The sequence below is a fragment of the Bombyx mori genome, chromosome 26, assembly GCF_030269925.1.
Source record: "Bombyx mori chromosome 26, ASM3026992v2".
NCBI lineage: Eukaryota > Metazoa > Arthropoda > Insecta > Lepidoptera > Bombycidae > Bombyx > Bombyx mori.
In genome coordinates, this window is record NC_085132.1 from 2,595,806 (window position 1) to 2,739,984 (window position 144,179).

The window sequence follows — 144,179 nt, forward strand, 5'->3', positions numbered from 1 at the left end:
TTACATACAAGCGAAAACATGGCGGACAGCTCCTGCGCTACAAGGATGTCGTGAAACGACACATGAAGAGATGTGATATAGAGCCCTCTCAATGGGAGCGCTTGGCGGCACAGCGGCCAGAATGGCGCAGGATGGTGAACAGCAAAGTACGCGAGTTCGAGGATCAGCGTAAAGCTTACCTTGATTACAAACGCGACCAGTTGAAGGCCCGCCCTCCTGCTGCCATAACCTATAATTATAAGAACGGCGTGCTTACGTGCCCTCAATGCGCAAGGAGTTTTGCCGCGAAGATAGGCTATATAAGCCACCTTCGAGCGCACGAGCGCCAAATCGACGGATAGGAGTCAAAGTGGTCGCCATGGCCGAAATCGGACGGATGAATCATCGATGAATCATCACATATGTGGACTAAATGAATTTTATGGAGATAGGCAATGTTTTGACTCCCATATGTTGGTATGTACTTTCGACCTCCCTTATTATAGTTAGGCAGCGACTTAGCTCTGCCCCTAACATTACTAACGTCCATTGGTGATGGATAACCACTCACCATCAGATAGGCCGTATTATCGTCTGCCTATATGGGCAATAAAAAAATACATAACACGAATATCGTAAGTAGATGAATTATAATAAGGTTTGTATGTTTGTTTTCTGTGCGCTTATGAGCGCATCTTTGTCGTCATCGATCAGTTCGATAAGGACAATGACCGGTGCTTGAAGAGCTTAAAAGCACCGAGAGTGGGGACGACGGCGACCTTCGTCGTGTGGGTCGGATATGTAATTAGCGCCACCACCTCCAGTACCTATAACTGTGAAGTAGAATCCCAAGACGCTTATAAGCATAAAAAGCATGTACTCTTTATAAGCCTATCGCCACTTTTTAACCGACTTCATAAAATGAGGAGGTGCTCAATTCGACCGCATGTTTTTTTTATATTTGTTACCTCATAACTTCTGACTGGGTGAATCGATTTTGATTATTCTTTTTTTATCAGAAAGCTGACGCTTCCCGTGTCAATTTAGTCCAGTTCTGATAATGGTATCCATGAGAAAACCATATAAGTCTTAAATTTGCATGAAGTACGTGCGCGACAAATAGATGAATAAATCAATAACTCAATATCACGTCAACCGATTACGATGATTATTGTTGTTAGTGTATATTAATTTGTTTTGGAATATTTATGTTTTTCTATTTGAAGTTGATTTTTGTTAAAGCATGTCTTTTTACAATTATCTGCTTTCACTACTTTTCCACATTGCCCCCCGTAGTGAGCCATAAATCGATTTTTCTCACAACACCTGCCCCACACAGAAGTTTTAAAACGTTAGAAATATTCCAAGATAAATCCTATGCACATAATGTAAGAGCACGGCAACACTAAGTAAAACAAAATCAATTTACGTAAACTACATACCTTAAATAAGAATATCCACAAAAATAATTCCCGTTACGTGAATATGTAGAAACAGCCTCCTTACAGAATAACAACTCTGATTTACCTTAAGCCCTTCACATTACCGAGTAAATTGGAAGCCGGCGAGAGTGTAATTCCAACCGTTGAAGGGCTCAGAGCTGAAATTGCGACTCCACTCATTTACGAACGAGATCGCGGGTATTTCGGCTCTGCGGTCTGGCAACATCGGATTTTTTTTTTACGTGTTTAATTTTTTTTTCTGTATATTTTTCTGAGTTCGTGTTAATGATGGTCTGCCTTATACGGTCATTTATTTTTAGAACATCGCATATATTAAATTTTTGAATAATTATGTACTGTTTTGTAGTTTAAGCGGTATTTCGCTTAACAGGCGACATTTATCTTTGTAATTATAAGTGCGTTTTACTTGGTATCAGCATCAACAGTTAACGTTAAGTTAAAGTTTAAACTTAATTTAAGTTTACTTCATTCAAATACCTGAAGAAGTTGTGGCGGTAGCCATCACAGAATATTTGACTGATGTCTGAATCGCGCTCACGACATTTTCAAGATAAGCTCGCATAAGTTCCGAACAACAACGTTCGGCCACCCGATCCGGTGGGTCGCGTTTCCAATCCGGTGGTAGATTCTGCGAAGCACTGCTCTTGCTAGGGTCAGTGTTAGCAACTCTCCGGTTGAGCCCCGTGAGCTCACCTACAAACGTTAGGGCGAAGCTGAACTAGCCTCTCAAGGCTATCAGCATTGGTAGGAAAAAAAAAAGTTCGGCCACTTCGATAAAGCGGTACGACACGAGAACTCTCTCATCGTGGCCGCCGCTAACTATATTCCCGATCCTGCGGACAGAATGGAAACCAGTCGACGCAGTTTCTTTTTTCCTACCTAAGCTGATAGCCTTGAGAGGCTATATCAGCGTCGCCTTAACTAGTAGGTGAGCTCGCGGGGCTCAGGGGCTCTAACCTGACGACGTTCCCAACCCTAGTAAGAGCTGTGCTTCGCAGAATCTACCACCGGATCGGAAACGCGACCCACTGAGAAGATCCGTCGAGAAACTCAGTGGGCTGTGTCTGTGGGTTAATTTATTTGCCGAGCCCTCCACGACCAAAACGATGACCGGGGTGTTTGCCAACAGCTCGTATACGAACAGTACTATTGAAGCATTTATGTTGTAGATGTCTATGTTATTTAAGTATACTATATGTATAAAGATTTTGATTTTTTGTCGGAATCGTAAATAAGGTTGCATTATTAATCAAATGTAACCAATAAAATAGGCTAGATACTGAAGACTAAAAGGTCGAGTAGCAAATAGCCGCAAAGCATTCATAAATAAAGATAGTTAAGCCGGTAAACACATGCAGAGCTGAGTATTGTAACAACATTTTGTTGTTCTATTGTTACTGGTCATTTTTAAAACGCTTTGTGTACTATGGTCAGACACATCTAAACATAAAATTTGTTATAGATAGTCCAACATCTAGTTGACCTTTATAAAATAAGGCTTTGCGAAGGTAAAATGCAGCGACTAATAAAAGTTTTTGTAGTTCGCACGTACTTCGTTTCGTAAATTAGCCTGCACTCAAAAATCAACCTTATTGCTTAGATTCATACAATCCTTTGTTTCAAATTGAGTCTCCGTTTCCAGATCGCACGGTATCAAATTGTACAATATAATAACTAAGCACTTGAGAAAACTTCAAAAATGTTCTATAGGTAAATAGGGTTGCCAGCTTCCCCGAAATTCCCACAGCTCAATCGTTTATTAATGTTAAAAAGAAAAAGAAAAAAAAAAACATAACAATTTACATAATAGGTCAGTAAGTACACTCATGATCAAAAGTGAAAAGGTAACAATGATGTAGTGGTGTGTAGAGGAGACACGCGCGCCCATTATACCCTCGTATAACGTTTAAGGTAGAGCTCATAAATATTCTAAATTTAGATACGGCAAAATTATACTTTTCACTTTTACGTTTTTAATTTTATCATTAATTAACCAAGTAATTTGCTGGTATGTGTATTGTTTTAGTTACTTCAAATATTATTATTAAGCAAGTATCTAATTATTTATCTATACTAATATTATAAAGAGGAAAGATTTGTTTGTTTGTTTGTTTCGAATAGGCTCCGAAAGTACTGGACCGATTTGAAAAATTCTTTTTCCATTAGTAGTCGACATTGTCCCTGATGAACATAGGCTACTTTTTTATTTTTTTTTTAAATTTTTTATTTTTGGTTTCATGTGTGTTTTAATGTTTCCGAAGCGAAGCGAGGGCGGGTCGCTAGTCATGGATAAATGTTTGTGGGTCTTGGGACGCCCAATAGATATGATAACTTAAACTAATCTAAGTTGATCTATTTAATATTAAAATTGTTTAATTTGAGAAAAGCTTAGGTTATAATTAAAATTTTATGTATATTAGTATGATAATCGGAGGAAAATTGTAACGTAAATTGATAAAGATATATAAATAGTTAGGAGTTACATACGTTCTCAGCACCGCTGTCGTATGCGTGAGAGAAAGAGATGCCAGACAAACTAGCGCCGTAACGCGTTACGTAACGAAGTGCTTTACCGTCGCTTAAGAAGCTATCACTTCAAAATTAAATCATAAATTAGCTATATTACAGACGCTACTTAATATAATACTACTAATTATAAAGATACCGATTGTAGGTCGTCTTGTGAGCCCCCACGGGTAGATACCGCCACCGTGCCTATTTCTGCCGTGAAACAGTAATGCGTTTCGGTTGAAAGTGGCAGGCGTTGCTGAGACGTGGAACTCATGTCTCGATGATGGTGGCGTTACGTTTTTAATGTCCATCAGCTCAGCCAAACACATTTAGTGCATCGTGAGATCGTCTACCAATCTAAGCAATGAAAATTATTATTTTCTTAGACTGTTCAGATTTAGCTTTAAGTGTAACGGTGCATTACGCGATATTGATTCGGCATCTGTCACATTATACAAGGCATGCCTTCATGTCAAATGCTTGTTATTAAGAATTTTCTAATATTACTTATAAATATATTAATACGTGAGGCAAAAACTTTGTATCCCTTTTTACGAAAATTGCGTGGACGGAGGAGTATGAAATTTTCCACACTTATAGACAACATAGAGAAGAAGTGCACAATGATAATATTTTTTTAAAATAATGCATAAACGATACATTAAATCAATAAAGAAAACATTACACACACTACATACCATGTATTTGACCAATCATAATAGTGTACAAACTTACAATTCCGATTAATTTATAGTCGAATTTCGACTACTGCGGGACCACTACTATTACTTAAACTTACATGTAGTTAATTTCTTTGATATCAAAACCATAAAGTTGGGTCTAATGAAAAATCGCTTCTAGAAGGATTCGCGTGTTTTTTCTTCTTCATATTTAGGTACCATTTATCAACGAAAAACATTTAAAAAAATGTATGATAAAATCGAAATAACTACATCAGAAATTAAGATATTGAATTTGAATTGTCGAAAAAAATATTACCCAATACTATGGAGTTAAATGACACGATTTGTTATACTGGTGATAGGACCTCTTGTGAGTCCGCATGGGTAGGTACCACCGCCCCGCCTATTTCTGACGTGAAGCAGTAATGCGTTTCGGTTTGTAGGGTGGGGCAGCCGTTGTAACTATACCTGAGACCTTAGAACTGATGTCTCAAGGTGGGTGGTGCATTTACGTTGTAGATGTCTATGGGCTCCAGTAATTACTTAACATCAGGTGGGCTGTGAGCTCGTCCACCCACCTAAGCAATAAATAAAATAAAAAATATTTAAATAGTTAATTTTAATGAGTTCACCTCTATACTATCGTTAGTGCTCGCCCCCGCGTTAAGGGCGCTTCACACGCGGCGGCATATTTGCGCGTTTCATTTAATTAATACCGGTAATGGGCCGCGCGTGTCTACTCGAACCTTTACTGGGGCCGTGGGGTACAACTCTTATTAAGCGCTCACTAGAGCGAAACGAAACTGATAGCTACCAAAATAGGTCATCGAATATAAGTTAGGATTTTCTCCAGTGTACCGAAAACATACATTTATTTATTTATTGCTTAGATGGTTGGACGAGCTCACAGCCCACCTGGTGTTAAGTGGTTACTGGAGCCCATAGACATCCACAACGTAAATGCGCCACCCACCTTGAGATACAAGTTCTAAGCTCTCAGTATAGTTACAACGGCTGCCCCACCCTTCAAGCCGAAACGCATTACTGCTTCACGACAGAAATAGGCAGGGTGGTGGTACCCACCCGCGCTGACTCACAAGAGGTCCTACCACCAGTAGAGGGATGCAAACATTTTTTTTACTGGTGGTAGGATGTCTTGTGAGGACGGGTAGATACCACCATCCTGCCTATTTCTGCCGTGAAGCAGTAATACGTTTCGGTTCGAACGGAGGGGCAGCCGTTGTACTTTAAAAACTGGGACGTTAGAACTCATATTTCAAAATGGGTGGCGGAATTTTCGTTGTATATTTCTTTGGGCTCCGGTGATCAATCCGATGACAGATATCAAATCGGAGCCACAGATTTTACATATTTATAATTAAACATAATTAAAATATAAATGTCACTCTCTGGTCACGGGATATGATCTTGTCAAAGTCTGGGGATTTTTACTCTCGCATAGATCTTGCGACATAAGCGCTCGTCAAGAACAGATTTTACGTAAATCCGCCCTAGAATCGACTTTTCATTTACCACACATAATTGCGACGTATACGCATCAAATGTTTCCATCATAAAGTTGCGATATGACTGGAAGCTTATGAACCAGGCAGTGAAATACGTAATTCTCTATCAAGGAAATATTAATTTATTTCATTCTTACTGAATAACGAATTTGATACCAGGGAAATTGCGTTCAGTTTATTAACACTATATCGTCGTTGTCAAACAAAAATCTGCTATGTGCACTTGTTGAGATTTTTACTTTTTGACCTTTTCGTATAGTTCACAGCCATCTACCGTATAAAAAAAAAACTGTTATGTGTCTATAGCTTTAATATTTATCTATAGCTTTCATTTGATGTAGTTCTTAAAAAATTACTTTCGTATAAAATTTTATAAGAAAATGTTTTTACTCGGTAATTCAAAATATAGTTTTTGCACATTGCAGATTTTGGTTAGACAGCGACGACATATTCTATGTTTTTAAGGGATTTTATGACCTGGTAACTAAGACCTTTAAGTCTCTCTTATTTTAATTTATATTCTTATTTTTATGGAAATTGATAATATGGAGTGAAATGAAATGAAATAAGAATGATTACTTTGAGACATTAATCAACTGTGATGAAATTAAGTGAAATGAGATGAGATGATATGGGATGAAATATAATCTCAGTAAAATGGTGGTCAATTACAGTGATTTTTTCAGTGGACTTTTTGGAGGATCCCGAGAAGCTACGTCCAGCGGCTTTGTTTCATTTTCCCACATTTGTGCACTTTCACAGATATTAAACAGTTAATAAACCACCATTACTAAACATTTAAGCCTGAAGAAACACTAAATAGACAAAATAAAAAAAAATCGCATTCCCGCCAAAAAGTCACATATTCTATGTATTTCAGCGGTCACGCACAGCCAAGTGAACGTTCTGCCAACACTCTGAATAGATTACACGATAATTTGTTAACGATCTCAATTATTTTATGAAGTTTCGTCTTGTGCGTTAGAAGTGGGCACTTTGCTTTAGTTCGATACGAAATACGAAAACGTGTTTTGATTCTGTGTATTTAGTGCGAGTTATTTAACGTTCTCGATAGCGTAAAAGTTAACTCAGATTTGTATGCAGTTGGAACAGCGCCCCTAGCGGCAAACGTAGGCGAACGTTCCTCTATACTATACTTATACGTACGTTACTTGAGACCTTAGAACTTATATCTCAAGGTGGGTGACGCATTTACGTTGTAGATGTCTATGGGCTCCAGTAACCACTTAACACCAAGTGGGCTGTGAGCTCATCCACCCAGCTAAGAAATAAAAAAGACTCCATACAAATTGGAGTTAACTTTGACGCTAACGAGAACGTTAAAATACTCGCACTAAGTAAAAAGATATAGAGCGCACAGCGTGACATATCGCTTAGTTTCTCTATCTCCCTTTAACGCGAATGTTTGAAGCCAACAAACAATCCGTTAGATTCAAGGCATCAAAATGAACCGAACTATATTTTTTTCCCTACCTAAGCTGATAACCTTGAGAGGCTATTTCAGCGTAGCCTTAACTAGTAGGTGAGCTCACGGGGCTCAAACCGGAGTGATGCTAACACTACCCCTAGCAGGAGCAGTGCTTTGCAGAATCTACCACCGGATCGGAAACGCGACCCACTGAGAAGATCCGGCGAGAAACTCAGTGGGCTGTGTCTATGGGTTAATTCGTTCGTCGAGCCCTCCATCGGAAGCGACGGGAACAGAACCTAGGGTATCTTCAAATATACTGCTTTCATGAAATCGCGTGATACGGAAATATATTTAACAGCAGGCATATGCTAAGTAAATTATTATTATTATTATTATTAATGCTTTATTTCAGTAATTTTTTTTTAGAACCATAACATTTTGTTAGTAATAATTACTTATAATCTATGTTAGTAACTTAAAAATCTAACACATAACTATCATTATATACATTTTATACCATTATATATATATTTTTTTTTTTTTTCTCCTTCCAAGTGCCTACTGCAAAGGCTATTGATCAGCAGTCCCTCGATTTAAAGATTTACCTAATACTATCTCCTCTGTGTCTGATCATTTTGAAGAATGGAACAGCTATTGTCGCTGCAATATTAATCCGTAGCTAGATCGGAATGACACAAGCGTGTAGCTCCGATTTCTTATAGCTTCCTCACTTCTTATTTCTAGTATCATAGTGGCATATGGGCTTATTTGGAGCTCGCGTTTGAAGTGGACTTCAATAATAGTTTTTGGAACGAAATTCCTTATGGGACGATGCGGAGGGGTACCCTAACCGGGAAAAAAGTCCGTAACGTAAGATTTTTATTAGTAATGCACACAGTGTACAACTTAACTTTGTAATAACGTACAAAAATAACATATTTTTTTATCATTAATTGACCACGATCTCAGAGCGTTCGTTTGCGCAATACACTTGCCCCACCCTTCATACCGAAACGCATTAGTTCTTCACGGTACAAATAGGTAGGTTGGTGGTATCTACTAACTCTTATGCAAACAACCGTGAATGAAGTGTACCACAATAAGTTCGCACGTTACCGAATGACCGTGGGTTGTTGCGAAACCTCCAGTTTTATTTTCTTTATACCTCGAATAGAACTTAAAATTAATATTTTTATTTTCGAACCGAAACGCATTACTGCTTCACGGCGGAAATAGGCGGGGTGGTGGTACCTACCCGTGCGGACTCCCAAGAGGTCCTACCACCAGTGATTACGCAAATTATAATTTTGCGGGTTTCAATTTTATTACACGATGTTATTCCCTCACCGTGGAAGACAATCGTGAACATTTGTTGAGTACGTATTTCATTAGAAAAATTGGTACCCGCCTGTTTTAGTTAGTTTATATATTAAAATAATAGTCGTTGTTGACCGTATTTAATACGGAACCAAGATGTTTAGTAAATAAACACGCCCGACGTAACACAATACAGTTTGAGTGGTGTCCCTTATCCGCAGATCGGTGTCGGACGACACTTTCGACAAGGTAACGCGACACCCATATTTGTTTAATACACTTTTTGTTGGAATCAACAGAATGCTTCGGATTTAACGCTCTCAAGGATTACGTCGTGAAGTGATCTGATGATAAGTGAATGAAGGTGCCTTTAGATGTTAAGAAAGTAGTTGAAAATGACTACGTGAATACCAGATCCTCGCCCGGAAACCTCGCGTCGAAGTCTGAACTATCGCATGAGGAAGGTCTCAACCTTGAAACTGTAAAGCATTGCTGGTCCTAACCCTACATCCCACCCCTCCTGGCTGAGCCTCTATACTGAGACCTTAGAACTCATATCTCAAGGTAGGTGACGGCATTTACGTCTATGGACTCAGGTAACTACTTAACACCAGGTGGGCTGTGAGCTCGTCCACGTATCCAATAAAAAAATCGGTTGTCTGTAAAGTCGGTCTACAGACGATAGTTGAACATGACAACGTCATAAGAAAATACTGATGGAATGGTTTCATTTTTGAAAAAAAAAATTTAATTTTGTTTGTTTGATAGATATTTTGTATGGATATAGAGAAGGAGGTAAATGGAAATCACTATTGAATTGATTAAAGTACGCATAAATATAATTATGTCAATATATATTTTTTTACAATGCACATAGTTTTTTCATTACACATTAAATGTATTATTGTATAGCAGCTGTCCACGCGGATGCATCGCTCACTCAAGTAGGAGAGACATATGTCGAACGCTGCCGAACGCGGAGGGCGATTGTGCCTCTTTGTCGCTCGTTGCGCGCTCTCGCTTGCACTTCAAGCCTTAAATGGAACGCCTCAGAGTGAGATAACGCCGCATGAGTCATGTTTTTTCGTGCGTGCAGCCGGCTCCATCGAATTATAAGACGTTGTCACGTCAAAAATATATTTTCTTTATTGGTTTAGTCCGCGATTTAAACAATCCGCTGAAGATCTAGCTAATTGTCACACAGCGTTTCTTACGCGGATCCCTAAAGCGAGTGAAAGCGAATTGTCAAGTGAAGATTTAGACGAAGCATTGTGAGTGTGCGTCAGAGCGGCGACTGTGTGACGACACGGTCATCGGTGCGAGCAAATAGTTAGCTTTGTAAAGCGCCTGCATCAATGATAATACGCGTATTTCTTCGTATTTAAGACTCAATCACGATATCTCGGTACAGTACACCTGTAGACTGTAGATATGTATGCAAGGTTTTAGATGCTGTCGTAACATAGACCAGTATGGTTAGTGCGAGTTTTTTAACGTGCTCGATCGCGTAAAAGTTAACTCGAATTTGTATGGAATTGGAACAGCGACTCTAGCGTTCTACTCTATTTTTACTTTTTTTTTTCATACCTATGCTGATAGCCTTGAGAGGCTATTTCAGCTTCACCCTAACGTGTGTAGGCGAGCTCACGGGGCTCAAACCGGAGTGTTACTAATACTCTAGCAAGAGCAGTGCTTCGCAGAATCTACCACCGGATCGGAAACGCGACCCACTGAGAAGATCCAGCGAGAAACTCAGTGGGCTGTGTCTATGGATTAAAAGCACTGTTAATGGATCAGGAGGATCCGTAATGACGTGCTTTGGGCGACGTCGACGGTTTACCATTCGGTCTACAGGATCGGGTATGTAGTTTCCAGCGGCCACGACAAGAGGGTTCTCATGTCGTGCCGCCTTCTCAAAGTGTCTATTTTCACAATAATTCGTATTGTTTCGACTATGACTCCGCATCCAATGCGTCGCGAGGAGTAAGTTAGTAAACACCGCGGATTCAGCGCTGCCACGCTGCCAGTTAGTTTGTTTAACAGAATAAGGATGACGAAACAAAGTTTCTCCCAGAACCTACGGATTACGCAACGCGAACGCTTCAATAAAAACCCTATTATGGATTATACAATTTAATAATCAGTGAAGTGTGATGTTAATGCGATGCCGGGGTGTCCATTGTGTCTTTCAGAATCGCCACTTAACAATCCTAATCTTGCTTACAAAAAAATGTTTTGTAATTCGAGAAATAGGTTACTTGGTAAGATCGTAACAATGTGTTTTGTTAAGTCTTTTCTTTTGGTGGGCGTGCTGACGGCTTGCTTGTTGGTAAGTGGTATTCTATTAGCGTTGTTAGGCAAAGAATGTACCTAGGTACATAGGTACGTTGACAGTAATTATTTTTGTTTTAGACAAGACGTCCTTACGAAATCTCAGGACTGTGATGGATTGATCGCCTTTTCGACGCTTGAAAGGCAAACGTGACTAAGCGACAATAACTGCTTTGTATATAAATGATAGGCAATAACCATATTCGATGCGCAAAAAAAATACATTTCTAGGTCTATTAAAATCATTTCAATCCTACAGCTAGATTCGTTAAAATAGAATTTATTTCAGGTATTTCAACTTTAAATTAGTCTACTGTAAAGTTCATGCATTGTCGCTTAGCCACGTTTGCCTTTCAAGCGTCGATATTTGGATTCTAATATGAAAGATTTTATTTAATTTAATTCTACTTGACATGAGACATCGCGTAAGTATCGGAACGCGCTAGAATTTGACATCTGTCAAATTTCCCGCGATTTTTTTCTCTTCTTTTTCCTGCGGCGTCATTACATTCGTTTGTCGCGTACACAATTAATTTTCAAATAAAGGGAGTTTTGTGCGGACCATTTACTTTGATTTGTTAACAGATTCATTTTCTGGTTAAAGTCTGTCTTGGATACGACACACCAAACGCGTACGTACTTAAGTTACCAACGATTAGGTAGGGGAAAAAAGGGGCTTCTAAGCATCACAACACGAGCGTCACTAACCTTGAGACATGAGGTCGAAATCTCAATTGTATATTTATTTAACACTCACACGGATAAGTAGCGCTGACCTGGTTATTTAAACCACCAAACACGACTTCCGTTGTCCAAAACTGGGTTCTCAGCCTCATATCTCAAGGTAGGTGGCGGTATCCACGGTGAGGCTCTTAGCAATTCCAACAACCACTTAACGCCAGATGGGCCGTGAACTCATCTGTCCGATCTCCTCAAAATCTCCCCAAAAAAGCTCTCAATAAGATTATCGGCTGCCGTGGATCACAACAACAAAGCTTTTCAACTAACACTTAATTCTTTTATCCGCGCTTTGTGATGACCGACACTCATTGTGAAGTACTCGAGAACTTATTGTAGCTTAAGAAGCTTTTATGTTACCGCAATTTCATAAAAGTTTCTTATAAAATGGCTTTCGTTCGGTGCACGGTCAGCTTACAAGCTATTAAGTGATCGCTTTGTTGGTCTAGTGATCAGTGCTCTCACTACTTTAATACGGGTTCGATTCCCGATTGGAGTTAATACATCTATCTATATATTTATGTAATTCTTTTGAGAATAAAGAATATCTTTAACCCGATATATATAAAAATGAATTGCTGTTCGTTAGTCTCGCTAAAACTCGAGAACGGCTGGACCGATTTGGCTAATTTTGGTCTTGAATTATTTGTGGAAGTCCAAAGAAGGTTTAAAAGGTAGATAAATATGAAAATGCTCGGAATTAAATAAAAATAACAATTTTGTTTTTCCTTTAATGTGTGCCCCGTCGGACGGATTTATTGGAGTTTACTCCTTTAGAATCGATTTACATATATAGGCCCGGGGTATGAAAATTATGGGGACCAAAATCGTACTAGCATGTCACACGAAATGCGTTATGCGCCTGATTGCGCATGTCACACGAAATGCGCGCCGGGCTGCTGCGCCGGCAGTCCGCCACAAAGCCTCGTACTGATCGCGCGTTTCTCTCATTATTGTATTTTCATATATTTGTTAGTCGTTTGTTTTGTGTCTCGTTAATTTGTTAATAATCTGTAGTGTATCGTGTTGTCGTAATATAGAACTATTTCTCGTATTGTTTCGTTTAATTTTTTATATCCAGTAAACTCCAGTCGTGCGTCGGAGCGGACACACACACTTTTTTTTTTTTTACATTTGTTAAGTATGCAAGATGTATAAGAAACGTTCTCGAAAATGGAGATAAGATGGGTCTGGTTTGGGGCTTTTAAAAAAACAGATTAGTAAATTTATCGGAACTCGAAGGATTGTGGCACTTTACGTTAGATTCCTGTGTCGCAAAATGTGATGTCACTATTTTTTTATTTAATTAGCATCGTGGGCAAACAGCTCACTTGATGTAAACGATCCGATATCAGTAATAATTTCTAATAATCCCCCGCCACACCTTCGTAAACCTAACCTCCTGCAATTTCCAATCTCATCCAGTCGTATTATTTAACAAATCTCACTTTTATACGGATTAGTGTGCAGTTTTTATTTCTTACAGTGGAGACTTCTCTAGATTGTAAACGTAAACGAATTATTGAAATAAAGTATTGGTAGTTTAAAAAAAAGGGTGCGTGTACTATGTACGCGCGTAAGAAGCTATACTTTATTTTATTAAATTTATTTCTTTCATTTTTATTTAAATTTTAATCAATTTGTATTTTAGGTATTTTAAGTATATTTTATATGTAAATTGCTTATTCTTATTTATGTGTAAAGAAGCAAAATTTAAACTTAATTTTAATTTATTTTTGGAGTTTACTCCTTTAGAATCGATTTACATATATAGGCCCGGGGTATGAAAATTATGGGGACCAAAATCGTACTAGCATGTCACACGAAATGCGTTATGCGCATTTCGTGTGACATGCTAGTACATGCGCCGGCAGTCCGCCACAAAGCCTCGTACTGATCGCGCGTTTCTCTCATTATTGTATTTTCATATATTTGTTAGTCGTTTGTTTTGTGTCTCGTTAATTTGTTAATAATCTGTAGTGTATCGTGTTGTCGTAATATAGAACTATTTCTCGTATTGTTTCGTTTAATTTTTTATATCCAGTAAACTCCAGTCGTGCGTCGGAGCGGACACACACACTTTTTTTTTTGTTTGTTTTAAGTTTATTTTATACAAAAGTTTAGGTCTTTTATTTATCGATTGAGGTACTACGAAGTATGCCGGATCAGCTAGTCTTATAATATTTTTAATACCGGTAATGAGTTAGTAGCCCTGCTCTGCTGAGATTTGTCACTTCGATTCCCACTTCGGACGAACATTCTTTTCACGAATAGGTCTATTAACTTTCCGACGTCTTAATGTCTATAGGAAAGGTATATAATCTTGGGATGATATTCGACGAGAATGATATGAAAATCTAAACTTTTCAGAGGTTTAACGACAAAGGGAAGATCTTTCACCAAGCGGGTGATATTGCTCGGTACACCGACGATCCGAATGTTTTTTTCCTGCCTATGCTGATAGCCTTGAGAGGCTATTTTAGCTTCACCCTAACATGTAGGTTAGCTCATGGGGCTCAAACCGGAGTGTTGCTAACACTGGCCCTAGCAAGAGCAGTGCTTCGCAGAATCTACCACCGGATCGGAAACGCGACCCACTGCGAAGATCCGTCGAGAAACTCAGTGGGCTAAGCCCGAATGCTGTTGTTCGGAATTTTTATGTATGCAAGATTGTCCTGAAAATCTCGTTAGCGAGATTCAGGCGTCTGTCAACTATCTTGTGTTCTATGATGACTACCGCCACAAACTCCACAATGATCGATATAAAACATTAGCGTACAAAGTAAATTATTCGTTCCCGATCGATTATCCGAGTTCAAACAGATATGTATATATGTACATGCAAAGGGAATGGCTGAAAGCGCCCACAATACGAGTTACCAGCGCTGATATTACCAAATTGGATTTGGATGTTTCATAAAACATAATTCTACTAGTGTCCTGCACGCGAGCTCGCTTGTTTTTTTTTTATTGCCCTTGTAGCCAGAGGAGCATACGGCCCACCTGATGGTGAGTGGTTACCGTCGCCCATGGACTTCAGCAATGCCAGGGGCAGAGCCAAGCCGCTGCCTACTTTTCCTTGAATTCTTTTATTATTATTTTTTATTTTAATATCTAAAGTGGTATTAATGTACTAAAATCGTGAAATGTTACGTTTTGTGGGCATTTTTACCACCAGATTTTTTAGTAGATTTTTCTAAACGCTTTCTTATCAGATCATCGTTTTTAATGAGTAATAAATATTAACAATATTTTCTTTCTTATTAAAAACTCAATAAAAATGATATCTCAGTAGTTTTTTGTACATTTCCCAGATCATCAAGCCCTATAAATAAATGGCTATGTCGGTATCCATATTTCGCATACATGTACCAATTTTGTCTATGGAAATAATGCCTTAAGTAATAGTGCTAGTAAAACTTAAAGTTGTGAAATTTGTGTAATTCTTGGGTGGCGACATCAAACTGTAAGAGTCATAGGTTTTACCAATCACCATAAAAACACTTACAAGATCTTCTGTCAAGCCAAAGCAGCCACGAAAAATTTCAATGAACAAAAACTCAGTGAAATTTCTATTTGATGTGTATACGTAGCGAGTTACTTAGCGTATTTCTTAGGGGTTGAAGTTTTGAGGGATGAACGCGAACGCATCGGGATGTATCATTGTACGTCACGTGTGGAGATTAGGTACGTATAATACCGGGCTCGATAAATATGGAGGGCGACTTCTTTTAACGTTCCGACAAACTTGGCAGTGCTCTCAATAATCATTTTACCAGATGATGATCGAGCTTTGCTCGGTTTTTTCTTTTGACAACACCATCTTGTTGTGTCTCTAAAGCGGTTAGTTGCCCTCAATTAAGAAAAATAGTATTATTATTCGTCAAAAGATGTCGGGAAGAGTTGATTATTGAAAATACGAATAAAACAACATTTTCTGAAAATAAATCGTAGATAGATCGATTTATCGCCCCCGAAATCCCCTGTATACTAAATTTTATGAAAGTCGTTGGAGCCGTTTCCGAGATTCAGATTATATACATATATATTAATATACAAGAATTGCTCGTTTAAATGTATAAAAGATATCAAGGGGTGAAAGGCTATTTAGTTTAAGCGACATTTCGCTTAACACGCGACATTTATCTTTGTAATTAAAGGTCCGTTATATTTAGTATTTAAGTTTACTCCATTCAAATAGCTGAAGAAGATTTTTTTGTTATTGTTACGCGCTGGGGTTCGGGATAAATAAAATTAAACCGAAGTAGGTACAATTAAAAACTGTATTTAAGACTAAGAATACTTAAAACACTATAAAACTCTCAATTTGCTTTTTCCGCTTCGCTTCAGGTGATCCGTTCGCTGTTTCGCTTCGAGTAGTTCCGACTTCCGATTACTAACTAACTGCGTGCCATCTCTGCAACGCTTTTATAGCCGATACCGCGATATACACATTTAAACCTGTAGAAACACTAAACTAACAAAATAAAACAATGTAAGCAACTTCGCTCCTTCGTTGCGTCAAAAATATATTTTTCTCGCTTCTGTTGGCGGCAATTTTCAAATTGTCACAGATTATATTTGTTATGCAATGATCTCAAATAAGGTTATGATGGGTAGTTGTTGGTTAATAAGGTTTTGATTTGCTAGATAAGTAATCATTTTGCGATAGGATAACTAGATGCCGTTACTGATTGTACTAAATATAATAAAATTCCATTTCCTTATGTTTCAATCGTCCGCACACATATAGAAGTGAGCTGGCAGCACACGGTAGATTTTTCACACAATCCCGCAAATGGAATAAAAGAGACTCTCTTTGTCACTTGCGGAATTTCGTATAATAACATTCAACGTATTCACGTATTTATTTAAGCTCAATAAGCTTTTTCCGGGTTTGGCTCTTCGCTTTATATAAAGATACATATATGGTGTATTGTATTCGGAATAATTATTCAAGTAATTATTCTTAGTGACAAGCAAATGAATGAAGTAATCAATAAAGTAGGTATATACAGTTTGTAAGGGGATTTCTCGCGAAGTTGGAATTAGTATAACATTAACTGAAAAAGTTGCTTTCTTAAACGACACCACTAGTTTTTTTGGTTTTTCATGAATCGATAATGGAAAATACACCCTTTTCAGGAGCCTTTTTTTCGTACCTATGCTGATAGCCTCGCTCGTGGTGAGCTCACGGGGCTCTAAGCTGACGAAGTGGTAGATTCTGCGAAGCAAGAACAATGCTTCGCAGAATCTACCGCCGGATCGGAAACGCGACCCACTGAGTAGATCCGGCGAGAAACTTAGTGGGCTGTGACTGAGGGTTTATTTACTAGCCAAACCCTTCGTCGCAAGCGACGGGTTCAAAGAGTATTAGGAGCCAATGACCGCACTCACTCAACCTGACGTGGCAGGTGAAATGTGACCCATGCAGTTTGTGTGTTGTTAATTCTATTTTTACAAGGTTCAATATAATATGTTATATCATGCACTATTATTTTTTATTGCTTAGATGGGTAGACGAGCTCACGGCCCACCTGGTGTTAAGTGGTTACCGGAGCCCATAGATATTCACAACGTAAATATGGCCACCCACCTTGAGATATGAGTTCTAAGGTCTCAGTATAGTTACAACGCTACCCCATTATTCAAACCGAAACGCATTACTGCTTCACGGCAGAAATAGGCCGACATAGGCAGAAATGTGCGGATCCACAAGAGGTCCTACCACCAGTAATTACGCAGATTATAATTTTGCGTGGTTGATTTTTATTGCCGATCTTATTCTTTCACCGTGGAAGGCAATCGTGAAAATTTGTTAGGTACATATTTCATTAGAAAAATTGGTACCCGCCTGCGGGATTCGAACACCGGTGCATCGCTCAACACGAACGCACCAGAAGGAACGCCACGACGACTTCTAAAATTCGACACATGTTCGGCTCCTATAAAAATGTCTCATCATCAGCCCATTGACCGCTGTTGGACATGGGCCTATGACAATTTACTCTTCGGGTCTCTTGTATCCATTTCTTGCCTGGTACTCTTCGTAAGCAATTGCACCACCTAGCCGTGGGAAGTCTCACATTATGTTTGGTGGGGCGCGGTCTCCACTCAAGAACCCGTCTGCTCTACAGGATCGTCAGTTCTACGACATATACAGGGTGTCCTAAAATTTAACGATAGCCTGGTACCGGATGAGAAGCCAAGGATAAGTTGAGAGTTCAAGTTATACCAGATTTTAATTGTTATACGAAGTTTTAGTGATTTTTTTAGTGAGTTTTAGTGACATAATCTGACATAATTGTGAATAATTAATTGCACTCACAGATCAACGTAATAAACATTGGTACTGTAGTGAAATGATTAAGTTATTTTTATTTTATTTTTTTATGTTGAGAAGTTACTGGTGGCCCAGAGGCCTTTCCAGTTTTACCAGGGCAGGTGGGCGAGCAAGGGCTCAGCCAGAGATTAAGTTATTTACATTATGTCATGATTTTTAAAAATATTCCCAATTAACTTTGACACTTAATTTTGGAAAACAAATAAACTACTACACTTCGACTGACAAGTTATTTGGAAATATGGTCAATTTAGCAAGATTTCAAAATAGTGTAACACTGTTAGTTTTCTTTCTATTTTGTAAAAAACGTATTTCTCATTTTTGCCAAAAAGAATGACGCGGCATAAATATAGAACTGGTCTAACCTGGTCTCTCGCCTGGTACGAAGTTGTCGTTAAGTTTTAGGACACCCTGTATGTCGAGGCCACTGCCGGCTTAGAGCTTACGCATATACTCAAAAATACTTAGCCATAGCATGAAAGGTTCAGTAGGCAGCGGCTTGGTTCTGCTCCTGGCATTGCTGAAGTCCATGGGCGACGGTAACCACTTACCATCAGGTGGGCCGTACGCTCGTCTGCCAACAAAGGCAATAAAAAAAAAAAAAAAAAAAAACATTGTCTTAAATTACACAAACTCATTTAGCTTTTCAAATAATAACAATAAAGTGTCAACCTTAGCGCTTTGTTAATAAGGTTGCCTAAATCTAACTAATTGCTGCTCGCATAAATAAATGAAAACACGGTTTTTGAATTATTAACCTTATGCCTCAAAGAATAAAGGTTATGCAGTTACTTTATTGTTGATACTTGACCACCCGTTGTGTTTGTTTAAAGCACTTACACAATGTATCCATTGTCGATGTTTTTTTTTAAAAGTAGAACTACCGAAAATTACAGTTTTAAATTGGATTGGAGCATTGTCTGATAGATTTGGTTTTTTAGACGACATCGCGATCTATAATGACGTATATCACTGAGTGAATTCAAATAAATATGTTTCTAATTTCATTTTACATTAATACGATATTCGTATAAACAGAAGTAAGATTTAGAATCTTTTTGTTTCGTTTTTAAGATTATCGTGCGTGAGCGACGACGATTCGCTTCTGCTACTGCGCAGAGGGAGGTATCTGCGTTTTTAAATAATAGCAAAATAGAAAAAAATAAATAAGCAGTCGCTTTTTTACTAGCTTTTTTATTTGCTTATTTAAGTGAACGAACTAATTATCTTTTGGAGTGTGAAATAGATATCAGGATGCATAGACATCGCACGTGAATGCCGTTACTCACCTCAAGATTTGAGGCCGAAGTGTCAATATAAATGCCGTCTGGCGAAAAGAGTCTGTTGATGATCAGAGAACTCTGCTGCCCATGAATGATTTAGGGAAGGGGTGGGGTGATGGGATTTTAGATCGATTAGTCGATGGCCGGTATACCTAGGCTGCCTACCATTAAGGTTTTTTGCAACCCCTCTTACATAATAAGGTCGAAAGTTAAGGACCAAACTGGACATAGGCTTGTTTACTTTGAAATTATTGTCCAGGTGACTGCATACTAAAGACAGTTGGAAGGCTTAACCTCGATCGCTCATTGCCCTAAGCACGCCATTACGGATCCTCCCGATCCATTAACGGTGCTTTTGGGTACCTCAAGCACTGGTCACCGTCCTCGTCGAACCCGTCGCTTACGACGAAGGTCTTGACGAGTAAATTAACCCACAGACATAGTCCACAGAGTTTCTCGCCGGATCTTCTCAGTGGGTCGCGTTTCCGATCCGGTGGTAGATTCTGTAAAGCACGGCTCTTGCTAGGGCCAGTGTTAGCAACACTCCGGTTTGAGCCCGTAAGCTCACCTATACGTCAAGGAGAAACTAAAATAGCCAAAAAGATCACTCATCATAAAATCACCATAAACGAAAAGAAATTAAACCACATCCCGAATTAATTTTTTATTTTAAACTTCGTATCAAATACGTAATTTATTGTATACCTATTCTTAATATAACCAAAAGCAGGTAATAAGCTTAACAATTATTATAATTTATTATACAATACCAATAGTAAGTACTAGAGAAAGAAGTTATTTGATCACGTGGCGACATCTATGGAAGACTAGTATTTTGTTTTGATATTATTTACAGCGCCATCTATTATCTTTATAAGTAACTTTTGAACGAAACAATCTCCTTGTGGTGAACAAATTTTGAAAATGAGAAAACTTTTGGTTACTACGAAGTCTGTACTTTGATATATAGATGTCGCTGTAATACGTTTTTTACGCAAGACTTTTCATGTCATAAAATTGCTTTTAAATTGGTTAAATATTGTCCTACATTTATTTTAATCGTTGTTACCAACGAACATCCTAGATTGAAAAACAAGTGTAATGAAAAATTATTTATATATTAATAAGCATTTTTTTTTTTCATTTAAATTAATACATATTTAAGTGCATTGTTACTAAAATCCACACGTTGGCTGTAATATGTGTATTTGAAAAAACAAAACGTGTTTGGTTTTTTTCTCTACCTATTTGCTGGTAGCCTAAGGGGATATTCCAGCTACACTTGAACGGGTAGGTGAGCTCACGGGCTCAAGCTGAGAGAATTTGCTAACACTAGCCCTAGCAAGAGTAGTGCTTCACAGAATCTACCACCGGATCAGAATAGCGACCCACTGATAATATCTATGTGCTTAGTGCGAGTTATTAACGAGAACGTTAATATATTAAAAGTTAGCTCAAATTTGTTTGCATTTGGAACAGCGCCCCTAGCGGCAAACGTAGGCAAACGTTCCAACTTAACGTCAAAAAACTCGCACTAAGCACACCGGGGAGAAATTTAGTAGGTTGTATCAAAAAACACTGGCTTTGAAATATCATCCTATACTATGATTACACGGTAACTTACAAAAGACCACCAATAAACATTATTTTCTTGTGTTCCACCTTTTCCGTTGACTAAATGTGATTGAAGCCGTTTAAGCCGGTTTTTTTTAAATACGCTTTTATTAGCTTGAGATGTATGTTACTATGTAACGGAATCTTTGAACATGATTTTGACCCACTTCAAAACGTCGCATTCACTCGAAATTTGGTATACTCATTAAGGACCGATGACAATACAAAATTTAAAAAAATAATTGAAAAAATTGAAATTCAACTAAATAATGAAAAATAAATAATAGTTAAACAAAAACTAACAAAATACCCCACGGTTTTTTGGAGTTTACTCCTTTAGAATCGATTTACATATATAGGCCCGGGGTATGAAAATTATGGGGACCAAAATCGTACTAGCATGTCACACGAAATGCGTTATGCGTTACGCGGCCGCGTTATTGCAGGTGACGCCGGGCTGCTGCGCCGGCAGTCCGCCACAAAGCCTCGTACTGATCGCGCGTTTCTCTCATTATTGTATTTTCATATATTTGTTAGTCGTTTGTTTTGTGTCTCGTTAATTTGTTAATAATCTGTAGTGTATCGTGTTGTCGTAATATAGAACTATTTCTCGTATTGTTTCGTTTAATTTTTTATATCCAGTAAACTCCAGTCGTGCGTCGGAGCGGACACACACACTTTTTTTTTACAATAAAATCATTTTTTCTTAAACTATTTTGGAGTTTACTCCTTTAGAATCGATTTACATATATAGGCCCGGGGTATGAAAATTATGGGGACCAAAATCGTACTAGCATGTCACACGAAATGCGTTATGCGCCTGATTGGCTCCTGATTGCGTGATGCGTGCGCGCGCCAATCAGGAGCCAACGCGCGGCCGCGTTATCGCAGGTGACGCCGGGCTGCTGCGCCGGCAGTCCGCCACAAAGCCTCGTACTGATCGCGCGTTTCTCTCATTATTGTATTTTCATATATTTGTTAGTCGTTTGTTTTGTGTCTCGTTAATTTGTTAATAATCTGTAGTGTATCGTGTTGTCGTAATATAGAACTATTTCTCGTATTGTTTCGTTTAATTTTTTATATCCAGTAAACTCCAGTCGTGCGTCGGAGCGGACACACACACTTTTTTAATTAAAATTTATTTTCTATTTTTTAGTTGGATTTTCTATAAAAGCGTATTTTGTTCGTTTTTTGGAGTTTACTCCTTTAGAATCGATTTACATATATAGGCCCGGGGTATGAAAATTATGGGGACCAAAATCGTACTAGCATGTCACACGAAATGCGTTATGCGCCTGATTGGCTCCTGATTGCGTGATGCGTGCGCGCGCCAATCAAAATCGTACTAGCATGTCACACGAAATGCGTTATGCGCCTGATTGGCTCCTGATTGCGTGATGCGTGCGCGCGCCAATCAGGAGCCAACGCGCGGCCGCGTTATTGCAGGTGACGCCGGGCTGCTGCGCCGGCAGTCCGCCACAAAGCCTCGTACTGATCGCGCGTTTCTCTCATTATTGTATTTTCATATATTTGTTAGTCGTTTGTTTTGTGTCTCGTTAATTTGTTAATAATCTGTAGTGTATCGTGTTGTCGTAATATAGAACTATTTCTCGTATTGTTTCGTTTAATTTTTTATATCCAGTAAACTCCAGTCGTGCGTCGGAGCGGACACACACACTTTTTTTTTACAATAAAATCATTTTTTCTTAAACTATTTTGGAGTTTACTCCTTTAGAATCGATTTACATATATAGGCCCGGGGTATGAAAATTATGGGGACCAAAATCGTACTAGCATGTCACACGAAATGCGTTATGCGCCTGATTGGCTCCTGATTGCGTGATGCGTGCGCGCGCCAATCAGGAGCCAACGCGCGGCCGCGTTATCGCAGGTGACGCCGGGCTGCTGCGCCGGCAGTCCGCCACAAAGCCTCGTACTGATCGCGCGTTTCTCTCATTATTGTATTTTCATATATTTGTTAGTCGTTTGTTTTGTGTCTCGTTAATTTGTTAATAATCTGTAGTGTATCGTGTTGTCGTAATATAGAACTATTTCTCGTATTGTTTCGTTTAATTTTTTATATCCAGTAAACTCCAGTCGTGCGTCGGAGCGGACACACACACTTTTCTAATTAAAATTTATTTTCTATTTTTTAGTTGGATTTTCTATAAAAGCGTATTTTGTTCGTTTTTTGGAGTTTACTCCTTTAGAATCGATTTACATATATAGGCCCGGGGTATGAAAATTATGGGGACCAAAATCGTACTAGCATGTCACACGAAATGCGTTATGCGCCTGATTGGCTCCTGATTGCGTGATGCGTGCGCGCGCCAATCAAAATCGTACTAGCATGTCACACGAAATGCGTTATGCGCCTGATTGGCTCCTGATTGCGTGATGCGTGCGCGCGCCAATCAGGAGCCAACGCGCGGCCGCGTTATTGCAGGTGACGCCGGGCTGCTGCGCCGGCAGTCCGCCACAAAGCCTCGTACTGATCGCGCGTTTCTCTCATTATTGTATTTTCATATATTTGTTAGTCGTTTGTTTTGTGTCTCGTTAATTTGTTAATAATCTGTAGTGTATCGTGTTGTCGTAATATAGAACTATTTCTCGTATTGTTTCGTTTAATTTTTTATATCCAGTAAACTCCAGTCGTGCGTCGGAGCGGACACACACACATTTTTTTTTAAACTACTAGCTGACCCGGCAGACTTCGTAGTGCCTCAATCGATAAATAAAAGATCTAAACTTTTATATAAAATACACTTAAAACAACCAAAAAAAATCCGTCCACGGGGGGGGATATCAAAGGAAAAAAATAATTTTTAATTCCGAGCATTTTCGTTCATTTATCTACCTTTTAAACCTTCTTTGAACTTCCACAAACAATTCAAGACCAAAATTAGCCAAATCAGTACAGCCGCCGTTCTCGAGTTTTAGCGAGACTAACGAACAGCAATTCATTTTTATATATATAGATAATAATTTATTTTTTAAAGTTCCTCCCTAACTTCACGTTTTTGCAGTCGATCGCTAACGTTGATCCTATAGCTGGAGGGCATCCAGCCGTCCCCGGGGTCCCGCGACTCGATGATGTGCTTGTACACCAAGCCCGAGGTCCGCACCAAACGCGTTCTGTTCGCGGAATCGAAATCCACTTCGTACAAGCCGAAACGTTCGCTGCAATCAAAAGTGTGCTTAGTTCGAGTTTATTTTTTTATTTTTTATTGCTTAGATGGGCGGACGAGCTCACAGTCCACCTGGTGTTAAATGGTTACTGGAGCCCATAGATACATACGACGTAAATGCGCCACCCACCTTGAGATATCAGTTCTGAGGTCTCAGTATAGTTACAACGGCTGTCCCACCCTTCGAACCGAAACGCATTACTGCTTCACGGCAGAAATAGGCGGGGTGGTGGTAACTACCCGCGCGGACTCACAAGAGCTCCTACCATCCGTAGGGCTGTGAGTTCGTCCACCCATCTAAGCATCCCAGGTCTCACCTCGTCCCAGCCCGCCACTCCACGTTGTCCATGAGGCTCCAGGCCGTGTATCCCTTGAGCTCAGTACCGTCCTCCACGGCCAGCAATAGCGCGGCCAGGTAGGCTGTCAGCACGGCGACGCGGCGCGTGTCCCTCCGCCCCGGGCCCGTGGACCAGCCGTGCTCGGTAATGAACACGGGCGGGTAGTCGTATTCCTGGTTAATGTTCACGCAGGCCTTGTAGATCCCGTACGGGGCGTTCTGGAATTTTCCACGACCTCACATTGTTTTGTGATCATGTTTTGTTTGTTCTTTGAAAGATTACTGGTGGCCCGGAGGCGCTTCCGGTTTCACCAGGACATATAGGCGAGCAAAGGCTCAGTCAGGAGCGATGGGATTTGTTAACAACTTGTGATCGCATGCATAGACACATAAAATAGTTATAGATAAGCAACTGAAGCACTCAACAAAAATGTTTACGGACGTCGGCCACTAGATGTCTTCGCTTCGTTTAGTTTCTCATTGCTCCTGTAGATGGCACTAACATATTACCTATCCTATATTCTATTTTTAATGAAGGATTTTGTAAATTTTTCAGATACTACAAATTGATAAAATTTAATCAATTTGTCTTTAACAAATAAAGACCTGTATGTTTTTTTTCTATGTTTAGTTATACAATAATTAAATGCCTTAACATTAAGAACATATAAGTTTAGGGGCATCCGCTACAAGATGTCGCTAGTTTCCATACAAAAAAAAATATTTGTTTTAAAGTATCGCAATTTCAGGGATCTTATCGCGTGTCCGTATGCGTAGTGAATAAGTACCCTACAGAATCAATCAAACGTTATCTATTACATTAAATGTCAAAAGCTCAGGCTCGTTTAGTTCAACAAGCTACCGCTCTGACGCGAGCGGCGCTAATGTAGATTCGAATTTACAAATATAACTTAAAGACTGCCGCTTTGAAAACTCACACCGGAATTCATGTGCAAGTTTGATAGACAGGAATATTTCTCGAAAAAATAACACTCACGGTGCTATTGGAAGTAACAGAATTCATTCAAATCATCTTAAGCGAACCGGAATCAAGTTTTTTTTATGTTTGAAAGATTACTGGTGGCTCGGAGGCCTTTCCAGTTTCGCCAGGACAGGTGGGCGAGCAAATGCTCAGCCAGGAGGGGTGGGATTTGCTAACAGCTACCCGAGCGCCTCCGAAGAAGACCTAACAACACAAGAGCAGCTGCTTCGCGGATGAGTCTAGTACCGGATCGGAATCGCGACCCGCTGAGAAGATCCGGCGAGAAGCTGAGCGGGCTGATGCTTAGGTTAGGTCCGGTACCAAGTACTATTTCGATTCCGCACTATCTGTATTAAAAGCCGTCCAAATCCTCATGTTGTTGTTACATCGCGAACTGATTACGAACAAAACCTTATATCCGATAACGGATTTATTATTTGAATTTCACACATAGGAATCACTCGGCAACAGGAAGACCGTATTATCTTCAGCCTTCAACGGCATTCGAGTAAACAATGAATACCAGCTTTTTAAGATAAAGCGTGTTGTTTTTTCTCCTCCTGTTTTTTCCTCCACGTCACCAGAAACAGAAACAGATGGAGAAAGATTGTACGAGAGAAACTGATCCAAAAGTTTTAAGCCTCAGACCTTAAGACCCTCAGCATTAAGGAAAACGACGCTAAAAGGAGGAGTATGGTTTTTCCCCTACCAATTTATCAGTAGCGTTGAGAGGCTATTCTGGCTTCACCGTACCTGGTGAACGAGCCCGCGGGCCTCTGCCTGAACCGCAAGACCGCAAGACCGTGTGCCAGATTGCATCACTTGACAAACCAGGTCCAAATTGTCACCTATTAACCAGCATCCACGCTTACCTTTAGCCACGGTGATTTGGAGGCTATCCACTCGGCCCCATGCGTGAGGTGCACTCCGAGATCATCAGCGAACGACGGTGACTTGTGTTCGTCTCTGGCCGGTGTCGCGAGGAACGTCGTGTAATGATTCATGCCTAAGAAATCGGCCGATCCTGAAATTTTTTGGGGTGGTTTTTTATTGCCTGCTGCATAATTAGCTTTAAAAGAGTAAAGAAATTAAAGACGAGGCTTTCCACCATCTGCCTACATAGAGCTCTGGAAATACCTTGGCCACATTGCAAGGTGAACGAAAAAAACTACTACCCCTCGACACCCACAGTTCACGATGCTCTACACTCGGCGGTAGATAGAGGCAAATAGCGTGGAATGGTGCAGAATAAACCCTTGTTGCGAGCAGGTGGTCACGACCCTCAATATTGTGGAAACCGAAGCAAGAAGAAGTATAATTAGCTTAAAGCCAAACTGATGGTTGTTGGTTATCAGGGGCACAGTCAAGCTACTACCAATGGCTGAAATCTCATTATCGAGTGCCACAGTCACAGCGCTTCGGTGAAACGTCACAGAGCTTCGGTGAAACGTCACAGTGCTTCGGTGCAACGTCACAGCGCTTCGGTGAAACGTCACAAAGTTTCGGTGTAACGTCACAAAGTTTCGGTGCAACGTCACAGCGCTTCGGTGAAACGTCACAAAGTTTCGGTGCAACGTCACAGCGCTTCGGTGAAACGTCACAAAGTTTCGGTGTAACGTCACAAAGTTTCGGTGCAACGTCACAGCGCTTCGGTGCAATGTCACAGCGCTTCGGTGAAACGTCACAAAGTTTCGGTGCAACGTCACAGCGCTTCGGTGAAACGTCACAAAGTTTCGGTGTAACGTCACAAAGTTTCGGTGCAACGTCACAGCGCTTCGGTGAAACGTCACAAAGTTTCGGTGTAACGTCACAAAGTTTCGGTGTAACGTCACAGCGCTTCGGTGAAACGTCACAAAGTTTCGGTGTAACGTCACAAAGTTTCGGTGTAACGTCACAGCGCTTCGGTGAAACGTCACAGCGCTTCGGTGCAACGTCACAGCGCTTCGGTGCAATGTCACAGCGCTTCGGTGAAACGTCACAAAGTTTCGATGCAACGTCACAAAGTTTCGGTGAAACGTCACAGCGCTTCGGTGCAACGTCACAAAGTTTCGGTGAAACGTCACAGCGCTTCGGTGAAACGTCACAAAGTTTCGGTGCAACGTCACAGCGCTTCGGTGAAACGTCACAAAGTTTCGGTGTAACGTCACAAAGTTTCGGTGCAACGTCACAGCGCTTCGGTGAAACGTCACAAAGTTTCGGTGTAACGTCACAAAGTTTCGGTGTAACGTCACAGCGCTTCGGTGAAACGTCACAGAGCTTCGGTGTAACGTCACAGCGCTTCGGTGAAACGTCACAGAGCTTCGGTGTAACGTCACAGCGCTTCGGTGAAACGTCACAGAGCTTCGGTGAAACGTCACAGTGCTTCGGTGCAACGTCACAGCGCTTCGGTGAAACGTCACAAAGTTTCGGTGTAACGTCACAAAGTTTCGGTGCAACGTCACAGCGCTTCGGTGAAACGTCACAAAGTTTCGGTGCAACGTCACAAAGTTTCGGTGAAACGTCACAAAGTTTCGGTGTAACGTCACAAAGTTTCGGTGCAACGTCACAGCGCTTCGGTGCAATGTCACAGCGCTTCGGTGTAACGTCACAAAGTTTCGGTGCAACGTCACAGCGCTTCGGTGCAATGTCACAGCGCTTCGGTGAAACGTCACAAAGTTTCGGTGCAACGTCACAGCGCTTCGGTGAAACGTCACAAAGTTTCGGTGTAACGTCACAAAGTTTCGGTGCAACGTCACAGCGCTTCGGTGAACCGTCACAAAGTTTCGGTGTAACGTCACAAAGTTTCGGTGTAACGTCACAGCGCTTCGGTGAAACGTCACAAAGTTTCGGTGTAACGTCACAAAGTTTCGATGTAACGTCACAGCGCTTCGGTGAAACGTCACAGAGCTTCGGTGAAACGTCACAGCGCTTCGGTGAAACGTCACAAAGTTTCGGTGTAACGTCACAAAGTTTCGGTGTAACGTCACAAAGTTTCGGTGCAACGTCACAGCGCTTCGGTGAAACGTCACAAAGTTTCGGTGCAACGTCACAAAGTTTCGGTGAAACGTCACAGCGCTTCGGTGAAACGTCACAAAGTTTCGGTGTAACGTCACAGCGCTTCGGTGAAACGTCACAGAGCTTCGGTGAAACGTCACAGCGCTTCGGTGAAACGTCACAAAGTTTCGGTGTAACGTCACAAAGTTTCGGTGTAACGTCACAAAGTTTCGGTGCAACGTCACAGCGCTTCGGTGAAACGTCACAAAGTTTCGGTGCAACGTCACAAAGTTTCGGTGAAACGTCACAAAGTTTCGGTGCAACGTCACAAAGTTTCGGTGAAACGTCACAGCGCTTCGGTGAAACGTCACAAAGTTTCGGTGCAACGTCACAAAGTTTCGGTGCAACGTCACAAAGTTTCGGTGTAACGTCACAAAGTTTCGGTGCAACGTCACAGCGCTTCGGTGCAACGTCACAAAGTTTCGGTGTAACGTCACAAAGTTTCGGTGAAACGTCACAAAGTTTCGGTGTAACGTCACAAAGTTTCGGTGTAACGTCACAAAGTTTCGGTGTAACGTCACAAAGTTTCGGTGCAACGTCACAGCGCTTCGGTGAAACGTCACAAAGTTTCGGTGTAACGTCACAAAGTTTCGGTGTAACGTCACAAAGTTTCGGTGCAACGTCACAGAGCTTCGGTGAAACGTCACAAAGTTTCGGTGTAACGTCACAAAGTTTCGGTGCAACGTCACAGCGCTTCGGTGCAACGTCACAAAGTTTCGGTGTAACGTCACAAAGTTTCGGTGAAACGTCACAAAGTTTCGGTGTAACGTCACAAAGTTTCGGTGCAACGTCACAGCGCTTCGGTGCAACGTCACAAAGTTTCGGTGTAACGTCACAAAGTTTCGGTGAAACGTCACAAAGTTTCGGTGAAACGTCACAAAGTTTCGGTGTAACGTCACAAAGTTTCGGTGCAACGTCACAGCGCTTCAGTGCAACGTCACAGCGCTTCGGTGAAACGTCACAAAGTTTCGGTGTAACGTCACAAAGTTTCGGTGCAACGTCACAGCGCTTCGGTGAAACGTCGCAAAGTTTCGGTGAAACATCGAAACATCGGCACAAGTGTATCAAAATAATAAAAAACGGAGCGTTAATTCCCATGGAAAGAGTGCGTGCTTCTATTAATAACTGGCCTCAACGTCTTTTTTTTTTGTAAATTTAATAGTTGTTATGTATTTGCAATAGAATTTTTTTTCTTTTTCTCACTATTTATGACAAGACTAGGTATATTAGTACAGATTCGAAGAGGCCCGAGATGATCCTGAATGAATTCAGCAACCCATGTATTAGGGAATTTCCTTAGGGGGTCCTCTGACGCACGGCTTCCCGCATCCAGGTTTCGAAGAGCCCGCGTTACCTTAACTTTTAATAAATTCCACGATTCACCTTTCAGCAGTTTGATTTCGTCGGCGCTCAGAGAGGGTAATCTAGATTGTTCCAGTCCTTGCTTCTCGCTTTTCTTCGCGATTATACTCTTCACTTTGTCGGGGAAATCCCCGTGTTTCGACCATATGGGATTCATGTATAGACCAATCTGATGATTAAAAATAAACTGTTTAATGCTAGAGTGTGACATCAAAGAGCAGGGGAAATTTTGTGTTTAGCTATGGTAGGGCGACTTGCAGACTCACATGGGTTGGTATTAATGTCTTCAGCTGAGTGGCGGAATTCGTTGTGATGTGTCTATGAGCTCTGCTAATCAATCAACATCAGGCGGGCCGTGAACTGTTTCGCTCAACCTTCTAGGCAATAAAAACACATTCCTTCATTAATTTTTACTGTTGGTAGGTTTATACCTCTTGAGAGTCCGCACGGGTAGATACCACCACCTTGCCTATTTCAGCCGTGAAGCAGTAATGCGTTTCGGGTTGAAGGACGGGGCAGCCGCTGTAACTATACTGAGACCTTAGAACTTATATCTCAAGGTGGGTGGCGGCATTTACGTTATAGATGTCTATGGGCTCCAGTAACTACTTAACACCAGGTGGGTTGTTAGCTCGTCCAAACACATACAATAAAAAAAAATAAAAAAAAAAAAGTACATGGTAAACAACATGGCGTATCAAGAACCTTCGTCCGGTCTATCAATTTATTTATCGTGATCTTGCCTTCTGAAACCAGAATCAATGCCACAAAAAAAAACATGCACTCATATTGTCCGCACGTAAGCATATTATCAGCACGTAATGTTTCAACGAAATCACACTATTTATCAACTCTGTTAAGATTAGATTATTCATTGACGATGAGTTGACAAGTTATATTTTTCGATTGGCTTGAGAAGCTCCTAGAAATACGTGTGTACGTGTGGTAGGTGTTGCACTTTCTATGATACTGTCGAATTACCTAGCAAATAACGAAAATATGACAATGATTGATTGTGAGACGTATGGATTAGTTTAGGAAAATGAACATATAATACTGATACTCCTATATGTAAGACTGGTAACAAAGGAACGTATGAAATGAGTGTGGAACGGAGCGTTAAGATGTGAGTGAGAGTAATCGGCAAGAAAGGGAAAAGAAAACAATAGAGAAAGCAAGAGAAAGGGAAAGGGAAAAGGGAGCAAGGGAAAAGAGAACGAGAGAAAGCAAGGTGGCGAAGACGATTGAATGAGCAAGGCGTAAAAAAGATGTCAGTTAATTTTTAATTATAACAACAGAGAAGATTTAGGAAGAGAACAATAAAAGCGCAACAGTGGAATAGTTTTATTAAAAGCGTCACGATCCCTGATTCTATTTAAGTATATGTCATTTTTTAATATCTATGTCAAACAAAATAACTACGTGGCCAACTACAAGCTACTGTTAGTTCGTTCCGTGTGAAATCAAATGTAAAAGCCTAGAATTGTTTTTATAAACAAATTGACGGTAGTCAGCAATGTATTCAAATGTCGTCGAACAATCACTGTAATTGGAAGCGTCGGAAACAATAACATGACAATCAAAAACGCCGTTAACCCTAAAATAATACTGACATAAATATCAACTCCAATATCTATACTAATATTATAAAGAGGAAAGATTTGTTTGTTTGTTTGTTTCGAGTAGGCTCCTAAACTACTGAACCGATTTTAAAAATTCTTTCACTGTTTGGAAACTACACTATTCCCGAGTGACATAGGCTATAATCTTTTTTGAAAAAAATTAGGGATCCTTACTAAAACTCCAATAATGTAACGCGAGGTGTAAAAAAATTACCTAAAATATTCTTTACATCGCGTGCGCTGCGAAAACTATTGATGATAGAATAAAGTAATCTATACTAATATTATAAAGAGGAAAGATTTGATTGTTTGCTTGTTCAATATAAAAACAATCAGGACAACGAAGTAAGCTTTGCTTTACATTGCGCATTTAACGTACAAGGCGCGCTAAAACTAATTTCCCTTAACGCGGCCAACGTACTTTACCTTGAAACTCCTAGCCCTTTCGGCAGCTTCATCGTTTTCAGTGGTCTTATTGTAAGGGTCGATCCAGTTTATGTCGAGGGATATACCAACTGAACCTAGTATGAAAAATAAACATTTAACCATCTTAATATATAATTATATATAAAAATTACGTGTCATGTTGTTTGTCCGCGATGGACACCTAAACTAATGAACCGATTTTGATTTCTTTTTTTTTTAAATATGTGTTTTGTTCCAACTTAGGCCATAGGATGGTTTTTATTTCGATTAATGTTCGCAATATTTATTAATTAACAATAAAATGATTTCTTATGTTGATTATTGTTATTAATTGTAAGTTTCATAAGTCTAAAACAGGTGGCGCCTTAAATCAGGTTTTACAGACTGACATTAATATCTCATAGATGGCGCTGTGTTAAAAATACCAACCTTTCACATAAGCTACAATTTAATGGCTTAAACACCACGTGTTGCTGAGGCTAAAGTATAAGTGAAATTTATTTCGTAGTAAACGCAATACAGTGAAATACAATTAATTGCTCTTACTTTGTTAATTTTTACACCCACTGAGAAGATCCGGCGAGAAACTCAGTGGGCTGTGTCTATGGGTTAATTTACTCGTCGAGCCCTTCGTCTCAAGCGACGGGTTCGACGAGAACGATGACCGCCAGGAACACTCATGGCGACAGTAGGCCTTAAAATTCTAGGGTCCGCAGACTAAAGCACATAAGTCAAAAAACTCTACTTTACAGGAATTAAAAAAAACTATTTAGAGTCTTATACATTAACAAACTTAATAATGTTTATTTGAATTATATAAGTCTATAACACTAACTTATTATTAAAATTAAATATTTTAAAGTAAATGTGATTATTTAATCTTTAGATGACTTAAGTTATAAGGAACACAATAATAGTATGAGTTAAGTGAAAAAGATCAACAATTAAGATATATATTATAATAATATAAGTCATAAATATAAATAACAACTCAATGTTTAATTAAAATTCTACTTCTTCATCGAGTTCTAAAATATCTGGATCAGTATTTCGTAAAGTTTCCAACGTGGGAAGACTTACGTAAAATTCATGGAAAATATCCGGTATTAAAGGGAGCAGCGAAATTAAATCATTTTTTTTCTCGATGGATATGGGTAATGGCTGTATAGATATTATAGGAATATGATCAGGAATACTGGACCCTCTTCTTTTATAGTTAAAGGTAGAAAAAGGCGAATCTATATTCAGGGTGTCTTTATAAGTGAGAATGCCAAATTCTTGCTCATAGCGTAGCCATCTTTTTTCCAGCCATTTAAACTGCCGCCCATCGGTATCTTTATTTCTTAAAACTAAAGCACTTTTGAGGAGGGATGAAAAGTCATAAAAGTCTGTATTTTTCATTTCAACAACCTTAAACTTTTTGCTGCTAGACCGGATCAACTGTATCCAATCATGTGGATGAAATACCTGTAATTCCGTTTTCTTCTTTTTTTTTTCTATGATGACATGATCGGTATCTTCTTCTAAATGGCTATGGCCAGGTATCATAAATTTGTGGTCAATTGTTTTGATAGCTCGATGTTTTTGCAATACCCAAGTAAACATACAACTGACATGGGAATTCCTATTTTGCCCACCGCATGTATCCGAGTAAAAAATTATATGTTTCGTATTATCAGATACGGATGTTTCTAAGTGCTTGTAAATACAAGAAGCGATTTGGTTAGCTCCCCGAGCTGCTACCGCCTCGTGCCACACATAGCAAACAGCTTTACCAGTTTTGTTGTCGTGGACAGTTAAATTGAACGTTCATAATTGCCGTTTATAAAAGGCTACAGAAGAACTTAGAGCTGGTGTTGGCAAACACTGCTGTAAATCAAATGTGTACACCTGTAACGTGTCATCATTCTTGCACATTAGCGTGTCAGCTCGTTTCATTTCATAGGCTTGATCAGCTAGCGTTTTGTGGTTATCATGTTGAAGTATGAGATCTATTTTAACAGATTCCTCTTGACATAACTGTATCTGCATCTTAAACTTGTCACAAGTGTAACAAGTATCGACACGCGGTTTTTTAAATGAAAGTCCTAATTTGTGAAATTCCTGACTATAGATTTTGATTGAAGGTGGATTATTCCGATCTTGACAAAATAACTCAAACATCTTTTGCATTGTTAAGTGAGATGGCAAATACTTCTTTGATGTAGACTTTCTCGTATAGTGACTTTCGTATGATGGAAATGACATGATATGTGTCTTAATTTCTAGGCGTTTTTCGTTTGATATCTTATGCTTAGGAATTGTTTTCCCTCGCATGTCATCAGTTTGAGTACCCCCTATGGATGATCTCCTTTTCATAGCAACTGTCTTTATAAAATTGTCACTTTCATCTAACGTTTTCATTAAACATCCTCGGCAGACAGGTTCACGTTTACCATGCACAGTAAAAAAGTATTTATATGTCTTCATTCTAAGCTTTTGCTTTTCAGGTTCAATAGCTCGTATTCTTTGCGTAGATTTATCTTTAATTTCCATTAAAGACGCCATGTATGCAGATCTTTTTGCATATGACCCCATTTGCCAATATTCTGTAAATATGGCATGCCTATCAGTTAGTGGTATACGTTCTTTACATTTCATTCTGCAAACAGGTAGCTCTTTCATAGTGCGATCTGATATACATTTTCCTTTTAATGTTTTGTATGCCTGTCCTAAGTTACGTTTTAATTTTTTTTCTCTTTTTATAGTACGTATACTCTTTTTTGGAGACACATTAAGATTAATTGAAATTTCATCACAAGTACTTGAACTTGATGTGGTTGAAAGTCTCGGTAATTCATAACATGGATCTCGTACAGAATCATCACTAGAGAAGTCAAGTACAGGATGGTATGTTAAACTACTGACTTGACCTGATGATGTCGACGGTATAGGATTGTCTGCCACTAGGTTCTCTGAGTTCAAAATCGACTGTTGATTTACATTTTCTAAAAAAGGACAAGACAATCATCTATTTATAATGATATAATATTGATATAATTACGTAATTTGCAAATCATAATTTTGAAGATATGTGAAAATATACCTTCATTGCTTTCCAGATGAGTGGATAACGCCATTTCAACTAATTTCTTGCATCTTTGAATATTCATCTTAAATAATTAAAATATTTAAGCACTCACACACAACTAACTAACACAACTAACCAACAAACTGTGCACAATCGACAACATTAGTAAATTAAAACCACTTACCGAAGTATTGTTTACGTTATAAATATTTTTAAGTAACCACTTTCTCTAAAGAAATGTTACATTTTGATGTTCTTTATAACATAAGTCAGACTTCTTACGTTAATAACTTTGTACTTATGGTGTTCCTTAGAACATAAGTCCAGTTATGTTTTTTAGTTCGTTTGATTATATTAGGATTTCTTAAGGTTGATACAGAACGCCGCTTGAATACGCCATGAAATACTTGAGTTTGATTTATGTGCTTTAGTCAGATTGTGTGTTGAGCAAAATGTAAACCGATGATGTAATAAAAAATAAACTGAAAATTTTGACTTATGTGCTTTAGTCTGCCGACCCTAGAATTGTAACTATAGATTTTAGGTACCTTTATGCTTAGACTTGAATTGGTTTTCGTACAATCTATAGACTTTGGCGTGTGCCAGCAGAATATATTTGACACATGTGTAGTCGCCATTCTCTTTGACATTAAGAGCGGGGTCTCCAAACCCGTCTACGCACACAGAGCTGGGTTGGTTTATCGTGATCCAATATTTGACTTTGGACGCAAATCTATCGAACAACACTCTGGCGTAATCTTCGAACCAATTTACGATCAGCGGGTTGGTCCAACCTCCCAAATCTTGGAGACTCTGGGGCATATCGAAATGGTATAACGTTACCATAGGTTGGATATTGTACTTTAAGAGTTCGTCAATCAAATTCTCGTAATATCGCAGACCCTCTTCGTTTATTTCGTCCTTGAACCCTGCAAGGATAAATGATTATTTAGGTATTTGGTTGACTTTTTTGCCTACGTATTCGCTGGTAGCCTAAGAAACAATTTCAGCTGAAAAAATGATTTTATTGTAAATTATTTATTTATTTTTCATTTTTTTTAAATTAAATCTTTTCAATTTTATTTTTAAATATTCACTTGTCATCGGTCCTTAATAAGTATGCCAAATTTGGAGTTAATCCGACGTTTTGAAGGGGGTCAAAACATAATATTCAAAGATTCTGTTACATACTAACATACATACGTCTGAAGCTAATAAAAGCGTATTAAAAAGAGCTGTGCTTCGCAGAATCTACCGCCGGATCGGAAACGCGACCCACTGAGAAGATCCAGCGAGAAACTTAGTGGGCAAGATTGACTCATTTAGTGTTTAGTGTTACTAATCAGAGCGATCTCACTGAATTCTAGTCAAAGCTGTGAAGTTATAGTGTTACCGGTAGGCAGTATCCTCGTCCAAGCTACGGAGAACCTGTAATGGTCAACTCCTAGTTCCCTCAGCATCTGCACGTCGCGCTTGTATCTATGGTAAGAGTCGCAAGCCACATCACCGTTTATTCTATCTGCTATATCCTCGGGATGCGCGTGCGTGTATCGATCCCATACGCTCTCCGATTTACCTAAAATCAAGAAACATTCAATCCAACCTAAATAAGACGGCACGTATTTGAGAGAAATATTGTAGATAAAGCATTTTTAACACAAGTATCTTCTTCAGTTTTCACGTGTCATAATTAAAACTTGTTTTATGGCTTCAAAGCCGAGTCGTTTACAACCATGGCAACTGTAAAGTATCCAAAACTTCGGAACTAATATAGTGACAATAAAAAAAAGTGCGAGTGCAACTTGGTGAACGCGAAAGAAGTGAAACTTCTTTGCTGTGTGTAAGTATTGTGGTTTTCTTCATTTTGCATCCTAATATCAATGTTGTATATAAGAACAAACGACTTAGCTCGCTTTCTCTTTTCCCTCCATCCACGGTCGAGTTATTCGCGAGACGCTCTATCTATTTTCTCATTCTCGCTCTTTCTAAATTGTATCTTTTCTCTCTAGCCGTAACGAGTTAAATTTTACTCTCAACGTTCCAAGGAAGTTTGACTTCAAATAGTTTAAATTAGACCTAAATACTTAATGTTTTCAATGCGATGGTTATTAATTTCGTTGTACTAAAACAGACTTTTTTTATTGCTTATATTGTTGGACGAGCTCACAGCCCACCTGATGTTAAGTGATTACTGGAGCCCAGAGACATCTACAACGTAAACGCGCCACCCACCCTGAGATATAAGATCTAAGGTCTCAGTATAGTTACAACGGCTGCCCCTCCCTTCAAACTGAAACGCATTACTGCTTCACGACAGAAATAGGTAGAGTGGTGGTACCTACCCGTGCGGACTCACAAGATGTCCTACCACCAGTAAAAATGTTAATCTATTAAATTTTAATTTGTTTAATGTAAATCCGATATTCAAATAACGTTCTCGCGTTCGACTTAGGACGTAGCTGTTTTGAGTCACGAATCCACGTGCCTGTATAGACACGGCTAAGCGTCTCTCACTTGTATAGGTTCAATACTGAAGTACCTTAGCACTTACCATCTTCATTCCAAGCACCTTCGATTTGGTAAGCCGATGTCGCAACACCAAACATGAAGCCGTCTTTGAATCTCCTCACTTTGTTGTCCGTGTAGCCATAGGTAACGTGTGACGTACTGCAACGAGATATACGAGTGATTTTAGTACAATATCGACACTTTGAAGGTACAAATTTACTGCGTTTCAATATGGCAGGTGTTGTGTAATCGCATCCGAAAGGAAGACGCTTTCAACTTAGAATGTAGCACTAAAGCCCCGTTCGGTATATGACCTCTTTTTTTTAACCTAAGGGCCGAGCCTCCTACGAGGTCCCCGCGCTTAAGTGGCACGCAGGGTATGTGGGATTGGAAGATCTACAGATATTGCGAGCGGACCACGAGCCTAAGGATGGTACTTAGAACCCTACCCACTATACTACTCCCCTGCCCTCTCGTCTAAGCGTCCGATCCCTCCGAGGTATGTCTCTCAGGTGGGCCGTATGCTCGTCTGCCTACAAAGGCAATAAAAAAAAAAAAGAGGTCAGAACACGGGTGGAGGGAGTTACCGAGGTCAACACTTTTATACCTATTACTATTATTTGTCCTAACAAACATTGACTCATCAATGCCTAGCCTAGCCAATAGGATTGCAAACTTGTATTATGACTTTGAATCCCCTATGCGTCGTCTTCCATTTAGAAATGAGAGTTTTCACCCCTGAGGAGTAAACTAAAGCAAATGAATCATTTTCAATGTACGAAGCATGAAAGCACAAAGTTAGAAATAAATGCGCATGTAATGGGTTTTTTTAATTTTACTCCTAAAAGAAAAAAAACATTATTTATGCTTCTCATGTATGGCTTAGCAAAAAACATAAAGAAAAATATGTATCAGATCTATAAACTTCCAACTGTACTTATTATCATGACGTTTAGAGCAAGCCGTACTCTCTAAAACTGACCATAAATCATAATCCAGCGGATTAAGATCGGGACTAGACAACGGCCAGTCTTCAGCTCTGATGTAGTCCGAAACGTTCGTTTCCAACCAAGACTGCGTAGACCGAGTTTTATGACCTGGCGCCGAGACTTGCTGGAAGGACCATTCTTGACTATTGAACATGGTGTTGTTAAGGGGCTTCACTACCTTCTCAAGAATGGTATCTTGATACACTTGTGCCGATGTTTTGATACCTTTTTCACAAAAATACGGTCATTTTGTTTGTTAAAATGATGCTCAATTGTAAAAAATTTCTCATCCGTAAACAAATTTTTTCTATGACCTCCCTTTGCGTACCGCTTCAGTAGTTGTTTCGATTTTACCACCCTATTGTCTTTTAAATTATCAGTTAAGAAATGACCAGTACGTCTCTTATAGATTGCAAGTCCTAAGTCATCTTTTAAAATACGCAACACGGTTCTAGGTGCTATCTTCATCTCCCGAGATAAAATCTTTTGCTTTCGGACAGGATTTCTTCGAATTATTTCCCTTACTGCTTTGACCACCTTTTTCGTACGAACACTAAGGGGACGCCAGATCTTTTTCTGTCACAAACAGAGGAGGTCTCATTGCACCTATTAATAGCCCGGTACACAAACATTTTACTAATACCAATTGTATGGAGATTTTTAAAAATTGCATTTGGCTCCATACCTACTGTGTGTAACGCAATCACAGCGATTCGGTTCTCTTTATCACCCCACTCCATTTTAATATCGCAAAATATTGTACAATGTATTAGCGCCAAAATGAGAAATTCAATGAGCAATCATATAAAAATGACAGATTCCAAATTCAAATGTAACATTTTGTTTATTTTTAATTGTAACAGTATTTATGGCCAGACTAAGTATATATTATTATATAATTACTGCATTCAGATATCTAGGGCAGGCGCTGGTAAAAAAAACTATTACGGACTAACGCACGAGATATTGGCTTTGTAATACGCGTGAAAATCTCACTTAATCGATCTTTAATAGGCCATAGTTTAATAAAAGGCGAATTACGTATTAGGTACGTTTTATTCGCAGATGAAGTATGCCTTGTTTGGTTTTAAACAGCCCAGTAGTGCGCCGGTCGCGTCTTTCGTGGCTATCACCAAGCCGAAAGGCGCAAACCTCGTTTTCAGAAAGAAACATAACACTAAAATACCCTGTTCAATTCGCTATTATCATATCTATCTTTTTTTTTTATGATTGAAAGTTTACTGGTGGCCCGAAGGCCTTTCCAGTTTCACCAGGACAGGTGGGCGAGCAAAGGCTCAGCCAAGAGGGGTGGGATTTGCTGACAACTGCCCGAGCGCCTCCAAAGGAGACCTAACAACTCAAGAGCAATTGTTTCGCGAATGAATCTACTACCGGATCGGAATCGCGACCCGCTGAGAAGATCCGGCGAGAAACTCAGCGGGCTGATGCATGGGTTAGGTTGCACGTCGACCTCTTTGTCGAGTTCGACGAGTACGGTTACCGGGTAACCATATCTATTCTTTAGAGTTTCAACACAGTAAAAACTTATTATTTTTAAAAATCATACCTCAAGACACATAGTATAATAAACACAAGATTCATTTCACTCGAATATTCGTGCCCAAAAACGACTAATTGCAAATCGGTGCTGAGCTATTGTACGTACAGTGTACACACTGACAGTAATTGTGACAGTAACCGTCGACCGATTACATAATTAAATGTATTACAAATTATCTATGTAGTTCACAGATAAAACATGGGTAGGTAATAAATATGTAGTATTGATAACACTGATTTCGTTAACGATTTTGAATGCTTGTGAATTTATTGATATTTGATTTGATTGGATATTGGATATGTCATTTTTTTTCATGCATATGAATGAATGAATGAATGATTTATTTTATTTCAAACAACAATAAGTCCATATGTGTACATAGTATCATTGAAACATACTTAAAATTAACAAAGCCAATCAAATAAAAAAATATACATTTATTAAAAGTAGTTATCAGTGGATTACCTTTCAAATATTCCATTCCACTGATACCTACTTCGAACCAACCATTATTATTATTATTGTTTACTCCGCAAGTAAACCATGGTACAATGGTTCAAGTACCGACAGTCATAACGGTCTGTTAATGCCTTCAGGATGCTGTTAGGGCTGACCCGGACCCGGCCAATTAGGGATGTGCACCTTTTCCGCATGGTCGTAAAGAAACAGTCGACTCGTGCCTCGGCGAACATACCCGACGCGCCACAGAACCGAGGCAGCCCCAACAACACCCTGAACGCATTGTTGTATTGGACGCGTAAGGCGCTGTACTGCTTTTGACTATAGAGTGGAATGTGGGACTCAACGATCTGCAGGTGTTGAGAGCAGACCGCGGGCCCAAGGAATTTTAGGGCCCACCCACTAAACGACTCCCCTGCACTCTTACACCCGACGTCCGATCTCCGTCCGGGGTCAGAACCCGGTCAGAGTAGCGGAGTTCCCGCGGTCAACACTACAACCAGACACGCAGCGCCACCCCGAGGACGTCCGACCGACGGGTCGTCGAGGCGATAGTCGACGACCAACGACGTTGGTCTCCGCGGTACGGCGGCCCTACCAGGCCGCCCGGGCGATGCCGCTGGTGTTCCGGGTTACCCCGCTGGGCCAGAACCAGCCTGCCGGACTATAACCTTTTTTTTTTTCTCGGGCCGGGGGCCGAACCTCCTACGAGGTCCCCGCGTCTAGAGGGCGCGCGGGGTATGTGAGACTCAACGATCTGCAGGTGTTGAGAGCAGATCGCGGGCCCAAGGATTTTAGGGCCCACCCACTAAACGACTCCCCTGCACTCTTACACCCGACGTCCGATCTCCGTCCGGGGTCAGAACCCGTTCAGAGTAGGGGGGTTCCCGCGGTCAACACTACAACCAGACACGCGGCGCCACCCCGAGGACGCCCGACCGACGGGTCGTCGAGGCGATAGTCGACGACTAACGACGTCAGTCTCCGCGGTACGGCGGCCCTACCAGGCCGCCCGGGCGGTGCCGCTGGTGTTCCGGGATATCCCGCTGGGCCAGAACCAGCCTGCCGGGTCGGAACGCGATACACCGCCGACCGGGTTGCTCTTCAACAGTATGTTCGGCGACGACAGCGACGACGAAAATGCGGACCACATCGCAGTCCGCAGCCGCCGACGCGCCGTCCCGTCCTCCTGGTGCCAGCGCGCTAGAGTGACGGTAGCGTGCGACGCAGCCTCAACCCCCTTAGGTCGCCCCGTGACCATCACCGGGAGGAGACTGCCTCCTCATAGGGGCTGGAGCTGGACAAACGCCCTCCTCCGAACCCCGGCTCGACGGCGGCGGCACGGCGCCGAGAGGGAAGAAGAGCTCTCCCTCTCCCGTTCCGCCACCTCCTTCTGCGAGATGGTGGACTCGCAGAAGTCGAGCATCGCCTGCCAGGACTCGTCGCTGCCGAGGATCGTAGCCACGACGGTCGGAAGCGACAAGTCCGGTCCTATTTTTGCAACGAGGACGCGGCGCTGCTCCGCGAAAGCGAGGCAGTACGCGAGCGTGTGCTCCGCCGTGTCCTCGTTGCAGCCACTGCAGTGGTGACACTTCGGCGTCGGCTCCCTCCGGGCGACGAGGTGCAAACAGCCGTGTCCCATGAGCACCTGCGTCGCCCGGAAGGTGAGACGTCCTCGGTCGCGATTCACCCAGTCCGAGAGGACCGGGCGGATCGCCTCGACGGTCCGTCGCCCGTAGGCGGGGTCCGCCAGGTGGCGAGACCACGCCTCGAGCACGGCACGCCGAGATTGAAGCTTCCGCGCTCGAACTTCCGCCGCGCCAGGACGCGGCTCCCCCCTGGAGCGAAGATCGCATCGCCACGCGTAATCCGCAGCGAGCGCCTCCGCTTCCAGGTCCCAGGGAGGCGTCCCAGCTAGCACGCACGCCGCCTCGAACGAGACGGTGCGGTATCCACGAACCGCCCTGACCGCAATCGCGCGCTGCGGACGTCGCAACGCCGCAACGTTGTCGCGGGTCAGGGCGTGGCACCACACGGGAGCCCCGTACAGTGCCATCGACCGCACCACCCCCGTGTAGAGGCGGCGCACCACCAAGTCAGGCCCCCCGACGTTCGGCAGCAGCCGACTCAGCGAGCCGGCGGCCGCCATCAATCGGGGACCTAATCTCTCAAAGTGAGTGCGGAAGCTCCAACGACCGTCCAGTACGAGACCGAGGTACCGTAACCCGGTCGCCTCGATCTCGACGCGAACGCCTCCGATCACAAGGTGGGCCCCCTAAGGCGGCGCTCTCCGGGCCCCGTGAAACAACAGGGCCTGGGATTTATCGAGCGCCACCTCCAGACCCAGCCTTCGGATCCTGCCAATGACGAAGACCACCCCCGCGCAAGAAAGACGAGCAGACTCGCGCGAATCCTTCCCCCGGGCCACGACTAAAGTGTCGTCCGCGTAGCAAACTATACTCAGACCCGGGAGAGGAGCGCTAAGGGCGCCCCGCAGAACCCAGTCATAGCCGATGTTCCACAAGAGAGGGCCAAGGACCGACCCCTGTGGACACCGCGCTCGACGGGGCCGGACTATAACCTAACCTAACCTACGACATATTATATAATATGCAAAGAAAACTAGGTATGTTTTATTTGTCATTTACATTTTTTTAATAAAAATAACTTGCGTTATTTTAGTTTTATTTTTATTTTATCAAAAGCCTTTTGTATTATGTTTATTTAAATAAATATTTTTACTGCAACAACATTATTCATTTATTTGTATTTACTGTAACTTTTCTTAAAACATGAAGGTAAGAGTATACATTTACCAAAACGTGAAAGAAATGTACATATACATAATATTCAGTTCACATATACCTAACTGTTTGGCAAATGTGCACATTTACCGGTAAAAGTGTACATTTCCCAAGAGTGTACATTTACCGTAACAGATATACATACACATACATACACAAATACCATACATATACATATATGTGTATACATACATACATATTATGTTTATAAATATACAAACAAATACAAAATGTAATATCTATATATTAATATGTGAAGCAAAAATTTTGTATCCCTTTTTACGAAAATTGCGCGGACGGAGGGGTATGAAATTTTCCACACTTATAGAGAGTATAGAGAAGAAGTGCACAATGCTAATATTTTTTTTAAAATAATGCATTAAAGATACATTAAATCAATAAAGAAAACATTACACACACTACATACCGTGTATTTGACGCACACACGCATGCATACTATTTACTGTCAAACTTTTGTTCTTGACGTCTGTTGTCAAATTGAGAATAGAATATGGTTTGTCTGTGTTAATATTTTTTATAGTATAGTCTTGGCGAAATTTGTGATTATAGAAGTATAAAATACAATCATAATAGTGTACAAACTTACAATTCCAATTAATTATAGTCGAATTTCGACTACTGCGGGACCTCTAGTAATAATAATTAATAAAAATTGAATTGTTATTGGTTGAGTACTTTTTTTTTTATATTAAAAAGAAACTACACAGAATATTTAACCGAAATTCCTTATTTTTCTTTTTAGTCAGTTTCATAGCACATCTGTTTAAATAAACGTAGACGGTTTTACATTCTTTGTTTTTTTTTTCTTATTTTCTATATCGATACATTAATACGCTTGTTAATCAAGTTCTCTAAAATTAGCGTGATTCCGAACGATTGGGTTCAATTAGTAGTAACAACAATCAAAGCTACTGTTACGGTTTAATCTATTTTTTTATATTTTATTATTATTATATTATTACCGTTCCGAATACTTTACAGTTTCCATGTACACACGGACGACTAACGCATTCATCATATTTTATGAATACTGTGATAATTATGAAAGTAATTTCAATTATATTCTACGAATCGCAAAACCGAAGATGTTAGTATAGGACAAGAATATTCCGTTTATTCTTTTTATTACTGGTGGTAGGACCTCTTGTGAGTTGTTGTTGCTTCGATGGGTGGACGAGCTGACAGCCCAACTGGTGTTAAGTGGTTACTGGAGTCCATAGACATCTACAACGTAAATGCCGCCACCCTTGAGATTTGAGTTCTAAGGTCTCAGTATAGTTACAACGGCTGCCTCGCCAGAAATAGGCAGGGTGGTGGTACCTACCCGCGCGGGCTTAAAAAAGTCCTACACCTATTTCTTCGTTCATCAACTGTGCACTCACATTCCTTCTCTCGCATATCCTGTATCTATAGTGAGAATATTATTCAGGATTTCATATTTTTTCTAATACAAGTGGTCCCGCAGTAGTCAAAATTCGACTATAATTAATTGAAATTATAAGTTTGAACTTTATTATGGTTCTATTGTCAACGACTATTATGTTTCATAGTCACAGATTTCGCCAAGAAAGATAAACAATATTAACTTATTCTCAATTTGACTACAGACTTTAAGCAATAACAAAAGTAGGTTTCATACTTCAATGGTACCAATAATTTGTTATGTAATTCTTGTCAATTCTCCGATGTTTTGTTTTGATGATCACTTTGTTGGTAAAACCGGCTAAATATAATACATAAATAAATATCCTCTTTTACAGAAGTAAGAGTAGAAGCATTTTTAGGACGCCACCTCCAGTCAAACCCTATCAAACGTCTTACTACTAGGAGAGTCGGTACGCTTTGTTATGATACCCTCTGTTTCCTAGCTTTGCTTCCATCATCACCTTTTCCGAATAGCATCGGCACTTATGATCCTTTATTTAAAGAACAATCCCCTCCTATCCAGTCAGTCCTATTCCTAATTCCACACGGCACGGTTGCCGTCATTGTCGTCGTAAATCTTTATATTATGTCTATTTCATTATTAAATTCTTTTTTAAAAAGATTTTTTCTCAATTCCGTATAACAGCTTCTTACCACAACCACGATTAGGGGGCGCTAATTTAGGCCAAAATATTTTTTTGTTATCAAATATTATTATCACTAGTTTTGTATGTTATCGAACCAGCCTGCCGAATTACAACCGCAACCAGAATACTGATAAATCTTTAGTAGGTATGTAGGTACTAAATAGATTGTCAGATTTGAAGTGTACTGAAAACACTTATCTGAATGAGAAGCAATTTTTAGACCCACGTCAGCTCTCGTGCAGAGAGATAAATGATACGGGAGATTTAAATATTTTGTAAATTCATGCTCTGCGATAACGAGGTGCATTCTGTAGAGATGGGTGACCTTTTTTTATTGCTTAGGCCTGGCCCAGAAAGGGCGAATTCGCCGCGAAATGTTTCGCGCGAAATCATTCGCGCGTCAGTAAGGTACTAGGCACACATCGCGTCCACAAGCATCGCGCGAATTCAAAATACGCGCGTAAATCGCGTGCACTACGCCAGACTCTCGACTCGCGCGTGTTTCGCGCGTAATGCGAGCGAGTCGAGATACCAGGGACGCCTTGTTGCGCCCAGCTAACGCGCGAACCCAGAGAGAGTGCACGTATTCAGGGAAATGGAGCGCCAAAATTTTGATACCTATGGAATTGTTTATAGACGAAATAGAAAAACGACCGGCGATATGGGATTTGGAATCACCGGATTATGCCAAGAGAATTTTAAAACGTAGATCTTGGGAAGAATTGGTGTTAATATTTTCTGATAAAGATGATGACTCCGAGGAAAAAAGAAAGACAAACGTACTATGTGTCATTCTGTGAATTGCATGTACTAAATACATTATATTTTCCCTCCGTTTTTGTCTCTTCTAGCGACGGTAAGCTTCCTACTGACTAAATTTGTCCCCGATTGCTCACGCGTAGGTACGCTCTTTCTGGGCGAAACGGTCGCGCGTTATACGCACGAGAGAATCGTGGTAAATTCGCCATTTCTGGACCAGGCCTTAGCCAGAAGGAGTTCACGGCTTATCTAGTTAAGTGATTACCGGAGCCCATAGACATCTACGACGTAAATGCGCCACCCACCTTGAGATATAAGTTCTCAGGTCTCAAGTATAGTTACAACGGCTGCCCCACCCTTCAAACCGAAACGCATTACTGCTTCACGGCAGAAATAGACGGGGTGGTGGTACCTACCCGCGCGGACTAACAAGAGGTCCTACCACCAGTAATTACGCAAATTAAAATTTGCAGGTTTGATTTTTATTACACGATGTTATTCCTTCACCGTGGATGTCAATCGAGAACATTTGTTGAGTACGTATTTCATTATCATTGTGTGAATGCCTGAAAGTAGGTCATTTTGAGACGTGAGGCTTATATCTCAATTATAAAGTATAGTCATTGTTCCCCTTCAAAATCGAAGGCAGCAGAAATAGGCAGGGTACTCAACCATAGTGGTATCACTCACAGAACGACTTACCACCCGACTTACCACCAGTAAATATACCTACATTAAATTTAATGTGCTCTTTTAGTTTCTGTCGTGGCGTGCAATCTCTTTGACAGAACATAAGACCTACAACGACTAGACACAGACTAAAACAGACACTTGACAAGAATTCAAAACTAAAGAGTAAGGCAGTCCTTTTTTTGACTTCCTAAAAGGGACACGAACCAGACGACAAGGAACGAATTGACCGAACATATAATAGACGACAAAAGAAAGAACTGTTAACGCCTACGAAATTTTAAGGAGCAATATTGAAATTTTCATTTATGTTTACCTACACGATTTACACTTCAAATCGCCGTGCCAAGCTAATTTGTTCGCAACATAAAAATTATGAAAAACCTGTATAAAGAAAATACAAGCTCAAAATCGATTTGGAAATTTTATTTAAGAAACCCAAGCACCCAACAAGAACCGACCGTTCAGTTTCAGTGGCATATATAGTGTTGTCTGCCTTAACATAAAAGAAAAAAAACTATATAGTATGTTAAGCTTCACAATAATAGAACTGACAGTGTTTTATTTCCATCCATCTCTAGATTCACCAATCTCTATCCTCTTCATTCCCCAATCTTTCCTAGGTCAATTCCTAGGCCACATCTAATTGTTTAAGTCTATCCGAGGTCAGTGACTTTGTTTGACTTGGGTTTTCATCTTCACGATAAGAGGATTTCAAGTGTGTTAGATGAGCGGGGACCATCTTGTATATTAAAGGGCATGGGCCATTTTCGGCCCAGCTACTCGTGCTCTCAAGGACACGAATGAAATATCTATAGAAAAAAACATTTCATTTTTACATACTTATTATAAAATTTAAGGGTATTTTAATGGTGGGATAATTAAAATCATAAATAAAAAGGAATTAGTATGACTAAGCTACATTGATAATATTGAAGGAGTTGCCATAGGTAAAATATTAAAAAACATTACATTCCAAAAAAATAGCAAAATATATTAACATATTTAATTAATGGATTTTAAAACTAATATAAAACATTATATCTAAACAAAAATCTATTTTTATACTTTTAAATCCGTAGAATAAATCATTACATTGATCAATAATTATTGAACATAATCAAAAACAAAACTACGCTTTTTGGTCGCCTTGGGGTCGGTATTATAATGTCTTTCCAAACACAAATGGAGACAAAGAAAGTTTTTATTTAAGACGAAGACAAAATATACAAAGAATAAGAAAGTACACAAGAAATAGATAGTCCAAGCAAGACAAGCGGTACACGAAACAAAAAGCAATACTTAAAAAAAGGGCGTAGCAAAAAAAGATAATACGGGATGCGCGCTCGCAAGTCAGATTTCGACTGGTGGCGGTGGATCGGTCAGTGTTGCCAGATGACCGTGTGAATTTCCCCCCAATTTTTTTCGAAAACCCCCCGAAAATAGGCTTTTTGAAGAAAAAAACCCCCAAAACAGTTTCTACTTATTTTAAAGAAGAAAAAAAAAACCAAAAGGATTCTTTTATTTTTTAATCAAGCTATCCCTATAACTTCAACCATCTCTAAACAATTATCACGATCATATTCACTTTCGTTATTATTATTTAAAGCATACTCGTTTTCGAAGTTAAAGATATTTAACATGTCCGATGTGGGAACAAAATTTATGCATGTCCTTTGGGGAGTCTTTCTTTATTTCAATAGCCTCGCTCGTGATACGTGGAATAAATTGGGTCTCCTTTAGCGAGTATTTGGATTTTGTCAAATCTTATGAGGCGGTCAGCGACACTGTCTGGAACATGTTGACAAACTGTAGAAAGTGTGATCGACTATTCTTACTATATCCTCAGTATGTACCACTTTTCATCTGAAAGGGAATCGTAACTTGAAGACTTCAACCGGTATTTATGGCTGATTAGCGGTTCACCGAGATACAAGTTGGATACAACAGTTTGGTTATATTGGATACAAAAATTTCATCACAATCAAAGAATTACCCTTCAGCATTAATGTCAACAAACATCTCAATATCAGACTCAAGTGATTCGTCTGTCAATACAGATAGTTAATATAGATAAAGATGGCAGTAGCTGCGTATATAAGTGGACATCAACATCGCTCCTTCATAATACAATATGAAGTTCTTTCTGGCATTAGGGTAAGTGAACTTCAATGGAAGGTACGTAAATATTTATATATATACAGATAATTAAAAATAAATATTTTTTCAGATTTTTGGTGGTGTGCTGCTCCGCACTATCGACCAAGCAGCAGAGAAGGTTTCCGGATGACTTCCTCATCGGGACTGCCACCGCCTCCTACCAGATAGAAGGAGCTTGGAATGAAGATGGTATTTAAAAAATAATAATATTAGTTTATAATTAATTCTTACTTTATGTATTCTTCCCGAAATCTGTACAAGTAACAAATGTTATGTGAAAAACTTCATTTACCAAACTATTGCAGGAAAAGGAGAAAATATCTGGGATTACCTAACTCATAATAACCCGGCAGCAGTCAAGGACGGAAGCACTGGTGACATTGCCGCTAACTCCTACCACAACGTGGAGAGGGACGTGGAGATGATGCGAGAGCTGGGTCTTGATGTATATCGCTTCTCGCTTTCGTGGTCCAGAATCTTACCTTCAGGATTCGCCAATGAAATCAACGAAGCAGGAGTCGACTACTACAACAGGCTAATCAACGAGATGTTGAAGTACGGCATAACCCCGATGATTACTTTATTCCACTGGGACTTGCCTCAGAAGCTGCAGGAACTGGGAGGCTTCGCCAATCCACTGGCTTCCATTTGGTTTGAAGACTACGCGCGCGTGGTCTACACGAATTTCGGTGACAGAGTCAAACATTGGATCACCATTAATGAGCCTAGAGAAATATGCTACGAGGGTTACGGCTCTGTTCATAAAGCACCTATCCTCAACGCCACGGCCATCGGGACATATCTGTGTGCCAAGAATGTTTTGATAGCCCACGCTAAAGCATACCACTTGTACAACAATGAGTTCAAGGACAAACAAGGAGGACAGTGCGGTATCACCATCAGTGCCAATTCGTTCAGGCCTTTTACCGATTCTGAGGAAGATCACGCAGCTACTGAACTAAGACGGCAAGCTGAGGTTTGTTCGATTGGAATAGTTAATTTATAATTAATCCAACAGCCGCGCTACGAAAGTATAAATCTAGGAATTTACATGCATTTGTCAGTTTAATATATGTCTGTTTGTTTGTCCGCAATCGAGCATGAATCACATCCGTATTATCTTGAGATTTTGTTTAAGTGTGATGGACTATTCAGGGAAAGTTTACGCGAAGAAAACAAAAAGGGGGCAGCTTCAGCAAAGTAATGTTACATATTTCATACTTGTATTGACATATTACACACAGGCAACTCTTTACCTATGCCGCAGGGTGTGGTTTGGTTGTTTACTAGTGGGCGGTAGCGTAATGGTTGCAACCATTACGCTACCGCCCACTAAAAGGCGCTAAATGGGCTAGAGATGCCTTTAATAATACACTTTTGTGCGCCCTATTATAATTTAACATATAAAATGTATTTGCAGTTTGGCCTCTACGCAGAACCTATATTTTCTGAAGAAGGTGGATTCCCTAAGGAATTAGTTGAAATAGTGGCTGAAAAAAGTGCAAAAGAAGGCTACCCGTGGTCCAGAATTCCGGAATTTACAGACGAAGAACGAGAATTGGTCAGAGGAGCTTCGGACTTCTTTGGGGTCAACCATTACACCGGCTTCCTGGTGTCTGCCAACGAGCAAATTTCTGATCGCCCTACTATACCTATACTCCCTGACATCACTGTGGGAAATTACATCCCCCCCGAATGGCCACAGTCGGCTTCGTATTGGCTAACAGTAAGTTTTACCGTGAGGACTATTTGATTGCAGACGCCAGATTTAACTTCCTTGGTGACAGCGTGTTGTCTTTTTATTAGTTCTAATCGGGGAAAGGTCTTTACTCTTCTTTTTTCGTTAAGCTGTTACTGGACTACAGAAACAAGACAGCGACTGCCCCCCTTCAAAATTAACCAAGAAAAAGTTAAATAATTTAACAATTAACGTGCCTAAAACAATAAACATTCTGAATTTCACCTCAGCAATTTATTCCGCAGCTATCCCCAGACAGTATATACGACACGCTGACTTATCTCCAGAAGAGATACAATGATCCTATCTTCTACATTACTGAGAATGGCTGGTCCTCTCCTCCTACGAACGGATTACTTGACGACGACAGAATACGTTATTACAGAGCCGCCTTAGAGAGTGTATTAGATTGTCTCGATGCCGGAATTAGGCTCAAAGGTTACATGGCCTGGAGTCTGATGGATAACTTCGAATGGTTGGAAGGATACACGTGAGTTCTGTCTTAATTATGATTTTAAACTTTTCAAAAATAGCACAGTCTGGATCGGAGTATGTCCCTACTTATTGGCACCGTTACGCTCTTTCACGCTACGTTTTCGGGGCTCTGGTGTGTCCTAACGGACATGTCTTCCTCCTGTGGTTCTCGTTGTACCCTAGCTTTGCCATAGTACGTGGACAACGGTGTTTTAAAATGCTATAAGCAAATCTAAAACTGTACATGACATTCCACAGCGAACGTTTCGGTTTGTACGAGGTTGACTTTTCGGATCCCGCCCGCCCTCGCACCCCGCGCAAGTCCGCCTTCGTCTACAAGGAGATCTTGAGAAGCAGGGTCATCGACCACGACTACGAGCCCAACACTACCGTCATGACCATCGACGAGGGACACTGAGACAATATTAAGAAAGTAAAATAAATAAATTGAATCATTACCTATTTTCTTTCATTATTATCTTAATAAGTTTTTCCCTACCTATGCTGATGGCCTTGAGAGGCTATATCACTGCCTTACCCTAGCGTGTAGGTGAGCGCTTGGGGCTCAAACCGGAGGTGTTTCTAACACTGGCCCTAGCAAGAGCAGTGCTTCGCAGAGTCCATCATCGTATCACTCATCAGAAACTCAGAGCTGTTCTTTCCAACTGTTATGATACCCTCTGGTTCCTAGCCTTACTTCCATCATCACTTTTCCCGAATAGCATCAGCACTCATGATCCTTTTTTAGAGAGCAATCACATATCCAGTCAGTCCTATTCCTAATTCCACACGGCACGGTTGCCGAAATTGTCGTCATAAATCTTTGTATGTCTATTTCATTATTAAAATCTTTTTCTTAAAAAGATCTTTTCTCAATTCCGTATAACAGGACGAACAAAAATATCCAAAAGATAAAAGAGTATAATATAATATATTAGCATAATTAATTAAAAAATTTAAGCAATTCGCTTTTAGATGAACTCAGGTTATAATTTTATTCATAAAATGTAAGCTATTGTATTGTTATTCTTACGGATAATTAATTAAGTAATTGTATGATTGTTCAAATAGTTATCAAAGAATAAGACTTCGATCTCATGTCTTCGAACACGTGGAATGTGAAATCAATCACCCCTCAATACACAAAATGTTACTATACAGGCACACATGTTTCGAAAAGAGTAAGCTCTGAGTTTTTTACGATTCTTCTGACTGGCAAAGTGCATTGCAAACCTTTGCGTCAATTTAATGGCTAAATAAACTTATGAATCTCCTAATGAAGCCCATAGACAACAACGTGACAGTAGGTACTATAGCACAAAGTATTCATTCACGATACGCAATATATATATATCGGTACAACACTACTATTTTCTTAACAAAAATTAGTTATAGTTAAAGAATAAATCCTTAATATTAAAATTATTGGCTTTTGTTGGTTAGTAATGATTAGAAGTACCTACAACGCATACATATGCGTATGTATAAACAATTGTTTTAGGCGACGGTATTTAAGATAATTCATGAACAAACAACCCCCACTTTTCTACTATAAATATGAGTGGCCATTGTCCTACTATTACACGACATTTCAGATCCTCCAGATCCACTCTCGGTGCTTTTAGGTACCTCAAGCACTGATCACCCTTCGTCGCAAGCGACGGGTTCGACGAGCAAATTAACCCACACATTGAGTTTCTCGCCGGTTCTTGTCAGTGGGTCGCGTTTCCAATCCGATGGTAGATTCTGCGAAGCACTGCTCTTGCTAGGGCCAGTGTTAGCAACACCGGCGGTTTGAGCCCCGAGGGCTCACCTACACGCTAGGGTAACGCTAATGTAGCCTCTCAAGGCCATCAGCATAGGTAGGAGAAAAAAATACTCACAACACATTCCAGCTTGAACAGCCGAACGGGGTTGACCTCCCTGTTGTAATTGTACACTGGAAGCTCGATCAAAGGATTTTTTTTTGAAAAAGTAATTTTTAATTAATGTCACTACGGCAAGCAATGGAAATAATGAAGAGAATGACGTCAGCGTTACTGACCATTTTTAAAAACAACACAGCGCCAGTACCTACCGCCGTCATGTACATTTAATTTTGTTAAATAAAATTGTTATTAGTTCCACTATTTTAATAGATTGTTTTTACGAATAGAAACCGTTCGTACCGTGTGGCTTGCGTCACAAAACTGACACAGGTGGTTGGTACTCCGGGTCCTGGGAAGCGAGCTCGGAGCGCTTCACGGATCTATTCACAATGCCACAACGCGCACAATACGCGTGGTTTCCCACTGAGTTTCTCTCCGTATCTTTTCAGTGATTCCGTACCGGTGGTTGATTTTGCGAAGCACTGCTCTTGCTTGGGCCAGTGTTAGCACACTGTCTCAGGTTGAGCCCCGTGAGCTCACTTACCAGACATAGCGTAGCTGAAATAGACCCGCTACCAGCAAGAGGCCAAAAAGTGCTCGAGTGGCGACCCTGGAGTTGTAATTTAAATACTCGATATTTACGTAGAGTAATAGGTAAATTTGAAGGTGACAACACCGGTTCTAAAATTCAATTTAGAGTCATGTCTCAAGGTGAGGTGGGGGGGGCATTCGAGTTTTCGAGTTGTGACGTCATACACACACTCGAACACCAAGCGGAGCTTGTGCGCTCATCAAGATCTTCAAAAAACATCCGACGATTATTAATACCTCTCTTCTCTTCAACGTCAATGTCATCAAATATCCAGATAAAAATTTAAGCGAGACCTTAGTTCCGTTTTATTTAGATAAAAATGACACTTGAAGTCTATACATATGTATATAAGTCGTCGTTAGCTTTCTGATTTATCAAACAATATGAAGACGTTCCTGCTATTGGGGTAAGTTTTTTTTTTATTGCTTAGATGGGTGGACGAGCTCACAGCCCACCTGGTGTTAAGTGGTTACTGGAGCCCATAGACATCCACAACGTAAATGCGCCACCCACCTTGAGAATAAGTTCTAAGGTCTCAAGTATAGTTACAACGGCTGCCCCACCCTTCAAACCGAAACGCATTACTGCTTCACGGCAGAAATAGGCAGAGTGGTGGTACCCACCCGCGCGGACTCACAAGAGGTCCTACCACCAGTAAAAAATAACCAGTAAAGTGATGTTGATTGTTTATGTACCGTCACATTACGTAACACCAGAGCCGACCCGAAGTCTATATAGGTATATCTGTTTATTTTCGATCGTTTTTTGAATTACAAAAAAAAAAGAATGGCCTCTCAATTCGACTGTATTTTTTATTTGTGTTATTTTAGTACTTTTTTTCGAAGTGAATCGATTTTGATTTTTATTTGCTGGTCACTCCAAAGCTAATGCTTCTAATGTGGTCCCATTTAAGTATCGTCAAGATCTGAGTAGTAGTTTTTGAGTTATTCTTAACAATGAAAGTTTAATTGATTTCGACTACTTTGATGATACTCTCATTTTATTTCGCCGAATAATGGGTTTCCTTTTTTCTGCTTAAAATTTAGTTTTGAGTTTTCATTCTTGACAATTTTTTCCAATTATTCTTTCTCTAACAACCTTATTCGGATTAAGTATTACGAACTTTAAAAATAAGTGCCATATTTGTCTTGGCATTTTTAAACATTGCACCACCAACGAGTACAGTGAAATTTTAATTTATATATCTCAGATAGTCATAAAAACTATGAGATTCATGTTTTGTTAAAATTGCATTCTATAATTATTAATGATCATGTTCGCTTTTATAATAGAAACCGACGGATCTGGACTTCAATCTAGATTTTAATCTGAACCATGAAAGCGTTTCGGAACAATGTCAGAAATACCATTTAATAAAATGAACAATACCACACGGGGCTTTATTTAAATTATAAATGATTGTCGAAAAAAATCTATAATTTGTTCTTCTCGTTAGTACCAAAATATTATATTATAGACTTCAAATGACAGACTTTTAATTTAATAGGTTGTTGGGGGCGTATTGCTCTGCACTGTCAACCAAGCAGCAGAGGAGGTTCCCGGATGACTTCCTGATTGGAACTGCCACCGCCTCCTACCAGATCGAAGGAGCTTGGAATGAAGATGGTATTTCATGCTATGCTTACGATTCATTCAATAAAAAAAATTTTACTCTCTCAATTTGGACACAAAATGTATTGTTTAATCAATTTTACAGGAAAAGGGGAAAATATCTGGGACTACATGACCCACAACAACCCAACAGTTATCGCCGATGAAAGCAATGGTGACATCGCTGCCGACTCTTACCACAACGTGGAGAGAGATGTGGAGATGATGCGAGAGCTGGGTCTTGATGTATATCGCTTCTCGCTTTCGTGGTCCAGAATCTTACCCTCGGGATTCGCCAATGAAGTCAACGAAGCAGGAGTCGACTACTACAACAGGCTAATCAACGAGATGTTGAAATACAATATTACTCCAATGATTTCTCTGTATCACTGGGACTTGCCGCAAAAGTTGCAGGAATTGGGAGGCTTTGCCAATCCACTGATTGCCGATTGGTTTGAAGACTATGCACGCGTGGTCTTTTCCAAATTGGGTGACAGAGTCAAGCTCTGGATTACTTTTAACGAACCCAGAGAAGTGTGCTACGAAGGCTACGGTTTCACAACTAAAGCTCCGATCCTCAACGCTACCGCCGTCGGCACGTATATGTGTGCCAGGAATCTTTTATTTATTTTATTACAACGAGTTCAAGACGAAGCAAGGGGGACAGTGCGGTATCACCATCAGTGTAAATTCGTTCAAGCCTCTGACTGATTCTGAGGAAGATCGCGCAGCTACTGAACTGAAACAACAAGCCGAGGTAGAATTTCGATTGCTTTCGATGTTAAGCAAGGCTTTGTAGCCCCAATAGATGAATGATTGGTTTTCCTAAGTAACATACCGTACTGATTAATTGGCAATTGAGTATAATTTAATTTTGTCTTCAGTGTCATAGCGGTGAGTAGTCATCCCTAATGATCGTCACCTAATGCTGAGGACTCTTCCAACCTCGTTCCCGTACCCCCATGAGTCATACGATCAAAAACAACGTTACACGCAACATATTATAAGTCACTCCGTAGGTCCGTGAGCCTAGCCTAGATTATCGAGTATCCAAAAATTTGAAATTTCGGTGCATTATTGTTCATTTCTCAACTATCTTCGTCAATTAATAATGACCTATAAATCACATTCGCAGTGGGGTATCTACGCCCATCCTATATTTTCTCAAGAAGGTGGTTTCCCGAAAGAATTAGTTGTCAGAGTAGCTGAAAAAAGCGCAGAGCACGGCTACCCGCGCACCAGACTCCCGCAGCTCTCCGAGGAAGAACGAGTGTTGATCAGAGGAACCGCTGACTTCTTTGGAGTGAACCACTATACTGGCTACTTGGTGTCCGCCACGAGACACACTCCTGAATATTCTACGGTATCCTTGCTCAGTGACATCAACGTGGGAACTTACCGCCCGGTCGAATGGCTGCAATCAGCTGCATCCTGGTTGACGGTTAGTGTGATCACAATGATTTTTTAATCGATTTACTTCCTAAAACATACTTGGTGATTACTGAACAATCTGAATTAAAATTATTTTCACAGCTTATGCCAAACAGCATTTATGACGTGCTGACACATCTCAAGAACAAATACAATGATCCCATATTTTACGTCACGGAGAACGGGTGGGCGACTTCTCCTGAAATTGGACTGGAAGACGACGACAGGATTACATATTACAGAGCTGCTCTAGAGAGCATTTTGGATAGTCTCGATGCCGGAGTGAGGCTCAAGGGCTACATGGCCTGGAGTCTGATGGATAACTTCGAATGGCTGGCAGGATACACGTGAGATTTCCTCTATCCACTAATTAGAAAGCAAGTAGTTATATTTATATTACCTTCAATGGTATTGTGAACCATTTGTTGGTGAGTAGGCACCGGCGATGGAAACCAGTAATGTCAGGGATGAAGCCGGCAAACATACTTATGATGAACAGGTTTATTTGCTCTTAACCTGGGTGTTATATGTTATGTATATATTTAAACGTATTAGAATATATACATAATATACCAGTCCTTGGTTCCCATAGTACAGGGGTCTTAGTTTGAGGCCAAGTGGCTGTGCAATTTGTCGCTGGTAATTTATTAGTTAATTGCAGCGATTGTATAATTTTTTATACATATTTGTGGTTTATTTGCCGAAGTATATGTATAAAAACGTGGACTGTTAGATTTGATCGAAATGAACACTTTCTTTGAACTAAAATAAAGATAGATCAAACATTTTGTGTTCCACAGCGAACGTTTCGGTTTGTACGAGGTTGACTTTTCGGATCCCGCCCGCCCTCGCACCCCGCGCAAGTCCGCCTTCGTCTACAAGGAGATCTTGAGGAGCAGGGTCATCGACCACGACTACGAGCCGGACACCGCCGTCATGACCATCGACGAGGGACACTGAGACAATATTATGAAAGTAAAATAAATAAATTGAATCATTACCTATTTTCTTTCATTATTATCTTAATAAGTTTTTTCCTACCTATGCTGATGGCCTTGAGAGGCGGTGAATCACTTACAATCAGGTGACCCGTCTTGCTCGTTTGCCTCTTAGCTGTTATAAAAAAAAAAAAAAAAAAAAATATCACAGCCTTACCCTAGCGTGTAGGTGAGCGCTTGGGGCTCAAACCGGAGGTGTTTCTAACACTGGCCCTAGCAATAGCAGTGCTTCGCGGAATCCACCATCGTATCACTCATCAGAAATTCAGTGGGCTAAGAGCTGTTCTTTCCAACTGTTATGATACCCTCTGGTTCCTAGCCTTGCTTCATCGCTTTTCCCGAATAGCATCAGCACTCCTTTATTAGAGAGCAATCACCTCCTATCCAGTCAGTCCTATTCCTAATTCCACACGGCACGGTTGCCGTCATTGTCGTCGTAAATCTTTATATTATGTCTATTTTATTATCGAAATATATTTTTGAAAAAGATATTTTCTCAATTCCGTATAACAGAACGAACAAAAATAACCAAAAGATAAAAGAGGAGAGGAAAAGACATAATTCATTTAAAAATTTAAGCAATTCACTTTTAGATTCACTCAGGTTATAATTTTATTTATAAAATGTAAACTATTGTATTGTTATTCTTATGGATTTAGTGTTATAATTGAATGATTGTTCAAATAGTTGTCAAATAATAAGACTTCGATCTCATGTCTTCGAACACGTGGAATGTGAAATCAATCACCCCTCAATACATAAAATGTTACTAGGCACACATTGGGGATCAGGCGATTATCTACTATGGAAAAAAAACCCACACATATTTGGAAAAGAGTTTTTTACGATTCTTCTAACTGGCAAAGTGCATTGCCGGTCTTATATAAACGAGTATTTCGGTACAACACTACTATTTACTTAACTAAAATTAGTTAAAGTTAACTCTTTCCTTAATATTAAAATTATTGGATTTTATTGGTTAGTAATTATTATAAATATAAGGCGTACATATGTAAAAATAATTGTTTATGTCGTTTACAAACAACCCCCACTTTTCTACTATAAATACGAGTGGCCATTGTCCTACTATTACACGTCATTTTTCGGATCCTCCCGATCCACTCTCGGTGCTTTTAGGTACCTCAAGCACTGGTCATCCTACGTCGCAAGCGACGGGTTCGACGAGCAAATTAACTACGAAGCACTGCTCTTACTAGGACTAGTGTTGGCAACTACGTCAGGTTAGAGCCCCGTGAGCTCACCTACTCGTTCAGTGAAGTTGACATAGGGCTATGCTCGAGAATACCAGCAGCAGGTAGGAGAAAAAGAATACCCACCACACGTTCCGGCTCGAACAGCTGAACGGGGTGGACCTCCACGTTGTAATTTTTTAATTGTTGTACACTTAAAGCTTGATAAAAGGATTTTTTAAAAGTAAGTTTTAATTTTTTTTTCCATATTGCTTAGATGGGTGGACGAGCTCACAGCCCACCTGGTGTTATGTGGTTACTGGAGCCCATAGACATCTACAATGTAAATGCGCCACCCACCTTGAGATATAAGTTCTAAGGTCTCAGTATAGTTACAACGGCTACCCCACCTTTCAAACCGAAACGCATTACTGTCACTACGGCAAGCAATGGAAATAATGAAGAGAATGACGTCAGCGTTGCTGACCATTTTTAAAAACAACACAGCGCCATCAGTACCGCGATGATATAATAGGTTGGAGAAAAAGGTTCTTCGCATTTTTTTAAGAAAATTTACAACATTTTTTAATATAGTTTATTTATATTTAACTAAACTATGTATATACCATTTTGTTCAATAACTTTTTACCATCTTGTAGGTAGAGACATGATCCCATTGCTATAGAAATTTTGGGGCTTCTGATCAAAATACCGCGACAATTGGTTTTGGCAGTCCTCTCGTGATGTTAACCTAACATTGCCTAAAAAATACTGAAGAGACCGAAACAGGTGAGATTCTGAAGGTGCAAGGTCAGGACTATACGGCGGATGCATTAACACCTCCCAGCCAAGCTCTCTTAACTTTTGCTGAGTAGCTAAAGATGGGTGAGGTCTAGCGTTATCAGGATGAAAAACCACACTCCTTCTGTTGATTAATTGCGGCCGCTTTCTCTCAACTTCTTGCTTTAATCTCATCAGTTGTTGGCAGTAAAGTTCAGAATAGATGGTCCTGCCTGGTGGTGGCAGCTTATAATGAATAATGCCCTTCCAATCCCACCACATTTTTGAAGAAGCTGATAACTGTTTATCAGCTTCTTCAAAAATGGTTCGGTTTCATTGCGTCGTAATAAAGAATCACAAATGAGTATACGGTTCATTAGATTTCTTTCAGTGAGCTCGTGAGGTACCCAAATATCGAGCTTTTTTGTGTACCTAGTTTTTTTCAAATACGCCAAAACTGTTTTGTGGTCAATTCCCAGTTCTTCAGCTACGTCGTAACTACTGATATGCCGATCTTGCTCCACTCTTTCAAAAATGGCATCCATTTTATCCGTAATAGGGCGACCAGAGCAACGTGCATCTTTGAGATCAAAATTTCCGGATTGAAAACAGTTAAAACAAATTTCTGCTACCCTCACAAACGTTGCACCAGGTCCATAAACATCGCAATTTTCTTTCGCGGCTTGCGTTGCATTTTTAACTTTTTTGTAGTAACATTTTAAAATGTATCGAATTTCTTCATTAGATTCACTCATCTTGACAGTACGAAAAATAAATAAAAATCACACATTTTCCTAATTTGAATTTGGAGTTATCTTCTTTAAAATTTAAACTTTTAATTATACCAAAACCAGCCAGATACAAATGGTATAGTCAAAGAGATTTTATTACAAGTTCATACATACTATAATGCGAAAAGACTTTGTCCCCAACCATTACACTCAATTATGCTAGATAAAATTGTTATTAGTTCTATTATGTTACTAGATTGTTTTTATGAATAAAAACCCTTCGTACCGTGTCGTTTGCGTCACAAAACTGACACAGGTTGGTACTCCGGGTCCTGGGAAGTGAGCTCGGACCGCTTCATGGCTCTATTCACGATGCAACAACGCGCACGGTAGGTAGGCGTGGTTCCCCACTGAGTTTCTCGCAGGATCTTTTCAGTGATTCCGATCAGGTGCTAGATTCTGCGAAGCACTGCTCTTGCTTGGGCCAGTGTTAGCACACTCTCTCAGGTTGAGCCCTGTGAGCTCACTTACCAGACATAGCATAGCTGAAATAGAACCGCTACCAGCAAATAGATAGGGATAACAATAAATAAGAAAATTGAGGCCAAAAAGCCAAAAAGTTCTCGAGTGGCGACCCTAGAGTTGTTATTTAAATACTAGATATTTACCTATAGTAATAGGTAAATATGAAGTTGACAACACCGGTTCTAAAAGTCAATTCAGACTCATGTCTCAAGGTAAGCAGAGACATGCGAGTGGTGACGTCACACACACTCGAACACCAGGCGGAGAGCTTGTGCGCTCATCAAGATTTGCAAAAAACATCCGCAGATTATTAATACCTCTCCTCTCTTCAACGCGAATGTCATCAAATATCCAGATAAAAATTCAAGCGAGTCTTTAGTTCCATTTTAAATAGATAAAAATGACACTTGAAGTATTGAACACATTTGTATATAAGTCGTCGTTAGCTTTCTAATTTATCAAACAATATGAAGACGTTCCTGCTGTTAGGGTAAGTGATGTTGATTGTTTATGTACCGTCACATTACGTAACCGTAACCCGAGCCGATCCGAAGTCTAAATATCTGTTTATTTTCGATGCTTTTTGCATTACCAAAAAAAAAGAAGCTTCGCAATTCGACTGCATTTTTTAAAGTGTTATTTTCATTGATATATATAAAAACCTTACCAACGGTTATTTTAGTACTTTTTTTTAAGTGAATCGATTTTGATTTTTATTTGCTAGTTCATTCCAAAGCTGATGCTCCTAATGTGATCCCATTTAAGTATCATCAAGATCTGAGTAGTAGTTTTTGAGTTATTCTTAACAATGCAAGTTTAATTGATTTCGACTACTTTGATGATACTCTCATTTTATTTTGCCGAATAGTGGGTTTCCTTTTTTCTGGTTAAAATTTTCTTTTAAGTGAGTTGGCTTCCTTGACAAATTTTTCCAATTTATTCTTTCTCTACAAACCTTTTTTTTATATTCTTTATTAGAGCCATACACCTATTAGGTTAAGTTGGCTTCTACAAACCTTAATCGGATTATTACGAACTAAAAAAATAAGAGCTTGGCATTGTCAAGCATTGCGCCAGTAAGCAAGCTAAAATTTTACTTATACGTACATACTCGTATATGTATCTCTGATAGATGTAGAAATTAACAGATTCATGTTTTGTTAAAAATTACATTCTATAAATATTAATGATCACGTTCGCCTTTATAACAGAAACCGAAGGATCCAGACTTCAATCTAGATTTTATTCTGACCGTTTCGGAGCAATGGCAGAAATACCATTTAATAAAATGAACAATATTAACATTATTGAATTATAAATGATTGTCGAGAAAATGTATATTTTTTTATTTTCGTTAGTACCAAAAAATCATATTAAATACTTCAAATGACAGACTTTTTATTTAATAGGTTGTTGGGGGTGTATTGCTCTGCACTGTCGATCAAGCAGCAGAGGAGATTTCCAGATGACTTTTTGTTTGGGACAGCCACAGCCTCATACCAGATCGAAGGAGCTTGGGATGAAGATGGTATTTCATGCTATGACGCCTACGATTCATTCAATAAAAAAAATGTAACTCTCTCAATTTGGACACAAAATGTATTGTTTAATCAATTTTACAGGAAAAGGGGAAAATATCTGGGACTACATGACCCACAACAACCCAACAGTTATCGCCGATGAAAGCAATGGTGACATCGCTGCCGACTCTTACCACAACGTGGAGAGAGATGTGGAGATGATGCGAGAGCTGGGTCTTGATGTATATCGCTTCTCGGTTTCGTGGTCCAGAATCTTACCCTCAGGATTCGCCAATGAAGTCAACGAAGCAGGAGTCGACTACTACAACAGGCTAATCAACGAGATGTTGAAATACAATATTACTCCAATGATTTCTCTGTATCACTGGGACTTGCCTCAAAAGTTGCAGGAATTGGGAGGTTTTGCCAATCCACTGATAGCCGATTGGTTTGAAGACTACGTACGCGTGGTTTTCGCCAAATTGGGTGACAGAGTCAAGCTCTGGATTACTTTCAACGAACCCAGAGTAGTGTGCTACCAAGGTTACGGTTCCACAGAAAAAGCCCCGATGCTCAACGCCACCGCCGTCGGCACGTATATGTGTGCCAGGAATCTTTTATTAGCTCACGCCAAGGCGTACCGCTTGTACAACAACGAGTTCAAGACGAAGCAAGGGGGACAGTGCGGTATTACCTTCGATGTAAATTCGTTCAAGCCTCTGACTGATTCTGAGGAAGATCGCGCAGCTGCTGAACTGAAACGACAAGCAGAGGTAGATTTTCGATTGTTTTCGATTTTAATCAAAGCTTTGTAACGCTAATAGATCAAAGAGTGATTGGTTTTCCTAAGCAATATTCCGTACTAATTAATCGGCAATTGAGTATAATATTATTTAATTTTGTCTTCAGAGGCATAGGTGCATGCATACCTATGAACCAACTCACGGTGAGTAGTCATTCCTAATGATCGTCACCTAACGCTGAGGGCTCTTCCAACCTCGTTCCCGTACCCCCATGGGTCATTCGATCAAAAACAACGTTACATTACATTATTGTTCATTTCTCAACTAGCTTCGTCAATTAATAATGACCTATAAATCACATTCGCAGTGGGGTATCTATGTCCATCCTATATTTTCTCAAGAAGGTGGTTTCCCGAAAGAATTAGTTGCCAGAGTAGCTGAAAAAAGCGCAGAGCACGGCTACCCACGCACCAGACTCCCGCAGCTCTCCGAGGAAGAACGAGTGTTGATCAGAGGAACCGCTGACTTCTTTGGAGTGAACCACTATACTGGGTACTTGGTGTCCGCCACGAAACACATTCCTGAATATTCTACGGTATCTTTGTTCAGTGACATCAACGTAGGAAACTACCGCCCGCCCGAATGGCTGCAATCAGCTGCATCCTGGTTGACGGTTAGTGTGATCACAATGATTCTTCAAACGATTTACTTTCTAAAACATACTTGGTGATCACTGAACAATCTGAATTAAAATTATTTTCACAGCTTATGCCAAACAGCATTTATGACGTGCTGACACATCTCAAGAACAAATACAATGATCCCATATTTTACGTCACGGAGAACGGGTGGGCGACTTCTCCTGAAGTTGGACTGGAAGATGACGACAGGATTACATATTACAGAGCTGCTCTAGAGAACATTTTGGATAGTCTCGATGCCGGAGTGAGGCTCAAGGGCTACATGGCCTGGAGTCTGATGGATAACTATGAATGGATGGCAGGATACACGTGAGATTTACTCTATTCATTAATTAATTAGAAATCAAGTAGTTATATTTATATTACCTTCAATGGCATTGTGAACCATTTGTTGGTGAGTAGGCACCGGCCATGGAAACCAGTAATGGCAGGGATGAAGCCTGCAAACATACGTATGACGAACAGGTTTATTTGCTCTTAACCTGGGTGTTATATGTTATGTATATATTTAAATGTATTAGAATATATAAGTATAATATACCAATCTCTGGTTCCCATAGTACAGGGGTTTTAGTTTGAGGCCAAGTGACTTTGTGCAATTTGTCGCTGGTAATTTATTTGTTAATTGCAAACAATAGTATAATTTTGGTATAGATATTTGTGGTTTATTTGCCGAAGTGTATAAAATCGTAGACTGTTAGATTTGATTGAAATTAACACTTTCTTTGAACTAAAATAAATATAGATCAAACATTTTGTGTTCCACAGCGAACGTTTCGGTTTGTACGAGGTTGACTTTTCGGATCCCGCCCGCCCTCGCACCCCGCGCAAGTCCGCGTTCGTCTACAAGGAGATCTTGAGGAGCAGGGTCATCGACCACGACTACGAGCCCGACACTACCGTCATGACCATCGACGAGGGACACTAGGACAGTATTGTGCAAGCGACAATGTTATAATGGGGATAATATTATAACGCATTATAAATAAATGAATCGTAATTAGTTTTCGTTTTTTTTCATTCAACTTAAATGTAACGATTTCAGACATAGTGGCATGAGTCCCACGTTTTCGAATCAACATCTCAGCCTGTAGCTGTCCCCTGTCAAACATTCTTCCCCTCTTTTTCGATCTCCATCCGATCTTCGAGAATTATAGACCTCTTCGTTCGACCTCCGTCCGATCTTCGCGCTATGTGAGCTGCCCACTGCCACCAATATCGTCTTTACCATAAGAGCACACGGGGCCCGTGCCCAGGGCCCCCATTCTCAGGGGGCCCCGAAAGACCGACAATTTCTCTCACACGTTTATTCCAAAAACCTTTTTGTCGGGCACATTACACTTTTTTCACAAATCAGTAATCAGAAGGTATTTTAGAAGGCATATACTATGCCCATAATAGAAGATTTTGCTCAACAGAAATCCCGAAAGAAACCGTTATCGAAATCGTAACCAAAAAACCAGCAGCATTATAATATCATTAATGACATATTATATCATACTGTATTTGATTACCTATAATAAATGGTCATGAACTCAGTAAAAAAATGTTATTATAATTCGCTTTTTTTACTTTCCAAAAGGGGCTCAAATTCTTGTGTGCCCAAGGGCCCCATCCTAGTTTAAGACGTCCCTGACTGCCGCTTCAGCTTGCTAAATCGATCGGACTATGTCAGCAGTTCTGTTTCTTCTACGAATCTCCTCATTCCTGATTCGATCTCATGGAGAAACACCGAGCATAGCCCTTTCCATAACTAGCTGCTCGACACTGAGCTACCTAAAAAGATCTTTACCGTTTCCAACTCAATGCTGCGGTATTCATTATCATCAGAACGGTCTATATCTGAATTTCATCTTCCTAAATTATTAGGTACATGATTGCAATCGGAGCACTTGTGGCGGTAGCCATCATACAACGCAAGATAATTGACAGATGCCTGAATCTCGCTTACAACATTTTCATGATAAGCTCGAATATATACAAGTTCTGACCGTCGGTCTACCGAGCAATATCACGCGCTCGGTGGAAGATCTTCCCTCCGTCGTTAAGCTTCCCAAGCACTTTTGTTTTCTAACCTAAACGTTGTTAGCCTAAGGAGTTATTCCAATTATGCGCGAATTATTAAGCGACCTCACGAGCAAAACCTGACAGAATTGTTAACACCGGCTCCAGCAAGAGATTGCTATGCTGAATCTACTACTGGATCGGAATCTCGACTCGCTGAGAAGATCCGGTGAGAGATTCTGTGAGTTGTATCTATGAACTAAGTTGTACGTCGATCATGGGGTAGAGACAACCGAATAACATCGCTGCTCGGTTGCGGACTAACTTGACGTGCAAATAGAATGTTTAGTGGACACGGTTTTGATGTGAAAATAATCAGATGCTTAATTTATTGCTTAAAAACACAAATGACTCAAATATTAATAAGCTTAACTAATAAAAATAAGCTGTGTTACATACTGATACTTTGAATGAATATTGATTGTTTATGCAAATCATGTCGTTGGCGCCATCTATTATCAGATTGGTTAATGATAGTGTATAGGTTACTTATAATAGTTTCAATTAATTTATGTAAAATAATTCACGTCACGGTAAATGGTATGGTAAAATTCAAATATTTATTCTGAATATTATTCAAGTTTTCATGAATTGTTTCGCAGTAATTCCATTTGTTTGAATATAGAATTTGTCGTTGTTATAATCATCACAATTTGTGGGTAGGCCTCCCACAAGGTGGGCTGACGACCTATTGAGGTTCGCGGGGATCCGCTGGATGCAGACAGCGCAGGACCGGTCTTTGTGGCGAGGCTTGGGGGAGGCCTATGTCCAGCAGTGGACGTCCATGGGTTGATAGATAGATAGATAGATAGATAGATAATCATCACAAAATTGCTAATTGCGTAAAAATCAAGACCGCGCCTTTTTGTATTAATAGGCTGGGGAAAAAGTCTTTTCGCATTATAGTACGTATGAACTTGTAATAAAATCTCTTTGGCTATACTATTTGTACCTGGCTGGTTTTGGTATCATTAAAAGTTTAAATTTTAAAGAAGATAATTCCAAATTAAAGTTAGGCAAAAGGTGTGATTTTTATTTATTGTACGTACTGTCAAGATGAGTGAATCTAATGAAGAAATTCGATACATTTTAAAATTTTACTACAAAAAAGGTTTATAGACCTGGTGCAGTGTCTGTGAGAGTCGCAGAACATAATATATGCACGATGCTGAACTAACAGTAAATCGACGACATAGTCGCCAGGAGTATTCCGCGCAGCCTCTAAGGACGCTTAAAAATTACACTTGTCATCGTTTCCACCGCCGAGCGTACGGCAACGATGGTATGATAGATGGATGTTCACGATTGACTTCCACGGTGAAGGAATAACATCGTGTAATAAAAATCAAACCCGCAAAAATTATAATTTGCGTAATCACTGGTGGTTGGACCTCTTGGGAGGTCGCACGGGTAGGTACCACCACCCCGCCTATTTCCGCCGTGAAGCAGTAATGCGTTTCGGTTCGAAGGGTGGGGGTAGCCGTTGTAACTATACTGAGACCTTAGCACTTATATCTCGAGGTGGGTGGCGCATTTACGTTGTAGATGTCTATCGGCTCCAGTAACCACTTAACACCAGGTGGGCTGTGAGCTCGTCCATCCATCTAAGCAATAAAAAAAAAAAAGGCTACCGGGCCGTGCTACCACGTCAATTCGGATCCTCCCGATCTACTAACGGTGCTTTTAGGTACCTCAAGCACCGGTCATCGTTCTCGTCGAACCCGTCGCTTGCAACGAAGGGCTCGACGAGTAAATTAATCCTCAGACAGCCCACTGAGTTTCTCGCCGGATTTTCTCAGTGGATCGCGTTTCCGATCCGGTGGTAGATTCTGAGAAGCACGGCTCATGCTAGGGTTCGTGTTAGCAACGTCATCAGGTTTGAGCCCCATGAGCTCACCTACTAGTTAAGGCGGCGCTGACATAGCCCCTCAAGGCTATCAGCTTAGGAAAAAAAAGCCACCGATTTATTGCAAAACAGATATAATAAGTGGTTGTAATTTTTAAAGCCACGTACCTCTACGAGTTTCCAAGACGTCAAGAGTTGCTGCAGAGGTGAATCTAAACTGAGCACTTGTTTAGGTAGCTGCCGGTAGTTATTGAACGTAATGCTGCAGTTATTACAGCGATTTGGCAACGCCATAATATTCAATCGGTACAACTGTCACTATTCATAGTTATACTCGAAGTTAGATACTGCGGAGGACAAAGTAATGTCGACTCGACACAGAAGGACCGGAGATTCGACAAAACCACAAGAAAATACCGAAACCTTTGAAAAAATTACGAAATTCCTGGTGTTGTATGAGTTTAGTGAACGAATCGGATGTTGTGTCAATTTTATCCACTTTTTTAAGCTATCTTCCTGAGAGGATTTTGGCGTCGCCCTTTTTTGTGTTGTCCCATATTACGTATTTAAATATTTTCAAGTTTTACTACAAATCGTCAAAGAAGCAAGTTCACGAAAATTAAATTATTTATAAAAATCCACCATTTATATTACATACTACCACTTGAAAATACACAAGTTAAAGAAAATAATATTATGTACAATGAGGCGACATTATTTTTCACGTTGGCGCCAAAATTCCAATTTCGCAATCCAGGCAAAAAAAATTTTTTTTGGTACAATTTCCATTATTAGGAAAGGCAAGGGGATCTTAGCCCATACGACCTTGTCTGTTCTATATAATTTCTGAAATAAATTTTCAAAAAAGCCGAAGCCAGGTCTTATGTGATTTATATATCCTGAATTTATGTATATCCTGAAATAAAAATTTCATTAAGGCCGAAGCCAAGTCCTTTATAATTTCTTGTTCTTAATATTTTTATTAACTGCCCTGCAGTGCACAAAAAAAAAGCTTAAGTATCTTAGCATTTTTAAAGTATTGGTATATTTGATATTTTTATTTGATAAAACCTAATCAGCTTACATAGCAGTGGGGCCCCTTTTTTTAATTTGCCCCAGGGCCCTTGGTTACCTAGCTACGCCACTGCCTATAAGATGGCAAAAAGTTATCGAACAAAATGGTACCTACATACTTTCCATACATCCTAATGTACAATCTTTCGAAAAATTAAGTCAAATAAATAATAAAAATATCCGGCGTTAATGAGTCATGATTAGCGTATCTTGTAAATTTTAATGTGAATAAGGGCGAGTTTGGTTCGTGTTTATAAAGTACATAAATGTTTTCGATAAACGAAGACCGCAACCTATTCTCAATTTTGTTTTAAACCCAAAATCTGAACAGCCGTCGCATCCGTATGCCTTAAGGCGGTAGCCAATTAACCAACTTTTCGCCATAATAAAATTCAAACAGGACAAGTGTTGTTAAATAACACAGATGGGGGTTATCTGTGTTAAATAATCACCATAGCCTTCAAACATTTTATCAATCATATTATTATCTTGAAATTTAAAACGATGCCAAAACTTTATCTTGCGCGATTCAAGTGTAGGCTGAAATGGATTTTGAAAAACTCTTACCTAAATATTAAAGCGCGTTATTTATGGCATAACCTGAAAAATACCTGTACAGAATATTTTATGTCTTAGCAATGATTTTCAAGACAAATGACCCACTTTACCGCCACCATACTGCCATCATGGTATAGACTATTTTTTATAACTCTAGGTGAGCCCACGAACTTACGGCCCTGATATTATGATGATCGGGCGTGGTTTGCTCGAGTTTTAGCGAGACTAACGAACAGCAATTCATTTTTATATGTATAGAAGATAGAAGATGAAGAAATTCTTTCAACAGCAAAAAGCAAACTCAGCGGCTTTCTTTGAGGTTATAGCGAACAATATTTTTTATTCTATCGAAAAATACTTGGGTTTTCTTAAGCGAGATAACTGCTTTATCGGTGGTCAAAATATGGATGTATGAACCCAAATAATTTTCACAAGTGTTGTTGAATAACATAAAGTGTTTGTGTTATTCAAATGTTTACTGTCAAGTGTCAGGTTTATCTATTATCTGGTGCCATCAATCGCGTGGGGCCATTATCATTCAACTGACAGACCCGAGATTATCGAGACAAGATGAATCTTCTATTTACGCAATCGCTGTGAAGCGTTTTAAAAATAAAAACACACTTTAAGTTTATATGGAATTCTAAACGTGTATTAGAAATGTAACCGAGTACGTACAAATAATTTAGCTTTTCAATTTTTTTTTTTTTTTTTGTCTTTCTAGCAGACTAGCGGCCCGCACCGGCTCCGCTCGGGTCTTTAACAACAAATTTCAACGTAAATTGACGTTGTTTTATTTTTTAAATAAAAGAACACTTATTTCGGTTTAACTACAATAGTTAGACACATGCTGTCGCGACACTTTTTGTAATTAATAATGTTTTTTACAAAGTTGTAGTACATTAATTTATTCTATAATATCATAAATAGTTTTCGCAGCGCACGCGATTTAAAGAATATTTTAGGTAATTTTTTTACACTTTGGGTTACATTATTGAAGTTTTAGTAAATATCCCTAAATTTTTTCAAAAAAGAAGCCTACGTCACTCTGGAATAGTGTAGCTTCCAAACAGTGAAAGCATTTTTCAAATCGGTTCAGTAGTTTCGGAGCCTATTCAATACAAACAAACAAACAAATCTTTTCTCTTAATAATATTAGTATAGAAAGTATAGATAGCAGACTTCTCGTTTAAAAAGTCCGACTTTCCAAACGTTATTATTTAACGAGCATTTTACGACAATTTTCACATTTCATGAGTTACCACCGATTTTTTCCCCCCTACCTATTCGTTGGTAGCCTAAGGGGCTATTCCAACTACGCACGGACAGATAAAGAAGCTCACGGGCTTAAGCTGAGAGAATTTGCTAACACTAGCCCTAGCAAGAGCAGTAATTCGCAGAATCTACCGCCGGTTCGCTCGTCGAAGCTTTCGTCGTAGACGACGAGTTCGTTGAAGACGGTGAAAAGCCTTTTTTTTTGGGCCGTGCCTCCTAAGAGGTCCCCACCCCTAGCTAGGGGGGTGCCCGGGCTATGTGGGACTTGACGATCTGCAGATATTGGGAGCAGACAGCGGGCCCCAGGAGTTTTAGGGCCCTACTGCACTAAACGACTCCCCTGCACTCCTACACCTGACGTCCGATCTCCGTTCGGGGTTTAAACCCGATCAGAGTAGGTTCCTGCTATCAATACCACGCCCGACCGATGGGTCGTCCAAGCGATAGTCAACTACCAACGACGCCAGTCTCCGCGATACGGCGGTGCTTGAGAAGCCTAAATCAACCGAGAACGGATCGGGAGGATCTAACAACATATTTTTTGGGTTTTTACTCCGTCGCATAGATCCGATATGGCGGTGGACTACAAGACTATTATTTTACGTAAGAAAACAATATTAAACCCAGACAGACGACTTACATAATACTGTTGTAGTGATGATAATATCAAGATTATAGATACCTACTCATTTTATCAGATTCTTGTCGTCCAAATGATGACATTATATAATATGATATTGTAGCGACATCTAGCCGTGATTATTGGAAACTATTTTATTTGTTTAACGGTTAACAAATCAACCCATTCCTGCCGATCATTCATTACAGGCTTCAGTGGTGAAAAATAGGCTCAATATTTTTACTGAAACAACCAAAGTGGTATTTAGTGATTACCGCAGCTCATAAACTTCACAATTGCAATGTCACCACTCATCTCGTGACTTGAGGTCGAAGTTTCCATTGATTTGTCGGCTTATTACTTTGAAACGGAAGCTTAAGCATAGGGGCAGAATTAACGGGCAGGGTGGTGTTACGCGCTCATGTGATCTTACAATATCCTTCATCAGGGACGCGGTTTTCGGTTTTTATCTTCGGTTTATTCGATAGCGGGCCGTGCGATAGTAAAAACGGCGGCTTTTAAGGTCGTCGATCGTACGGCACACTTAATGGAGAGTGGGGTGGGGTGGTGCGATGCTGAGATGACAGCATTGTCTTGAAAAACTCTTTCAACTACTCCCGATAGAACGGTAAAAATAGAAAGAGAAGTGAAGTCCCTCTGCAGACCCAGAGATTCCAAACGACGCAATTCAATTTAAGTCGTCGTGGCCTAAAGGATAAGACGTCCGGTGCATTCGTGTTGAAGCGATGCACCGGTGTTCGAATCCCAGGCGGGTACCTATATTTCTAATGAAATACGTACTCAACAAATGTTCACGATTGACTTCCACGGTGAAGGAATAACATCGTGTAATAAAAATGAAATCCGCAAAATTATAATTTGCGTAATGATTGGTGGTAGGAGCTCTTGTGAGTCTGCACGGGTAGGTACCACCGCCCCGCCTATTTCTACCATGAAGCAGTAATGCGTTTCGGTTTGAAGGGTGGAGCAGCCGTTGTAACTATACTTGAGACCTTAGAACTTATATCTCAATGTGGGTGGCGCATTTAAGTTGTATATGTATAGGGGCTCCAGTAACCACTTAACACCAGGTGGGCTGTGAGCTCGTCCACCCATATAAGCAATAAATTTTTTTTATCGACAACCCGAACGTCTCTCTTCTATGCAGAGTCAAAAGGAAGTAGGTGTAATGGGATCCCGGTTCAAATTTCGGAGTAGTACTCTAACCGATGTCAAATCTGTGCTTTGTTAAACTTAAGTTCAAGCGTGATGCTACTTCGCTCCGTTAAAAACTCTCAGCATTTTATACGTCAATTTGGCTTTATCTTTCAAAAGACTGACATTGAACAGCGAAATAGTGGCCCTAAGAATCCCTATACCCTCGGAAGACTGTAGGGATACTCCTGGTGGTTGCAGCATTATAACAAAGGGGTACATCCAGATAATCGCACACTCCAGGCACATGTTTTCATTAATTGCCTTTCTCATATTACGCTCCGACAGAAACTTTGCTGGTCGATATTATTACGCTCCTCTATTATATAGCCATTAATATATAGCATGCTATTGATAAGTAGATTGAAAGCAGGTGATCAACTTTTGGAGTTACTCGGAGATTCCGTAGATACCTTCAAAAGCGTCATAATAATATGCTAAACACTGATGCAGACAACAAAGTTCAAAATGTGAGGATTACTGTTGCTTTTTCCGGCCTCACCCCACCAGTTAGTGAGATTTACAAAAATATCGCCAGCTGATCGACAAAAAGACAAACTATACCAACAGTCACTGATCTGCTGATAGTACTAATTAGTTAGGTATTATACTTCGCTGTACCACTTTGGAGAGTGGGAAAAATATCATAATAAAGCAATAAATGAATTTAATGAAATAAAAAAAAAACATTCATTAAAGAAATTTTAAAAAATATATTATTATGATCCATTCTACTTTGCATGTGGCAATTTTATCGCAAAAGGTAACATAGTAATGTGGAGATAGATTCCCTTTGCATTCAACAAAAAAAAAGCGAGTTGACATTAACAACTGATAAATGACAAATGGTGGCTGTGGTTGACTCATTAGATGTTATTTTTTCAAGTCTAACTCAAACCAGAATGAGTATTCGCATAAAAGCATAATAAAAACATACGATCGAAACTTTAAGTAAGAATTTAATTGAAAATAAAATAAAAATGCATCGGCGTCGAGCACCGAACTTTACGTATGTGAGCGGTTGTGTAAAATACATGATTTTTGTGATAAACTTCTTATTTTGGGTAAGTTTTTGTAATTAATTAATTCCAAAAGTGAAAATAACAATGTATAGTATAGTTAAAACTTATAATGGAAAGCGTTGAAAGTCGGTTTACGTTAGCCTATTTTTTTCCCCGTACCATTGTTATCGTAATAGTAAAATCTTTTCGCACGCACTCTGCCATAGTCAGTTCACCGTCCTTTCGTAATAATTGGTGAACTTAAATATTTAATTATTTTACTTCGTATTACAGACAATGTCCCAGTGGAATAAACTAGTCTTTTTTTTGGGCATATTATAAAAAAACGTTTTCTTCTTTACTCTATTAACTTTAAAAATATTTTAAATAAATTCGACACAGATATCGACCGTCATCCTTTCCAGTCAAGTGATTGAACTTTGAATGAATTTTTTGTCAAAAAATATCACCCTTATCTCCAAATCCAACAGAAGTAAACAAAATAAAATAATCTTAAATTTCAGTTGGTAGGCGGATTGCTGATCGGAATCGGGCTATATTCATTTATTGACAAATGGCAAGCCACTGGACTTATAAAGGTATTAAAGTCGTGAATCTATTAAATATTTTTTTCTCCCTGCCATTCATAAAACTGTATGTAGGAATTATTTAATCTAACAGTATATGTATATAATGTATTTATTTATTTAAATCAAAATACAGTTTAGCTTTGTAAAACTATAGCATCAATTGCTATAGTTTTACAAAGCTATTATAAAGAGAAACAACATTTAAAGCTATTGCTTCACCATTATTTTTATATATTTTAATATTGCAAAAATGCTCTTTATATGTCTAATGTTCTAATGTTTCAATAATCGAAATTCTATTTATGTCATCTATAGGAGAATGATATAAATAACATATTAACCTCTTTAAGGATTAATCGTGCAGAGGTTACATGTATATATTATACATTATAAATTTTTCACACACTGGTAGATGCCTAGGTTTCTATGCAATTCTTGAGCATCTGTGAACATCATACATGTCTATGACTGAAGCTCTGAGTTCTTGATTAAAGGCCTACTTGCTTGCACTCTTGGAACAATGACTAATACATTTTTATGATATAATAAAAAACTACTTTTGAACAATGATTGGTAAATCAGAAAAACGAATTATTGACTTTGTATTCCATTGGCAGTCACAAAACTCTTCAGAACGACATCTTAGATAAATAACAGGTTAACTATTAACCTTTATTTAATGCAGGTTTTGAACCGTATTCTTTGAAGGAGACGATTATATTCAAATCAATCTGTATTGACATATCAATAAATTTTTTTTGTCCAAATGCACAGATTACCACCTTTGATAATAGACGACTCATATAAAATAAATTGATTTAATTGAGGTTTTTGACCACATTGATAACTGATGACGTGTTTACAAAGAATATTCAGTTGGGCACCTACATATTGAAGTCCTTTTTTCAATGTGTATGTACCAATGTACTGATTAGATCTCCGAATAAAGAATTCCTTAGCTGTGAATATAGGAATTGGGTTGCATTTTTTTTAATCTGCATAATATAGTGAAAATGTGAATAAAGTAAACATGAATAAAGAGCTTTTGGCACAGATGACAATTGGCAAAATTGAATGACTCATTTACTTACTGTGAAATATGTTACTCAGACATTCTAAGTACGCTAATAAATTTAAAGGCTCAAAGTGTCTTTTAGGGCTGTCAGTAATTCTCATACTCAAGTTCATGTCTCAAACAAGTCTCAAATTTAGTGAATTTGTTATGAGAAACTGTGCTATTAATAATCACCCACAATTTTCAAAGGTGATAAGAGAACTCATGTTCATTATTACAGTAGTACACCTAATTAAAATGGTTACATCAAATACATAGGAAAAATATCATGAGTAATTTCCAATGAAAGAATAAGGACATTGTTACCTTGTTACCCTTTATAATTGTGGTGTTAATATCTGTGTCTAATACTTGCTATTATAGATTCCATTCATCACAATAATACTAGAATGTAGGTTATAATTTTGGGGTAAACAATTCAAACTTTATTAAATGATAGGATGATATGATATGATATATACCTGATTCACTATAAAGGAAATTTAACTTAATAAATCTGAACATTTTTTTGCTTACTTCAGGGTAATGCTTCTACTACCATTGAAGATTCAGAAAAGTTCGCTTATATGTTGATATATTTTTTAACTGTAAAGAGGTTTTGTTACATTCTTCCCATTTTGGTTCCAGTTTCTATCATATACAGATAGACTATAATAAACATTAAAGAATAATTGGAATGTTTTCTGTTTTAGCTCAACTCACTGTATGATTTTATTCTGAATATAAGCTTACTGATAGCTCTGATTGGCGGGGTTGTCTTCATAGTTAGTTTTGCTGGATGCGTTGGAGCATTGAGAGAGAACACTTGTCTGTTGAAATTTGTAAGTATTATTAAGTATCTCTCACTATAGTCGACAGGACTGGGTCTGTCGTAGGGGCTTTATAAGTAATTGTTCAAATTTATATTAAATTAGATGGACCGACTACTAGATGGACCGACGACCTAGTAAAAAGCGCTGGGTCTCGTTGGATGCAGGTGGCAATAGACCGGTCGCACTGGAAATCTATTGGAGAGGCCTATGTTCAGCAGTGGACGGCGATAGGCTGAAATGATGATGATGATGATGATATTAAATTAACTATTGCGAATAAAATTTCTTAAAAAATATATATGCTTTTTTGTGTTGCTTGTATGGATGAGCTCATGGTTTCTTTGTTCTCAGTTTTAAAATTAGAATGCATTATAGCATTGCACCGAAATACCTAGGCCATTTCGAGATAATATGTCCTGTCACCAGTAAACATTTATTTGTATTCAATAGAGTTGCAGTTTCCAGGTACGCCTTGAGCCTGTATGTAGGTATCATCATTATTGTGAATACCGTGAAGCGGTAATAGATTGAAAGAGAAACTCTTTTTGAATTGACGGTTCATCCTCATGACTCAAAGTGGGCTGCAGCGTTTATGGTTGGATCGTTAACTGCTTAACACCAGACATGTGATAATATTGTATGGCAATAATAATAAATAATAGTTTTAAAAAACTAACAAAATATGCTTTTATAGAAAATCCAACTAAAAAATAGAAAATAAATTTAAATATATTTGAATTAAAAATAGTGTAAGATAAAATGAATTTATTGTAAAAAAGCGTGGGGTGCTTTTCAGGATATTATCAAAATAACCGTTTTACTCATATCTGTTCATAAAATATTTGTAACCACTGATACCATGCAACCCACGCTGTTTAATTCAAATTTATTAGAAACTTATTTTAGTTGAATTTAAATTTTTTCAATTTTGTTTTTTTTTTATATTGGAATGTCATCTGTCCTTAATAAGTATACTAAATTTCGACTTAATCCGACGTTTTGAAGGGGGTCAAAATCATGTTTAAAGATTCCGTTACAAACATAAATAAGTCTGAAGCTATAATAATAAAAGCGTATTAAAAATACATAAATGTGCCCTGAAAATCCCCAGATGCCTTGGATATTATTGGGGCCTGTAATATGAGACGTTGTATGATGGTGGTGTTTTGTATCATCCACATGGCAGTATTCCCTGTGTCTGCTGATTCTGTTCCTGGTGGAGATGGGCGGGGCTGTATGCGGGTTCGTGTTCCCGCGCTCGCTGCAAGGCTTCTTGGAGCTGAGCTTCAAGGAACACGTGGTCCACGCGTACCGGGACGACACCGACCTGCAGAACTTCATCGATTTCGCTCAGCGAGATGTAAGTTGTCAACTAAACAGAAGAATAATGACCGATATTTCCTTAAAAGTAATTTGCATTTTGTCTATAAACAAACAACCAAATCAAATTTGTTGTGGTTTGTGATAAATTGTAGACAAAGTCATGTTTGTGTATTAAAGCATCTGACTGATTAAAACTGGGCTTAAAAACAAAACGACTCGGGTGCTATTTCATTTGATTTAGGGATTATGTTATATCAAAACTATCGAGACTCTGACTGACTCGTTGGTGCAGTAGTTAGCGCTCCTGAATGTTGCGCAGAGGTCCGTGGGTTCGATTCCCACATCGGGCAAACCTTCATGTGATGAACAGGTTTGTTTACTCTTTAGCCAGGCGTTTGACGTATATAAGTATGTTTGTCAGTCTCTGGCGCGCGATAATATATATATAATATATACTCGGGAAATCCTAAATAAGGGCCGGATCACAGTGCATGAGTTGTTCGGTAAAAAAAAAAAAACTTTTTTTATTACACTTTGCTCACCTGACTGAGTACTCGGACAATTACTCCCATATATTGTGCATAAAGTGTTTTTTTTTGGGGATTTTAGGACCTGGTAACTGAGACCTTTAAGTCATGTCTTATTTTAATTTATATTCTTATTTTTATGAAAAATGATAAAATAGAGTGAAAGGTAATGAAAATGATTAATTTGAGACATTAATCAACTGGGATGAAATTAAATGAAATGAAATGAGATGATATGGGATGAAATATAATCTCAGTAAAATGGTGGTCATTTACTAAGATTTTTTCAGTGGACTTTTTGGAGGATCCCGTGAAGTTACATCCAGCGGCTTTGTTTCATTTTCCCACATTTGTGCACTTTCATAGATATTAAACAGTTAATAAACCACCATTATTACACATTTAAACCCGAAGAAACACTAAATAGACAAAATAAAACAACACAACTTCACTCCTCGCGTTCCCGCCAAAAAGTCGCATAACCTCTAAAAAAAAAAGTTACCTACCCTCAATCACGTTTTTGTTTCAGTTCCATTGCTGCGGCATCACTTCGGACGGCTACATGGACTGGGCCAAGAACGAGTACTTCAACTGCTCGTCGCCGTCGGTCGAGAGGTGCGGGGTTCCGTTCTCGTGCTGCATCAACGCGACCGACATATCGTCGGGGCTGGTCAATATCATGTGCGGCTATGGAGTGCAAAATTATCCGGTACGTGTTTATGTTTTTGAAGTGAGTCCGCATGGGTAATATTCCTGATATTCCTCCACCGTGGAGGTCAATCGTGAACATTTGTCGAGTACGTATTGATCTATACCAGCGGTCGGGGAACTTTTTTAATTATTACCCCAAAATATTTTTGTGTATGTTGATATTATTACCCCATGGTGAAGAACAAAAAAAAGAAAACAAAATCGCTTTTTTTCAGCATCTTTTATATTATTGCCCTCGTGATAATTTTGAAAAGAAAACAATAACTAAAAAAAATATTTAAACATTATTTATTCAATAATTAATTAATGTGTTCTATCTCATTCTCTCGCCGGCTGAATCCTATACATTTATGTGTTTGTGTCTCTATGGACTTATTTCTCCTCTCATTCTCATTTCGTTTCATAGAGTTTGAAATCACAACGATTCTAAAGAAGTTTCACTTCAATATATACTTTTTATTCACAAAAGTTTCATTTTTACCACCCAAAACTTCATTTTACCCCATTGGGGGTAATTTACCCCGGTTCCCCGACCGCTGATCTATACTAATATATAAATCTACAGTGGTTTTTACGGATGTTCCGTTATAACTACTGAACCGTGCATCCGATTGACTTGAAACTTGGTATCCATGTAGAAAATACATGTACTTAATGGATAGGCTAATATTTATTTGTTGGAATCCCTACATCAGTTGCGATGGCGTTAATGATGAGAATCTTTGTGGGGGTAAGAAATAATGTTAATTTTAAATGGCCAGCGAAGCGGACGGGTACAGCTAGTTACGTATATAATTAAAGCTAAATACGGCTTGATCTCTTTTTCTTTATTGTCATTACATTATTTCCGACGTACCGAGCACATTGCTGTTTCAGTGGGCGTGTTCGATTGACGTGTTATTCGTCGACATTTGAATACTTGTGGCTATTGGTGGCAGGACCTCTTTTGAGTCCGCGTGGGTAGGTACCACCGCGCCGCCTATTTCTGCCGTGAAGCAGTAATGCGTTTCGGTTTGAAGGGTGGGGCAGCCGTTGTAATACTATATTGAGACCTTAGAACTTATATCTCAAGGGGGGCGGCGCATTTACGTCGTAGATGGTTATGGGCTCCACTAACCACTTAACACCAAGTGGGCTGGGAGTTCGTCCACCCATCTAAGCAATAAAAAAAATTTAAAAAAGCTCAACTTTAGTACCGTTGATGACGTCATCTCTTTCAAAACCGATGACGTCTTCAGTTAATGATTAATGACTACCGCGAATATTTAAAAGATGATTAATACAGTTTTTTGAACTGTAGATATTTAAGCTAAAAGCGGACGGTGAGATCGTACGCCGGTTAAATAAAAAAAATTACATGTGTGCAATTCACACGTGGTAGAAGTGAAACCTTCCAAAATTAAAATACAATTATCCTAAACGTCTTAAGTATATGTAAAATTTTGTCATTAGTAAATAATTGTAAGGTAGCACCCTCTGTGAATTGATATTTTAATTTCACGTATAATCCTAAATTAAAATTCACTACAAGAGCTTTCATACACACGTTAGTATTAAAAAATCTCACAGATGGCGCTGTATTAAATAGTATGTATATTTCTGTCTCATTCTTTGCTGGCTTCATCCTACACATTTTTGTATTTGTGTCTCTTACCTGTCGTTTTTTCCGTTGCATCCGGTTTGAAATCACAACGATTCTAAAGAAGTTTTCACTTCAATAAAAATGTTATATTTATTTTCAGGTAGCGGAGGCTAGTAAGCGCATATGGACCAGTGGCTGCCTGGAGATAGTGCGGTCGTGGTCCGAGCGCAACCTGTACACCATCGCCACGGTCGCGCTGGGGGGCGCGCTCATGCAGCTCTTCGTTATATACCTCGCCAAGACCCTGGAGGGACAGATAGAGCTGCAAAAAGCAAGGTACCGTTATAGGAGTCCGTCGTGGCCTAAAGGATAGGCTTCCGCTTCCGAAGGGCTCGACGAGTAAATTAACCCATAGACACAGCCCACTGAGTTTTTCGTCTGATCTTCTCAGTGGGTCGCGTTTCCGATCCGGTGGTAGATTCTGCGAAGCACGGCTCTTGCTAGGGTTCGTGTTAGCATCATCGTCAAGTTTGAGCCCCGTGAGCTCACCTACTAGTTAAGGTTACGTTGATATAGCCTCGCAAGGCTATCATCAGCTTAGGTAGGATAAAAAAAAAACTTTTTTTTTTGTATTTTAAAAAAATCTGTCCATTTCAGATGGCAAACATGAAACAGGGGTATGATGTGCGCTTACCGCGAGGACGGTCGGCGCGCCTGCCTCTAGCCGGGACTCGAACCCGCGGCCCCCGCACACACCGCCGAGCTCTCTACACCGGACGCGTACTGAAACAATCGCGAACTTTCTTAAATACCGAATCCAAGACATTTGTGGTGAAAGTTCTATTTTAATTATAACCGTAGTTGTAGTTAGTAGGTTATTTAAATACGTAGAGCCAACCCTAACTCGGATCCTGAATACTGCCATTTAAACTTGCTAGTAGGGAAGTTTAGAAACTAAAAATAATAATTGAATATGCAATTTCGAAAAGGGCACATCTCTGAAAATGTAAAATTTTCAGGAAATGAAAAAAAAAAACTGATTATTTTCTAAAGCAGTGTAAAATTTAAAATATTAACTTTTGAGATATATTTTAGTGTTAATTAGCAATTGAAAATTAACTGGATATATTATAAAATGGGTGTAGGTAAGCCTCAAAACTACATGTATATGAAAAAATGTATTTGACAAAATATGCGACATGTGCCCTTTTCGAAATTGCATATTCAATTAAAAACATTATTTAGAAAATCGAACTAAACTAAAATATTATTTGTACTTTTTTCGGAATCTCGTGACTCTATTTACGATATTAGGCCTATGAGCTTAGTGAGAGTTTTTTAACGTTCTCGATAGAGTAAAAGTTAACTCAAATTTGTATGGAGTTGGAACAGCGCCCCTAGCGGCAAACGTAGGCAAACGTTCCAATTCGATACTAATTTGAGTTAACTTTTACGCTATCGTAGATTGAAGAAATCGGGGGCCCACAGACATCTACAAAGTTAATGTACCACCCATCTTGAGATATCAGTTCTAAGGTCTTAAGTATAGTTACAACGGCTGCCCCGCCCTTCAAACCGCAACGCATTACTGCTTCACGACAGAAATAGGCAGGTCGTACCTACCCGCGCGGACTCACAAGAGGTCCTACCAGTAATTAGGGAAGCACTCCCCCTTAACCCGGGTCGGATATCCGGCTTCTACGAGCATGCCCCCACCCTGTCCCCCGGGCTGTCCGCCACACTCACTCAAACTTGTTTTATACTTCTTTATTTTTTGGCTCCGGCACGGTTTGTGCATTGGCCAGCGTCAAGTAATAAGATTTTTATAGTTCGCCGTTTTGATTATTTACAATTTATGAATAATAAAAAAAAAAACGAAGGAAACTAATCGCGACATTAACATAAATGATTAAAAACGAATTAAACTTACAAATGAGATGATATGTGATGAAATATAATCTCAGTAAAATGGTGGTCATTTACTGACTGAGAGTTTTTCGGTGACTTTTTTTGGAGGATCCCGAGAAGTTACGTCCAGCGGCTTTGTTTCATTTTCCCACAAAATTATGCATTTTCACAGATACTAAACAGTTAATAAACCACCGTTATTACACATTTAAACCAAGAAGAAACACTAAATAGACAAAATAAAACAAATCACATAACTTCACTCCTCGTGTTCCCGCTAAAAAGTCTTCACACTTCATACGTCAGACGATATCGTCGCTTCTCAAACTTGACTGTCACTAATGAATATTATGTATTAGTTCGAGTTCCCCGAATTCAATAAAACGGTATTCGTATCGATCTAAATTAAGTCGTAAATGTTCTGATACTATGCGGGGGCGCGGAACGTGGCAGTCCTCATCCTTTTAAAAATTTTTTCTTGAAAAAGAAAATTGGGAAATTATCAAATTTAATAACGCAAAAGACTGATTCGTATATTATGTAAAGCAAAAAAAAAAGAAGCATAAATTCCAAATTTTTTTTTTTCTTTCTATTATTTAGTAAAATATTTACCAAAATATTATTGTTCAAAGAAACTTTACTTCTTAATGTTTAATTACATTCCATCGCTCAATTATACAAATTTTATATTTACATTTTTTAAAGTATTTGGCATTAATTGCTCAATTTTTTTTTTTCTCTTCAAAATGTTTTAAAGATTAAATATAAATCAAGTTAAATAATAACGGTGAGAAAGAATTCATGGAAGCTTCTAGTACAAGCAATCGGAGACCAACAAATCTGTTAAAGGATAAAACTGAACGCGTTAACGTTTTTAATCAAATTAAAACAATCACTATATATATATGTTACCGGAAATGTATGAAATCAAGGAATTGTATACAAATCCTAGGAAATGTGTACAATTCCGATACTATTTAGGAAATGTATAAAATATTGTTTGAAAAACTATTTAATGCATACATATCCTAGGAAATGTATAAATTTCCTCGGAATTGTATATAATTCCAATATCGTATTAGGAAATGTATAAAGTAAATGCTTTCTGAAATAAAACAAGTTGTTAATAAAAAAAATTTATTATAATACTTATTGAGACAATCGGGTAACAGTCATACCGTAAAATAAGAATAATATATTCATATTATCTTACTAATTAAAACTTCTAAAATCAACTATCTATTAACTTTTAACGTATCACAAAATCAACTTATATTTATTCTTATAAAATCAAATTTTCATTTGGCAAGTAATGAGTCTGATAATGAAGTAATTATAAATGTCAAAGTATAAAAGTAAATCTTTATATTATAATACTTTGTCAGTCCATATAGCTATTTATTGATGTGCCTTTGGAAAACATACAGCATTGTATTATGAAGAAGCAGTGTGTACTTAGCTTAAATTCCTTGTCTATGTCCAACCATAGACAGTCAATTTAGTTCCATCTTTAGCCGCTAGGTGCTGCCAGCAAGTATAAAGGGAGCGCAGCCATCTTTGATCTCCATAGCGTTGTGTACTTTCGTACTGTGAAGTCGCAAGTCCACAAATATTTATTCGACTTCTTATTAATTGCAAAAAATATTTATTTTGTGTTTCTATGAGTGTTATTTTGCAATCATTACGAGTATTATTTACCAATCCTATCATCGGACGCCATGAATCACGCGTCATCTGTTGGAGGTGATGTTGAGTCAAGCTCCATAATTTCCGAGAGGGAAGATGTCCAGGCGAGACGCGATGGAGACGCCTCGCGTTCGAACAGCTCGTCGAGCGAAAAAGAACAAAAGGAGTCTCTGCGTAAGAAACGACGGGATTCAAAGGTAACGGTTGATCTTCGAATCGGCTTGTTATCCCACCAGGTCAGTGACGTTGTAAATCTAATAATGCATCAACTGTGTGTAACAATTGAATGTAACGAAAATTGTTGTAAACAAATTGATCTCGTCAATACGGAAATTTTGACAAAAACACAACAGATTTAAACTAATAATCTTTGTAACATAATTACTGAAAACTTTGACAAATCGTCTCCGTCGTACAAGTTACCCGTAAAAAGCGTTTTAAATTGTATACGGAAAAAAGGGCCGTATGTATAGAAATAAGACGTCAAAGTTTAATTTCCGTGGTCTCTAACAAAGTATCCTGTTGCCAACGCACCATTCATTGAGGAATTTTTGTTTGATAATACTAAATTGAAATCTATTCAGTCCCTCGGAGGGCTACAATCCTATTTGTCACGATCTCGTACAAAAGGTAAGCCAAACATTATAAACAATCATAGTCCGTAACATCTGGCACAATCCAGAGGGGGGCAATTGATGACACCGACGGGAGGCACTGAGTGCCACCAAAATTGTAATAATTTGTAAACCATGTATGGTTACCAAATACCGTAAAAACTACCTTTTTCTGCGGAAGAAAAGCGACGGATCAATGCGTCCAATTTTCGATCTTCGAGAGTTGAACAAGGTCGTAAAGATAAAACACCTAACTGTTTTCGGACACCTAGGTACCAAACTTTCTCCACCCAGGGGACTGGATGATAGAATTGAACATTTCTCAGGAATATTTTTCTAGTATCAGTCGCAAAATTTCGTCGATACTTCTTGAGGATCAGTACCAAGGTACCAGTATCAGTACCTCCAGGAAGGAATCGGTACCTTCTTATGAGTTAGTATGAAATGACATGCCTACCCTTCGGTCTGGCTTCAGAGCCACACCTTTTTGCTTCTATAACATGCGGGTCGCAGAGACCTTGCGTGCAAAGGGAACTCGAGTGCTAGTGTCTACTAGACGACTTCCTTTTTGGTCGACCAAGACAAATCCAAGTTGAAACTTCAGGCTGCAGAAGCTGTGAAGCTTTTGGATTAACCTTTTTTGCTTCCATAACATGCTGGGTCGCAGAGACCTTGCGTGCAAAAGGAACTCGAGTGCTAGTCTACCTAGACGACTTCCTTTTGGTCGACCAAAACAAATTCAAGTTGAAACTTCAGGCTGCAGAAGCTGTGAAGGTTTTGGATTATCTGGGCTGGCATGTCAATTTCCATTATATAGGGTGCTCGGTCGCTCGGTCGCTCGGTCGCGGAGATATTGCGTGCAAAGTCGAGTGCTAGCTTACCTACACGACTTAATCTTGTTTCACCAAGACAAATAAACGTTTTTGTTCCCATAGCATGCTCGGTCGCGGAGACCTTGCGTACATAGGGAAGTCAAATGTTAACGTACCTACGCGACTTTCTCTTGGTCCTTGAAGACAAATACACCTTTTTGCTTCCACAGCATGCTCGGTCGCGAAGGCATTGCGTGCAAAATCGAAGTGCTAGCTTACTTACACGACATGATCTTGTTTCACCAAGACAAATAAACGTTTTTGCTCCCATAGCATGCTCGGTCGCGAAGACCTTACGTACATAGGGAAGTCAAATGTTAACCTACCTACGCGACTTTTTCTTGGTCCATGAAGACAAATACACCTTTTTTGCTTGCATAGCATGCTCGGTCGCGGAAACATTGCGTGCAAAGGGATGTTGAGTGTTATCCCACCTACGCAAATCCCACCAGGTCCATCAAAAGAAGTCCAAGTTGAGTCTTCAGGCCACATAAGATGTAAAGCTCTTGGATTATTTGGGCTGCCAAGTCAGCCTTACAAAAAATCAATTAGTACACTGGTTCAAGAGATGACATGTCTAGGGATTCGATGGAAAATTGCGAGAAATGAAGTGGCCACTCAACAACATCCTAGCTCAAACTCTGACGGAATTACATCAATCTATGCTAACTTGCAAATTTTCTTGCGAAGTTTCAAGAAAAGGGGTAAAAAACAGGCCATCCTGCATGTTAAATGCAGTGCTGACGCGGAGCCACATGTTAGACATTGCCGATACACAAAACCAACCATTTCCTGGCAACGGAAGCTTCGGACATGTGTAGGGGTTATAAATGCAGTGCTGACGCGGAGCCACATGTCAAACATTGCCGAGACCCAAAACCAACCATTTCCTGGCAACGGAAGCTTCGGACATGGGTAGGGGTTACAATTAGACAAAATATTAACGTCCTGTCTATGGTCAGCTCAACAACAGAAACGGCTCACCCACAAAAGAGCTATTTGCAATGGTAGTGACAATCAAAATGAATCTGAAAGTATTTCACTAACGTTGACCTTTCGATTTTTAAACCTAAGCGATAAGTTCAAGATAACTGTCAGCTTATAATCTCTCGGGGAGATACAACATCATAGCCGACAGGCTATCACGAGGAAATCAACCTGCGAAATGGCACTTTTTACCACAAGTGACCACAAAAGTTTTTTCGAAAGTGGGGTCATCCGGATATAAACCCATTCGCCGACCAAGATTGGATACCTTCAGCAGACCGTAGAGGATGCAACTAGCATGGAGAATTCCTCCTCTCAACCTTCTCCCCAAAGTACTGACTCACTTCAACAGTGTCTAGGGAACCTACCTGGTAGTGTTCCCAGACTGAGCGAAAGCATTTGGGTTTCAAAGCCCTCAGATCCCGAACGCTAGATAACTCGCACGAAATCCAAAACCTGCCTCCTCCACAGGTTAAACATTAACCCTGAAAGCTTAGAAAGGGGGGGGGGGGGGGGAGGTTGTACAAATAATAGACTGGTCTAAACAGGAGAAGATTTATTGAAAATTAGCTGGTGTCAATCCACTTTGTCAGCATACTTACCAGCAACTAGAAAATTTTGCCTATAAAACAATCCTTCTGCATCATAAAGCAGCGCTGTCGACTTTCTGTGGGCGAAATACATGTAGGACAGCAAACATTCTCAAGCTCTCTAATAAAAATTGCTATTTTAAAAAAGCCATCGGAATAGCTAAACAAAATTCAACTACTTATTACAATTTTACTAAGTGTAGTCCCATTCACATGAGATCCGAGAATAGTTCTAAACTGGTTTTCTTCAAACCCAGCCACCACATCACGCCTTAATGTAGCTTGAAGGACACCAACAACCATGTTGCTGGCTACTGGACGCAGAGTTAATGACCTTACTTTGCTCAACATTTCTAAAGACAGTTTCTTTGATAACAGAGAAAAACATCTTTCTGATACCAGTCTTTGGGTCTAAAATTGAAATCCATTTTCGTCAATAATCTGCATAAGTGCTTTCTAAACATGAAACTAAAGACATGCCCGGTAAGATTCGTAAGGACTTTTTTCTAACTATGTGTGTTGTCACAAAAGCGGCATCCCGTACTGTAATTGGAAACTGGTCTTCGTTCAACCTTACGAGGTAATGGCATCAACGCATCTCTAAGAAGTTGTAGATGAGCAGTAGCCTCTGAGATGGATTGATAATGAACCAATGGACGAAATACTTTCTAGAGGCAATTGCAAATCATCCAAACGTTTACAATAATTATTGCCGAATAATAGAGCTTCGTAAAGATCCTCACGATTCTTTTTTTCAACACATTTACTCTTACATGATGTATATACATCATTTATACAATTTACACATTTTCTTGTATTTACAAGATAAAATGTTTATTACAAACTTATAAATATTTTTTTATTATTGAATTAACATGAAAGTTAACAGCTGTGTTTTTTCGATTTAATAATTATATAAATTATGAACATTATCTTTGCGCTTCATAATTTTATTATGGCTTTACCTATTTCATCATAGCGTTGTGCTTAATAATTTCACCAGCAGATAACAAACACGTCTTCATAATACAATGCTGTATGTTTTCCAAAGGCACATCAATATTACGGTTTTACATAACAATAAAACCGATATTATGTGCCGAGAAGGAAAACATACAGCATTGCAGGAAGTTCTTCCTGGTGAAGACTATGAAGATCAAAGATGGCTGCGCTCCCTTTATACTTGCTGGCAGCACCTAGCGGCTAAAGATGGAACTAAATTGACTGTCTATGGTTGGACATAGTCAAGGAATTTAAGCTAAGTACACACTGCTTCTTCATAATACAATGCTGTATGTTTTCCTTCTCGGCACATAATATCGGTTTTATTGTTATGTAAAACCGTAATATTTTTGCAGGGTAAGCTCGAATGGCATTTGGAAGTACATAATACTTTATTTTTAAAACACAGACATCTTGATGTAGCACAGTTTTTCTTGCAAAGGCACTTCTTAAATCCCTGGCCGGTTCCAGTGGATTGCAAGTTGGCAACTGACCGTAATGCAAGACTCGTCCCGCTGTCCCCGCGTACCCACCAATATCTTAAATGTTTTACATTTCCGATTGCTATTTAGGAAATGTATAGATTTCCTAGGAAATGTGTAATGTGTAAGTATAATATAATTTATTTCACACATTTCCGTGCGATTTTAGGAATTACATACATTTCCTAGGAATTGTATACAATGACGGATTACATACATTTCCGTTAACATATACATATATACGGGCCGCTCCGGCTCCGGGCTTTAACAAAAATTTCAACGATATTTGACGTTGTTTTTTTTTTTTTATTAAAAGTACACTTATTGCGGCATTAGTATAATAGTTAGACATATGCTGTCGCGACACTCTTTGTAAATAGTAATGTGTTCTATAAAGTCATAGTACATTATTTTATTCTATCATCAATAGTTTTCGCAGGGCACACGATGTAAAGAATATTTTAGGTATTTTTTTTACATCTTGGGTTACATTTTTAGAGTTTTAGTAAGGATCCCTAAATTTTTTCAAAAAAGTTTATAGCCTATGTCACTCGGGAATAGTGTAGCTTCCAAACCGTGAAAGAATTTTTCAAATCGGCTCAGTAGTTTCGGAGCCTATTCAATACAAACAAACAAACAAATCTTTCCTCTTTATAATATTAGTATATATATATATTTATATATATATATATTTTTATTGATGAAATACATAAAAATTAATAATATGTAACAGATTATATCTTCTGTATGGTAAGCTGAACGCGAATCAGAGCTAGTTTTTGTTTGCGATTATATTTAAGGCGGTTGGCATGGAGTTTCTTTGCTCCAAATGACGTCACATGTGGTCATACGTTCACATTTTTTTCTTTTTCAAAACTTGGAACTAGCTAAGTTTTATTTGGCCTGGTTATTAATTATATCTTAATGTATTATCTTGACTAAAGCATAGAATCGCATTCCGAAAACAGAATGTTCCCTATAATGCATTAGAAGGTAGCTGATCAACGTAAATGCGATCTTATTGCCCTGCCGTTAAGATTTATTTTCCCGATTGAAACTCGTTTGTTGATGCGATCCTCAACCAGCTTAAACTAACGAATGTAATATGTAACGGTTTTAATGAAATGAAAATGCTGAGTCGCGCTCTCGTCTTGGGCACAGTGCAATTTTGTAAATAACATCCTAGGATTAAGTTCTCTTATGTATCTCTAGTAGCGATGGACCTTAAAGCGATTTCGTGTTAATCATCATCATTCTTCTGCCCTTCTCCCAGTCATCTGGGGACAGCGAATTTAGCAGGAATACAACATATACGCATGTGTAATTAGATGATTAAAATCGTGTATTATTTTCCCGTTGAGCTAACGTACTTATTCTATGAAATACATTAAAATCCTCTACGCGGGTAGTCTCTTGTTCAACCCGTGTCCACCCAATGCTGAGTGTAGGTCTCTCCGAATTCACTCCATTCTCTTTCGGTCTCTTGCTTTTCGCATCCAGTCCTTACCAACCACTTGGACCAGGTCATCGGTCTACCTCTACGGCTGTCTGCCCACGTTACAACGACCAGTGCAAGGTTTCCACACCAGTATTTTTGTGCCCCACCGATTGTCAGTGCGACGGCATTTATGGCCGACCCACTTCCACTTTTCCGAGCAATCACTTTGGCTATGTCGGTCAAACCAGTTCTTCGGATTTCGGTGTTGCGTACCCTATACCTTAGAGAAATGCCTAACATAGCCCATTCCATATTATCTAGAACCGCTGAGTTCATCGACAATGCGTTTCCAGAGGTGTTTTTTGCCACGTACCATACGGTTATGGAATGAGCTCCCCTCCACGGTGATTCCCGAGCGCTATGAAATCTCCTTCTTCAAACGAGGCTTGTGGAGAGTATTAAGCGGTAGGCAGCGGCTTGACTCTGCTCCTGGCATTGCTGAAGTTCATAGGCGGCGATAACCACTCACCATCAGTTGGGCTATATGCTCGTCTGCCTACAAGGGCAATAAAAAAATTCTCGCTTACGACATTTTTAAGATAAGCTCGCATATATACAAGTTCCGAACAACAACATTCGGACCGTCGGTCTAACGAGCAATATCACCCGCTCGGTGGAAGATCTTCCTTTCGTCGTCTAAGCCTTCAATGGTTTTATGCGTGACTTGCATTTCGATCATAATTTGCTTTGTGATCGACCATGTTTCGGCCTCATACACCATCACAGGGAGAACACATTGCTCGAATATCCGACGCTTCAATTTCATAGGTATACTAGCTGTACCTGTCCGCTTCGCTGGGCATATAAAATTAACATTATTATTTCTCACCCCCACAAAGATTCTCATCATTAACGCCCCCGCAACTGCTGTAGGGAGTCCAACACTCATATAAACATTAGCCTATCCATTAAGTACATGTATTTTCTACATGGATACCAAGTTTCAAGTCAATTGGAATGCACGGTTCAGTAGTTATAACGGAACATCCGTAAAACCACTCTAGATTTATATAATAGTGTAGATACCCTTTATTATGTCAGCCAGCTTACCGAAAGTAGCCCGTCCTAGCTGTGTGCGGCTCTTTATCTTCCGTTCCTGGCTGGTTCTATCGAGACTGATGTTCTGCCCTAAATAAAAAGGCTCTATTGTTTGGCCTCTAACTTGAATGTGATCCACTCCATCACCACAGTACATAATTTTGGTTTTGGAGATGTTCGTATTAAGGCCAATAACGCCAGTAGTGTTACTGATTAAATACTACCCGTATTCCAACTAAATTCTTTTAGGTTTTTTTTTGTGATTCGTAAACACGAAGCAAACAAGACGGTGCGTCTATTCGACGCTGTCGTAAATGCCCGTATGCAATATTAACGTTCGAAGCGTAGCCAAAATAATATTTCGTATGTCACTTAAGACGTAGTGTACGCCTGTAAATATATATTAGAAAAAGAAAAAAGAAAAACCAAATTGTAAAAAAAAAAAACAAAGAAAAACAAACCCAAAGTTTGTATCGTTCTTTAATCTTAAGATCGTGTATTATAATACTAAATTCGAAATACATTATTAGTGTTTATAAATCGATGCCTCCAATGAACAGTACTCTAACTCCAAATTCGTAGGTTTACAGGAGGAGAGTTTAAACGAAAAAAGTTGATAAATATAACTGCAATAATAAAGATTTTATGGTTTTTTCTTGTGTAACTAGCTGATTTACTCTTGCTTCGAACCCCATTAATAATGAATTTGTAATACTCTTAAAATATTGAAGCGATTTGCGTGAAAAACGAAAATTTCAAAATTTTGAGTTACAGTGGTGTTCATTGGAGGCATTGAAATGTTTCTAGGAAAATATTTACGATTTTTATCTTTCGCATACAGTAAAGATTAATTGAAGACCCTACTTCCAATCATTTGTCCTTTAAAAATGAAACTGGAAAGAAACGTCAATAGAAAATAGAGATAGAAAAAAAAAGCGATTTGACGGTAGTCACAAAAACACCTCGGTTGTCCGTGAACACGAAAACTGAAGTACTCCTTACGACGTAAACAATAAAACTCAAAATGATATTTATCTAACAAAATAAATTAACGCCATATAATTAATTACTCAAGACGCATTTTTAAATAATAGATTTAATGTATCTTTATACTCGGTTATATTTACCCCCTCCCTCCGTATATAGGAATAATTATATCTAATAGATTTTCAATGTTGCACTAGCAGAAGAGTCATATCTGAATTAAGAAGTTAACGATAACTAAGAATAGTGCTCATTTAAAAGATACAGTGCTCGGCGATAAATCTTACACATCGACTCTTAAAAAGAGACAATCGGCTAATTTCGGCTTCGTAGAGCGCTATCTCTGTCGCACACTACGTGACGTATATGAGTCGTTGTCTTACCGTAGACCCTAATAGACATCATACTGATTGTGTTCGTTAGCCGAATCCGAATGTCTCTTATTCATCGAGTACTAATTAAGACATGTCGGATTTATCAGACCGATCCGATCGCGCCATATCATTGTGTCTTCAACCACAATGATAGTGATACAAAAGGTGAATATTGAAATTTGCCAAAATTATTAGAATACATTATTCAAAAAATAGCATTAAAACATTTTAGTGGCCATATTTATCCTGATATAACATTCAGGATTCTATAAGTCGAGACTTAAGAAGCATAAGGTCGGTTAAGAATATACAGCAAGTATAATAGGAAAAAGGCGAACGTTGGTTGGCGATTAAAATATATTTTCGCTTATCCCGTGTCCGTTACGACCTTACTCTTCTGAAATTTCGACGTTTTGAGGGTATTCGCAAATCTCAAGCCACAAGTATTGGTCATGTGCCAATACAAATGAAGTTAGATTTGTGGCAACTCAGAATCATTAAAAGCTTTGCAATAGACAAGCTGACACCGTTAGCAAAATAATCTAGTAAAGTAGGTATTTTAATCAAATCAAAGATATATATTATATTAGTCTCATGTCAAGTTAAAAACTAATTTACGAGTGACGTCATTTGTGGCTAGTTGCGTGTCCGGAAAACGGTGAGTTCGGATTTTGGCCCCAAATGACGTCACACGAAATTAATTTACCTTTAAGCTAGTTTTAGTGGTTTGCGGGGCGATTTTAAAAACGATCGCCTGGCCGGTTCCCTGTCACCGGTAAAATTAAAAATGATAAATCATATCCCGCAAAACGTTTTTTTTTTCAATTGTTCTCATAAAAAAAATCTTAAAACGATAGTATTAGGTAATTATATAATAGTTGATAAATTTATTTGAATAATTCCGAATCTATAGTTGTTATAGTTATCACGTAATAATGTAATCTATGTAATAAAGATCTAAGTCGATATTCTTATACAATTAATCTTTAAGTAAAATGAAAATGTATAAAAAATGAGAGAATTAAATGATATCGTGTCGTGAATAGGTTTTATTCGAAATGTGGGTACCTGATACTTTAAGACGGGCGGGCGGCATGATGGGTGGACGAGCTCACAGCCCACCTGGTGTTAAGTGGTTACTGGAGCCCATAGACGTCCACAACGTAAATGCGCCACCCACCTTGAGATATAAGTTCTAAGGTCTCAAGTATGGTATTCTGAGGTCTGACCAATAGAAAACAATACGTTTGAGAACACAAGATTTTTTTTCCTACCTAAGCTGATAGCCTAGAAAGGCTATGTCGGCGTAACCCTAACGAATAGGTGAGCTCTTGGGGCTCAGACCAGGAGGCATTGCTAACACTAGCCCTAGCAAGAGCAGTGCTTCACAGAATCTACCACCGGATCAGAAACGCGACCCACTGAGAAGATCCGGCGTGAAACTCAGTGGGCTGTGTCTGTGGGTTAGTTTTCTCACCGAAACATTTGTCGCAAGCGACGGGCTCGAGGAGAACGATGACCCGTGCTTGAGGTACCTAAAAGCACCGTTAGTGGATCGGGAGGATCCGAAATATTGTGCTTAGGGCTACCTCGACTGCTTACCATGTGTAACGGACGTGACGTCAGCTGTCATGCCCTGCCGCCAGCCAAGCCGCCAAGCCATATTAACACGCCCCCTTCCGCCACAGCCACCGCCGCCGCCGCCAGACAAAGCCAACGAAGGGGGGATAGTGTTAATAAAACAAGCCGTGCCAGCCATTTCTACCTGCTTTTTGCATTCTCGCACCAATAAAAGAACTTGTCGTTACGCTGCTGATTTTTATTGTCACATCATTTGCAACACATGGAACACAACGGACTTTTCGGGAAGAACACGAAGGTCGAAGTTGTGTGAATTATTTTATTTTGTTCATATACCGTACAAAACGTTTCTTTTTTTTTATTGCCCGTGTAGGCAGACGAACACATGGCACACCTGATGGTGAGTGGTTACCGTCGCTCATACCGCTCAGAGCCGCTGCCTACCGTTAATTACTCTTCATCTAATTTGAAGAAGGACATGTCACAGCGCTCAGGAAACACAGTGGAAGGGAGCTCATTTCATAGCCGATGGTATGTATCAGTAAAGATCTCTGGAAATGCACTGTGGATGAACGCAGTGGCTCCAGGTAGTATGGATGAACGAGGGGCTGCCGTATCGAAAAGGTCAACATTTCAGAGCCTTCGCTTCGCCTCCAATGCTTCGTCGGCCTTGCGATCTTAGGGTGAGCTGCGCCGTCTGGTTGTAGTGTAGACCGCGGTAACCCCCTTACCTCATCCGGGTTCTGACCTCGGGGATCGGACGCTTGGGCGAAGAGTACAGGGGAGTCGTTTAGTGGGTAGGGCCCTGAAAACACCCTTGGGCCCGCGGACTCGCAGTCGCGGACCAGTAAAACACCCCGCGCGCCCCCTAGGCGCGGGTACCTCGTAGGAGGTTCGGCCCCCGGTCCGAAAAAGAAAAGGTATGTTTATATTCAGTATTTCAGTTCATATATGAAAGTGCCGGCTTGCGACAGAAACTGCGACAAGTTTTAGCGATATTTGACTTTTTAAAGGTATTGTGGTGCCCGGTTCTGGGTACAGCTATTTCTTCCCTTTCCCTTTAGCTTTCCCCTTAAGGTTTGGCTCGACGATCGGTTCAGGTTCGGGCGGCGGAGGAGGCCAGTACTTATCGAAGAAGCCATCGTCAGCTGCGTAGAGTAGGGGCAGTATGTGACTCTTTCGATTCCAGGCCTCCCTATCCAACTCTTCTTGTTCTTCCAACTCTTTCTCTTCTTTTGCTTTGAGCTGAAACAAAGGAAATTAATTTTTATTATAATCGTCATCATTTATATATTCTTGTCTAATAAACATCAAAATAAAAAGATGTAACTTTTTGTATTTTTATTCAATTGCTAATTTTGAACTCAATAAGTGTGGCTATTGAGCGGGGGCCATTGACATTTTTAGTTTTAATTTATTTCAAATCAAAACTAATACAGGACAGGTTGATAATACACGAAAAGTTGAAAGAAAATTAAATTGGAAAACAACTTTGGCGATCCAATCTCGCTTTTATTAAATTGCAACTTAAAAGTGATTTTCACTGGGTATGCGAAATACGAAAAACGGAAGCAAAGAATGTTTATTACGTCATTATAAAATATTATAATAGCCGGCAAACTTCTTGAGCATTTGTTGACGTAGTGGGGGTAAGTTTGCGCATGGTACACTCACGTGCAAAAACATTATTTACTCTGCGTCATAATGCAATTAAATTATTAAAATCAACATATGTATTTATTTATATATTTATTAGAACATCAACAAAAAATATAGGTTAATAATTGTAATAATTTAATCTTGGGGTAAAATAGATATTCCTTCTATTAAGTCAAAACTAGAGCTGTTGCCAGATCTTCGTTCAGTTGAAGCGAAGCTGTATTTGTAATTTTTTTTTCGTTATCATAATCTTGACCATTATCATCATCACTGTTTTCATCACCCGAGTCGCCATCATCGTGATAAGTCGACATAGGGCTCATCGGTGTAGTTTACGACTCGGTCGGTTCGATCTTCTTTTTTGTCTATAATTAATTATTTTTTGAAGATATTCGATTCGTAGTAATCGAATGTTACTTTTTTCAATTACCAGCTTCCGATTATTTTCTGTTTTTTTTTTCCATCTGAAGCCTAGCTCTTTCATAATTCGTCGTAAACTTCATTCCGAGCCATTAAAATGTATAAAATATCTTCTTTAAAATTTTCGAAGCCTTTCGACGGTACGGAGTTTCGCTGCTTGTTATGTAGTTATTATGATTACATCTTTTTATTACAGATTGAACGAAACTATCCATTCCGGTAACTTTCTTCTTCCCTGATCTTTTCTTACCCGGAGTCCCAAGCACGATGAGCAAGCCAGAGCCTTTAGCTTCGTTAATAATGCACCTAACAGCACTCACTGATGTTTTTGTTGCTTCCGAAGTCTGTTTTACTTTTTCCATAATATCATTCTTCCCCTGTTTTATAATGAAGCAATATACGTCGTACACAATTTTTCTACCATTTCTTTTGAATACTACACCAGTTTGTCGCGGCATAGTGTATTTTTTATAAAAAATCAACAAGCACTCAACAAATAGCAATGGCAAAAAAGTCAACAAGCAATTATAACAAAATATAATTTAACGATTAATAACGATAGACTTTTCACTGTACGCAAGCGTACTTTTGGGAGCAAGCGGAAGGAAGGCGCGGTGCGGGACGCAAGGTTCGACTGATCTACCAATAACGCGCTCGATACGATTTCCCCTGCCGTCGCGCCTCACCCTCACCACCAAAGTGATCTAAAATTCGGTTCTCCGCAGTCAAGGTCATTTGCTCACGATGTTTGCCGGTTACTATAACACTTTTTTTATTTTGTTTTATTGATGATTTAGGCAAACGACTTCAGTTCCATACGTTACTATCACACATCACACATAGGAACTTGAGCTCTAGTTCTAAATCTATCTAATATATAAAATTCTCGTGTCACAGTTTTCGTTGCCATACTCCTCCGAAACGGCTTGACCGATTTTGATGAAATTTTTTGTGCTTATCCGGTATCTATGAGAATCGGCCAACATCTATTTTTCATCCCCCTAAATGTTAGGGGTAGTCCACCCCTAAATTTTTTTATTTATTTTTTAAACAAAAACTTTTGTTTTTATTTTTTTATGATACAACATACAAAAATACATACAACCTCAATTTTCACCCCTCTACGATCAACCCTTATTTTTTATTTGCTAATTAAAAACTTTAAAAGTTTTTTGCGAGAATTTTGTTTTTATTTTGTCATGACATAGAATAAAAAAATTCATATTACTCTGAAATTTTCACCCCTCTACGATCAACCCCTATTTTTTATTTGTTAATTATAAATTTTAATTTTTTTGGCAAGATTTTCATTTTTATTTTTATTTCGTCATGAATTAAAATAAAAAATCTGATGTTACTCTCAATTTTTTATCCCTCTATGATCAACCCCTATTTTTTATTTGTTAATTATAAACTTAAATTTTTTGGCAATTTTTTTATTTTGTTTTGTCATGACTTAAAATAAAATAAAACATATTACTCTCAATTTTCACTCTTATACGATCAACCCCTATTTTTCCATCCCGATTAATATATTTTTTATTCTATGCACAGATCCGCAATAAGGTTGCAAGATGGCAATCAAATATTATAATTGTAGTACGATAAATTCTTATTCAGAGTTTATAATTTCAAGTTCCTTTAAATATGATTTTTTTAAATTGAATTTAATCTCCCGCCCTCGCCGGTCGACTACTGATCAACTATCAATCTATCAGCTATCCCCGCCAGGTACCACCACTCATCCAGTAAACATCACGTAGTAGGGATGAGGACGAAGCCGGTCTCCTGTCTTACTTACTCACTATACATCATAGATTATTCTTCTTCTTCCAGTGCCTCTTCAATCCTGAAGGTTGGCCGTTAGCTTTCTGTATTCCTTTCTGTCAGCAGCCAGCCGGAACAGCTGTTCGACGGAGGCAATACCGGTCCACTCCCGGATATTCCGGAGCCATGACTTTTTTCTTCGCCCAGCACGTCTCTTTCCGTCCACTTTGTCCATAATTATCAGCTGCAGCAGCATGTATCGATCGTTCCTGAGCACGTGGCCGAGATACTCTATCTTGCGCTTTTTGATAGCAGGCAACATTTTTCGGGACATATGAACGCGCTGAAGCACGGTTTCGTTCCTGACCGTTCGTTCATAGATTATACACTTAGTATATTTGAGAGCTATACAATACTATATACATTTTTCAGCCATGTCTTTTTGGTTTTATTTGTGTATCAACAGTATGTTCAGTAGGTCTGAGAATCGGCTACTATCTATTTTTCATACCCCTAAGTGAAAAGGGTTGTCCACCCCAAACCTTTTTTTTTTTTTTTTTAATTTTAATTTTTTGGATATTTTTTTTTTGTTTATAATGAGGTATTATGTGGTTAAATGAGGGTTTTTTTTTTTTTTTTTTTTTTTTTTTTTTTTTTTTTTTTTTTTTTTTTTTTTTTTTTTTTTTTCTCCTGATGGAGGCGGCCGCTGTTGCTGCGTGGGCGCCAAAACCCGCGCGGCTCGCGGACGTGGATGCGGAGGTCGACTGGTTCCGGGGCACCATGGCAAACATTTGTGATGCCGCCATGCCCCGGGTCGGCCCCCGAGCACCACGTGGGGGTGCGTTCTGGTGGTCGCCCGAGATCGCAAGACTCCGCGAGGAGTGCGTGAGGGCGCGCCGCCGGAGCGCACGCCACCGCCGCCGCCGTCGTCGCGACGCTACGTTCGCGGAGACGGCGGCCCGGCTGCACGCTGACTGTCGTCAAAAGCAGACGGCGCTGCAGCTGGCCATCGGCGAGGCCAAGAAGCAGAGCATGAAGACTCTCCTGGAGTCGCTCGACGAAGATCCCTGGGGGCGCCCATACAAGATGGTTCGCAGGAAACTGCAGCCGTGGGCGCTCCCGGTGACCGAGCGGCTCCAGCCTCGGCAGCTGCGGGAAATAGTTTCTGCGCTTTTCCCGCCGGCAGCGGGGGGGGACTTTGAGCCCCCCCAGATGGACGCCACGTGGGGCACGCCTCCGCGTCGCCCCAGCGTTCCCGCTGCCGAGGAGCCCCCTCCCCCTATCACGGGGGCGGAGATCCATGCGGCCGTGTCCAAAATGAGAGCGAAGGACACGGCCCCCGGCCCTGACGGCGTTCACGGCCGGGTCTGGAGCTTGGCCTTCGAGGCCCTAGGGGACCGGCTCGGGGGGCTTTTCGAAGCGTGCCTCGAGTCGGGACGGTTCCCGTCGAAATGGAAGACGGGCAGACTGGTCCTTCTGCGGAAGGACGGGCGCCCCGCGGACTCACCCGCGGGCTATCGCCCCATCGTGTTGCTGGACGAAGCGGGCAAGATGCTCGAGAGGATCGTCGCGGCCCGCATCGTCCGGCACCTGACCGAGACGGGTCCCGATCTTTCGGCGGAGCAATACGGCTTCAGAGAGGGCCGCTCGACTATCGACGCAATTCTGCGCGTGCGGGCCCTCTCCGATGAAGCCGTATCCCGGGGCGGGGTGGCGATGGCGTTATCCTTAGATGTAAGGAACGCCTTCAACACCCTGCCCTGGTCGGTGATCGCGGGGGCGCTGGAGTATCACGGCGTCCCCGCATACCTCCGCCGACTGATCGGCTCCTATCTCGAGGGCAGGTCGATCCAGTGCATCGGACACGGTGGGGCGATGTACCGCTTCCCCGTCGAGCGCGGTGTTCCGCAGGGGTCCGTCCTGGGCCCCCTGCTGTGGAACATCGGCTACGACTGGGTCCTGCGGGGCGTCATTCGGGGACCCCTCCCCGGGCTGAGCGTAATCTGTTACGCCGACGACACGTTGGTCGTGGCTCCGGGGAGGGACTACCGGGAGTCTGCCCGTCTGGCGTGCGCAGGCGTGGCACACGTCGTCACTAGGATCCGACGGTTGGGGCTCGAGGTGGCGCTCGACAAAACCCAGGCCCTGATGTTTCACGGGCCGGGACGAGCGCCGCCTATGGGTGCCCACCTCGTGATCGGAGGCGTCCGCGTCGGGGTCGGGGTGACCGGTCTTCGGTATCTCGGCCTCGAACTGGACGGTCGGTGGAACTTCCGCGCTCACTTTGAGAAGTTGGGCCCTCGGCTGATGGCAACGGCCGGCTCTTTGAGCCGGCTCCTTCCAAACGTCGGGGGTCCCGATCAGGTGGCGCGCCGCCTCTACATGGGGGTGGTGCGGTCGATGGCACTATACGGCGCGCCCGTATGGTGCCACGCCCTGACCCGCCAGAACGTCGCCGCGCTGCGACGTCCGCAGCGCGCGATCGCGGTCAGGGCGATCCGAGGATACCGCACCGTCTCCTTCGAGGCGGCGTGCTTGCTCGCCGGGGCGCCACCCTGGGACCTGGAGGCGGAGGCGCTCGCTGCCGATTACCGGTGGCGTAGCGACCTCCGCTCTAGGGGGGAAGGGCGCCCCGGCGAAGGAGTAGTTCGAGCGCGGAGGCTCCAATCTCGGCGGTCCGTGCTGGAGGCGTGGTCTCGCCGCTTGGCGGACCCGTCGGCCGGCCTCCGAACCGTCGAGGCGGTCCGCCCGGTTCTCGCGGACTGGGTGGGCCGCGACCGCGGATGCCTCACCTTCCGGCTAACGCAGATGCTTACCGGCCATGGTTGTTTCGGCCGGTACTTGCACAAGATAGCCGGAAGGGAACCGACGGCGCAGTGCCACCACTGCGCGGACCGCGACGAGGAAGACACAGCGGAACACACGCTGGCGCGTTGCTCTGGATTCGACGAGCAACGCGCCGCCCTCGTCGCGGTCATTGGAGAGGACCTCTCGCTGCCGCGCGTCGTGGCTACGATGCTCGGCAGCGACGCGTCCTGGAAGGCGATGCTCGACTTCTGCGAGTCCACCATATCGCAGAAGGAGGCGGCGGAGCGAGAGAGGGAGAGCTCTTCCCTTTCCGCACCGATCCGTCGCCGTCGAGCCGGGGGCCGGAGGCGGGAATACGCCCGTACGTCCCGGCCCCTGTAGGTGGCGGCCTCCCCCCGGTGAAGGTCAAGGGGCGACCTGAGGGGGTGAGGCCGCGCGGCGCGCTACCAGCACTCTAGCGCGCTGCCGTGGAGTGAATAGAGCGACCGGTCGACGGTGTATCGCGTCCCGACCCGGCAGGCTGGTTCTGGTCCAGCGGGGTATTCCGGGACACCAGCGGCACCGTCTGGGCGGCCCGACGGGCTGCCGTACCGAGACGGCCGACGTTTCAGAGCCTTCGATTCGCCTCGAAGGCTCCGTCGGCTGGGCGTCCTTGGGGTGAGCCGCGCCGTCTGGTTGTAGTGTTGACCGCGGTAGCCCCCCTACCTCATCCGGGTTCTGACCTCGGAGGGGATCGGACGTCGGGTGTAAGAGTGCAGGGGAGTCGTTTAGTGGGTGGGCTCTAAAATCCTTGGGCCCGCGGTCTGCTCACAACACCATGCAGATCGTTGAGTCTCACATACCCCGCGCGCCCCTTTTGCGCGGGGACCTCGTAGGAGGTTCGGCCCTCTACCCGAAAAAAAAAAAAAAAAAAAAAAAGGTTTTTTTTCTCAGTAGAATTTCCCTAGAAATCTTATTTAAGGCAACACAACGTTTGCCGGGTCAGCTAGTACTAATATATAAATCTAAAGGGTTTTTTACGGACGTTCCATGTAGAAAATACACGTAGGTACTTAATGGATAGGCTAATATTTATATGAGTGTTGGACTCCCTACACCAGTTGCGGGGGCGTTAATGATGGGAATCTCTGTGGAGGTGAGAAATAATAATGTTAATTTTAAATGCCCAGCGAAGCGGACTGGTACAGCTATTGTATCTAAATGTGATTTTACTGCCCCGACCATCCGAGGTGGTTGGTAGCACCAACACATTCCGCAGCCATTAAAAACTGAATTATTCAACTAACCATCATCATCACAATTCTCCTGCCCTTCTCCCAGTCACCTGGGGTCGGCGCAACATGTTTTCTCCTTCCATACTCCTCTATCTTACACCACCTCTCCGTTCACTACACTCTTACACATATCGTCTTTCACGCAATCCATCCATTTTTTCTTAGGTATCTCTACTCTTTCTCTAAAGCGTTCCACGTTTATACTTAAAACTCTGTTAACAACCTCATTATCATTTGGTCTCATCGCATGGTATGGACATGTGCTTCAATTCAACTGTTTAACTTACCATCATCAAAGCTAAATACTCTTCTGTATCGACGTCCCTTTTCTTTCCCTTGCCAGCGCTCTTAGCGTCTCTCTTCGGCGATTTATCTTTCTTCGACTTCTGTTTTATTGGTGCGTACAGCCGCTTCGGGTTGCGGATAGGATACGGAGAATCGGTTTGGATGTAATCCGGTGTGAACGTGAAGATCGAACGTATCAACTCGTATTGGTAGTCCGTGCCGAATCTAAACATGACGCGGATATGTTGCCTTTTTCTCTACCTATTCACTGGTAGTCTAAGGGGCTATTCCAGCTACGTCCGGACGGGTAGGTGAGCTCACAGACTCAACCTAAGAGATTTGCTAACACTATCCCTAGCAAGAGCATTTCTTCACAGAATCTATCACCGGATCGGAATCGCGACCCACTGAGAAGATCCGGCGAGAAACTCAGTGGGTTAAACTTTAGTACTCATCATATCGTCGTACGAGGTATCTTTAAACGAAATTATTTCTTAATGTTGACAACATTAATTACTGTTTGCCTTGAACTTAGGCTTGAACGTTGGGATAGTCGCATCGCTGGATACAAATACACCGGATGATTCGTCCTTTTGGCCGTCATGGCTACTGTTAATTTTCTAAATTTCTCAACTGCCGTGATTAAAACTAGTTTTACAGTGTAATCTCCGTAGTTATCTCAATCGTTCGCGACCACGAAAACTTTAAAGTAGTCGGAACGTCAGAAATAATTTAATGACAATAAAAAAACGCGAAATTAAACTGGTTAACTATGTAGTCTTAATTATGTCTACAACTTGCGAAGACAGAGAATAACTACAATCACAACAATAATCAAATTGAAAACAAAGAAAATGGAATTACTAAATTTTGAATTACTAGTCGTAGGACGTCTCGTGGGTCCGCACGGGTAGGTACCACCACCCTGCCTATTTCTGCCGTGAAGCAGTAATGCGTTTCGGTTTGAAGGGCCGGGTAGCCGTTATAACTATACTTGAGACCCTTAGAACTTATATCTCCAGTTGGGAGGCGCATTTACGTTGTAGATGTCTATGAGCTCCGTAACCATTTAACACCAGGTTGACCGTGAGCTCGTCCACACATTAAACAAAAAGAAATTGAGTAAAGACAAATATAAACCAACAAATCATATATATAATGTGTAATCTTGGTCAGGTCTCGTAAAGAGCATTCATAGGCGGCGCCTTCGAAGGTTACGGCGTGCTTCGATTCGGTAGCCGCGACCAGCTGTGAATCAACCTCCACCTCCTCGAAATGCACTCCTGCTTGCGCTGGAGTCGGCAGGAAGTTCTTATCGGCCACGAAACGTGCTGCTGACAGCATGTTGTCCTGGAGATATTTATGGAATCAAAGCTGAGCTGTTCCAAAGATAAAGTACCCGGCGATAAATATTGCACATCGACCGTGGGAAAGAGACGGTTAATTTTTGCTTCGTAGAGCGTTGGCCTGGTTTGGCTCTGCCCCGGCATTGCTGAAGTCCATAGGCGACAGTAACCACTCACCATTAGGTGGACCGCATGCTCGTCTGCCTACAAAGGCGATAAAATAGATAAAGAAAAACGAAGTGAAGAGTGTTTTTTTGCTACTAATTGATAGTAGCCTCGACGGGTTATTTTTTTTTTTTTGGTCAGGAGGAAATCGCCGGACTTCCGCCCTCCCCTGGGGATGGAAGGCGGGGCATGTCGGAGTCGAACTGACTAAAACCTCCTGTCGCTCAACAACCCGCGTCCGAACCTCGCATGAGACAGAACCCATGAAAAGGCAAAGGGGGGAAAGTGAAGCGTTTAGTGCGGAGCACATCTCTCCCATCACCCTCCCCCTCGGGACGCCGGACCGGCGGTCGTCGGCGCCACGACCACCAGCCCTCTCGGTCGGCAGGCTATCCGGAGCCCGCCTAGATGGCGCCGGTTAGAATGGTCTATCCTACGGAATACCCCGCTGGGTCAGAACCAGCGTGGGTCGAGGATAGCCGGCCTTGGCTATGGGCTAGTTCACTCGTCGAACTCTTCTTCGCATTCGACGGGTTTGACGAGAACGGTGACCGGTGCTTGAAATTTCTAGAAACATAGATAGTGGATCGAGAGGCTCCGAGATGACGTGCTTAGGGCGACGTCGACTCTTTACTGTTTGGTCATCTGGATCTGTGTGCTTAGTGCGAGTTTTTTAACGTTCTCGATAGCGTAAAAGTTAACTCATATTTGTATGGAACGTGATCGTTTGCGTACGTTTGCCGCTAGGGGCGCTGTTCCAACTGCATAAAAATTTTGAGTTAACTTTTACGCTATCGAGAACGTTAAAAAACTCGCACTAAGCCTTACTGGTATATATTATGTAGTTTGCTCTGAGTACTCTCCATAAGCTTTTGTAGCTCCATGCATTTTTACTGGTGGTAGCACATCTTATGAGTCCGCGCGGGTAGGTACCACCACCCCGCCTATTTCTGCCGTGAAGCAGTAATGCGTTTCGGTTTGAAGGGCGGGGCACCCGTTGTAACTATACTGAGACCTTAGAACTTATGTCTCAGGGTGGGTGGCGCATTTACGTCGTAGATGTCTATGAGCACCAGTAGCTGCTTAACACCAGGTGGCCTGTGAGCTCTTCCACCCATCTAAGCAATAAAACCTAAACCTCAGCTCTGCAGCATACGCAGTAAAAAAAATTAGAATGTTAACAAACGCGGACACGGCTCGTTTAGTTTACTTTAGTTACTTCCACAGTGTCATGTCCTATGGCATTTTGCTATGGGGCAATGCGGCCGATGTAGAAATGATATTTATTCTGCAGAAAAGAGCTATACGTGCTATTTATAACATGCACTCAAGGGAATCCCTGAGGGAGAAATTTAAAGAAATTAAAGTTCTCACTATGCCATCCCAGTACATTTTTGAAAATTTGATGTATGTTCGTAAACATATTGAGGAGTTTCCTAAACAGTCGGACATACATAATAGAAATACTAGGAACAAACATAAGCTTGTTGTGCCGATGAGTAGGTTACATAAGATACGAAATTCATTCGGGTGTTTGTCTGTGCGCCTGTACAACAAAATCCCACATGATGTTCAGAACCTACATATACATAGGTTTAAGAAAACTATTAAAGAACATCTGTGCAATAAAGCTTACTATAAAGTCAATGATTATCTAGAAGATTGCACAAAGTGGGAATGAGTTGGTCGCTCCAGGCATTTCAATATTGTAGTAATTGTTACGTTATAATACTCAGTGTAAAAAATTCATATTTAAAAAAATAATAATATTAAAAAATAAATAAATAATAATTTTATATGTAAAAAAAAAGACATGCCCGCTGAGTTTCTTGCCAATTCTTCTCAGGACGGAGGCTAGTTCTTGTGAATTGGCGGTAGTTCTTTTGACGTTCAACAAGTATGTACTTTCATTTATGTTGAATAAAAAATTTTTTGATTTGATTTGATTTAAAAAAAATTGCAAGAGTTCGCGGGCTGATTTCGCTTCGCAAATACGCTTACCTCAAATCTCTTCATCATTCGTTGTCTGTCAGCCGCATCGAAGCGCTGCATCTCTCTCATCCACTCACAGAACCAAAGGATCAGCACAGCTTGTGTTGCTAAAGGTGGTTTACGTGAAAAGTTTAATTATTGGCGATTCCCCCAGTGTACAGTGTGGTGGTACTTCACCATATGGGTTTCACAAGATGCCCGACCCTTAGTAATTAGGTAAATATTCATTTTTATTACACGATGTTATCCCTCATGCATACGTATTCTGGTACTTTAATTATTTAGCAAATTATCACCTGTCTGCGGGATTCGAACATTGGCACATTTGCATCGATCGATACGATTGCACCGGCCGTCTTATCCTTTAGGCCACGATGACTTCTAAATTAAATGCCCAAGTCTTTATCTATTTCGAGACATTCAAGCACGAAACACTGTATTGATTTACAAATCCAAACTGTATAGTAAAACCTCTCTTTCACGGCCAAAGAATCCAACATATACCAGCTTTGTGGCAGAAACGTAGGTATATGAGTGATACTTTGGGTGGACGAGCTTACACCCCACCTGGTGTTAAGTGGTTACTGGAGCCCATAGACATCTACGACGTAAATTCGCCACCCACCTTGAGATATAGGTTCTAAGGTCTCAGTATAGTTACAACGGCTGCCCCGCCCTTCAAACCGAAACGCATTACTGCTTCACGGCAGAAACAGGCGGGGCGGTGGTAGGTACCTACCCGTGCGGACTCACAAGAGGTCCTACCACCAGTAATTACGCAAATTATAATTTTGCGGGTTTGATTTTTATAACACGATGCTATTCCTTCACCGTGGAAGTCAATCGTGAACGATTGTTAAGTACGTATTTCATTAGAAAAATTGGTACCCGCCTGCGGGATTCGAACATCGGTGCATCGCTAGATACGAATGCACCGGACGTCTTATCCTTTAGGCCACGACGACTTTAAGACACCTTGAAATATCAGTTCTAAGGTCTCAGTATAGTTACAACGGCTGCCCCGCCCTTCAAACCGAAACGCATTACTGCTTCACGGCAGAAATAGGCACGGTATCTACCCGCGCGGGCTCACAAGAGGTCCTACCACCAGTAAAAAGCGATACGTTTCTTTTTAGCCCACGCAAATCCACTGCTGGACATATGGCTCCCCCAAGGTTCGCCAGAATAACCGGTCTTGCACAGCCTACATCCAGCGCTACAAATCTCTGACCTATCTACTAAATATACGCTCTATCAAACAAATTAAACACAGTTTCGATTTTTACTAAGCGAATTCACCACATTCCTCCGTTGTGAATATCATAAAATTAAGTTACTACACATTTATTTAAACAAATTGGGCCCAGGATTTGAACCCCGGCACAGTGGCGTCGTTTCAAACACACCGGACACTTTATCTTTCAGGCCACGACGACGATACTGCCTACATCCTAATTGTTAATAGAGGAAATTTATAATAGGCAAAAGCTATCATTGTGTTTTGTAAATATACCTACTAGCCGTACTCGCCCACATCGCTGGTCATTTAAAATGTCCAACACTCATATAAATATTAGCCTATCCATTAAGTACCTACATGTATTTTCTACATGGATACCAAGTTTCAAGTCAATCGGATGCACGGTTCAGTAGTTATAACGGAACATCCGTAAAAACCACTCTAGATTTATATAATACTAGCGACACGCCCTCGCTTCGCTTCGGAAACATTAAAACATAAATGAAACCAAAAAAAAATAAAAAAAATAAATAAAAAAAGTAGCCTATGTTCATCAGGGACAATGTCGGCTTCTAATGGAAAAAGAATTTTTCAAATCGGTCCAGTAGTTTCGGAGCCTATTCGAAACAAACAAACAAACAAATCTTTCCTCTTTAAAATATTAGTATAGATATAGACTAGCTGTACCCGACCGCTTCGCTGAGCATTTAAAATTAACATTATTATTTCTCACCCCCACAAAGATTCTCATCATTAACGCCCCCGCAACTGGTGTAGGGAGTCCAACACTCATATAAATATTAGCCTACATGAATACCAAGTTTCAAGTCGATCGGATGCACGGTTTAGTAGTTATAACGGAACATCCGTAAAAACCACTGTAGATTTATAAATTAGTACAGATTAGCTCGTTGGGAGGGTAGGTTAGCATGACCTAGACTTTACAGGATACAGCAAAACTAACGTCGGTCCATCAGATCCGCCTGAGCCCTCCTGAGCAAGCAAGCAAGAGTATCCAGGAACCAGTATTCGGCCAGGCTCGTCTTATATTCCGTACAACCGACGATATCAGCCAGAGCATCTATGTACTTCTGCGGGGAGGTGCGACTGATTCTCGGTATTGACTCCGGATCGACGCTACTCTTGAATTCTTTTGGGAGAACGTGAATGCGGTTCTGCTCTTCGATTAGTCTGGTGCTATCCGGCAGGATTCTTCTTAACGATGGCGAAGGGAAAATGCGAGGTGTCTCTTCTTCTGCCACTGAGGGCGCAGTCGCAGTAGACTCATTTTCTTGAACGCTGACCGGTGTTGTTTCTTCGTGTTGTTCCGGGAGTCCTGGTTAAGAAGAATATATTAAAATCATCAAGATTAAAGAGAAGATTTTTTTTATTGCATAGATGTGTGGACGAGCTCAGCTCACCTGGTGTTTAGTGGTTACCGGAGCCCATAGACATCTACAACGTATGTGCCGCCGCTCAGTATAGTTACTACGGCTGCCTAACCCTTCAAACCGAAACGCATTACTGCTTCACGGCAGAAATAGGTAGGGTGGTGGTACATACCCGTGCGGACTCACAAGAGGTTCTGCCACCATAGCCCTGATAGATTGGGCGTACTAGTCTCGCTCAGCCGAACCACGCCTTCGCTCTTTCCAAGATGGACCAGATGAAATGGTGATCTTCATTAGTAGTTTATCCAGAGACTAGGTGTCTCTGGATAAACTTCTAGATACCTCTACATAGAGGGAGAGACCTTTGTATGTAGTACCTAAGTAATATATCCTTAATTGATTACACTTGAGGCAAGCCGTATTGTGAACCAACCGGATAGGTACTATAACCATGTCGTGGAACAGTGATGCGTTCTATGTAGTTTGAAGGATGGAATTGGCATTCTTTGAGGGTGGTGCCGGTGGTGGGTTGGTTGGAGATATCGATTTATTTACGGCGTAAAGTTTCGTGGTAATTATTATTAGGTAAGTTTCTCTGTGTGCCTCCTAATGCTATTCCTATTTATGTATTTGACGATACATTTGTTTGTTTTACTGTACCTAATAATGTCATGTACGTATTGGAAAATAAATTTCTAAGCAATGTTTTTGAAGTTATACTTCTTATGGCGCATTATGAAAAATTTATTAGAGTGAAATTTTACGATGCGCGTGCACCGTGACACACAATTAACAGAATGAAGTTGCCCACTAAATCGCTCATTACAATACGACCGACGTAACTTGGCGAGTCTGAATATAGCTGCAGGTGAACTTTCCGAACCGTACCGAGAATTACCGAATTCATAGGATGTCAAGAAAAGGGATGTCCAATATGCGTGTTTGAGGATGTTGTTTAATCGATTTTTTTCAAATTGTATAAAATTTAAATAAAAAAAAGAAATAAATTTAATAAAAATAAAGTATAACTTTTTTTAATTGAAAAATACTTATCTGTATTAGCTATGTTTCCTTTGCCTGTACAATCAGACAATTCAGACTTAAGTGTATAATCTATGATTCAGACACAAATGTTCACGGAATTCAAAATCTTTTAAAATTATTTAGGGCGTGTTGAGAGTGTCTATCAATTAAGCCAATTAAAATAATCAACTCCTCAAAAATATTAAATAGAATAGTCGTAAATAAAGCTTTGCTATTGCATCGAATAAGGCGCTCTCAAGTAAAGTACCTTGTTCTTCACTGTCCTCGTGTGAAGACGAAGATTCAGACGACGCTATATCCGGTTTAATACACTCCAAGCCAGAATCAGACAGTAATTGACTCAGAGCTGCCTCGTGTAGTACTTCTATCCGACGTGACGACATTATAAGACTGGAATTAATTAAGTCTACGAAAAATGGCGGTTTTTGTGACGTCTATTCCAATGTCATTTTGACAGGCGGATGAAATAGTTTCTCTTTGGTTTATTTCTTTTTTTATGAAGGTTTGTATCGTTCAAGTTTGATACAGATAAGCATTTTGAGCTGTAATTAAATGCGAAAACAAAATGAAATCGAGGGGTCTATATTTTGGTTTAAGCGATATTTCCCTTAACACAAGACATCTATTTTTGTAATTAAAGGCCCGTTTTATTTGAAATTAGCATCAGCAAATCGATGTTTTTAATCGAACTTCAATTATGTTTACACCATGCAAATAAATGAAGAAGTTTTTTTTTCATGACTTTTTTTTTCAAAAGTTTACACTTTATATAGCTCTACTGTAAAGTTGCAAAAATGTCGCTCAAATCTAAAACAGCCTTTCACCCCTCGAAATGACAACGAACTTGTGAATTTCGACTTCTCTCTTGCGCTCGATCAAAATTCAAAACTACTTTATGAATAATATTATAAATTCCTACATGAAACTCAACATTAACATACCCCTTGATGTCTTAGTTATTAACAAACACAAACTAACCTCTCAAGGCATAGTTTGATCAAAGGACTATATATTTTTAAATAGACTAGTCTAAGAACGCGATTTCTTTCGAAAATACCATTGTCATTCACGATCTTCAACTCAATAAATCAACACCGGAACAAGTACAAATTCTGCCAACTTGAATATACGTTATAAAGCAACGTCACCAATAGACGTAGGTATACAATGTAATTAAGGAGTGAATTTTTCGAGGATGTCGATTTCGGAGGGTGTCGAGAACCAAACTCGAAGATAAGAGGAGTAACGAAAAAAAAAACTGCTAAAAAGGACTCTGGAGACCGGTTTAAAAAAAAAAACTTCAATTCGTAAATAAAATCGAGTGATAGGTTAGGCAAATGAATCTAAAGTCTTAAATCCCAAAAAAAAATTGTATTTTATTTTTAATTTTTTTTATTCCTACCTATACTTATAGCCTTGAGAGACCATTTCAACTTCGCCCTAACGTGTAGGTGAGCTCACGGGGTTCAAACCGGAATGTTGCTAACACTGGCCCTAGCAAAAGCAGTGCTTCGCAGAATCTACCACCGGATCGGAAACGCGATCCACTGAGAGTATCCGGCGAGAAACTCAGTGGACTGTGTCTGTGGGTTAATTTGCTCGTCGAGGCTTTCGTCGCAAGCGACGGGTTCGACGAGGACGGTGAAGGGCATTTTTAATGCTGTTAGGTATTCTATGCGTAGTGCTGACGGCGAAATACCTTTGTCCGTTATTCTGTTTCAGTCGGATATCGGGCGTCGGGCTAAAGTGCAGGAAAATCGCTTAATGGATGGTCCTCTGCCTTCTACGATCCTGGTCTTTACCCTCTACTGCACAGAGTCCTTTTTTAGACGCCGGTACCTGAGAGGGAGGTCAGCGCCCGTTCAGAAAAAAAAAAGAATTAAAATTATCATAAGTCCTTTCTATTATTTAATTAAGACTTTTGACTTACATTTCAAATTGTTTCAATTAAAGTTATCATCTAAGAAGATGTAATACTCATCTGATATATGGTTAATGTCGGTTTTGGACATTGACAGTGCCAGGAGTGTTAACGCCATTTTTGGATGCGACCAAAAAAAAAAACGGTACGCAAATTTTGCTATATTTTTTTTATATGTACGGAATTTTGCAGCGCCACAATGAGCGAGCCTCTAATTGGAGCACCAAAATACGAGGGCCCCTAAAATAAAGGGTTTCGCGACCGAAATTCTGTGGTCCGAGTTACGGACTTGCAACTGTTTGAATATTTAATTGAAATTAATAAATTTTAAGTTTTAGGTATAGCTTTTTCCAAATTATCGTGTTCATTCGTTCACAAAGCTTTATTTTTGGGATTTTCCTTTCTGTTGTACCTAGATTGTAATTGTTAAAATAAAGTATTTAAAAAAAAAATCCTAAAACTAAAAGCTATCGCGTATTTTTTAAATAAGATAACCTCTTATAATTCGATGAACACAGGCTACACGCACGAAATAGTGTCACGTTCCATCTGAGCCTAAGCGTGCAAGCGATAAAGAGGCACGATCGGCCGAAGCGTTGCCTTGTGACACGTTTAGCTCTCTTCTCGCGTGACGTCAGAGCTAGTAGTTCAAATATTTATGCTTCTGACCTTATCACGTAACACTATCGTCCGTAAACCGAGTTTACAGACAACAGATTAATTATTTTTTAGAGAAATTTAACAACACAATACTAGGTATAAACTAAGGTGGCAATTTCTGGTGATATATTTGTGTGATCTAGTGGCCATCCGGTAGTCGAAATTCGACTGTAATTATTAATTTAAATTATATGTTTGAACATTATTATGGTTCTTTTGTCAAATACTTTACTTCTATAACCACAAATTTCTCCAAGACTACACTATAGACAAACATGTAATATTAAAGAAATCAATATTAATCTATTCTCAAATTGACCACATACTTTAACAATAAACAAAATAGTATATAAGCGTGTGTGTGTCAAACACACGGTAGTGTGTGTAATGTTTCTTTATTGGTTTAATGTATTTTTTATGCATTATTTAAAAAAAAAATAGCATTGTGCACTCCTTCTCTATATTCTTTATAAGTGTGGGAAATTTCATACTCCTCAGTCCGCGCAATTTTCAAGAAAAGGGGTGTAAAGTTTTTGCTCCACGTATTCATCTAGAGATACCTTGTGATGTCTGTGGACCTCGTTAACCACAAAACATCAGGTTGTTATTTAATTTATCCGAACAATAAAAAAGTCTTACCATTAAGTATTTCCGCTGTATTCGTTTCACTTGAACCACACCACGAGTCCTAGGGGCCAATGCACGGCTTCCACTCGTCTCGAAATTACAGGGAACACAGATATTTACACCTCCCACTAATTTGTTCGGATCCCTGTAGTTTTGTACTTAACTATTTGACTGAAGCTTTTTAATTGTAATACACTCGAGCGTTTTCAAGAATTCGTCGAACGGCGCTGGCTATACTGGCTCACGTATGGAAGTTTAAGTATTAGTGCTTATTAAAGTGAAACTTTTATTACATCGTCTCAAAGTTTTTCGTCTGTGTGTTGCATGTCGCGTGACGGTCGGCCGCGGAGTAGGGATAAACTGAAAGGCGCTCGTCAGAGCAGCCAAAGCCAATATGGCGGCGCCTATAGTTCGATGTACTTCAATTTTGAGTGCTTGAATTTATTATTTAACTTATTTCGTATGAATATTAAATTAAGATTAATGATTTTTATACCCTTAATGGAATATTATTCCAAATTTTTTTAGTTGAATCTCTATAATGTGAAAAAAAGTTTTACTTTTACCGTGGTTTCATAAAACCTTTTTTTTTTTTTTTATTGCTCAGATGGGTGGACGAGCTCACAGCCCACCTGGTGTTAAGTGGTTACTGGAGCCCATCGACATACACAACGTAAATGCGCCAACTACCTTGAGATACAAGTTCTAAGGCCTCAAGTATAGTTACAACGGCTGCCCCACCCTTCAAACCGAAACGCATTACTGCTTCACGGCAGAATAGGATCCTCCCGATCCACTCTCGATTTTTTAGGCTCTCCAAGCACCGGTCACCGTTAATGAGTCGATATGCGATCAAGCTCATAGACACAACCCAGTAAGTTTCTCACCAGATCTTCTCAGTGGGTCGCGTTTCCGATCCGGTGGTAGATTCTGCGAAGCACGGCTCTTGCTAGGGCCAGTGTTAGCAACACTCCGGTTTGAGCCCCGTGAGCTCACCTACACACGTTAGGGTGAAGTGAAGCTGAAATAGTCTCTCAAGGCTATCGGCATAGGTAGGGAGGAAAAAAAAAAAACTCACAGTGCTATTACTTGTTTATGACGGCAAGACCAGGTCATGTTCCCGTTAATATTGGATAACTATTACCCCACCATTTAAGCGGAACATGTGAATTTTTCGCGCCATATTAAGAAAGACGGTGTCGCTTAGCCACTTAGGAATCGTTATATCGAAGGCCGACTTATTTCTCTTGATGGTACAGTCGTTGCTTATCTCTTAGGGCCTCGTTTGAAGAAGCTGTTTTCAACATCTACAATCCATTAAGTAATCGAATACTTTCGTATTTATTCATCGTGTTCAGTCTTATGCGTTCGGTAACTGAATCCGGAAATCGAAACTCCTGGCCACACGTAAATTACTGAGTAATGTCCGTTTGGGCGTGATAGACATTGTTTATGAGGACCGTACTTGAAAAATAAACGGGGGGTCAAGCCCACAATAAGGAGGCAATTGTTATGAGTTCGCACAGATTGGTACTGTCGTGCTGTTTTTATTCCCTACCTAGTCTTTGGTAGCCTAAGGGGCTGTTCCTACTTCGACGGTCCAACGGCCCTAGCAAGAGCAGTGCTTCGCTGAATCTACCACCAAATCTGAATCACGACCCACTGATCCGGCGAGAAACTCAGTGAATTGTATCTATGAGCTGGTTCACATGTTGAAATCTACGTATCGTGTTGTTTATTTCTATTTAAAGTTACTCGAGGTTATTGGATTATTTCACCAGGACTGGTGAGCATGCACAGGCTTAGTCAGGAGGAGTGGGATGCTAAGGACTGACAGATCGAGGTTAGGTGCTTCGTGAATTCATCTACTATCGGACCGGAATTGCGATCGCTGAGAAGATCCGGCGAGAAACTTAGCGGGCTGATGTATTTTTGTACGTTACTTTCACCGACTTCAACACATCGCTATCTTTGCTCCATTTACTGGTGGTAGGACCTCTTGTGAGTCCGCACGGGTAGGTACCACCACCCTGCTTGTTTTTGCCGTGTAGCAGCAATTGCTTTTCGGTTTGAAGGGTGGGGAAGCCGTTGTAACTATACTTGAGACCTTAGAACTTATATCTCAAGGTGGGTGAGATGTCTATGGGCTCCAGTAACCACTTAACACCAGGTGGGCTGTGAGCTCGTCCACCCTTCTAAGCAACGAAAAAAAAACCCTGACCAGTATTAACAGAATAAAGAAAGGTGGATATATTGTTGTCGTTTTTTGTTATTTAAGCGTATTTTTTGCTTTTGTTTTTATTATACGTGTTATTTTGAACGAACTTATCATTAATTATATCGTCTGAAATGATTAAGCGTAAAGTTTTTTAAGCTTCAAAAAATTATTTCTTTGACCCCCCATTAGTCTACCCAAATACGTGCCCTGGCGTGATATCCGTCTGTACATCCTGACATCCGCACACCCATTGTCTATCTTCTACGAACTTGGAATGTCAACGGCATATGAATTTTACTTCACTTCGTTGTTTTATGATGTTTTTGACTGACTTCAAAAAAGGTAGGTTCTCCATTCTATTTGTACCTTAGAAAATGTTTTTTAAGTGACCCAGTTTCGATGATTTTTTATTTGAAGCAGCTTCTCACGTGGTCCTATTTATTTATCACAATCCGACCGCTAGTTTCTGTGTTACTTCGATTATATTGACGATACACTCATCATTTTTTTGGATGTTGTTGATTTTCTTTGAATAGTTTTGTTAGAATTTAATATGTTAGAGGAAGTCTGGAAGTTGCACCTGTGACAGAGAAGCTGATAATTGCGCGTTTGGGATGGCATGGACTTGTGATGAGACGAAATGAAAATGAGGTTACTAAGAGAGTGTTAACTATGAATGTGGAAGGATATAGAGGATATAGATGTAGACCTAAGAAGAAATGGATGGATTGCGTGAAAGACGATATGTGTAAGAGGGGAGTGAGCGGAGAAATGGTATATGATAGAGGAGTATGGAAGGAGAAAACATGTTGCGCCGTTTGAAGGGTGGGGAAGCCGTTGTAACTATACTTGAGACCTTAGAACTTATATCTCAAGGTGGGTGGCGCATTTACGTCGTAAATGTCTATGGGCTCCAGTAACCACTTAACACCAGGTGGGCTGTGAGCTCGTCCACTCATCTAGCAATAAAAAAAATAAGACTCCAGGTGACTGGAAGAAGGGCGGGAGAATGATGATGCATTTTGTTGGAATTTAATGTTATCGTGAACCCTAATATTTAAGGAAGTTTACTTAAGATATGTAAACGAACTTTTAGCTGTGAACAGCTAAGAACGCATTTCCTTCGTATTTCCCGATCCGTAGCCATTATTTTAAAATATTTTACGGTTTTGCGATGTCGCGTTTGTTATTACCATTGTGCTTATCATTTCCGAAGCTCCGATAAACGGATAATAGAAAAGGAGAGTGTAAAACGTTACATTGTTTTAATTGTATTAAATTTTTTTTTTTATTTTTTTATTTAATTTATTTAATTAATTGAATGTTATTAAACTATATAATATTCGCAGATGAGACAGCTGAATCGAAAAGTTCTTTTTCTTAGCCTATCTTGTTTTTCTTTTCTTGTTTAGACGGGCAAACCTACTCACAGCCTACCTGGTGTTAAGTGGTTACCGGAGCCCATAGACATCTACAACGCAAATGCGCCACCCACCTTGAGATATAAGTTCTAAGGTCTCAGTATAGTTACAACGGCTGCCCCACCCTTCGAACCGAAACGCATTACTGCTTCAAGGCAGAAATAGCCAGGGTTGTGGTACCTACCCGTGCGGACTCAAGATGTCCTACCACCAGTAATAATACAACTTGATACGCGAGTATCGTGACGATAAACAGTATTTACGCAAATTATGATATTTTTTGTCATTTGTATTTTTATTACACGATATATTTCATTGTCGTGGAAGTTATTCGCAAATGCGTACATTAACTGTGAATTTCCCTCTCAAAAATTTTTTCCCAAGGAAATTAGTACCGGCCGGATTGGAGCGCCGGTGCAATCGCTTTAGGCCACGAAGACTTCAAACACCCAAGAAACATATTTTTTTGTTGGCAATACTTGTTTGCATCAACACTTCTGAGACCGCAGTACCGTCTAAAAATATCGACTACCAACATAACCGAGATAAAGCGTTTCAATACCAACCTTAAAAAAATGTCATTCGTCATACGCACAGCACACGCGCCACACGGTCACGGCGTGTGGTGACGAGAACGCGCGTGCGTGTGTGCGTGTGTGGGTGCGTGCATTGCAAAAATGCAACTCTACGACTTGGTTAAATATCGGACGAACACCGAATGTCGTGGAGTGGTTTTGATGTAACAATATTTTTTGTTAAGAAAACTTTTTGAAGTGTAACTTCTAATGCGACTTCAAACATGATTGCTTTTTTTGTTCCTATCTAAGCTGATGGTCGAGAGAGACCATATCAGCGTAACCTTAACTGGTAGGTGAGCTCACGGGGCTCAAACCTGATTATGTTGTTCACACGAACCCTACTAAGAGCCGTGCTTCACAGAATCTACCACCGGATCGGAAACGCGACCCACTGAGAAGATCCGGCGAGAAACTCAGTGGGCTGTGTCTATGGGTTAGTTCGCTCGTCGAGCCCTTCTTCGCAAGCGATGGGTTCGACGGGGACGGCGACCGGTACTTGATGTACCTAAAAGCACCTTTAATGGATCGGCAGGATCCGCAATGACGTGCTTAGGGCGACGTCGACTATTTACCATTCGGTCTACAGGATCGGGTATGTAATTCCCAGCGGTCACTACAAGAGGGTTCTCATGTCGATCGCCACTTAATCATCGAATGACAATAATCGCACGCAAGTGGCTCCTCATGTCACGCGCCTGCTCATACTCCGCGCACTTATAACGTACATTGTCGATTTTTCAACAAAAACTCAATCCAATTAGTTATTTTGCTCACCATGTTTTAAATATGCATACGAATCAAACATACTGCATATAGAAATGTTTTCTCTGCTGATCAATTATGAAATCTTGCTGATCATATAGTTATTTTGCGGACTGAATGTTTTTTTTTAAGCAAACTCATTTTATAGTAAGCTGCCTTTGGGGAATGCTGAACGACGAAAGGAAAGATCTTCCACCGAGCGGGTGATATTGCTCGGTAGACCGACGGTCCGAATGTTGTTCGGAACTTGTATATATGCGCTTTATCTTAAAAATGTCGTAAGCGAGATTGGCATCTGTCAATTATCTTGCGTTGTATGATGGCTACCCGCCACACTGTTTACTTATGATTTAATTTTTTGACCATTATCTAAATTATTTGCGGAACAAGGATTGCTGTTTGATTTTTTTAGTTGCATACTAAATCTTTTTATGCCGACCAAATTATTTCAATGCTGCTTTTTTGTGGCTCACCAAATTTTATATTTGCTGTACATTTAATTACTTCTCTTTATTTTTCTATCTATAATTTAAAATATTTTATATTATTTAATATAAATGTTGAAGATGTCGCATCTCTTGTACACAGCATTCCCTATTACAAGAGCAATCTGATTTAAGGATGAAAAATGAAGAAAACCACAATACTACACGCCGAAAAAGAAATTTCACTTCTTTCACGTGTTTTTTTTTTTTCGAATAAATAGCCGAAGGATTGGGTTGCCGTTGCTCTGTTAAAAGCCCTTCAATTCATGTCTCAAGATGGGTGGCGGCATTAACATTGTAGATGTCTATGGGCTCCGGTAACAATCTAACGCCAGGTGGTCCGTGAGCTCGTCCAGCCACCTAAGCAATTAAAAAAATAAAAAAAAAGTGTGTGTGTCCGCTCCGACGCACGACTGGAGTTTACTGGATATAAAAAATTAAACGAAACAATACGAGAAATAGTTCTATATTACGACAACACGATACACTACAGATTATTAACAAATTAACGAGACACAAAACAAACGACTAACAAATATATGAAAATACAATAATGAGAGAAACGCGCGATCAGTACGAGGCTTTGTGGCGGACTGCCGGCGCAGCAGCCCGGCGTCACCTGCGATAACGCATTTCGTGTGACATGCGCAATCAGGCGCATAACGCATTTCGTGTGACATGCTAGTACGATTTTGGTCCCCATAATTTTCATACCCCGGGCCTATATATGTAAATCGATTCTTAAGGAGTAAACTCCAAAAATTAGAATCGATTCTGAAACCGATTAGAGAAAGCCCATAATAATTTCCATCCATGAGAGCATTTAGTTAATTTAAAAGACAAAAAGAAAATATTAAACGAACAAAAACACTGTCTACTCAACTTCCTTCCTTATTCCCAACTTCCCCAACTGGGGAGGTTAATGAACCTTCGAAATGCGCACACAGACGAACGCGCACGCACACACTGCCGCCGCACTACGTCTTGCTGTAGGTTAGTTACGTACTGTCAAGTTCAATGAACCAGTTTTTTTTTTAATGTCAATACCGCGATCGGAAAGCTCAATGTGCTTTCGGAATCAGGAAACGAGAGCTTTGCTAGATTATACCGCGGATGAACTCTGTTTTCGGAGCACTTTGAATTATTCGATATTAATGACTCCGTTGCGTAATAATTAGGACTGTATTGAATTTGATTACATTTTTAAATAATTTCGTGAATTAAATCGAAATAAAGTTAAAGTTTGTTCAACTTTTTTTTGGAAACTTTGGGTCTGTGGAGGGACTTCGCTTCCCTCTGTGTTTTGTATCGTATATTCCATGGGGAGTGCTCTGAGGAATTGTTCGAGATGATCCCATTATCTCATTTTTACCATCGCACCGCCCGCCATCGGACTCCTCCTCCTCCTCCTCACGTCGTTTTCCTCATTACTGAGGGTCGTGACTCCCCCGCTGCATCAGTTTCTCCCGTACGAATTCCCTCCATCTGCTGCGATTCTTAGCTTCATGAATAGCACTGTGGAAATAGTAGAGTTCATGCATACTACCTGTAGCCACTGCATTCATCCACAATGCGTTTCCAGAGATTATTATTGCCACGTACCATCCGGCTTTGGAATGAGCTCCCCTCCACGGTGTTTCCCGAGCGCTATGACTTGTCCGTCTTCAAACGAGGCTTGTGGAGAGTAATCATAGGCAGCGGCTTGGCTTTGCTCCTGGCATTGCTGACGTCCATCGATAACCACTCACCATCAGGCGGGCCGTATGCTTGTTAGCCTATAATGGAAATTAAAAAGAAAATTAAACTTACGCCACACATTTTGTTTCCCGATTTATTTTATTTTGTTGTGAATTAAGTATAAGTTAGTACGACCAGTTCTCGAATTTGACACACGCGACTATAATCTCTCACGGATCTCCCGTTGTGAACAGTAACAACAACTGTAAACTTAAGCAGTGTTTTTCGATTCTCGATCTTAATCGAACGTTCTTAGAAGCGTATATCCTTGTCACACCTGCTTGAGGTGTCCGTTACGAAGACGTAGGACACTGGATGTACTTACCGTAGTTACTCCGTTACTGGTGGTAGGACGTCTTGTGAGTTCGCACCGGTAGGTACCACCACCCTACCTATTTCTGCCGTAAAGCAATAAAAAATTTTTTTTGCTTAGATGGGTGGACGAGTTCACAGCCCACCTGGTGTTACATGGTTACTAGAGCCCATAGACATCTACAATGTAAATGCGCCACCCACCGGCTGCCCCGCCCTTCGAACCGTAACGCATTACTGCTTCACGGCAGAAACAGACATGGTGGCGGTACCTACCCGCGCGGACTCTCAAGAGGTCATACCACCAGTAACATCTCTACATTTCCGACCCAGGGGGACTGGGCAACGCAAAGCCGTCGTCGTTATACTAAAAATGGCCTATAGAACCTTCCAGATCGATTCTCGGTGTTTTTAGGCTCTCCAAGCATCGATCACCGTTAAAGAGTCCAATACGCGAACTAGTCCATAGACACTACCTCTATAGGGACAACAATATACCCACATTTCTCTATTCGTTAATACAAGTCAGGGTATTGGAGCAAAGATAGCGACGTGTTGAAGTCTGTAAAATTGTAGGCAGCGGCTTGGCTCTGCCCTCAGCAGTGCTGAAGTCCATGGGCGACGGTAACCACTCACCATCAGGTGGGCCGTATGCTCGTCTGCCTACAAGGGCAATAAAAAAAAAGTCGGTGAAAATAAAAAAATACACCAATCCGCTAAGTTTCTCGCCGGATCTTCTCAGTAGGTCGCGATTCCGATCCGGTGGTAGATTCAGCGAAGCCCTGCTCTTGCTAGGGCTAATGTTAGCTAACAACAAGTACAGATAATTTTTTTTTTAAACATTTTAATTATGTTTTAATTTCATATTGTCATACATTTATGCTTTTACAAGCAGGTGACTGTCATTATATACAAACGAGATAGAAATGAACAGTTTTGTTACAGATACACGCGTGCCATCTCTTGTGCTTTGATATTACTGTGGTTGTCTGAAGTACCATCAATAAATGTACTAAGTTTCAACACTATTAGGAATGGATGCACATATTATGTTCCTAGCTAAGACTGAGCCTAGTTCAGTGGTTCTCAACCACTATACCGCGGCAGATTTGTATGCCGGCAAATTGTAAATTCAAAAATGATTATCATTAATTATTTTACTATGTTATAGATAAGTAAACAACTTTTAAGCTTATGCTTTTCTTTGCGTGCCGTTAATTTTTGAAAGCGTTGAAAGTGTGTCACGACTAATAAGGTTGAGAATCACTGGTAATTACCTCCCCCCTAAAATTGGTAAATGTATGCGATAATTTTCAAAACATTTTACACGATGCGTCAATTAATATTTTGTTATAATCTGTTGTGTTCACATCTAGACGAAGCGCTTAAGGTTTTTGTTAAGATTTTGGGATAAAACATCTAATCTTTTTCCGTGGGTGTTGTAAAAATAGACTGATTTAGCCTTACTTCATACGCAGTTGTAACCACATCCCTCTCTTCTCACCTCTATTAATTAATTGGGCTAACAATAATACCTCCATCCCCGGTCATCGTTCTCGTCGAACCCGTCGCTTGCCACGAAGGGCTCGACGAGTAAATTAACCCTCAGACACAGCCCACTGAGTTTCTCGCCAGATCTTCTCAGTGGGTCGCGTTTCCGATCCGGTGGTAGATTCTGCGAAGCACGGCTCTTGCTAGGATTCGTGTTAGCAACGTCATCAGGTTTGAGCCCCGTGAGCTCACCTACTAGTTAAGGTTACGCTGAAATAGCCTCTCAAGGCTCAGCTTAGGTAGGAAAAGAAAACCTCCATCCAAAAATAAAAAATTAAGCTTTCGAAGTCCAGTCTTCAGGTTGGTGACGCCAGTTCTGATGTCCGAGGGTTTCATTAACCTCTTAATACCAGGTCAACTTATCTGCCAAGTGATGCACTAAGTCTAAGAAGAAGGCTTTTTCACCCACCCATCTAAGCAAAAAAAAAGGAGCACGATATTCTTTGTTTATTTCGTAAGTAATTTTTGAACATGTGTTCGTAAATATATTAATAAAAACAGATGGAACCTACTTGTCTGCGGCATTCGAACATCGGCAGAGTCGTTCGATATGATTACACAGGTCGTCTTATCATTTAGGCCACGACGACTTAAAAAAATTAAATAATTAGCTTATTCACCGAAATTGTGGCCGCTATGAATAGCTCAATAAGTTTTATCCTCGAAATACATAACATAAAACAACAGTATGGCCGAAGCTGATAAAAAAAAAAACACAAATAGAGTTGAACGACCTGTATTAATGCATAAAGCAATCCATCAAACTGCAATAATGTGTGTAAACGTTCATTGTGGTGCCTAGATGCGGAATAGGGGAGCGTTTTCTAACATAAAAGCGAAAAGCGATGTAACCCGAAGCTGTTACGGGAAACGGAACGTTCTTTTTTTACTGTTTTTTTTTTTTTTAAATTTGGCAACATCAAATTATCGCGTTCTTAAATGTTCTGTGTACTTTTTGGCGGGAACGCGAAATATAAAGTTATCTGTACATACGTAGCCATTTTAATTTGTTATTTGATTTTTCGTTCGAGCGTGTCATTTAGTAATATTTTAATTCGTGTGTTGCTGTACAAATAGGTAGGTAATAGATAGAAACTTAGACATGATTTCGGGGGTCATTCTAAATAAATCAAATTTACATTCGCGCCATTGTTCCGAAAAGTTTATTCAAGACTTTTAAAGTAAGTAGAATGAAATTTTAACTGCACGTTGAGAAAGGCTCTGAATGAATAGAGAAAAAAAAACTGATAGTGACTAACTGTAAAATTTTTAAGTAAATTTCGTTGATTTTTAAATTAGTTTTTGTATGTAGCGTAACGTCTGTAGCATTATTATCCATTGACAGTTGTGACCAAGATTCGAATGTATCTTGCTCGTAAGCTGTAGGAAATACAAAAATGTCCAGTAACTTACTCTACAAATAATTAAATCACTATTTTGTTAGTCCAAAATTAATATAAACAACTAGCCGTACTCGCCCGCTTCGCTGGGGATTTAAAATTAACATTATTATTTATTGTCATTATTATTAGGAAGTCCAATACTCATATAAATATTAGCCTATCCATTAAGTACATGTATTTTCTATATAGATACCAAGTTTTAAGTCAATCGGATGCATGGTTCAGTAGTTATAACGGAACATCCGTAAAAACCATTGTAGATTTATATATTATTATTAAGTATAGATGATGTGTATTTCTGTATGTGTTTAATTAAACATTTATCGATTTTATGTAAGTACACACATATCAATGGCGTTTTTTTTTTTTTCTTTTTTTTTTTATATTGGTGGACGAGCTCACAGCCCACATCTACAACGTAAATGCGCCACCCACCTTGAGATATAAGTTCTAAGATCTCAGTATAGTCACAACGGCTGCTCCACCCTTCAAACCGAAACGCATTACTGCTTCACGGCAGAAATAGGCAGGGCGGTGGTACCTACTCGCGCGGACTCACAAGAGGTCCTACCACCAGTAATTACGCAAATTATAATTTTGCGGGTTTCAATTTTATTACACGATTGATCGCACTTAATTGTTTTATAAGAATACTGATTCATTTTCAAAAATAAATAGCTGTTATTTCGTTATAAAGCGTAACTATAAACCGCTGAACGTATCTATGAAGCGATTGAGGCTTGTTTTACACAAATCATCCCCTATCTATCGCCGACAGAGGCCGCGTCTATTGGCGGGGCCCATTCTCACTAAAATCATAGGGCCACCCTCTGTAGCAACATTAAACAATACGCTTTTTTTTCATAGCCAATCTAGGAGGGGGCCCGATGGTCCGGAAATAAGTTCTTTTTTAAATTCATTTTTTTTTTCCAGTTAAAACGGAGCCCAGAATGAAAATCGACGCGCTTTCAACTGTGAATCTGTTAATGACTTTTCAAATCCTAAAAAGGAGTTCATTTTGTTTATTCAGGGTTGGCGTACGTTAGTTTCTATAGCTTTGGAATACCTCAACAGATTTAGTCGTGTATTATCCCTTAATGCCGTCGGCTTTTTTGGCACACTAATAGTATTTTGTTTTTTTATTAACTAGCGGACCCGGCGAACTTTGTTCCGCCACACGGTGTGTTTCAAACACATCAACCAGGCAACTTCAAAATTCTACTATAATTAACACAATTAACCATAGAATATATTAAGTTTAGCTGTCAGTTGCGTTTTGTTATAGTTACCACGTTTTATATCAAGTCCCACGGGAATGTGATAAAAAGTATCCTATGTCCTTCTCCTGATTCTAAGTTACCTCCCCACCAATTTTCAGCCAAATCAGTTCAGTCGTTTTTGAGTTATAAATAGTGTAGCTAACACGACTTTCTTTTATATACATATATAGATTTAGCATTTCAATTTTCGAACGCGTTACATTGAATATGGTATTGAAGGATGTGGTATATAATACGTTTTTTGCACTGTTTTTTTATTATTATTTTTTTATTGCTTACGACTTAGACATACCATCAAATATTTACGCATATTAACTCAATTTCGAATATTTTTGGAAATTGTGGACACTTTGAATGCGAAAAGGCGATTTTAGCTACGGCTGGGTGAGCTCACGGACTCAACCTGAGAGACTTTGCTAACACTGGCCCTAGCAAGAGCAGAGCTTCGCAGTCTACCACCGTATCGGAATCGCGACCCACTGAGAAGATCCGGCGAGAAACTCAGTGGGCTAATATGTTCCGTTCTCTCAGTGCTTAATATACAAATCTAAGGTCAATGGTCTTATGATGTTTTTTCGCCACGGATGGCTAGTATGCATTTTTGAATTAATTAATTGTAACAACAGTTATGTATTTGCATGTATTTAATTAAGCGTTTAAAATTAATAGCCGTTGGCGCGTTCACCGTCTGGGCCGATGCGAAATGTTAAATTATTCATTGCCGTTTCATTTTTGTTCCAAACGAAAGTTTGGCAGGAAGGAATGATTATTATGAAATTTATTTATATCAGATCAAATACTAATCCATATTAATGTAATAGTGATTTCTTAAAATATGTTTGTAAGGACATAGTAACAAAAGAAAAGAACAACATAGGTACATATCGACGCTTGAAAGGCAAACGTGACTAAGCGACAATGCGTGAACTTTACTGGTGGTAGGACTTCTTGTGAGTCCGCACGGGTAGGTACCACCACCCCACCTATTTCTGCCGTGAAGCAGTAACGCGTTTCGGTTTGAAGGGTGGGGCAGCCGTCGTAACTATACTGAGACCTTAGAACTTATATCTCAAGGTGTGTGGCGCATTTACGTTGTAGATGTCTATCGGTTTAAAGGGTGGAGCAGCCGTTGTGACTACACTGCGAACTTAGAACTTATATTTCAAGGTAGGTGGCGTATTTACGTTGTAGATGTCTATGGGTTCCAGTAACCACTTAACACCAGGTGGGCTGTGAGCTCGTCCACATAACTAGGCAATAAAAAAATAAAAATAAAGTAGACTAATTTAAAGTTGAAATTAATTTGAAATATACCTGAGAAATACCTATTCCTAAGATATACCTAAAAAAATCTATTTTAACGAATCTAGCTGTAGGATTGAAATGATTTTAATAGACCTAGAAATGTATTTTTTTTACGCATCGAATATGGTTATTGCCTATCATTTATGTAGAAAGCAGCTATTGTCGCTTAGTCACGTTTTCCGTTCAAGCGTCGATATACACAATTGCAATAGTTGACTATTACGAGCAAATTTTGTGGATCTCTTTACAATGATTGAGAAAAGGTCGTCGGAACAGAGATGCGTCCTTTTTAAGTGCTGTTTAAGTTTGTTATTCAAATTTCGCTGTGACAAGAATACTTTTTGATGGTTTTATGTCGACCCCTGTCCACTTCTTCGGTGCTGGAAGGTCACAGATTAAGTATAAGTTAATGTGTGATGTTGTACATAAGTAATGTTTACTTTTTTTATTGGGGGTAGGTCCTGCATTTCGGTTTGAAGACTAAGAGAGCTGTTGTACTATAGAACTGACTTACAAGTAATGTCTCAAGTTGGTTGCGGCAATTACGTTGTTGATGTCCATGGGCTCGGGTAACGACTTGAAACCAGCCGACGTAAGCAATAAAACCAAAAAACTTTAAAAATAACCATAAAAATTTAAAGAATAAAGCCCTAGTTAAAAATAATTTTCAAAATATTGAAGGCTCATTTATATAGCGTAACAATCGTGGTGTCTAATGAATCATAGAAGATTTTGGTTTCTTATTTATAGATCGGGTTCCGGCAGCTTATAAAAATCCACTAGGCCGTAATCGTACCTATATCTATATCATTTAGGGCCTACCAAAATTCAAAACGTCCATATCGAATGACTCCGAGCCGAATGAACCCATTCTATTGCGTCTGATATTAAAAATGACGTGCTGTCATCAAGCTAGTATACCTTTCACCACATTACCGTGAATAGTGCAGAGCTGTGTTCACACAGGGTGGTTGACCGGCACCACAATAAGACGAGTGCGTATCCGCCACCTGCCGCGGTAAAAACGCTACGTCCAAACACCGCCTAGACCGGTCCTAGCTGATTTAATGATAGAACAAAATTTCATATCTTTATTTAGATTTTTATTTGTATACGGCTATGGAGACGGTTCAGCGATATTTTTAAGACTTTGGCAATTATTTTTGATGAATACGTTACAGAAAAAAGAAGGTATTTAACTATTAAGTCCTCAAGTACATTTTTGATGTCAAATCATTGTCTTCGAACAAGCATGAACGTATGCACATCTAATCTACTTTTAATTAGCTTTATTTTTATTTACGTCATTCTACCAACTCCCATTACCTGTTTAGAGCACTAAGGTAAAATCTTCAAATTCTTTCCTTAGTTCTCACCTACGTTATATAGGGGAATTTCTATGTTATTCCATCCTTCAAGATCCGCAAAATTTCCCTATCAAATACTAATCGCTAAATAGTTTTGTTTGATTCCGTGGCTAATACATGCTGCCGCTAATTATATTCACAAACATTAACGGACTGTGTACGCGTACCGGAAGACGTAGCGTGGGTAGGCCTCCCACAAGATGGACCGACGATCTATTGAGGTTCGTGGGGATCCGCTGGATGCAGACAGTGCTGGACCGATCTTTGTGGCGAGTCTTGGGGGAGGCCTATGACCAGCAATGGACGTCTGTGGGCTGATAAGAAGAAGAAGAAGTACGTAAAACCTGTTTTTTTTTTTACAAAACAAATTTTATACATATTAAAAACAGTAGTATGTGTGTTCACGTATTCGCTTTTATTGACCAAACGGAATTAATTGTAAGGGTCTACTAACTGTAATTAAAAATCAGAGGCCTATGATCTCGTCTGCAGAAAAATTAACCATACGTAATCAACGCTTAAGAACGAATTCAATTGGAAAACCGTGACCGCAGGATAAGGAGCCTTTTTGTTACTTGTTAAAGTTACTTGTTTGTTACTTGTTATATGACTATGAAAAATCTTAATTGAATACCTTTGTTTAAGACGCACCGAATGAAACATGCGATAATTTGATAGTTTATAAGAAATTTTGGCTTAGATCAAGATGTGCCTTAGAAGAACTTTGACTATGGTGGCATCCAATGCCGATGTGTCTTTCGTCCCAAATTTAGACCGCCGATAAATGCTGTGGCGAAAACAGTCTTCTATCAAATTAGTTTGATGAGGCAAAAATGTCGTAAAGCAAACCAGTCGGGGCCTATGAAGATGGTTTCTAGAACGTCCCATACAATGATAGTCGAGTGTTTGGGCGCGTTGCCAATTCTTTCCGCGTCCACCAAAGTTACTCTAGAGCGATTGAATTTCGCTAAGCCAGCGGTTAGGTTCGCTTCAGGAGGGCTTTTGACTATGAACAACCATTTTACTATCGAACAAATGTTCGGGTTTAGTCGGAATTCGAACTTATGGAAAGCGGTTGCGATAACGTTCTGAAATTTTGCAGACAATGACAATGCATAGAAATCTGAAGGGAATAACAAATTTGGAATCATTAAATAGGTGAAATCGGCTTAAGCTATAGTTGTCAATGTGTCTAGGTACTATTCCCACAAACACAACTGACTGAGTTTCTCGTCGGATCTTTTCAGTGGATCGCGATTCCGATTCCGTGGTAGATTCAGCCAAGCACTAGTCTTGTTAGGGCCAGTGTTAGCTGAGCCCCGTGAGCTCATTTACATAACGCTCACTTGATATAACGAGAATAAAGACCTCTTGAGACCACTGGTATATTAAAAGAGAAAGTATTAACCACAATTTCACCAAAGTTCACTTAGATGCACATGCACATATGAACCTAAAATAATAACCGAACTAATTGGACGGAAACAATCAGTCATCATATTGACAAGAAAATGCTGTGTGTTTCTGTACGTTATCACAACGATATTCGGTAGATAGTCTTACCGATTTATAATGATGTGGTAATCGTAATTGTGGACGATATAGCCAGATATGACGCGCAATCAACATTACCCTGTACCTAGGTTTTATTTATTTATTGCTAAAATGTGTGGGTGAGCTCACAGCTCACCTGGTGTTAAGTGGTTACTGGAGCCCATAGGCATCTACAACGTAAATGCGCCACCTACCTTGAAATATAAGTTCTAAGTTCGCAGTGTAGTCACAACGGCTGCTCCACCCTTTAAACCGATACGCATTACTGCTTCACGGCAGAAATAGGCACGGTAGTGGTACCTACCCGTGTGGACTCACGAGAGGTCCTACCACCAAAAAAAAAAGATGTGTGGTGTCGTGGGACACCGGATAGGAACGAAGTTTCTTATTATAAAAATATTAATTTTAAGTTCTATTCGTGGTATAAAGAAAATAAAACTGGAGGTTTCGCAACAACCCACGGTCATTCGGTAACGTGCGAACTTATTGTGATACACTTCATTCACGGTTATTTGCATAAGAGTTAGTGTATTGCGCAAACGAACGCTCTGAGATCGTGGTCAATGAATGATAAAAAATATGTTATTTTTTGTACGCTATTGTAAAGTGAAGTCGTACATTGTATGCATTACTAATAAAAATCTTACGCTACGGACGTTTTTTCCCGGTTCGGGTAGCCCTCCGCATCGTCCCATAAGGAACTTCGTTCCAAAAACCTACGTAGAGGAATACTAAACCACGAGTACCGAGATGAATTTAATTTAACTAGAGGTCCCGCAGCAGTTGAAATTCGACTATAATTAATTGGAATTGTAGGCTTCTACACTATTATGATTGTATTTTATACTTCTATAATCACAAATTTCGCCAAGGCTACACTATAAAAAATATTAACAAAGACAAACAATATTTAATCTATTCTCAATTTGACAACAGACGTCAAGAACAAAAGTTTGACAATAAATAGTATGCATGCGTGTGTGCGTCAAATACACGGTATGTAGTGTGTGTAATGTTTTCTTTATTGATTTAATGTATCTTTTATGCATTATTTAAAAAAAATATTAGCATTGTGCACTTCTTTTCTATATTCTGTATAAGTGTGGAAAATTTCATACTCCTCCATTGGCGCAATTTTCTTAAAAAGGGATACAAAGTTTTTGCTTCACGTATTAATATATAGATTATTTCAATCGTCGCTCTGTATGTCCGAGCACGGATTCGTTTCACTTGAGCCCTTCGAAGAGTTCAATCACCTATCGTTCGCAATTTTTGTCCGACCATGACCTATGTCAGCATTTATCGGGCTCGCACGTTGTTTGCATGGCTGCGGCTGATAAAAGATGTCTGTACTCATTATATTCGGTAAATGATATGCGAAAACAAAGGGTTTTTTCGACGAATTCGGGCGTATCAATGAACTCAATTCAACTCATTACGTTATCACATACGGGACGTTTCAAATAATATATTTTTTTTGTCTTACCTATGCTGATAGCCTTGAGAGGCTATTTCAGCTTCTCCTTGATCTGAGCTCACGGGGCTCAAACCGGAGTGTTGCTAATACTGGCCCTAGCAAGAACCATGCTTCGCAGAATCTACCACCGGATCGGAAACGCGACCCACTGAGAAGATCCGGCGAGAAACTCAGTGGGCCGAAATAATGAAAGTGAACTTCAGTTTATATATGATCTGTACGTAGTTTTTCTTCATCATAAATCAGAAATCGCTATTGACAAATTGTCTCGTAATACTAATGATAATTTAATTATTATTTATTATGCAATTAGCATGTTATATATGCGGTCTCCCAGACCCAATTTTGGGTCGCATAGAAGGCAAGCACTCTGTCAGCAGAACACCAGACAGATCTGGTTAAGAAATCGGTTGGTGGAAGCCTGTACCAGGCCATGCCACCCATGATCGAACCCTGTGGAGGAAAGTCACATGTGGTCGCGATCCTCAGCAGTGAGGGAATGGTGATGAAGAAGATGTTAGATATGACCTTTTATTTTTAAGCTTACTAGTGTCTTCTTCTTCGTCGCTTCCTCATTACTGAGGGTCGTGACCACCTTGGTCTAGTTTTTGCATCAGCTTCCTCCAATGTTGCCTGCATTCGGTCTGCTTAATGGCGCCCTGGACGCTGGTGCTTGTGGCTTCCTTGACAATCAATGTCCGTCCACCGGAGTCCTTTAGACCAGGACGTCACAAAAGTTTAGATAAAACTATTATTTTACTAATTATTATGTATACATATATGAGGCCGTCAGCGCAAAAGTGGCCTAAGCTTACCATAGTTAGTATGGAGGCAATTAGGTTTGAATTTTCATAAATGTGAATTTGAGTAAGCAAAAAAACAATACGCGCAAAAATAATGTTTACAAAACTATCCGTTATCTATGGGTTAAACTATGGATAGGCCGGTTTTGCATCAAAATTTTTTATTATATTTAAAATTATATACCAATATACGTCATATAAGTTTGAATATAAAAAAATCTGGGTTAGGCCACTTTTGCGCTGATGGCCTCATTTCAGAGTTTTCGTGGTCACGGACAACTAAAGCGCTATTCGTCGATATAGCAATTGAATGTGCTTATTGTGTGTCTGCGTCTCGTGTGAGTCGAATAGAATACCTAATACCTATAGATGTATATAAACTCAAAATGCGGCACTTTAAAAACAGACCGTGTCGCTTATAGCGCGCCGCACACACACACGCACGGGAACAAACAAAAACGCATTGTTAGTCGACTAGCAAACGAAAATGAAACGAAACAAAAACATTGTCTATATCTATCTATATATATAAAAATGAATTGCCGTTCGTTAGTCTCGCTAAAACTCGAGAACGGCTGGACCGATTTGGCTAATTTTGGTCTTGAATTATTTGTGGAAGTCCAGAGAAGGTTTAAAAGGTAGTTAAACATGAAAATGCTCGGAATTATATAAAAACAGACAATTTTGTTTTTCCTTTGATGTGTCCCCTTGATGTGTCTTTTATTTATCGATTGAGGCACTACGAAATCTGCCGGATCAGCTAGTCTATAGGTATACCTAGTCAGGTCATAAATTCTGTCACATGTTTAATGTAAAATAATTGAAACAAGTTTATTCATTATGTAACCATTCATATACCAAAATGAACTTAACAAAACATAGATTACGATACTAAAGTTTATTCAAAATGACCTCCGTGATTTTGAATACAGGCCTTCAATCTGCGCGGCCAGTCGTCTATCGCAGCACGAACGAGGTCCATGTCAATATCGGCGGCTGCCTTAATCAAGGATGTCTTGAGTGACTCCAAATTGGGATGAGGCTTTGAGCACGCCTTTTCCTCCAAATGTTGCCATATCTTGTAATCTAACGGATTCAAATATGGACTGGAGGAGGGCCAGTCTTCCTGCCGGATGAAGTCGATTTCACGCGCCGCCAGCCAGTCTTGTGTGCTCTTCGCTCTATGAGCTGGCGCCGAATCTTGTTGGAATACCCAGTGCCTGTTATTGAACATGGTATGAGAAACAGGTACCACAAGGTTCGTCAGGGCTGTATTTTGATACCCAACTGCATTCGTTTTTACACCTTTCTCACAAAAATGTACCTCTGTTAAGCCCCAATAAGAAACTCCCAACCATACCATGAGCGAGGATGGAAAATGACCTCGTTGGACACGCGGAATACGGTTGCTCGCTTCTTCACTACTGTGTGCGTACACCTTATCATTTTGTTTGTTGTAGCTCTCTTCTATGGTAAACATTTTTTCATCCGAAAAAAGAATTTCCCGATATTTTTTTCCCGCGTACCGCTTCAACAAAGCGCGGCATCTCTTCAGTCTCAGGTCCATTAGACGAGCATTCAAACGATGTCCTGTTTTTCTTCGAAATGCCCGAAGCCCTAAGTCTTCATTTAACACCCTTTTCACCGTGGTTCTGCTTAACCCCATCTGAAGGGCCAACAGTTTCTGCTTACGTTTGGGATTTCTTTGAATTCGCGCCTTCACAGCTTTTATCACTGCTGGAGTCCTAACAGACCGAGGGCGACCACTTCTTGACCTGTCATCTACACTAGAGTCTTCATTGTATCGTTTGATGGTACGATAAACGAATCTTTTGGTTATATTCAAAATTTTCAGTATGTTAAAAATTTGAATTCGCGCGTAACCGCAACGATGCAACGCAATAACTGCAACACGGTCTTCTTTAAGCGTCTACTCCATATTTAAAAATGAGTAAAATTCTAAAAGTATACATTTTTATTTTGATGAACAATTCGAAATTCGAATTTAATAAACTTTTTTGTGGCCAGCATTCTAAAAGATAAGTTTTTACTGTGTGACAATACTTATGACCTGACTAGTTATATAAAAATGAATTGCTGTTCGTTAGTCTCGCTAAAACTCGAGAACGGCTGGACCGATTTGGCTAATTTTGGTCTTGAATTATTTTTGGAAGTCCAGAGAAGGTTTAAAAGGTAGATAAATATGAAAATACTCGGAATTCTATAAAAACAAACAATTTTGTTTTTCCTTTGATGTGTCCCTAATCGGATTCCTTTTAATTGTTTTAATTCTATTGTATACAAGTTTAGGTCTTTAATTTATCGATTGAGGCACTACGAAGTCTGCCGGGTCAGCTGGTCTATCGATAAAAACGGACTTAGGTTGTAGAATCCCTCCTTGTTGAGAGTTTCTTCGCTGATTTTGTGGCTGCTGTCTTGAGATCTTTTGATTGAGGGCCTGGTGGTACAGCGTAAGTCAAGAGGTGTCAGTAATAGAGATAGAATGAAAGACGATGAATGAATGAAAGAATCGGGATGAGCGGGAAAGCGCGAGAAAAAAAACCAGTGTGAACTTGAATGAAAGAATAATTGTGAAAACGGACTCCGACAAAACGTCGGAGGTAGGAAGCAATGCCCTGTGATGACAGGGGCATAAAAAAAGGTAAGGGGTATCGGGTAGGGGCGTGAATCTCTTACAAAGCGGACTAATCAGATCATGACTGTAACAAACTGTCTCCTGTACATTTTTTTTTATTGCTTAGATTGGTGGACGAGCTCACAGCCCACCTGGTGTTAAGTGGTTACTGGAGCCCATCGACATCCACAGCGTAAATGCGCCACCCACCTTGAGATAAAAGTTCTAAGGTCTCAAGTATAGTTACACCAGAAGCGTCCCGAGGAGTGGCAGTGGGTCGTGAAACCCATCACTAAACACGCGACTACCATCTGCCAAGAGTGTAGTGACGATTGTTGAAGTTGAGCTCCATGTGGTCGAATTAAAGATTAGGTAGACATGTTAAAGAATTATGTACAACCAAAGACTAACCATAAGACTATGTTGTCGTTCTTAAAACAACCTGTTTTTTTTTTGTTGCTTAGATGGGTGGACGAGCTCACAGCCCACCTGGTGTTAAGTGGTTACTGGAGCCCATAGACACGTACAACGTAAATGCGCTACCTACCTCGAGATATAAGTTCTAATGTCTCAGTATAGTTACAACGGCTACCCCACCCTTCGAACCGAAACGCATTATTGCTTCATGGCGGAAATAGGCGGGGTGGTGGTACCTACCCGTGCGGACTCCCAAGAGGTCCTACCACCAGTTTCTTAAACGACCTAAATAGCGAAAGAATCAGTCGGAATTGTGGCTATCGGACCGCGAATCTAATTAAACAACCCGATGTTATTCCCTCACTGCGGATGACATCACCGAACATTGTTTGTCTCAAATTGTTTTTAAAAAAATAAATAATAGTTTAGAAAAACTAACAAAATACGCTTTTATAGAAAATCCAACTAAAAATTAGAAAATAAATCTATATATTAATACGTGAAGCAAAAACTTTGTATCCCTTTTTACGAAAATTGCGCGGACGGAGGAGTATGAAATTTTCCACACTTATAGAGAATATAGAGAAGAAGTGCACAATGCAAATGTTTTTTTTTAAATAATGCATAAAAGATACATTAAATCAATAAAGAAAACATCACACACACTACATACCATGTATTTGAGGCACACACGCATGCATACTATTTACTGTCAAACTTTTGTTCATGACGTTTGTTGTCAAATTGAGAATAGATTAAATATTGTTTGTCTTTGTTAATATTTTTTATAGTGTAGTCTTGGCGAAATTTGTGATTATAGAAGTATAAAATACAATCATAATAGTGTACAAACTTACAATTCCAATTAATTATAGTAGAATTTGACTACTGCGGGACCTCTAGTTTTAATAAATTTGAATTAAAATTAGTGTAAGAAAAAATTATTTTGTTGTAAAAAAAAGCGTGCACCGTGCAATCAAATTTATTAAAATTTATTTTTCATTTTCTAGTTGTATTTCAATGTTTACCATTTTTTTTAAAATATTTTTTAAAGATTGAATTGTCATTGGTCCATAAGTATACCAAATTTCGAGTTAATTCGACGTCTTGAAGGGGGTCAAAATCATGTTCAAAGATTCCGTTACATACTAACATACATACGTCTGAAGCTAATAAAAGCGTATTAATATTACGACCGAAGCCCTACAATATATATTTTAATATAATTTAGTTGCACTAAGTAAATATAAATTAAATGTTCTACAAACATGAAATCACATAAAAATTGTGGCTTTATTTATCGTGTGAACAGACGGACTGCAATTTTATGGGTTGCTATGTTTAAAAATATAACTGGATTGTTGAGAAATTTTTGTTAGGCATATTTTAGACTGTGAGGCGTAGAATATTTTATGTATGTTTTATGTTTTATTGTTTTATGTATGTATTTCACTGGTGGTAGGACCTCTTGTGAGTCCGCACGGGTAGGTACCACCACCCCGCCTATTTCCGCCGTGAAGCAGTAGTGCGTTTCGGTTCGAAGGGTGGGGTAGCCGTTGTAACTATACTGAGAACTTAGAACTTATATCTCGAGGTGGGTGGTGCATTTACGTTGTAGATGTCTATGGGCTCCTGTAACCACTTAACACCAGGTGGGCTGTGAGCTCGTCCATCCATCCAATCAATAAAAAAAAAGAATTTAGTCGTCTTGGCCTAAATGATAAGAAGCCCGGTGTATTTATATAGGTATATCGAGTGATACCACTGTGTCGGTGTTCGAATCCCGCAAACAGGTACTATTTTTATAAAAAAATGTGTACTTTCCACGTGTTCACAAACGTCTTCCACTCTGATGGAAAAATATAGCGTAAATTTTTTTAAATAGAATCGAAATTTGTGTAATCACTTGTATTGTTAGAGTGGATTGTAAGCCCTCGCGGGTATGTACCACAATCCACGAACTGCCCACCTGGTGTTAAGTGGCTAACTCGAACCCATAGACATCTACAACGTAAATGCTGCCACCCACCTTGAGATATGAGTTGTAAGGTCCCAGTATAGATACAACGGCTGCCCAACCCTTCAAACCGAAACGCATTACTGCTTCACCTCAGAAATAGGCAGGGTGGTGGTAGATATGATACGGGTAGATACCCGTGTGGACTCCCAAGAGCTCCTACCACCAGTGATATGTAGCGTATCATGCAACGAAACGTCACACAAACGCTACGACTGTATTTCTTCAATTCAAACCCATTAACTGTAGATTAATTCTCACGAAAACACGGCAACATTGATAATTTAGCGTGCGTCTCGCTCTTTTTCGTGTTGTTTCGTAAAAACGGTGCAGTCGTTGACCGGCGTCAAGGCCGCGACGAATTCGCATCGGATCCCACCCCGGCGACACGGAGCGCGGGCTAACGAGGAAGCGCCACAACTAAGGAATCAGCAAATTAGTTTATAATTAATTAATTGTAATATTTGCACTTCTGTGTGATAATTGTTGCGTCTGTGAGACCGGTTGTAGGGTGCAGTGTGAGTTTGTTATTCAAAGATTATGTTGTTTACACTTTAAGAAGGCGGCACGACATGAGAACCCTCTTGTCGTGGCCGCTGAAAACTACATACCCGATCCTGTAGATCGAATGGTAAACAGTCGACGTCGCCCAAAACACGTCATTACGGATCCTCCCTATCCATTAACGGTGCTTTTAGGTACCACAAGCACCGGTCACCGCTCTCGCCAAACCCGTCGCTTGCGACGAAGGGCTCGACGAGCGAATTAACCCACAGACACAGCCCACTGAGTTTCTCGCCAGACCTTCTCAGTGGGTCGCGTTTCCGATCCGGTGGTAGATTCTGCAAAGCACAACTCTTGCTAGGGCCAGTGTTAGCAACACCTCCGGTTTGAGCCCCGTGAGCTCACCTACTCGCTAGGTAACATCGATATAGCCTCTCAAGACTATCAGCATAGGTAGGCAGAAAAAAAAGGTCCGTTCACATATTATCAAACTTTCATAACCGTTTGTGTTGAGAAGTTTTACCGTGCCTCCGATAGATGGCGTTAAGACCAAAAGAAAGTTGTCAAAATAATGATCTCGCAGTTATCCTCCTTCGTACATCGGAGGGTGTTTAACTTGAAATTCGTTCCATACGTATGTTTTGTGTACGCGAAGCACACAGGCGCACGTAGGTAATTGAGTTTACCGACTCCGCCCGATGTGGGCTTTCGATCTTTCGCGTGTCACGGACCGAGTTGACATAATCGGTAATGTCATTTTTTTAGCCGACTTCCGAGACGAGAGGTTCTTGGCTTTGTGCCTCTTCAGACGTTGAACTTAGCGGTAACTTTTCAGTACCTTAGCAGCTTATAGTTACGATATGATTACTTCTCCCTGCGACGTAGCTTTCTCAAATACATCAACCGGTAGTGGTGTTGAAACGAAGTTTGTACCAGCAAATTTTTTTTATTGCTTAGGTGGGTGGACGAGCTCACAGCCCACCTGGTGTTAAGTGGTTATTGAAGCCCATAGACAACGCAAATGCGCCACACACCTTGAGATATAAGTTCTAAGGTCTCAGTATAGTTACAACGGCGGTCCCGCCCTTCAAACCGAAACACATTGCTGCTTCACGGCAGAAATAGGCAGGGTCGTGGTCCTTACCTGCGCGGACTCACAAGAGGTCCTACCAGTAAAATCTATATTTGAACCTAAGCAGGTTTCGCGTACTTAGCTTAGCGGCAGCCGGCGCACCTGCTAAACAGGTGGTCCAGGTTTATAGCCCGGTCCGACTGGCAGCAACTATTTCGATCTAACTGATTATATTATGGTAAATAAATTAGCGTTGTTTAGTTAGGTTTTTTTTTTTTTTTATTGGCCTTGTAGGCAGACGAGCATACGGCCTGATGGTGAGTGGTTACCGTCCCCCATGGACTTCAGCAATGCCAGGGGCAGAGCCAAGCCGCTGCCTACCGCTTAATACTCTCCGCAAGCCTCGTTTGAAGAAGGACATGTCATATGTTGTCCCTAAGAAAATCATTTATGTGATAATAATTTTCACTGATAAGATTATCTTATAGTTTTTTCTTAAAATGAAAATCGTCTAGGTCTCTTAATTTCTTTGGTAGTTTATTAAATATCCTAACGCTCATACCTAATATACTATTAATATTTAATGTAGTTTTGGATTTTGGAAAACATAGTTTATCGTCGCGTCGATTTCTATTTGCCACATCAGTGTTGCTAACACTGGCCCTAGCAAGAGCAGTGCTTCCCTGAATCAAGATATCAAAGCCGCACAATAATAATAATAATTATTAATACTTTATTTCAGTTTTTTTTTTTAAACCATAACATTTTGTTAGTAATAATTACTTATAATTTATGTTAGTAACTTAAAAAATCTAACACAAAACTATCATTATATACATTTACATTATACCATTACATTTTTTATTTTATTTTTTCTCCTTCCAAGTGCCTACTGCAAAGGCTATTGATCAGCAGTCCCTCGATCTTGCTCGATATGATTCTCAAAAGACTGTTGCCACTGTCACGAACTCGACGCAATAACGATGCACTTCTCTTCCGCATTATTGCAAAGAAGCATCGGTGTGAGATGTCGCAAACATTATGGATGCACTACAAAAGCCCGGCAGTGACAACATCATCCTAAACGCATTATTATATTGGACACGTAGGGCATTGTCAGCTCTCCGCGTGTATGTGGTCCACAGACTACTGGCGTAAAAATTCTGACAATAAGCTTTAAAAATTGTAAGTTTGACATAGCTATCGCAACCAGTAAATCTGCGGGCCAGCATATTGCATCTTACTATCAACGCCCTACGCTCCCTATCTATATATCACAATCATCCGTACCATCCTCTGTTACCCAGTGACCGAGGTACTTGAAGCGCTTGACTTGTGTAAGCGTTATAATGAATGTGGTTTTAAAATAAACAAACACATGGTTAAACAGTAAACTGAATTAACAATTTCACTTTTTTATCATCTCTATACCGGTCAGAATATTAGGGTGAAGCTAATGAAATTATTGTATGGTCATTAGTTCTGGATGCGTGTGCGAATTTATAAGTTAATCGGACCTTTTGAAGTCAATGAAAATTACGTTCAAAGATCTTGTTACACGCAAACAAACATAAGAGCTAATACAGGCGTGTTAATAAATAATAGTTTAAAAAAAACTAACAAAATACGCCTTTATAGAAAATCCAACTAAAAAATAGAAAATAAATTTAAATTAAAAATATTGTAAGAAAAATGATTTTATTGTAAAAAAGCGTTTAATTAAAATTTAAATAAAATTTATTTTCTATTTTCTAGTTAGATTTTCTATAAAAGCGTATTTTTTAAGTTTTTTTAAACAATTTTTTTTTCATTTTTTTTTTTAAATATTGAATTGTCATCGGACCTTAATAAGTATAATAATTTCGAGTTAATCCGACGTTTTGAAGGGGGTCAAAATCATGTTCAAAGATCCCGTTATAAACATACATACGTCTGAAGCTAATGAAAGCGTATTAAAAACACGGCTCACGTGACCGAAACAACAGCTCCTAGATGAGTGAACGCGCATGTTCGCTTGTCCGGCTAGTTCGTGAACGATTCAAACGAACCGATAATCGGTCATCTGTAGTTCAGCACGACGCAGACCATCAAAGGACGATCATAATCAAACGATGGTTTTTATCGACGTACCCCGTTACAGACGAGGCGAGGCGGGGTTACATGGGCTTTAGTTAGGGGTTGTACCGACAGAAGATAACTACGTTTGTTTTTTAATTAAGTTTTTTAATTGCACTAATTTACGCTATGTTTCGATTTCTTTTTTCTGCCACTGAATCACTGTTAGTCACATATATTTATTTATTTTATAATATTTTATTATTATATTGTTATTTATTCTTTATTTGTACACACACAATCACAAAACATTATTTACACTAAACAAAATAAATTTACAAGCAAAGTCGGGCGATAACTGCAGTATAGCGGCGGCGATAATATTTCGCTAGTACATCGGTGCATAGACGAACCGGTCGTCGCATTTTTACCGATCCACCGCCACCAGTCGAAATCTGACTTGCGAGCGCGCATCCCGTATTATCTTTTCTTGCTACGCCCTTTTTTAAGTATTACTTTTTGTTTCGTGTACCTGCTTGTGTTGCTTGAACTATCTATTTCTTGTTACTTTCTCCTTCTTACTTTATATTTGTGTTCGTCTTAAATAAAAACTTTCTTCGTGTCCTTTTGTGTTCGAAAAGACATTATAATACCAACCTAAGACGACTAAAGTCCAGTTAGTCGTGAACCGGTAGGGCTCAACCCGGGAGAACTTGCTAATATTAGACCAAGCAAAAGACATGCTTCGTAGAATCCACCACCGGGGGATCGCGACCCACTGAGAAGATCCGCGACATTGACCCGTATGTACCTATTATACGCTTGGAGATAATTGAGAAAAGCCTAAATCAGGCCAAAGTCATTATGAAGATAAGTTTGCATATGTGCAGTATCGAACGATAATGAGAATTTATTTTGAGATATAAACAAAATTGGCCATAAGACTTTTACCGTTCGAAGTGGAACAAAAATAAATCGTGAAATAGTGTAGATGATTAAAATTGCCCTTTCTATGCAGATGCTGCAGATGTTGGCAAGTTTTATAACCCTCGATTAGTATGAAGGCTATCAATCATGGTGCGGATCATAAGGACGTCGCTTTGATTAGTGATCGGTCATACTAATATCATATCCAGCATGGTGAGAGGACCTGCTACGCCGAGTCCAGGTAATATGGGGTAATACTCCTAAAGTAAATAAAATGAGTTCACACAGGGTTTTCCTAGTTGTATACCTTTAAATAAATGTAAATGTAAATGCCGCCACCCACCTTGAGATATAAGTTCTAAGGTCTCAGTATAGTTACAACGGCTGCCCCACCCTTCAAACCGAAACGCATTACTGCTTCACGGCAGAAGTAGGAAGGGTGGTGGTACCTACCCGTGCGGACTCACAAGAGGTCCTACCACTAGTTCTGCCGCGTACTGGCCGTAGTTTTTAGGTTGAAGGGGACAGCCAACACGCTGTTTGAAACTTGGACGCTTCTTGTGGTAGCTGGTGGCATTGATATAGTTACGCGCTGGGGTTCGGGATAAATAAAAATTTTACCGAAGTACAAATTAAAACTGTATTAACACTTAGAACACTTTAAAATTCTCGATTCACTTCTTCCGCTTCGCTTCAGGTGATCCGTTCGCTTTTCACTTCGAGTAGATCCGATTACTGACTGACTTCGTGCCATCTCTGCAAAGCCTTTATAGTCCATTAGACATCCTTAGATTTATCGAGAACATTCTGGCCAAGTCGAGTAGTTCCGATGTGTGTTTCTGCTATCTGACAATAGATGGCGTTGTACTTCTCGAGCGCTCTCGATGTTACTAGTCCCTTTGATGTTCGTTTCTGCTATTCAGTGTTAGATGGCGTTACACTTACCGGCGTAATAATATCTCATGGGTTTCGGGAAGCATTTGAAATCAGTTGCAGAAAGTTTAATATTAAATAAGGGTTTTAATAATAATAAACAATAATAACAGTGGCTGTCAACAAATCACGCGCGGTCATCCGGTCCCAATTTAGGTTTCCTTGTGTTATTGTTACCAGAGCCTGACAAACATACTTATATATATGTTTAAATAAATACATATATAAATAATAAACACCCAAACAAAGAGCAAACAATCCTGCTCATTACAAAATGTTTGTCCGATGTGGGAATCTAACTTACGACACTAGGCGCTGCTAACTATTGCACCACTGAGTTAGTCCGTTTTGTTGTATTTTTTTTAGAATTTTCACGCCTTATAGAATAACATCTTTAAAAATACTCTAAAATACATACATAATAGAAGACTTGGTTACGAAAAATTAAAATAAAATAAAAAAGTATTACTTTGCAAACGGTACCGCTGCAGTATCGCAGCGATTGGGCAGTAATCAGCCGCGTTCTGATCACAGGCGGACGCGATTAGACTCACTCAGCGATGAAAACGCAGCATTAGTGCGACCCCGAACCTAGTGTTCGTTTATTTTATTAATTAATGATAATTAATAATTAATTAATAATTAATTAAGTGAATATTCGATTCTGAAGGTTCATTCGGCATCTGTACAGCTATTAGCCTACTGAGTTTCTCGCCGGATCTTCTAAGTGGGTCGCGATTCGGATCCAATGGTAGATTCAGTGAAGCACTGCTCTTTCTAGGGCTAGTGTTAGCTTATTCTCTCAAGTTGAGCCCGTGAGCTCGTCTACCCATTTGGGCGTATCTGGAATAGCCTCTTCGACTACCAGTGAATAGCAAGGGAAAAAAATACAACTATGAACTTATGTCTGAAAATGGGTGACAGGACTTACGCTATTGAAGTCCAAAAGCTCCAGTAACTCGCATAATGCGTTTCGGTTTGAAAGGTGGCGCAGCCGTTGTAACTATACTGAGATCGTAGAACTTATATCTCAAGGTGGGTGGCGCATTTACGTTGTAGATGTGCATGAGTTCCAGTAACCACTTAACACCAGGTGGGCTGTGAGCTCTTCCACCCACGTAAGCAATAAAAAAAAAGGTATACAAATAAGTAGAATATATTCTTTTATTAAAAATATTAAAATAAACCTGAAATTATATAATAAACTAGCGGCCCGCCCTCGCTTCGCTTCGGAAACTGTAATTTATTATTGATTTCTCCACAATTTAATGGATATTATTATACATATAAACCTTCCTCTTCAATCACTCTATCTATTGAAAAAAATCGCATCAAAATCCGTTGCGTAGTTTTAAAGATTTAAGCATACATAGGGACAAATATAGGGACAGAGAAAGCGACTTTGTTTTATACTATGTAGTGATAGTGAAGAGAACTATTGTGTAAAGAGAGGATAAATAATGTGTCATTAAAAAATGATACAAGATGCAAGATGATGCGTGCAGCAATTGGTGATTACTTTGCGCAGTTTGTTCTATGTATTTATATATTTTGTCTTGCCACGATCGACTGGTCGATCCCAATCTACCGATCTACCCCTGCTGTACAGGTTCTTAGGGTTCACGGACGATCAAATCAATAAACCTGGGATTCAACCGTAAATATAGTTTTAATTATAACCTAACTTTAATGCCAAACATATCCGATTGAAGTGTATGAGCTATAGTTTTTAAACGGGTCCAGACTTTTACAGGACTCCTGGAATATATAACTATACTCCAAATGATATGGAGGATATTCTATCTCTCATTAACCGAATGATCATTGTTCTATACTAAATCAAATCAAATCAAATGATTCTTGTCCACCTGATGGTTGTCTGGAAGAGATCGCTCTTAGCGATAAGACCGCCAATTGTACTTTTTTGTTTTAATGTAACGCACTGTTTATTTGTTTTTTGGTGTACAATAAAGAATACTCTCACTCTCTCTCTCTCTCTCTCTCTCTCTCAAAAAAGTTTTATTCAACATAAATGAAAGTACATACTTGTTGAACGTCAAAAGAACTACCGCCAATTCACAAGAATTAGCCTCCGTCCTGAGAAGAATTGGCAAGAAACTCAGCGGGCATGTCTTTTTTTGAAATATGTATTAGATTATTATTTTTTAATATTAGATTATTATTTTTTTATACTCTTCGTATATACTGTGTTACTTATAATATTTTGTACTCAAGTTTAACAATATTCACTATGTGTGTGTGCATTACTATAATTCTCATGTTGTATTTGTTATTTTAGCTGTTCTACACACACACTCATCACTTTTAATTATTATTCTCATAATCCTCTAGCAGATCTGCTCGAAGAGATTTCTTAAAGAAATAAGCAGTGCTTTTGTACATAATTTTCCTATTACTCTGTACTATGTCTCTCTTTTTTGTGTGTACATAAATAAATAAATAAATGATATGGATCATGATATCGAGGGATGAAAAAGGCTTTATGGTTTAAAGACATTTCGTATATAACTCGATATTTATCTATATATTAATACGTGAAGCAAAAACTTTGTATCCCTTTTTACGAAAATTGCGCGGACGGAGGAGTATGAAGTTTCCACACTTATAGAGAATATAGAGAAGTGCACAATGCTCTAATATTTTTTTAAAATAATGCATAAAAGATACATTAAATCAATAAAGAAAACATTACA

The 144,179-nt window shown here is 39.9% G+C and overlaps 5 protein-coding genes and 1 long non-coding RNA gene across 9 annotated transcripts; 4 read left to right on the top strand and 2 right to left on the bottom strand.

Moving 5' to 3' along the window:
- Positions 1-20,255: 20,255 nt before the first annotated feature.
- On the bottom strand, positions 20,256-68,265 carry LOC101736379 (myrosinase 1). 3 transcript variants are annotated; one of them, XR_009976792.1, is made up of 10 exons: positions 40,305-40,549; positions 37,792-37,907; positions 36,634-36,816; positions 35,789-36,169; positions 32,171-32,265; positions 30,144-30,291; positions 26,600-26,751; positions 24,726-24,964; positions 23,893-24,400; positions 20,256-21,482 (listed from the first exon to the last, which is right to left on the bottom strand). XR_009976792.1 is itself a non-coding variant. In XM_062676299.1 (9 exons), the coding sequence occupies exons 2-9, from the start codon at positions 37,844-37,846 to the stop codon at positions 24,214-24,216; spliced, it is 1,440 nt and encodes a 479-aa protein (XP_062532283.1). In that variant the 5' UTR covers positions 37,847-37,907; positions 68,244-68,265; the 3' UTR covers positions 20,256-24,213. The 3 variants fall into 3 exon arrangements, 2 of the variants coding, with proteins under 2 accessions (XP_062532283.1, XP_012551634.2); XM_062676299.1 differs by lacking the exon at positions 40,305-40,549 and adding an exon at positions 68,244-68,265 and having other exon boundaries at positions 20,256-24,400; XM_012696180.4 differs by having other exon boundaries at positions 20,256-24,400.
- LOC101736497 (myrosinase 1) lies at positions 49,098-51,933 on the top strand. The gene is made up of 6 exons (XM_038020654.2): positions 49,098-49,260; positions 49,334-49,452; positions 49,569-50,239; positions 50,684-50,989; positions 51,247-51,491; positions 51,734-51,933. Exons 1-6 carry the CDS (start codon positions 49,238-49,240, stop codon positions 51,891-51,893), a joined length of 1,524 nt encoding a protein of 507 aa, XP_037876582.1. The 5' UTR covers positions 49,098-49,237; the 3' UTR covers positions 51,894-51,933.
- On the top strand, positions 54,113-65,168 carry LOC101736636 (lactase/phlorizin hydrolase). The gene is given in 13 exon segments (XM_012696228.4): positions 54,113-54,341; positions 55,443-55,561; positions 55,653-56,175; positions 56,177-56,303; positions 56,682-56,987; positions 57,080-57,324; positions 57,778-57,934; positions 61,648-61,691; positions 62,611-62,729; positions 62,824-63,494; positions 63,832-64,137; positions 64,230-64,474; positions 64,934-65,168. Coding segments are annotated over 13 exon segments (3,045 nt in total). The 5' UTR covers positions 54,113-54,318; the 3' UTR covers positions 65,094-65,168.
- Positions 68,266-73,638: 5,373 nt separating the features above from the next.
- LOC101738060 (tetraspanin-33) lies at positions 73,639-93,515 on the top strand. The gene is made up of 7 exons (XM_004932980.5): positions 73,639-73,880; positions 74,342-74,416; positions 76,175-76,303; positions 77,481-77,654; positions 78,674-78,853; positions 80,598-80,773; positions 81,095-93,515. The coding sequence occupies exons 1-7, from the start codon at positions 73,797-73,799 to the stop codon at positions 81,105-81,107; spliced, it is 831 nt and encodes a 276-aa protein (XP_004933037.1). The 5' UTR covers positions 73,639-73,796; the 3' UTR covers positions 81,108-93,515.
- Positions 93,516-94,270: 755 nt separating this feature from the next.
- Positions 94,271-110,191, bottom strand: LOC101736906 (uncharacterized). 2 transcript variants are annotated; one of them, XM_021352498.3, is made up of 6 exons: positions 109,692-110,188; positions 107,974-108,345; positions 105,779-105,876; positions 103,411-103,616; positions 102,269-102,491; positions 94,271-95,298 (listed from the first exon to the last, which is right to left on the bottom strand). In XM_021352498.3, the coding sequence occupies exons 1-6, from the start codon at positions 109,825-109,827 to the stop codon at positions 95,095-95,097; spliced, it is 1,239 nt and encodes a 412-aa protein (XP_021208173.1). In that variant the 5' UTR covers positions 109,828-110,188; the 3' UTR covers positions 94,271-95,094. The 2 variants fall into 2 exon arrangements, with proteins under 2 accessions (XP_021208173.1, XP_012551647.2); XM_012696193.4 differs by lacking the exon at positions 102,269-102,491 and having other exon boundaries at positions 109,692-110,191.
- A 12,479-nt stretch (positions 110,192-122,670) lies between these two features.
- On the top strand, positions 122,671-124,387 carry LOC134201480 (uncharacterized). The gene is made up of 2 exons (XR_009976803.1): positions 122,671-122,793; positions 124,053-124,387. It is a non-coding gene; the product is annotated as an uncharacterized LOC134201480 (long non-coding RNA).
- The last annotated feature ends 19,792 nt before the right edge of the window (positions 124,388-144,179 follow it).

Excerpts from the sequence above, each read along its gene's own strand:
- LOC101738060 (XM_004932980.5), top strand. The coding sequence starts at position 73,797 with ATGCATCGGCGTCGAGCACCGAACTTTACGTATGTGAGCGGTTGTGTA. Across the intron at positions 74,417-76,174 it reads AAGCCACTGGACTTATAAAG|CTCAACTCACTGTATGATTT; the intron begins GTATTAAAGTCG and ends TTTCTGTTTTAG. Across the intron at positions 78,854-80,597 it reads ATGGAGTGCAAAATTATCCG|GTAGCGGAGGCTAGTAAGCG; the intron begins GTACGTGTTTAT and ends ATTTATTTTCAG.
- LOC101736379 (XM_012696180.4), bottom strand. The coding sequence starts at position 40,339 with ATGAATCTTGTGTTTATTATACTATGTGTCTTGAG. Across the intron at positions 37,908-40,304 it reads ATTATACTATGTGTCTTGAG|TACGTCACACGTTACCTATG; the intron begins GTATGATTTTTA and ends ATCTCGTTGCAG. Across the intron at positions 30,292-32,170 it reads AAAGGGCTAGGAGTTTCAAG|ATTGGTCTATACATGAATCC; the intron begins GTAAAGTACGTT and ends TTTAATCATCAG.
- LOC101736906 (XM_021352498.3), bottom strand. The coding sequence starts at position 109,827 with ATGTCGTCACGTCGGATAGAAGTACTACACGAGGCAGCTCTGAGTCAA. Across the intron at positions 103,617-105,778 it reads GAATGATGAAGAGATTTGAG|GACAACATGCTGTCAGCAGC; the intron begins GTAAGCGTATTT and ends AAATATCTCCAG. Across the intron at positions 95,299-102,268 it reads AGTATTTAGCTTTGATGATG|CTCAAAGCAAAAGAAGAGAA; the intron begins GTAAGTTAAACA and ends CCTTTGTTTCAG.
- LOC101736497 (XM_038020654.2), top strand. The coding sequence starts at position 49,238 with ATGAAGTTCTTTCTGGCATTAGG. Across the intron at positions 49,453-49,568 it reads AGGAGCTTGGAATGAAGATG|GAAAAGGAGAAAATATCTGG; the intron begins GTATTTAAAAAA and ends AAACTATTGCAG. Across the intron at positions 50,240-50,683 it reads AACTAAGACGGCAAGCTGAG|TTTGGCCTCTACGCAGAACC; the intron begins GTTTGTTCGATT and ends ATGTATTTGCAG.